At 35.5% G+C, this 106003-nt stretch overlaps 15 protein-coding genes across 26 annotated transcripts; 7 read left to right on the plus strand and 8 right to left on the minus strand.

Annotated features, from left to right (window-relative positions):
* The first annotated feature begins 522 nt into the window (after positions 1–522).
* On the plus strand, positions 523–1713 carry LOC126671924 (salutaridinol 7-O-acetyltransferase-like). Its single transcript, XM_050365750.2, has one exon. The coding sequence runs from the start codon at positions 550–552 to the stop codon at positions 1477–1479; it is 930 nt and encodes a 309-aa protein (XP_050221707.1). The 5' UTR covers positions 523–549; the 3' UTR covers positions 1480–1713.
* Positions 1714–2189: 476 nt separating this feature from the next.
* Positions 2190–4703, minus strand: LOC126674129 (stemmadenine O-acetyltransferase-like). Its single transcript, XM_050368511.2, has 2 exons — positions 4003–4703; positions 2190–3183 (listed from the first exon to the last, which is right to left on the minus strand). Exons 1-2 carry the CDS (start codon positions 4583–4585, stop codon positions 2486–2488), a joined length of 1281 nt encoding a protein of 426 aa, XP_050224468.1. The 5' UTR covers positions 4586–4703; the 3' UTR covers positions 2190–2485.
* Positions 4704–22446: 17743 nt separating this feature from the next.
* LOC126671986 (glyceraldehyde-3-phosphate dehydrogenase, cytosolic-like) lies at positions 22447–25407 on the plus strand. Its single transcript, XM_050365836.2, has 12 exons — positions 22447–22545; positions 22653–22676; positions 22788–22888; positions 22977–23092; positions 23188–23287; positions 23602–23748; positions 23853–23913; positions 24000–24097; positions 24302–24444; positions 24598–24681; positions 24919–25008; positions 25096–25407. The coding sequence occupies exons 1-12, from the start codon at positions 22542–22544 to the stop codon at positions 25139–25141; spliced, it is 1014 nt and encodes a 337-aa protein (XP_050221793.1). The 5' UTR covers positions 22447–22541; the 3' UTR covers positions 25142–25407.
* Positions 25408–26879: 1472 nt separating this feature from the next.
* LOC126675460 (uncharacterized) lies at positions 26880–30868 on the plus strand. Of its 4 annotated transcripts, none has more exons than XM_050370102.2 (8): positions 26880–27677; positions 28024–28191; positions 28398–28496; positions 28619–28720; positions 28836–28940; positions 29748–29885; positions 29976–30290; positions 30384–30868. In XM_050370102.2, the coding sequence occupies exons 1-8, from the start codon at positions 27162–27164 to the stop codon at positions 30660–30662; spliced, it is 1722 nt and encodes a 573-aa protein (XP_050226059.1). In that variant the 5' UTR covers positions 26880–27161; the 3' UTR covers positions 30663–30868. The 4 variants fall into 4 exon arrangements, with proteins under 4 accessions (XP_050226059.1, XP_050226058.1, XP_050226060.1 ...); XM_050370101.2 differs by having other exon boundaries at positions 26881–27677; positions 29973–30290; XM_050370103.2 differs by lacking the exon at positions 28619–28720 and having other exon boundaries at positions 26881–27677; positions 29973–30290.
* A 384-nt stretch (positions 30869–31252) lies between these two features.
* LOC126671858 (lysine histidine transporter 1-like) lies at positions 31253–34823 on the plus strand. Its single transcript, XM_050365677.2, has 7 exons — positions 31253–31503; positions 32503–32886; positions 33022–33424; positions 33523–33628; positions 34165–34256; positions 34348–34416; positions 34514–34823. Exons 1-7 carry the CDS (start codon positions 31322–31324, stop codon positions 34610–34612), a joined length of 1335 nt encoding a protein of 444 aa, XP_050221634.1. The 5' UTR covers positions 31253–31321; the 3' UTR covers positions 34613–34823.
* Positions 34824–35054: 231 nt separating this feature from the next.
* Positions 35055–39790, plus strand: LOC126671857 (protein PLASTID TRANSCRIPTIONALLY ACTIVE 10). The gene is made up of 12 exons (XM_050365676.2): positions 35055–35821; positions 35911–35970; positions 36073–36102; positions 36261–36334; positions 36521–36602; positions 36716–36789; positions 37094–37160; positions 37802–37894; positions 38026–38202; positions 38281–38331; positions 38973–39124; positions 39296–39790. Exons 1-12 carry the CDS (start codon positions 35099–35101, stop codon positions 39741–39743), a joined length of 2031 nt encoding a protein of 676 aa, XP_050221633.1. The 5' UTR covers positions 35055–35098; the 3' UTR covers positions 39744–39790.
* On the minus strand, positions 39757–43334 carry LOC126671859 (short-chain dehydrogenase TIC 32, chloroplastic-like). The gene is made up of 10 exons (XM_050365678.2): positions 43011–43334; positions 42672–42900; positions 42524–42590; positions 42108–42136; positions 41802–42010; positions 41348–41466; positions 41059–41154; positions 40898–40973; positions 40314–40467; positions 39757–40195 (listed from the first exon to the last, which is right to left on the minus strand). The coding sequence occupies exons 2-10, from the start codon at positions 42876–42878 to the stop codon at positions 40022–40024; spliced, it is 1131 nt and encodes a 376-aa protein (XP_050221635.1). The 5' UTR covers positions 42879–42900; positions 43011–43334; the 3' UTR covers positions 39757–40021.
* Positions 43335–43822: 488 nt separating this feature from the next.
* Positions 43823–48882, minus strand: LOC126673183 (transcription factor GTE10-like). Its single transcript, XM_050367193.2, has 10 exons — positions 46893–48882; positions 46721–46769; positions 46465–46623; positions 45764–45834; positions 45567–45636; positions 45383–45460; positions 45180–45298; positions 44997–45063; positions 44765–44895; positions 43823–44680 (listed from the first exon to the last, which is right to left on the minus strand). The coding sequence occupies exons 1-10, from the start codon at positions 48219–48221 to the stop codon at positions 44393–44395; spliced, it is 2361 nt and encodes a 786-aa protein (XP_050223150.1). The 5' UTR covers positions 48222–48882; the 3' UTR covers positions 43823–44392.
* A 3738-nt stretch (positions 48883–52620) lies between these two features.
* LOC126671693 (uncharacterized) lies at positions 52621–53816 on the minus strand. Its single transcript, XM_050365487.2, has one exon. It carries the CDS (start codon positions 53752–53754, stop codon positions 52879–52881), a length of 876 nt encoding a protein of 291 aa, XP_050221444.1. The 5' UTR covers positions 53755–53816; the 3' UTR covers positions 52621–52878.
* Positions 53817–65346: 11530 nt separating this feature from the next.
* On the minus strand, positions 65347–66537 carry LOC126672926 (uncharacterized). The gene is made up of 2 exons (XM_050366875.2): positions 66014–66537; positions 65347–65940 (listed from the first exon to the last, which is right to left on the minus strand). Exons 1-2 carry the CDS (start codon positions 66518–66520, stop codon positions 65446–65448), a joined length of 1002 nt encoding a protein of 333 aa, XP_050222832.1. The 5' UTR covers positions 66521–66537; the 3' UTR covers positions 65347–65445.
* Positions 66538–71182: 4645 nt separating this feature from the next.
* LOC126672927 (uncharacterized) lies at positions 71183–72298 on the plus strand. Its single transcript, XM_050366876.2, has 2 exons — positions 71183–71626; positions 71700–72298. The coding sequence occupies exons 1-2, from the start codon at positions 71183–71185 to the stop codon at positions 72192–72194; spliced, it is 939 nt and encodes a 312-aa protein (XP_050222833.2). The 3' UTR covers positions 72195–72298.
* A 15911-nt stretch (positions 72299–88209) lies between these two features.
* Positions 88210–91161, minus strand: LOC126672987 (malate synthase, glyoxysomal). The gene is made up of 4 exons (XM_050366940.2): positions 90598–91161; positions 89780–90105; positions 89376–89706; positions 88210–89015 (listed from the first exon to the last, which is right to left on the minus strand). The coding sequence occupies exons 1-4, from the start codon at positions 90985–90987 to the stop codon at positions 88359–88361; spliced, it is 1704 nt and encodes a 567-aa protein (XP_050222897.1). The 5' UTR covers positions 90988–91161; the 3' UTR covers positions 88210–88358.
* Positions 91162–92356: 1195 nt separating this feature from the next.
* LOC126672985 (cyclin-dependent kinase G-2) lies at positions 92357–96733 on the plus strand. Of its 9 annotated transcripts, none has more exons than XM_050366935.2 (9): positions 92357–94311; positions 94411–94546; positions 94647–94735; positions 94843–94954; positions 95060–95166; positions 95360–95662; positions 95838–95915; positions 96218–96271; positions 96361–96733. In XM_050366935.2, the coding sequence occupies exons 1-6, from the start codon at positions 92864–92866 to the stop codon at positions 95427–95429; spliced, it is 1962 nt and encodes a 653-aa protein (XP_050222892.1). In that variant the 5' UTR covers positions 92357–92863; the 3' UTR covers positions 95430–95662; positions 95838–95915; positions 96218–96271; positions 96361–96733. The 9 variants fall into 9 exon arrangements, with proteins under 9 accessions (XP_050222892.1, XP_050222893.1, XP_050222896.1 ...); XM_050366936.2 differs by having other exon boundaries at positions 96388–96733; XM_050366939.2 differs by lacking the exon at positions 95838–95915 and having other exon boundaries at positions 96361–96440; positions 96538–96733.
* A 501-nt stretch (positions 96734–97234) lies between these two features.
* Positions 97235–99404, minus strand: LOC126672990 (uncharacterized). Its single transcript, XM_050366943.2, has 4 exons — positions 98623–99404; positions 97974–98405; positions 97605–97887; positions 97235–97516 (listed from the first exon to the last, which is right to left on the minus strand). The coding sequence occupies exons 1-4, from the start codon at positions 99055–99057 to the stop codon at positions 97374–97376; spliced, it is 1293 nt and encodes a 430-aa protein (XP_050222900.1). The 5' UTR covers positions 99058–99404; the 3' UTR covers positions 97235–97373.
* A 430-nt stretch (positions 99405–99834) lies between these two features.
* On the minus strand, positions 99835–103378 carry LOC126672988 (4-coumarate--CoA ligase-like 9). Its single transcript, XM_050366941.2, has 6 exons — positions 102205–103378; positions 101679–101868; positions 100862–101007; positions 100687–100754; positions 100305–100407; positions 99835–100195 (listed from the first exon to the last, which is right to left on the minus strand). Exons 1-6 carry the CDS (start codon positions 103228–103230, stop codon positions 100070–100072), a joined length of 1659 nt encoding a protein of 552 aa, XP_050222898.1. The 5' UTR covers positions 103231–103378; the 3' UTR covers positions 99835–100069.
* Positions 103379–106003: the final 2625 nt, after the last annotated feature.

Raw genomic sequence — 106003 nt, forward strand, 5'->3', positions numbered from 1 at the left:
ATTTTGTAATTGAAAATTCTTATTGATGGAAGGATCAATTGATCTTGTCGAACCCAATATAAATGAGCTGTTGTGTTGTTGTTGGTAATTGGGATTGCTGGACATTGTTTTGAGCCATCAACATAACCAACAATGTCATAACCAATAAGAAGAGTTTGAAACTGAAGTTTCCATGATGGGTAATTGGAGCTGGTCAATTTGATTGGAGTTTGAGCTGCTGTATTGATGGTGATTAGGTTTGAGAAAGTGTTTAAGGAGCCATTGTTGTTTTCATTTGTCATGGTGAAAGAAAGAAAAGAAGATCAGGAGCTGGACTGCTCTGATACCATATAAGAAGTGTGGGAAGAAGAGATGATTTCTCATTGATGGAGAACTTGTTTAAATACAAGTAAATACAACAACCAAATCTGATTACAAAATCTCTAACTGAATCAGATATTTACAACAGATAATAAACTAAGTTTCAAATACAAAATAAGATACAATCTTGAACATGTCAAACATTATCTGTTAACACTTATGAAGCTATTACCGTGCGATCCGTATGAAATGTCGCCGGATATTAGCTCTCAGGAAATCGTGAAAGCTCAGGTGAATTACTTTAAGTGCGGCGGGGTAGCAATCAGCGTCTGCATGTGGCATGTGGTTGCCGATGGACCAACTGCCGCGTCGTTTATATCTACTTGGGCTAAAATAGCTAATAATGACGGCAGCGGCGGCGGCGGTGGTGGTGAGTTAAACGACGTCGGAAATGTTGTTTATGATTGCACCACCTTTTTCCCTCCGAAGGACATCAAAAGCTTGTTAATGTCCAATATCAAGACTGAAGAATTATTAAGCAATATTACGATGAAACGGTGCGTATTAGACGGAGCCAAAATCTCTGCGTTGAGAGAAGCAGTAGGTAACGGGCCGTATTTAGATCGTCCGACTCGGGTCGAGGCTGTCGGTGCTCTAATTTGGAAGGCGGTTATGGACGCAACCGGAGAAGAATACGTAGCGTCAATTCCTGTAAATTTGAGAAACAAAATGGAGCCTCCGTTGCTAAAGAATTGTATGGGCAACATCAATCAGGTGACGTTCACGACGGACTGTTCGTTGCAAGATGACTATAATTGTTTAGCCGGAAAACTTCACGAGTCGATAAAGAAGATGGACGATGAGTATGTGAGGAAGAGCCATGAAAGTGGCGAATATTTTGAATATGTGAAAAATATAGCTGCCGGGATGACGGAGGATCCTAAACTGTTGAAAATGTTGGGGATAAGTAGTTGGTGTAGGTTTCCGTTTTATGAGTCGGATTTTGGGTGGGGAAAACCCGTTTGGGTGACTCCGGCGATGATTAGCAGAGGTGTGTTTCTGCTGGATACAAAGGATGGTCACGGAATAGAAGCCTGGATTGGATTGCCTGAAGAAATTATGGCAAAGTTTGAAAAAGACCCTAGAGTATGTGACTATGTTTCATTCACCCCCAATTAATTGCAATCTAGGAAGAAAATCTTAGCTTTAGTATGCATGAAATAATGTTGCTGGTTGTAGTAGGATGTAAACAGGTCGAGCTGAGCCTGAATTCAAACTAGTTCAAGCTTGAGTTCGAATGATTTTTTTTTTTTTAAGTTTGAGCTCGAATTCAGTTGCATTAAATAATTTTTTAAATTTTGATTAATTCGGTTTTTTTTAATTTTCAGTATATACATTTTGTAGTTTTACAAAAAATTAGGGCATTTTTGTAATTTTTAGCAACTGGGAATTTGCCTCCTAAATTTATATATAATAAATTATAAATTAATGCCAAATTTAATAATTTTATTTTATTTTTATTTTTTAATAATAAAATTTAATAAAATTTGATTATTCGGTTAATCGGAATAATTGGCAATCCAATAATTGTTTTGTTCAGTTTGTATGTATCATTTTATTTATAGAATATCAAAAAAAATCAATTTCGGTTATTTCAGTTTCAGTTCAGTTTGGTGATCGAATCTACGGATGCATACCCCAATTGAAATAGCACCATCCTTAATTTAATGTTCCTTGAAATAGTATAATTACTTCTGTTACTTTTGTTTTCAATATTTTCGTTAACTTTCCACAAAACATTCATTTATAAAGCCGAAAATTGGAACTTATTTAAATATATTATTTTTTCGAAATTTAAACAATCATATAATATTCTAACTACAAATAAATTAAAAACCAATAAATAGATCACACTTTAACTAGTAAATAAATAATATAATATTTTTTGGTTGTTCGGTTCAATGATTTTAATCTTTTTATTTCTTCTTTTTTCGGTTCATAGAAATTGAATATTTTTTTATTCTTGAGGTAAGATCTAACCGAACTGACCTATGATCCGCTGTGGACTTGATTGAACCGGTCGGTCCAATTTATTCCTAAAACACTGCTTAGAATTAAAACAGGGCCATGAACTTAGAATAAAATTCTCAGAAAACAGTTCAATCTCCCCGGCTGGAGCTTATGATCAAGAAACAAAAGAAAGAACCTCTGAATCATTCTCAAAAACAGCCATATCTTCCTCCAACAAGTTAATCCATATTTCAATTCCATCACCATTTCTATCACTAGTCAACACAGTCACATTCTTGAAAGGCCGACCAAGACTCGTCGCGAAAATCGGATTTCCCCATCCGAAATCAATTTCATACATAGGAAATGCACACCAGCTTGTGAAGGCAATCAGTTCTACATTCTTTACCCTTTCTTTCATCCAATTCATGTACCATTCGCCATTCCGCAATTTCTTCACATAATCTCCATTAATATCTCTAATTGTTTTGCTTGTCTGGCTCACTAGTGTGCTATGACAAGTTTCTTGATTGTTATTCTGATTCTGAATTTCAAGATTTGCCGATGATGGTGATGATGCGACCGCGTACTGCCAGATGTTTCCGAAGGATTTACTAGTCAAGGGAGGCACCATTCTTGCTCGAAGATTTACAGCGTGAACTGCTGCGTACTCTAATTTTTTTTTTGGCTCTTGCTTTGATTCGAAAATTGCCATCAATCGCCTCCATATAAAGGCGGTGATCACCTCGTAACGAGTTGTCTCCGGCTTGGCTGCAGCTTCTCTTAGAGCAGCTATGCTTGATTTGCTGAACTTGAATCTTTTTGTAGCTATCTTGTCTCTGTTTATGTTCCCTTTCGTTGGCCTGTTATAACCTGATGAAAAAATTAAGTCGGTGGTATCTAAACTTGTCTGAATTTTATATTTCAGTAGCCTAACTTTGTTTTCTTTTAAATTAGTATTTTATATTTGGTTTTATTTTGTTATTTTGATTCAGTTTCCTGACTTCAGTTATTTTTTTTATCCAAAACTGAATTGAAAACCTGAATTCTTTATATAATATCAAGGCTAATCCTCTAAAAATCCCTCACATTTCAACCTCCTTTCGTTTGCACCCTCACCTTTCAAAATCCCCAATTTTACCCTAATTACCACCTTTCACTTTCAATTGTACCCTCGAAATATTAAATTAACCTTTTTTCACTCAAAAAATCTCAAATCAATATTTTTTATTTTTAATCATTTTCTAAATAGTACTAAATGTCAAAATTTCAACAATAAAAGCATCTTCTCTAAAAAATATTTCAAAAATTACTAAATTTCACATTCACTTTTATTTAATTTTACCGTTTTAATTCCATAAAATTAATTAAATTAGATACCATTTATAATATTTGTTGAAATATAAAGTATTAATTTGAACTTTTTACAGTAAAAATAGATCAATTTAATATTTAAGGGTGTAATTAAAAGTGAAAGGTGGAAATTAGGGTAAAATTGAGGATTTTAAAAGGTAAAGGTGCAAATGAAAAGAAATTGAAAGGTGAGGGGTTTTTCAGGGGATTAGCCTAATATCAACGCAAGTCAAGCTAAATTTATTGATTTTAGTTCGGTACATTAAAAAAATAAAATTCCATGCATTAATATATTAAATTCATAAAAGTTCAGAAACCCTTATTATAATTTCTCCATACCTGATACATTTGTTGGAGGAAAATGAAGGGCAGAATCAAGATCCAAACCGTTGATAACAGTAGCCCCTCGAGTAAAAGCAGACCAAGCATGAAGAAAAGCAGTCACTGAAGTACCATCAACAATCTTGTGCGAAAAAGACAAACCAATAGCAATTCCACCGCAATCAAACACATTAAATTGCACAGCAAGCATAGCTTCATTCTTGATATCAAAATGCATATCATACGGAAACAACATTTTAATCTCCTTAGCATCTTTACTTTCTATAGCTTCACACAATTTAAATGGAACCCGAACTTCGCTATACTCCGCACCCTCGTCGTTGCATTCGATTACGAAATCATTTACGACTCGACCAGCTAAAGGATAGAATCGGGTTAGCGTTTTTGCGAGAGATTTTTTAAGTAATTGTGATGTTTCAAGCGGAGTATTGATGATATGTTCATAGAAAAGAATGACTCTTACGTATGCAGGAGGAGCAATCTGATCAAGAAATGAAAGTTTGTAGTTTCTAAGATGACGAGGAGTTGGAGTTGATGGTTTGATCAAATCTTTTGAGGTAAATTCTATGTTCTTAACCATCTTAATGTAAATCTAATTGTTGCTATAAAAGTTTAGTTGATTCAGTTTCTATAAGTAGTTGAGTTCTTTCCAAAAATAAGCGGATCAGCCACATCCATTTCAGTTGAAAATTGTGTCAGTGGCAGACTTCTTATCCGTATTAGTGCAATTTGCCACATGGGTATGGAGCTTTTAATGGGTCGGCTACCAGTCAGTCCTATTCACCCCTCAACTTGTCACCAAACAATAATGCAATGAATGAAACTGAAATTTTGATGAGTTAATGATGATTAATTGCCAATGTGGGTCTAGCTTAGATGGCTAAGGCGTCTCTAAGTGTATTAAGAGGTTATGGGTTCTAACCATGTCTTGATAACTAACAAACTAACAATTGCGACTCTGAAAAGTCGAGTACCATGTTTGACAAAAAAAATGATGATTAATCAGGCCATAGCCGCCCCTTATGAATATTGCAGTTTTTCTGAAAAAAGAAAATTAATACTGCAGTCTTCGACTCTTCTACAGCATACGCCTTAGCCTCTTTTTAATTCTTTGATTAGGTACAGTGTGCCTGCAACTTCTCCTCTTTATCCATCTCTTTTATTTGCACATCTTCTATTTGCATAAGAAGTGGGGTCAAACCAGTGACGGATGTATGTACGGGCCCCCCTCAAAAGATTGGTAGAGATTTTCATTTTTTCTTATCTAAAAGATCTTATTATTAACAGGTACCAAAAGAAGTAAGGACTAACATATTCAAATATATATTTCTAATAAAAAAAATTATACATGCTAATAATCTTCCTTTTCTTATTTGGTTTATGGTACTTTTATAAATTCTCATATAGAGAAGTTGATTTTTTTTGGTCAAAAATACAGTTTCATTTAGATGAAAATTCGATTACAAGAGTCTCAATGAAAATTTAGATATCCAATGAACCAAAAATGAAAGTTTAGGGATCCTAGAAAATCAAATAGAAATTGAGAGATTTGATGAATCCAAAATACAAAACTTTAGGGACTTGAAAAAGTCAAATAGAGTTTGAGGGACCTGATAAACCAAAACCGTATACTTTAAGGACCCTAAAATAGAGTTAACCATCTTTTATTATAAAGTCTAATGAGTAAAGGATCAATTTACCCTCTGAACTTGGCACAAAGTCTCAAATAAGTCCAATCTCGTAGAACCGGATCAAATCACTCCAGAATTATGCAAAACCGGATCGGTTTCACCATTTTGACCAAAACAAAAGAGTGTAATAACCTAATTTTAAAAAAACTAACTCTAGTTAATCTTAATTAAAACACTAACTAATCATATTTAATTGAAAATCTAATCAATATAAAATTAAGGGCTTTTTATCTTTTTTCCGAATTAAACTGAATTACTCTCCTAATTAACCTAATTAACAACTAACCCTAATTAATAAATCATAATCCATATTCTTCTACCATAATCAACCTCCGGCTACCCCATCACCGCCAACTGAAAATTCCGGCTATCCCACCACCGCCAACCGACCCAGACCCAGTGGGTCTATATATTCTATCGTGAGAAACAGACCCGCTAGGATCTGTTTTTCATCCACTGAGATCTGTTTTCCATTTGTGAGGTCCTTTTGATGGGGTACCCATTGGCTGTGCGAAGAACAGATCTGCTGGGTCTATTCTTCATCGATTCTGGCAGTGGGATGGGGCTGTCAGAATTTTTTCTTAGTTGTCGGAATTGTTTTCTGGCAGGTATTTCATTGGGTTTAGGTTTAAATGATATAAAATGATTAAAAATAAAAATGGTTCTTGTTTTTTTATTTAAAAATTAATATGATTGTTAAACTATTGAAATTATAAAGAAATCATACATTTTTTTAAATAATTGAATGTCAATTTTGTGATTAAAATAAATATTAAAGGCTATTTTAAGCCTTTAACCATCTAAAACTACCTAAAATCATCTAAAATCGGAGAATGTGTTCACTCTTTAGAGTGATAATGGGAAGCGGGTACTTAATACGTTTTTTGCATAGTTTTAGGATCATTTGATCCACTTTTACGAGATTGGACTTATTTAATATTTTATGCCAAGTTCAGATGGGGGGTGGGGGGGGTGGGGGGTGGGTTTGATCCTTTACTTAAAGTTTAATAGTGTCAAAAAGCCAAATATTTTCAACTTTTTAAAAAATATACTTAAAATTTTCAAACTTTGTAAATCTGTCCATATTTGACAATTTTGTTATAAATCTATTTCTTTTACTAAAATTAGTTTAATTATGCCTATAATAGCAATTGAATATGTGAAGTTTTTTTAAAATTGAAAAATAAAAATTGTTAATTGAAATGTCACATGATTCGGATAAACTAATTTTTTAAAAAAATTAAATAATTTCTAACGAATTAGTCAAATTGATATAGATTTACAACTTTAGAAAGGTTTAGATATATTTTTAAAAATTGAAAGAGATAACTTTTTAATACCATTGCAGCTTACTATAGTAGTATTATATATAGTTAAATTATACATGCAAATCCAAAATTTACTGTGCAAATTAAATCATCTCGTGTATTGATGCAGCAAAAATTATTTCACTTGGCACTCAATAAAATTAGTTTGCTCCAATATTTTAATAAGTTTGCAAAACAATTATTATTGTATTAAAAATTTATACTAAAAAGTAAAAACATATCTAAATAATGTTGCAAACATGCATATAACTTTTTTTGCTTGAAATAATAGCTTGTGATCATTCTATATTATGTTAACTAAAGAATCATTCAAACTGCATTTTGATATTCACATGAATTTCATGCTGACTTGCAGTGCAATTAATAGAGATAATCGGTAGAAAAACTCATGGGAGATTGTGATGATTTTTTTTTCCTCATTTGAGGAAGTTAACAGTTTTCCTAACGTTTGATTAAAAGTTGTTATTAATGATAATACTCACTAATTTTTTAACTTAAATAAAAAAGTTATGCTAAATAATATTCTCATGAATTTTAAATTTAAATAAAACATGTATTTTTTTAAATTATAATTAATAGGCAATTCTTATTAATTTTTAAACTGAATAAAATATTTAGTTACACTATAAGGAATATTAGAATTAGCAGCAAATATTTTTGCTGCTAATAGTGCTAAAATTATTTCTATTAGCATATAGCAACAATAAAAATTGTGGCATGTTAGTGATAATAAAACGTTGTATTAAGTAATTGATAATAAAGTTTTCTATAAAATGCTGCTGTAGTTTAACTTATGACAGCAATTTTTAAAATCATTGCTGCAAAATGTTTTTTTAACAGCAAAAAAAAGTTAGCCGCAAAATTATTGTTAGCAAATACGGATTTTGTTGTGGCGTCGCTAATCTATTAAATCCGTCGGGAAAGCATTTTCCGACGGATTTATGCTTTTTAGCGACGGAAAAATCTGTCGCTAAAAAGCAGCATTTTAGGAATCGATTTCGTGCAAATGCATGGACTTCCAACTAGTTATCATTATTTGACAAGTCACACTACGAGTCACCAGTGAAACACGTATGCAAATTTCTTCCCTTAACTTAACTCCAATTATTAGTATTTTGCTAATGATTCAGTCGCTAGTTAAACAAGCCTACAAATCCTAAGGCGACGTTGAGTTGGTAAAGCGTTTTTCTGGTTTAAGTGAGGTCGCGGGTTCGAACCATACTCATATATACAGTCGTTTAAAATTTAGGGTCAGAGTTTTCCCTCCCGCGAGGACGCTTGAGGCGGGATTAGTATGAATATGGAAGGCTTAAAGGTGTCGTTTCATAGTTGGAATCCGTTTAAAACATCTCATAGAATTATCGAAAAGAAAAAACATTTTGTCGGTTCGGTTAAAACCGAACTAAATTTTCCAAAACCAATAAAATCAAATATTGACCAGCTGAAAAGCAAAACCGGCTGACGTTATACTTCGACCAAAAAAAGACCAACATAATTAAATAATTCAAAGTCAAAACCGAAAACCAAAAAGTTTAGTTAGGATATAGGTTGTTTTGGTTAAAATCTATAAAATACAAAGAAAAGAAGACAAATTTTTGGTTATTCATTTGTTCAGCTAATTTCATTTCTTTTTAAAATGGCTCATTCGTACTTGTTGAAAAATCATTCATATTGTTATATTGATATAATGAAGATTAGCCTTTGACCAAAAGAAAAGCTAAAATCAAAACCAAAAACATAACTAATCATCGAACTGGCTGAAAGCCATTGGTTCGATAAGATGGTCGGTTGAACATTTTGCTCACCCAGGCATCAACTTTTGTCAAGTTGGCAGAGTGTACCATTATGTACCCTGTAACAAAAAAAAAAGCTCAGATATGCAAAATAAAATTAAAAGTGAAAAATTACATATGAGCCTTTTGATTTATGGTTACAATATTTGCTCTTAGTACACTTAATTCCTGCCCTTATGGCTTAGGCAGAGAAACACTACAAAAAATATGCATAGCAAATCATAACTAAAGAGACAATGAGAATTCAAAATATAAGAGACATGGAAAGTATTTTAGTGATTAGAGAGAGGTGGCTAATTAATTAGTAACTAAAGCAGATTACGATATGGAATTCGAGGATCAATCCGTATAGCTAGCTATAGTCGAATGGCGAATCAATAAGAAGGAGTACAGGCAATGCAAGCAAGCAAGAGAATAGCAGAGGAGGCACCATCCTCTTCGAGATTCGAGCTGCTTCTCTTGAACTTGCACACTTTGGTTTTGTTGCAATGAATCTGCTTCTGTATTTGATTTTGATGGTAACTGTAGTTCTCCTTATGCTCTTCCTGCTGCCTCTTCTTCATGGCTACTATAGTTTTTTAAATACACCTTTTTGTTTATAAGAGAGAGCTAGTATTGGATTTGTGTACTGAAACATCAATACATTCTCCTCTTTTTATAGGCCTTAGTTTCTTTTTTAAATATATTTTAAATTATTTATTGATATCACAAACATGATAGAGATGTGGTCTTTATCTTTATGTTGAATGAATTGTAATTGATTTACATGAGTAAAGCTAAAAACATTTAACTTAGTAAAGGTGAATTTAAGTATACATAACAAGAAAAAAAAGTGTTAGGGGTGTGTTAAATAATAGTTTTAACTTACTTTGGATTCTGCACATTTATGTATTTCCAATAATATTTTGATGTTTTGGAGGTATAAATCGCATATCCAGTTATGTATTTTTTCCATTTTGGTTACTTAAAAACTATTACACGTGTTGGTGATTGAATTCTAATCTTTTCGATAAGAGAGACTCAAATATCATACCAAATTACTAATTCATCCAAAAATTAAAACTGTTAGGTGACACTCTAAAAATAATTATCATTATTTCTAACAAGTATAAAATGTGAGGTCGTTTCATAGCTATGAGTTAATTATTTACATTTTATGGGTTAATTATCTTTTTAGTCGCCTCATTAAGCTTTTTTTTTTCAATCACAATATTATTATCTCCTTTTTCACCCTTTTTTTCAGTCAAATAAGCTGCAAACATTGTTCAAAGTTGTATTTAAACCATTACTAGCTGGAAGCTCTAATAAAAATAATGATCAGATGAGTAAAATAATTATCTACTCTTAGCTGGTATAAGCCTAAGTATATAAACTAATTATTTTAGTACATATCGATCTAATAAGGCTAGCTTTTTAAGAATCTTATTAACATGTATCAAACCAAAGAGATGCGCAGCTAACTAACTAATCATACATAAAGACAATGATCTCATGATTAGACATTTAGACTAAAATGCTTTATGTATTATCCAATTGTATTTTTTAAAAAGGATAAAGTTTGTGGGTAGTCCCTGAAATTTGTCGTTTTATTTGAGAGAGAAAAAGAAGGGGAAACTCTTCATGTGCAAAGCCATGTGATCATGTGTAATATGTTCTCGTCTTCTTCTGCCATCACTCTTCTCCATAGGACCCGACATTTCTTCCTTCGTTTTATAATTAAAATCATCTCAGTAATTCACAAATATCTCGTAAGGACTAAACTAAATTTTTTTTTAATGAAGTCGTTTAAACACTACTCTAAAACAATCTTTTACCAACGGATAATATTGATGTATATAATATTCCGTCGGTAAATTGTTTTATTAGCGATGGATTTGGTAAAAGAATACGGAGGACGTAATGTTTTAATCTAAGTTACCGAGGAATAGAAAGGGACATAACTTCTATTGCTAAAATGTGTCGGTAATGTTGGCTGCACAAATTGAGGAAAATGGCACCGTTTATTTCAAATGGATTATTAATAATAAATAATGTACAATCGACCCTCTAATAATTAATATATATGGTGATTAAATATTTAATAATTATTAAAATTATTAATTTATTATATTAAATAAGACGTAATATTATAATTGGTTTCCTAAAATTTTATTAATTATCAGAATTATTAATTTATTGAGTATTAATTATTAGAGGGTGTACTGTATTGGAAAATTCCTCGAAATATAACAGCTCATTAGTGTCGTCGTATTTCAACAAATATGACAATCAGTAACACGTCGGCGAATAAAATGGAAAATTGAGATAACAATTAGTCGTACAATCTGCGACTGTATAGAAACTGTCGATACTCACCTGATGGAATGACATTTGTGGTCCGCATGGAAATTATAGGCAGGTGATGACGGCAATAATCGTCGGTATTTACTGACGGCAATCGATGAAATAAACCGTCTGTAATTATCGACAGATTACCAACGTGTATCTGTCATATATTGTCGGTAATTTATGACATTGAGGTTCCAGGTAATTTGTTATATATATAATATTAAGTAAAACACGAGACTTGAAACTGTTTTCATCTAATTATAAGGTGCATGCATATATGCAAGTTCTTCCCCTTTTGTTCTTCAAGATCCTGAATGCATGGAACTTAAAACCAAGCATTTTAAAACTCCAAAATGAATTAAAAAGCAGCTTAGACTCCATTATACAGTTAATATAGTTTGGTTTAACATATTAGTGAAGTTTGTTGTGATCGAAAGAAACAAAAGAAATCAGTGGTGCGATGAGCCCATAATTCTGAACAAGAGGGACCATTGCTTGAGAAGATGGGATGTTGGCAGTTCTGTTAGCAAGCCATTGCAGTTTGTTTGACGCCCCCATCGAGAACTCATTTGACCCAATTAATTAATTAAATTCTGTAGTTATTTTACAGATTCCATGTACATACAGATATCACATATTTCCTTTGTTTCATGTCAAATCTAATCCTAACTCTATTATTCTTACTCAATGGATCATCATCTTTACTCTTTGCACATGCATGTTACCCGGTACTGGGTTAAAGAAACAGCTCGGTTTGACCAAATTAATCAGTTTAACTGACATATTTTCATAAAATTGTATTTAAAATTTTAATTAATTCAGTCAATAAAAGATTTACTTCAATTACAGCTAAGAATTTTAAGAAGTTAGCTAGTCGAATTAATCAAATTTTTATCATTATTTCTTACCTTTTTGGCTTTACTAAACTAGTAAAATTAATCAACCAATTCGATCAGTTCGGTTTTACATTTTATAAATTTTGATTCAATCAATTAAATTTATTTTCCGTTATTGTCGATAATTTTTTCAATTTACCAATGAATTATAGTTCAAATGGTATATATATACTCCCTCCGGTCCATAATATTTGTCGCATTTGACCTTTTCACATAGATTAAGAAAATAATAAATATGTCTTGATTTGTATATAGTTTTACTAAATTGTCCATATTAATTACTACTTGTTTTATGTTTGACTAGTTCTTTTAACCTTACAAAGTATTTATTGCTAGGGATAATTCTGGAAAAATAGCAATTAATGCTTTCTTGAAACTCTAATGTGACAAGTATTATGGACCAAAGGAAATTCTCAAATGCGACAAATATTATGGACCGAAGGGAGTATTTGATAGTATTTTTTTAAATCGTGGTTTTAACTCCTGACATTGATTAAAAAAAAAACTCCTTACATGAACACCAAAAATATTTTCTCATTGGTCATAGAAAAATATTAGAGCAAAGGGTCAACGCGCCCCCTGAATTTGTGATACGGGTCATCTAATTCAATTTATATTTTTTTAGCAATTAACCCAAAACTCTTCATTTTTGGGTCAAATAACCTCATAATTTATATTTTTATTTCAAAAAATAGATTTATGATAATTATATGATAACAATTAGGGAGTATCTAATTACTTTTTTGCATCCCTCACTTCGATTGTTTTTTACGTATTTTAAAAATACAATTATGGGGTTATTTGACCCAAAAATGAAAAGTTTTGGGGTTAGTTGCTCAAAAAAGTGTAAACCGGGTTAGATGACCCGTATTATAAGTTTAGGGAGCGTGTTGACCCTTTGTCCGAAAATATTATAATATCAATTTTATTAAAGAAATAAAATAATTTATTTTTAATTAAATTAATCGGTATTTACCATTTGATCACCTCTGCTCATATTCTACAAGAATTAAGTCTGTTAAATAGCAACTTGATGCTTATCTTGGGCTGTCCATTAATGGGCCTAATGGGGTTGTTACCTACATCAAAACGGCATGGAATAGAAAAAGATGAAATTACATTCTATGATTTAAATCGGGATAAGGATCCTCCCAAATTAATCGAACATGATCTATCATATTCAATCAATCTGCAAAATTAGCTTGACATATTTTATGCTTTATTTAACATACACTATTTATTTTATAATGAATAGTGTAGATTGATTAAACATGATAGGTCATGTTCAATCAATTTGAAAGGATTCTAATTTGTGAAAAATTTAAGCTAGTTTTTGGAAGGAAAAAAACTCCAAATTTTAACTTCAATTCATTTGCATCATAATCTTACAAAATCATCAATTTTACTCAAATCATCACCTTTCGGTTTCAATTGCACCCTCAAACATTAAAATTCTCACCTTTTGCTTTCAATTACATCCTCAAACATCAAATTAACATTTTTTCAACACTACTAGTTTTAACAAATAATCTAAATAGTTTCTAATGTTATAATTCAAACAAAAAATCTATCTTCCTATAATTTCAAAAATTAATAATAAATATTATTATGTTATTCATGAATCTAATAGATATTGTATTGAGATGAAAAAATTAAATTGATTGAAAAAAGATGCCTATTGTAATGAAATGTTAAAATTAGACTATTATTACGGAAAATAAAAAGGTTTGAACAAAACGACAGTAAAAATTTGGATGTAATTGACCATTAGCCAAAAATAAATATTATAGTCTATTAATTTACAAATTATGGCAATTGTATCAAGAAGAAAATATAAAAGATGTAGGGTTTAATTCATAAAAATAAAATACAATTCAGTATCCTAAGTTATTTTTATAATTAGTTAGTTTTATTAAGAGAAGATGTTCTTATGTTAAAAATATTATGATAGTAAAATATTTTAACAATTATATACATATTTTTATAAAAAAAAATTAGGAGACTATGGGGTGTTTGATTCAGCTTTTCGGTGGAAATTTTAGCTTTTATTTTTCAAAAAGCTCCTTAAAGCGTTCGGTGAGATTTTTTTAAGAGCTTATTAGAGGTTTTTTTGAACCTTTAACAACTGCTGTTGGAAAAACTCTATTTTGAAACTTTTTGCCACCAGCTGATAGTTGCTTCAATATTTTTAATTATTTAGACAAAATTACCTCTATTAGAATATATCGTTTCTTTAATATATAAAATTATTTAAATTATTTTTAAATACTCTAATCATTTATAAATTATATAAAATTATTTTATTTATATTAGAACAACTATAAGTTAATATTTTTTTAAATAAATCATAAAGTTATCAAAAAATATATCTAAATAAATTTAAATTAAATGTTACTTTTTATTAAAAATATAATCATTAATATTTTTATCAAATATACTATACTATATTTACAATTTAATAAATAAAAATTAAAATTATGCCATTTACGGTCATTTTATATATAAACAGCAACAGCTAATCAAAAATGAGAACATGTATGGTCTATCAGCTATCAATTACCAGCCAATAGCTATCAGCAACAGTTAGCAGTTACCAAGTAGAAGAAACTGGTGAACCAAACGGGGCCCTAAATGTTGAGGAGCAAAGCAGTAATGTCATTCATTGTCTCTAACTAATTTTAATATTCTTAAAGCAAAAACTATTTAATAATGTTAAGGCCTAGGTGGTAGGCCTTAGGTCGGGCCTTGTTATTAGTGATTCTTTGTAATTTTTAATTGTAAACCAGCTCCTTGTTATTTAGGATTGTAAACCAACTCTTATAAATGGTAAAGAAGCGCTATAATTTTATTTCAAATTTTACGATCGGCAACGATGATCTCCTCTTTGATTAACTCCTCTGGGCTAATAATCACCCATGGCATCTCAACTTTGGGATTATGGGCGCTAAACCCCCTGAAATCTAAAAACGGGCGCTAAACCCCCTGATTTTTGAGACGGCGCTCACAAAACCCCTAAGACCAAAAATCGTCGTTTTTTCGTTTTTTGTCGACGTGGCACCCAATTTCTCGTCCGGACACCAACTGGCGGCGCCTGTTCCCCCTGCATGCATGTCTGACATCTGCTGCTTGTGTAAGAATGTGTCAGTTGACTTTTTTCAAAAAAAAAATTAAATGAAAAGTAAGCGCGGTAAGTTTTTATTTTCTCTCTCCTACTTTTCCTTTTCCCCCTCGCTCCCCCTCACTTCCCCTCACTTCCGTTTCATTTTATTTTCGTTTCAAATATTTTCTCCACTCTTCGTCTTCTTCGTTCATTTTCTTCGCTGACACTGACCTATGGTTTGCTCCTTTCCCATTTTTCGTTCATTCTTTCTCATTTTCCTTGCATTGTTCCCCATTCTTCCTCCATTGTTCAACATTGTTTGTCATTTACACCTATGTAAAAAATATAAGAAAAATCGCTGAAAAACCTAACTAAAAGAGAACATTACATCTGCAACAAAGAACAAGAAAGTGATTAAGGGAGTAGTTGAAGATTGTTTTTTGATAAAGGTAAGAAATTTAAAGTTACTCGCTATTTGATTTTTTGTGGGTTGGTTAGAAATTTTAACTCCACTAACATGTTGGCAGGTTTTTAGTTTGTGTGGCTGCAAAAAATGAAGAGAAAAGGATTCAGAAGAGGAAAACGAAAAGAAAAAAGAGTGATTCCAGAAGAGGGACTCCTGGAACTCCTCGGTATAGTTCCAGCAGCGATGATGTTGTTTAAGGTATGCTTGTAGTCTATTTTATAGGACATTTGTGCTAAGAAATTGGAGGGGGTTGATGACTGTTAAAGTTGATAAATTTGTAGGACCACTTAATTAAAAAAAATGTCAAATTGTTTTTTTAAGAGATAAATTGGTTGATTGGTTTGGGACCATTTCTTTTTGGCTGTATATGCTTTTTGAATAATATAATATGCTTTGTATGTTTGGTGATTGTGATAGTTGAGTTTTTAATATATCTTTATGTGTTGGAACTGTTGTTTTAGACAATTAAGTATTATTGTTTGTGTATTTAATGATGGTTGGTTGGTTTGTTGGTTGAATTGAGTGTTGCTTTTTTTTTTTTTTTCTGTTTTTCAGTTTCCCCTGCAGATTTAAATTGTTTTACCATCAACTTACACATTGGTGGGGAACTTGGGGAGTGGGGATATCATAACGGGGAAGTGAAGAGTAGGGTATTTAACCTTGATGTCATTACAATTAGGGGTGTGCAAAACCGAACTGAAACCGAAAAACCGAACCGAACCGACAAATTCGGTTCGGTTCGGTTTAAAATTTCAAAGAAATTTCGGTTGGTCGGTTCGGTTCGGTTTTGAGTTAAAAAAATTTCAGACAGATTTCTATGTAAACCGAACCGAAATAGCTGAATCGAACCGAAATAACCGATCGAACCGACTAGTTCGGTTCGGTTTTTAAAAAAGGCCAAAATTCGGTTCGGTTCGGTTTGAACCGAATGCACACCCCTAATTACAATGGGTAAGTTTGATAAATGGGTGGCAAAACTGTTACACAAGAAGCTTGTTGTCTACCATTGGAAAGAGATAGCCGTAGAATATAACGTGGAGATAAAACCAATTAGCCATGAGGATGATTTTATGGAAATGGCTAGGGCTGGGGCAAAGGCGGGGAGTGTTGAGGTGTACGTTAGGGAGTACTCCGTTGGGGATGTTAGGAAATTAAAACCTAAGAGAAGTCCTAGTCCTCCCCCTCCATTAGCAGTTGTCTTAGAGGAAATTGAAGAAGCGAAGGACAGTTTCAGTTATCCTAGTCTGGGCCTGGTGTTGAGTCAGGAAAATTGGGAGAAGCATGGGGATCGTGGCTTCAGAAAAAAGGCGCCAGGTGCGATCAGAATGGTGCAAAGTTAGGGGCCAGGGGTGAAAACTCAAGGGAGCCAGGGGCCATGGTTGAGAACAAGGTCACCAAGTCAAGGACCACTAATGATTCAAGGTCAATGACAAGTCCCACACATATAATTGATTCTCTGTAAACTAGTCCAGGTATCAGTAGTTATGCTAACCCTTTGGCTATGATCTTTTAGAAAAGCTTTCAGTTTCAACCTCTCTTCTAGAATTAGCTTAAAACAGTCTCTAGTTACAGTCCACCTAGAGGGTATTTTAAATCTAGGGCATGCAGCATTTATTAATCTTATAAATCCCATACCATCAACAAATCTAAATGATAATTCATCCACAACAATCATATAAGTCAATGCTTCCCTAACAGATTCTTGACTAAAAGTCCAGGCTCCCACCACATTCACATTGTTATCAGCAACATTAGTATGAACAGTAGGTTGCAAAGTTAACAAAGTTTGTCTAACTTGCTTACTATGTGGGTTTTTTAAACAGGCAAGCATATGTGCTCTAGGTGTGGATGTTCCATTTAATCAGTTATGCCTCAATGGAAGTCTACAACTGCGATTCATCACCGGAAATAAAAACAAAATTGGACGTGGGTGACTATTGTGTCGACGATTGTTGGTATAATCGTGGTTGGCCTGTATTCTGGGGTTGTGATGTCAAACATGTGGCTAACATTGTGGAAAAACTGTTAAAGCCGTTATTAGCATTTAAAAATTACAGACTGCTATAAATGGTAAGAGTGAGTGCGGACATGCTAGGTTATTATTTGTTGTAATTCATTTAAATTAGTGTGTATGGTTAAAATGTATCTTTTTGGGCCTAAAAGAGGTGAGGTGTGATGGGGCATCGCACCCCCTCTCCATCGTACATGTTTGGGAAATTTTACGCTAATAGACCCTTTAACTCGACCTAATTCACTCTTTCACATTTTTACAAACCCTAAAACATTTTCTAGCGATGCCTCCTCGTTCACTACTAGAAAACAGCGTTTTAGCGACGGATTTTAGTGACAGATCTAAAATTCGTCGATATTTTGGTGATTAGCGACGGATTTTCCGACGGATCTAAAATCCGTCGCTAAACACCCAATTAAATTGGCGGGATTGATCCCGCCAACATTAGCGACGAATTTTCCGTCGCTAAAGTTGGCGGGAGTCGTCCCGTCAATTGTTTTGATAAACTTTAGCGACGGATTTTAAAATCCGTCGCTAATTATTGGCGGGAATGCTCCCGCCTTTTATTTTCCACAATTAGCGACGGATTTTAAAATCCGTCGCTAAATTTTATCATTTGACGACGGAATTTAGTGACGGATTTCAAATCCGTCGCTAATTTGCACTGTCAAAAAAAAATTAAAAGGTATTAAAATATTATTTAAGGTAGTATTTAATTAAAAATAATTTTAAAATTTTTGAATTAAATTTATATTATTTCAATATAACGTTTTTATTTATAAAATAATAATTAAATCTTATTTATGAAATAATAATTACAGATTATTTATTTATTTAAATATTTTAAAAAATTATTAATTATAAAAAAAATTATCTTAGAATGCGGGATTAAATTATGGAAACAAATATTTGTTGTTTTTAGTTATATTTAAGTATAATATACATAAATATATAACATGAATATGAGCTGGTTAAGGTGGAGTTACGCGCGGGAGAACTACAAGGTTAAAGAGTCTTGAGAGGGGAGCAATGGAAGGATGAGTGACCTACTGGGAAGTTAGCGAAAATTGACGGGTGGATGCGGGTGGGTGATTAAACTCGGGTGGGTGAGTGACGGAGGCCGCAAATGAGTGATTAATTAAATAAAAACTTTATTTTACGATTTAATTGTAATTTTTTTTTAATTTTTTTTAAAACTAGTGACGGATTAAAATCCGTCGCTAAATCCGTCGCTAAAACCGAGACCAAAATTCGTCGCTAATTTTTTTTTCCGTCGTTGTCAAACGTTGCGACAAAAATGTAGCGACAGACTCTTTCCGTCGCAAATCTGTCGCTAAATGTGTTTAGCGACGGATTTTGGTCATTTAGCGACGGAAAATCCGTCGCTACATCACTGTTTTCTAGTAGTGGTTTTTCCTTCGTATTTGACTATTCAATAAGTAAATCCTTCATGTGTTCTTCGTTCCAATCTGTTTACTTTTTTTGGTACGTTCTTGATTTGTTTGGTTCTCTTTATATTCGTTCTTTCGTCGCTAAAACTCTCTTAGCTTGTGGTCAATTGTTTGTCATGGGACTCATGTGGTAACATCTCTTTCTTTTTGTTGTTCGGTATCATTTCTTAGATTGTAACGTTAATCGTATATCGGTTGGTGTAGTGTGTGGCTACTGATTTGGTGATATGTGGCTGGGTTTAATTGTTTTGGTACGACTTGTTAGGTTTGAGATTATATGTTCATACCTTGTTCAATCGTTGAATCACATGATGATTTGATTTTCTTGATCTCGATTTGGTGTGTTGATTTTGTATGAACTGTTTTGGCTACGATTGGGGCTGCTTAATATTGATTCATTATATGGTTATTGATTGTCGTTTAGCATTATAGAAACATGTTATGATGATTTGATTTGCATTAAATGATGAGTTATTATTGCCATATCTTGATTTGATCGATAAGTATTTTTATTGGTTGTTTATTCGAATCTGAAAATTTAATGGATTATGCGTTATGATCTGAATTGGATTCATTTAAGTGTTATAGCATGCTTGTGTTGATGTTGGCTTATTTTTCCGATTTTGGCCAAGTGTTGATCTTGTAGTCATATTATGTTTTTGGTTGCTTAAACATGTTATATGCGTTGTTTAGCATTGTTGGATTGATTGTTAGCATGCTAGTATATTGCACGATTTGTGTTAGCCATTTTGAGCATGTTTGTCCTTTGGGGACTTTAATAGAACACCTTGTGTGTGTGGTGTTATACGTTGGTTAGTTAAGTGATATTGAGTTCCGTTATTTGAAAATAATCATTTGATTTATCAAAGAGCTTTCTGGATATTAAACTTTGATTTATGCTTTGGTAAAATGTTGGGTCGGGTTAGACTTGGGTCGTCCGACATGTGAGGTTAAACTTGATAGTTATGATAACTTGGCTGACTCACCACTTTGGTTTAAAACTTGGTTTTATGTTTGTAACTAAGTTATACTGAAATGGCTTTTCCGGATTATGTTTTCAAAGTGGAACTCAATTAGACTTAACTTGTTGTATGACTTTGGTTATAGTTTGAGTAAGTATGATTACTCTACGTTGGTTTACACTTTGGCATTTTGGTTGAATATGTGATGACATGATGATGGTTTGTACTTTGGATTGTTTAATATCTGTGATATTCCTATGTGGTGTCTAGTATTCTCTAAAATTAGGGGATGATATTAAATATGCTTTATATTTTGTCTAGACTCGTCAACTTCTCGTGATTCAGAGTCAAATTAGATTTAGTTACTTGTCAGACTTTTGTGAGAATTCGCAAACAGTGAGTTTATATTATTGTTTGTCGATTTATTAAGTAAAGTATATATATTTTTGTGTGAAAGGTAAGATGAGAGAGAAGAAATAGAAATTAATTATAACTATGAGGTTTGTTTGAGAGGGGAATATATATAATACCGTATAAAAGAAAAAATTTGCTTTGAGGTACCGTATTATAGAGATACAAAAGTATGAGTAGTATAAAAGTATAAAATTTAGAAAAATTGGTTAAATTTGTAAAAATACCTTTTAAGTATTGGTTGGACATCTTCTATTAACATCAATTGATTTTAAAATGAAATCTAACATAATACATCTAAAGCATATTTTTTTTTGTTTAAAAGCTCTTCAATTTCAAATTAGCTCTAAAAGTTTACACGCATTTGACAGACGTATCAAAAGACTTATAAATACAAAAAAATAGAGCCATAAAAAAATTAATTGAAGTTAAGAGATTTTTTTAAATAAAATACATATATTTTAGGTGTTTTAGAATTGGTTAATCTACATTTTATTTACAAAAATTAAATATATTTTATATTTTATATTATGTTCACTTTATTTAATTTTTCATATATAATTTTGGCGTGTCTTATAAATTTAAGTTAAAATTATTTTACTTTTTAAATAAAATTTTAGAAATTGAATCGTTTGATTTTCACATAAAAAAAAACTAAAATGGGAATTATATATATATAGAATTTTGGAATACTTCTTTTCTATAATATATTTTGTCTGTTTGGACTGGCAGTTCACATATTAAAATCCATGTGTGAAAAAAAATATCCGTCTCAACATATGATGAAAATGAGTGTTAGGTGTGTAGGCACTCAATTTCTGTGACATTTTTGTTGGCCTCTCTAAAAGGTGAGATATAGCATTTGATGACCTTATGCAAAGCTGTAGAGTCATGCAGTAGTTAGGGACACAGGATCAAAAAAATTGATTTAGTGTATAGTGACTAAAAATCGTGCCGCTAGTTAGTGTCTCATGGCCATCATAATTTGTATCCACAAGATCATGAGCTACTAGTAATTCACAAATAGAAAAAAAATAAAATTTCATGTGGTGTCATATAAGATTCAGCATAAGTATCATGTGATCGAGACATGTTACTCTATTTTTCTAAACGTTAATAATATATTTAATATGATTAAAAAAATACATTTGATGGACATGTTCCTCGAATAATCACGTTAATAAATTTAAATTTTATTATAAAATATATCATCATTATAAATTGTAGTTCACATATTTTGTGTTTACTAATTTAAATTTAGATATTATGCCAAAAGAAAAGAAAATTTAGATCAATGATAATTTCTTTATTACTATTAGATTATTATGGAAGAAATATTTCAAGATTCGATAGATTAGATTACTATTATTCATTAATTTTAACCATAATATAGCATGATAATTTAATTTTGCTGAAGAAATTTTGTTTATTTATACTTGACTGACTATTTTAAAGAACTTTTGTGACATTCTGCAAAAATAAAATGTAATAACTTAACTGGAGGAAAAATCTACTGTTACAAGCCCAGCATTGGAAGAATGGGCCTCAGTGGGCTTAAACCGAACTTTCCAGAGATAATAACAGAAGACGGATACGGGCGGGCCACTTGTCAGCCGGCCTGACTCTCGTGACCATAAAGAATGACGTGGCATCCAAATTAAAACTCATAACAATATGACGTGGCCACCAATCACTCCCTCTTTTAACTTTTTTCTCATGGACGTGAACAAATATGAATGCCACTTGACTTTTCTCCATCTACAACTGTCGCTCGGACCAACGCTATCATCAATCTTCATTTTTCTCTCTCTTCAGATCAACGGTCTAGATTATCTCACTCATTCTCTCTCTACCTAATCATCTAATCTTACGGTTATTAATAATGCCAAGCATGACGTGCCACAGACCCGCATTGCAGCGTACATGTAACGCACTGAGCCCTAATATTACCGGATGCTCCGGTAGCCAGTTGCCTTGTTTTGTATATTAAACCTCATTTTCTTTACATTTCAACCACTAATCACACTCTGTTACAACACTATCACAACTATTCTCTCCGCAACTAAACTACATCATATTCATCTCCGAAACCGACTACCATGGGTAATGATTCTGTGTTTTCGTGTTTACATCTATGTTTATACGCTTTAGTTTTTGTTCTGATCTGGTCTGATCTGATCTGATCTGTTGTTTTTTGTGGTGTTTTTCAGGGAAGATTAAGATCGGAATTAACGGTAAATCTAATAGTCACTCTGTTTATATGTTGCTTGATTTTGATTTTGATTTTGATTTGATTTTTTAGGAGCGAGATCTGATTAGTATATGATTAAATTTTGGAAAATTAGGATTCGGAAGAATTGGAAGGTTGGTTGCTAGAGTTGCTCTGCAGAGGGAGGATGTTGAACTTGTTGCTGTTAATGATCCATTTATTTCCGTCGAATACATGGTGATTATGCGCTTTACGCTTTTTCGTAGCTTAAATAGACGATTAGGTTTATGGATCTGGTTTAATTGGTTGATGTTTGTCTGTGTAGACATATATGTTCAAGTATGATACAGTTCATGGTCAATGGAAGCATCATGAGTTGAAGATTAAGGATGAGAAGACTCTTCTCTTCGGAGAGAAGCCTGTCACTGTCTTTGGTGTAAGGTATGGTGTATTCTCCATTTTTAGGTTTTCCTTGATTGCTATTTAGATTGTGGTATTATGGACTAATGTTTGTTTTTGTTGGATATATTGATTAGGAACCCAGAAGAAATCCCATGGGCTGAATCTGGAGCTGACTACATTATTGAGTCAACTGGTGTGTTCACTGACAAGGATAAAGCTGCTGCTCACATGAAGGTGCTTATTATTCGTGCATTACTCTCTACCATTGATAATATTGATGATTGCTTAGGTTTGTAGCATCCACTAGAACAATTATTATGCTTTTAAAGTGCTGAAAAGCGTTTTAAGATGTTATAATTGTTCTAGTCTGTGCTGGTATAGGAATTTGAACTTTGCATCTTGTTTTTGCTTAGATCTGTTGTAGTAATGTGGCCTATTTTGTTTAATTGATCCAATGATATCTTATTTTGTTTAATTGATCCAATGATATCTTATTTTGTTTAATTGATCCAATGATATCTTATTTTGTTTAATTGATCCAATGATAGGGTGGTGCTAAGAAAGTCATCATCTCAGCTCCAAGCAAGGATGCCCCAATGTTCGTTGTTGGTGTTAACGAGAAGGAATACACATCAGATATTCACATTGTATCAAATGCTAGTTGCACAACAAACTGCCTCGCTCCCCTTGCCAAGGTTCTAGACTCTAGTCTTACTAGTAATGTTTATGAAGCTATTATGTTACGTAAGATGGCATATTAATTAGTGTTTATAATGTCTTACCTATTGTGAAATGACAGGTCATTAATGATCGATTTGGCATTGTTGAGGGTCTTATGACAACTGTTCACTCCATTACCGGTATTTTTTATTTGTTTTTGTTTCGCATTCATCGTTATAAGAGCTTCGTCCTGTTGCTCATCGTGCACTTTCCTCCCTGAATTTAGCTACCCAGAAGACTGTTGATGGTCCATCAATGAAGGACTGGAGAGGTGGAAGAGCTGCTTCATTCAACATCATTCCTAGCAGCACTGGAGCTGCAAAGGTGAGGAGTTAATGAAGTTTTCCGAATAATTCAAATATAACCTATGCTAATTGCTTGTGGAATCTTAGTAATATTTACGATGTGTTTTAGTGGTTCATCAGACGACATCATGTTTTAGTTGATCTTGTGGTTGCTTTCCATGATGCCAATTTGTTGTTCTGCATTATTGTTGTACCTCAGAGACTTTCCCCTTTCTTTCTTTAGGCTGTCGGGAAGGTGCTGCCTGCTTTGAATGGGAAACTTACCGGAATGGCTTTCCGTGTTCCCACAGTTGATGTCTCTGTGGTGGACCTCACAGTTAGAATCGAGAAGAAAGCAACATATGAGCAAATTAAAGCTGCCATCAAGTGAGTACTAATTGTAATGTGCACGACTTAAAAAGTCTTGGAACATTTCACAGTTGCTTTAGTGAAAATGCCTGGTTCAATGGGGTAGTTACCTTATTTTTACTTGGCTACATTGTATCAGAACCTCATATTTTTATTTACTTGTGTGCATAGGGAGGAGTCCGAGGGAAGCATGAAGGGAATATTGGGATACATTGATGAGGATTTGGTTTCTTCTGACTTTATTGGTGATAACAGGTAAGGAAATTTGTTTAGCATGCCCGTTTGCGGTACTCTGAATGGAGTATTCCCCAAACATGCTCATAATTGTGGGCATGGAATAAGCCGCAAATATCTATAAGCTGACGAGCTGTAGGCCTGTTTTCCAAGAGAGCTCAAGTAGATGGGAACTGTCTGCTTATGGGATATTTAGAATTAGAGTCATTGGTGTTCCTCAGAAATTCTAATAATTTGGTGTTTATGTGATATTTGTAGGTCAAGTATTTTCGACGCCAAGGCTGGAATTGCATTGAATGACAATTTTGTCAAGCTTGTCTCTTGGTATGACAACGAAGTTGGCTACAGGTAACTTTGTAATTTTTTCAGAGTTAGATCTAATGTGGCTCTAGTATTTCTAGTTGTGGCACTAATTCATCCTTGATATGTTTGCAGCACACGGGTGATTGATCTCATCTGCCATATGGCATCTGTCCAGTAAGGCAGGAGCAGCTAAGCCGTTGTTATAGGCTCCTTCAGATGTATTTGAGTTGTGGACGCCGTGTATTTTGTTAGAATGAGGCGAAAATCAAAATAAAAATTTGTTTAAAGACCGGAAGCTGGATTCCAGCATGCTTGTCCTTAGGCTCTTAAATCATAATGTTGGTGCTGAGGATGTTTGAATTCCTCTTTTCATGGATTTTGTATTTTGTTTTTAGTATTTATGTGGTGTTTTAAACAAATTAGTTAAATTCCTCTTCTGTGGCATCTCTGATGTGGTGGTATAATATTCATCTGCCTTTTCTACCTTTGTTAGCCATATGCTACGCTTCTCTTTGGAGGATAATAAAATAGTTGGATGTATTATTCCAAGCAAATTTAGGAATTTTATTTTTCCAAATAGAAGATCTGCTTATCAAAACCACAAATTGTTCTCTTAACAAAGCAAATTTTTAAATTTTGATGGAAGGTTTCAATTGTACATGATGCTAACTATGGTCTTATGTGTTTCTTTAATAATAAAATTTACCATTGCGCACGAGAAAAAAACAGCTGCGCCATATCATTTGTGTAACAAATTAATGGTGCGTCAGCCATGTGAAAAAACTCCGTAGCACAATTGACAGCTGCTTTTACAAATTCAAGAGTTCTACTTGTGGGGGTGAAAGAAGAAGTATCATCATAGAGTAAGGAGAATGCACCTTCGATTTTGTCTTAAATCTATGCTTAATAATACTGATAGGGGGACCCAACAAATCAAGCAAGATCATATCATGATATCTTACCATATATGATTACTATTTACACCTAAACATACCATAATTAAAACAAACAGATGCTAATTGCTATATAATCACAACTTAAGACTTTTAGACAATTAGTGAGGACGTCCCCGCTTATGGTCATTAGGTATGAGTTATGACTTGGTGTTTTAAAACCGGGTCTATGGGTAAACCAGTGAAGTTCAACCATCAATTTAATATAATTGAATAAATAAATAATATATACACATAAACAGGAGAATGAATTTCTCTTAGTATTGAAAAAGGGAACAATATTCACGACGGTGTCGAATGAACTGAGCTATTTGCGAGTTATTCAAAATCAATTCGAAAAATACGAATCAATTTTGAATTCAAACAATTACTTGAGTTTAATTTTGAGTCGCCTTCAAATGCCAATTAAAGAGGTTTACGAGCTTGCGAATTTTAATAGATTTTTTTACTATATGACTACTTATACTCCAAATTAGGTGTATTGTATCATATTAATTGGTTGGTTTTTATGATTTATGGTGAAAAAAAAAATAAGCGTATAAATATGACAACTTTTTATAATAATAATAGTAATTATTTATTGAACTCGAGTTGAATTGGATATTGTTTGAGTTCAACTTCAAACTTGAAAATCGGAGTCTATTAGAGCTCGAGTTTGTAAACACACTAAAACTCTAACATACTCGAGTTCGAGCTTGATATGACTCAGGCTCGACTCAACTTGTTACATCACTAATGATCACAGTTAATTAAGGAGTGATTTGAAAAGACATATCTATTTTTTAATTTTTTAAAAATCAAACCAAATTGAATCCTGGTTTTCAGTTGAACCAGCTGGTCGGTCCGATTTGGCGTTTAATATGAGCAGCGTGTAGGTGAATTTGCCGGTCAGTGGCAGATCTCGTAATTTAAACCAAAAGCTAATGTTTAATCTCAAATTTTAAAAGTTTAACCAATTAAAATCCATATACACAGGAAACACAAGTACTGTGAGCCTTTTCCAATTTTCAAATTTAATCATCGTTCGATCTCTCCGCCAATCTTCCCCTTCAAACTGTTCTCTCCCTCTTCTTTAAAATCCAAATTTCATAATCTGTACCCTTTATTATCATTAATTCACAAAATAAAATCATATTTCATCAAATTCACACTTATTTCCACTTTAATGACCCATTCTATAAAATCAACCCCTCACTTTTGCTTCATTTTACATTAGCTTCTTGTTCTTCTTCAGTAACCAGCTAAATGGCCACGTCGGCCTTCAAGTCCACCACTAAGAGACCGTCAATCGGAAAGTCCACTATCGCCGAGGACTCTTCCTCCTCGTCCTATTCTTCATCTAACCGGAGTAATAACACTTCCGCTCACCGCCGCTCTCGCAGTCTCAGCCGTTTCTCCCGTCCTATATTAACTGACGATTTCTCCGATGAACCGCCGGCTCCTAGAGGGAGATTCGTTAACACTAAGAGAGGATCGGCGTTTCCTGCTGATGTAACATTGGATGATCTTGCTGTTAAGTTCTTCAACTCCGGTGACCGTGGTCGGTCTGTTACAAAGAATTATGATGACGACGGAAGAGTTGGAGATAGCAATAATAAAGGTAATGCGTCTCAGAGAAGAGGTCGGTCTGTGTCTAGGAGAGTAGGCGGTGAAGGTGCGGGAAATAGCTATGGAGGTGGAGGAAGAAGGCTGAGCTCGGATAATAGTTCGAGACGACAGCGTTCTGTTTCTGTTGTCAGATACCAAATTAGTGACTCTGAGGTGATTTTTTTTGAATATTTTCATGTTTGTGCTATTATTATTAGTTTGTACTGAGTGATAGTGTGGGAATATACTGAGTTTTTTTTATAAATTTGAAATGAAATTAGGTTAGAAATTTTAAAATTGCTGTTAATATATGGCAAAATTGGCATTGGAACGCTTTTTTTAGGGCTAATGTGGGACAAGTTCAGTTCATTAAGGCATTCTGTTGATTCAGCGAGACAATTTTGGAATTTTATGCATTTTGCAATACTCAATGCTGATTAATTCCCTGAATAGAAATTGTTTGTTTCGTGTAAATTCAGAAGGTTTTCTAAAATACACGTTGGTTTCTTGTACTTGACAGAGTGATTTAGACCATCATCGGAATTCAAGCAGCTGTGTTACTTCAAGGAACTTCGGTGGTGGAGTAATGCAGGTCCCATTATCAAGTAAAACGGCTGCTTCAAATCATCCGAAAGGACTTAGAAGGTCCCTTAGCCAAAAAGACTTGAAATATCATGATGGCTATTCTGTAAGCATAATTCTCTCTTCCAGCTAATCTTATATACAGCTCTATGTCATTGTTTACTTGATGATAGTAACATTCAGAATTTCAGACCTGTTTTAACTTCCAATGGCTGTTTTTATCATTTTTATTATGATGCAGTGCTCTCATTTTTTACTCTTCTTAGTTGTTTGTTGAAACTGAACAACTATAATTGTTTCTGATTCTTGTAGAGCCATTCATCAGTCCTAACTGATGATGAGGGGAGGGATGCTCATTCTAATGTAAATGGGATTGAAAGAACAATTCGAGCAGTTTATTCTCAGAAAAAGGTTGGATTTTGTTTTTTGGTAATGAAAAAAGTTGTTCCGGTTATCTTTGAGTGTAGGTATATGCCTCAACAATTTTCCCTTTCTACCTTTGTCACTCATTGTCTGTCTTTTTAACTTTATAGGGTGAGCATCCCTCTTCTGAAAATATAAACAGTGGGATGTACGAAGCAATGAGAAAAGAACTTAGGAATGCTGTAGAAGAGATCAAAATGGAACTTGAACAAGTCTGTAATTAAGTGTCTCGTGAACTGAATTTCTGTATCTTACATACACGTGGAGAATGTGAAGAGCTCTTTTTTTAGCTTATCAAACTTATTAGGCTTATTGGAACTTATGCAGGCTTCAAGGAAATCAACCGGTGATGACTGTTTTCAGGAAAAAAGTACTGACGCTCTTCAGACAGTTTCTACCATCAGAAGAAATTATGCAAATAAGTTGGAAGTGGTATGCAAACTCAAATTTCATTTTAATACGTTAAAGATACTATGTTGCAATTTGAGGTTCCCTAGCTTTTCAGATCCTTGTTGCATACTGAGGAAAAGTCCAACTTATGTTTGTTGTTATTGGGAAAAGGGTCATTTATACCCCTATGGTTTATTTCCAGGATCAATTAAGCCCTCAACGTCTGGAAAGGTTCAAATATGCCCCTAACGTCTTAAAATGTTAACAACCAGGCCCCTACTTTTGACGCATAAATGAAACGTTAGGGGCCTGTTTGTCCAAATCGGGGGCCTGATTGTTCATTTTCTAAGACGTTAAGGGCATATTTGAACCTTTTTGTACGTTGAGGGCTTATTTGATCCTAATGCCAAACCTTAAGGGCATAAATGACCCTTTTCCCGTTGTTATTTGTTAGATGTTAGTCAATAGTCAGTTAGTCGTCTGTTATCTTTCAGTCAGGAGAGCCCTTCTTGCTGCATGTTTCCTCTTCATAATAGTTGTTTGCTTTTCTTGTGGAAATATGATTTGCCTTCTAGTACCAATATTATTAAGAAACATGATCTAGCATTGCAATTTTTTTGAATCTTGATCACTAAAGTTTATTTGGAAGACTCACTTCAGTTATACTTTTGTGTGATAACATATAATCAGAGGACTGAAAATTAAAATGTTTATGTTTTTATATGGCCTTCCGATCAAGAACATGAAGTAGCTAAGATTCAATATCATTTTTTTTTATTCTATTGCAGGTTTGGCAAATATTGTTTAAATACTTCTTAAATATGTGTTTTTTTCCCTTTTAATTGGCAGTCTGAGAAGCGTAAACAAGATCTATTAGCAGAAATATTGCTGGAAGAGCAGCGTGGAAGAGAGCTCTCTAAGATGGTGAAGGAATTGCTTCCTGAGCCAAAAAACAATATTGTGGAAAAACCATTCAGAACTAGAAAGGTACTCGTTTTCTTCTGTATGCTGTTTTTATTGATGGTACTCAAAGCATATTATCTTGTTAAATTAATTCTGCAATTTATTCTTCAGAAGAGCAATGACAGAAACAGGATGTCTAAGCGATTGACTGAGGAGGCAGAAAAATATTTCGAGGATTTCATTTCAAATGTGGAAGATACAGATATCTCGTCTTTGGACGGGGAAATGACAGACACAAGTTCAAGTTTAGGAGGAATAACAAAGACGCAAATTTTCCGAAGTCCTGCAATGTCAAAACCTGCTACTGTTGAAATGGATGGAGTAGTACTCCCCTGGTTACAATGGGAAACTTCCAATGATACTCCATTTGTAAGTAAGAAGACAGAGTTGATGGGAACTCCGAAAATTCATTTGCGGGAATCAACTCAGGTAATCTTGTCCCATTGCATTTTATCTTATTATCTTTGCTCAGCAATCTTAGTTGCTTACAATATCATCCTTGGTTGGTCTCTTACAAAATAGGAAGCATCGCCTGTGCGAGATTTAAGTAACCATTCCGTCAGTAGCCATGGGAGTTGGAGTCCAGGACTTTCCGATGGTCATTCTGCAACTGTCAATGGAAATAGATTTGTTGGGGAATATGGAAATTCCGGCAGCCAAACTTCATCAGGCGGAACAAAGTTTGATATTGACGACTATCTTGAGCGCCAAAGCGAGGAAGATTTCATATTTGAAAGATGGAACCAACAGCAGAGAATTCATTCAGGCAGCATTGTGATTTGTAGCCAAATGTTTTTTTAGTTAAAACCCGGTTTCCGAACATTAATTTCTTATCCAGTCTTAAGCTTACGTTAATTTTTGTGTATAGATGCTAGTAACAAAATCTTGTCGAGGTAGCCGTTGGCATTAATCCTGAAGGCTGAAGCTAGGTTGAGATATTTTTCGCTCACTCTTATGAGTTGTGAATACTTTTTTACATTATGTTAAAGATATCAACTCTTATGAAACGATGTCGCATGTCACCTCGAGAAATACTGTTAGTTGTTAATATTCTTTTACATATGTTAAAAATATTATTAATTTATTAAATTTGATTAAAATTGTTAAAATTAATTTTTTTGATTATAATTGCAAAAAGTTAAAAAATCTAAAATCATCCTAGTAAATTTTTTCTGTTTAGACGTAGAAGTATATATATGCGGGATACTCCACTTATTTAGCTGTTGATCGTCACATTATCTGCAGATTTAATTGATTTAAGATTCTTAATTTTGATATTTTGATCGTTTTAGATAATGTTTAAACTAGAATTAACTATCCCTACGTTTTTGATGATTTTCAGTTGGAGAAAGCAACAAACTCTCGTAAATATCTCAGTTTCATGCAATTTAAGATACAGTATCGGTTGTTATTAATACTACTACATATTCTGTGAATATACGTATGCTATTCCAGCAAAAATGTCAGAGAATCAACAAGAGAAAAGTGCTAAGTCTCTTGCGCAAGAGAAAGCTCTGAATGACTGGCTTCCCATCACCAAGTCAAGAAACGCTAAATGGTGGTATTCTGCTTTTCACAATGTCACTGCCATGGTTGGTGCTGGTGTTTTGGGTCTGCCCTATGCCATGTCTCAACTCGGATGGTAAATAACTCACCATAATCTTTTTCTTTTCCCGTTTCTTCTTTTAAATTATAAACGGAACTGAAAACAATCGTATATATGAAAATAAAGTTCACTATGTAGTATTATGCGGTATTTATTGATTTGATTTGTAGTTTTTCATTCAATTATGTCGTTTGTCAAATTCACAATTTCATATGATAAATTTAGTTCATTTGAGAATTTCTCTAACGTTTTTACTCAAGTCAAACTCGTTATCACTCTGTATATTTTAATATATTAGTTTCACATTAGGTGTTAGTGTTTCATAACATAACGCGTCAATTTAATATTAATTTAATATACTATAATTATATTAATTTATTTTAATTTATAACTTATCTTAGAATAGTTAGAGTTTTTATTAGAAATAAAAATCAATTCATTAGTTTTAAAATTTGGAGTTCCATCTTAACATATGATATATTAGTCTTTGAAATTAATTAGTTCACTATCATCAATTTTTAATGACTAAAATAGGTTTTTATCTTATATTTGTTATATGTGACTCATTTTATGAATTTGATATGTAGTTTTAACTTTAAGCATGTGACCATGAAAAAAAATTATCTTGCATCTTATCTTTTAATTAAATTTTAGCTTGATTTTCATTTTAAATGACACGTAAATATAAATTATTAAAATATTTATTGATAACTCATACATAATGATGTCTAAATGTATGTGTGGAGAGTCCACTTTTTTTTGTTAAATTGATTTGCCTGCTATTTCTCAAGCAAAAAGTTTCACGGATTTGCCAAAGATACAGAACTTTGCATTCAACGGGTTGAACCGATTTTTGCGGGTTATTTCGGTTAAAAGAGGTTAAACTTCCAATTTAGGAAAGAATAAAATCGGACTGACCTTTGGTTCGTGTTAAACTGGTTGAACCTGTCGGTCTGATTTGGTTCCTAGATCACTACCTTCAGTAATATTAGATATATATACTGATGTATATGTTGTTGGATTGTGATGATGTAGGGGTCCTGGTGCAGCCGTAATGGTGCTGTCATGGTTCATTACTCTATACACACTATGGCAAATGGTGGAGATGCATGAGAATGAGGAAGGAGAGAGGTTCGATAGGTATCATGAGTTAGGGCAACATGCCTTTGGTAAAAAACTCGGGCTTTGGGTAGTTGTACCACAGCAACTCATAGTTGAAGTTGGGGTTAACATAGTTTATATGATTACCGGCGGCAAATCTATGAAGAAAGTTCATGATTTACTTTCCACTAACGGCAAAGATATCAAAACTACTTATTTTATTTTGATATTTGCCCTGGTTCACGTTTTTCTTTCTCATCTCCCAAGTTTTAACTCCATCTCTGGAGTCTCTTGTGCCGCTGCTGTCATGTCCCTCAGGTAAACGATATCTTTTACGAGAACATGTTATAAATAAGTCTGACTCGATAAGTTTCCGTGCAACTTAAGTGTTTTATATCTAGTTAATTAGTGTTGGAATCGGATCTCATATACATAAATGTTCTGTTTTTGTAGTTACTCAACAATCGCTTGGGCAGCTTCAGCTCACAAGGGAGTGGAAGGGATAAATAAGGCTGCACATTACGCTCCGAGGTCTTCGACCTCCATCGGACAAATGTTCGATTTCTTCAGTGCATTAGGGGATGTTGCTTTTGCCTACGCAGGTCACAATGTGGTATTGGAGATTCAAGCTTCAATCCCATCCTCGCCGGGAAAACCATCGAAAGTACCCATGTGGAGAGGCGCTTTCGTTGCATATCTCGTCGTCGCCTTATGTTACTTTCCGGTGGCTTTCTTAGGCTACTGGGTTTTCGGGAACGAGGTTGAAGATAATATCTTGATTTCACTAGAGAAGCCACGGTGGTTGATTGCCGCTGCTAATATATTCGTGGTCATTCATGTCATCGGAAGCTATCAGGTAGCTATGATCAGTCGGTCATCTCTGATCTCTGCATGAATAAGTTTGTTTTTGGATTATTTCTAGTGAATTTTTTGATTGTAAATATAATATTGTAGATATTTGCAATTCCGGTGTTTGATATGCTGGAGTCATTTATGGTCGGAAGGATGAAATTCAAGCCAACTACGCGACTTCGCGTTGTCACTCGAACTTCTTACGTTGGTAAGTCTTGCATGATTTGTAAAGTTAAATATTTTTGCGTTACCAATCTATATTGCTTTGTACAAAATGATTTGCAACTTATAAAAAGTTAGAAAATAGTTATTAAACAATATTCTTTTTATAGATTGATTATCGAATTATAAAAAATTATCCAACTACAGCTTTTTTATATAAAAGAATTATCGAATTATAAGGATATAAGCTTTTGCATGGTTATTCATATATATCTCCGAGTTCTAAATAATTCGATAACCATTTTATTAAAAAGCTGTACTTTCATAATCTTTTTATAATAATTATAATTCCGTAACCTTTTTATAAACAAGTTTGATAATGATTTTGTAATTTTTTCTAATTCAGTTACTTTTTTATTAAAAAAAAAGCTATACATAATGCAAAAATATTAACCCATAATTTGTAATGTAGCTTGGAATTATGTCATTTAGTGAGTAATTATCATTAAAATGACATAAGTGAGAATTAAAATAGTTTAATTAAACTTGCACATTGATAATCCATTGTTTTATTTGATGCAGCATTGACAATGTTCTTGGCGATGTCATTTCCATTCTTTGGAGGACTTCTGAGCTTTTTTGGAGGATTTGCTTTTGCACCCACAACATATTATGTAAGAAATAATATATAGTTTATGACCATATTTAAATTTATATCAAATTCAGCTTGCTTATTACATTATCTTTAATTTCTTTTTTTTACAGCTACCTTGTATCATTTGGCTTGCCATAAAAAAACCAAAGAGGTTTAGCTTATCTTGGTGCATCAATTGGGTAAATATTAATTAATTTCAGTCTTTGACATTTTATTAATAATTAATCTCATTAATTTTTGTGAATCTAATTTTGTTAATTTATTTATTCTGTGCAGATGTGCATAATAATTGGAGCTCTGTTGATGGTGTTGGCCCCTATTGGTGCACTCAGGAATTTAATACTTCAATCCAAGAACTTCAAGTTTTACTCTTAGATCATCATCATATGTTCTTTTCTTTTTAATTTTTTTTGCTGAACTTAATTAGTAATTTTCTCTGTATTATGTTAGGGTTAATTACTATCCTTCCTCTTAGAATTAGTTTGAGATTGTCATTTCTTTTTAGAATTTTTAAAAACTATTTTCACTTTTAGTTAAGATCAGAGTTTGATTTTGATTTTTTTATAAATCAAATTCCTTTTAAAGATTTTGATTTTAACATTTGCAAGATCCAATTCATTTATATGTGGCTTAGTGTAGTCACTAAATTGATGTTGCATACATAATTTGAATGGATAAAGATCTATTTTACCCCCTAAATTTGCGTAACTGAGTTTAATAGGCCGAATCTTACACGTTTTGACAAATTAGATCAAAACGATGTCGTAGTATTCATCAGCTAAGCAAAATTTTGGCGCTTTCAAATACAGTTTATGTTAAACTGTAAGGAGCAATTTTATCCACAAATTCCCACCAAATGCAATGCAAGTCCTACTGCCCAACTCCTTCTCTTTCCCTAAACCCTTAAACCCTAACAATTACAGTCCACGTCACTCTCTTCTCTCCACGAACCCTTCCTCGTCGGTGCTCCCATCAAAATGCTTCAGCTCCGACGAGTTTCCAATCGACGAAACATTCGCCAAAAACTTCGGCATCACCACCACAAGAAGCGACGCTCAAGAAGAGGAATGGCGACGGAAGAATTGGATCGAACGAGGCTGGGCTCCGTGGGAAGAAATTCTCACTCCCGAAGCCGATTTCGCTCGCAAATCTCTCAACGAACCTGAAGAAGCGCCGCTCCAATCGCCTGAAGCTATCGAAGCTTTCAAAATGCTAAATCCTAGTTACCGTCTCCAAAAAATTCACGAAATGGGGTTAACTGAAGACGAGTGGTACAAAAAGCAATTTGATATTAAAGGGGAAATACCCGACCCGCTTGAGACTACTTGGGCGGGTCCTTTGGTTTTGAGACATGTGCCGCCCAGGGATTGGCCGCCGAGAGATTGGGAGGTGGATAGGGAGGAGCTGGAGTTTATTAGAGAATCTCATAAGATGATGAGTGAGAGAGTGGTGATTGAGGAGATGGATAGTAGAGAAAAAACTGACACGGAAAAAATGAGCTATGATAGGTATAAGATGTTTTTGAAACAGTATAATGAATGGGTTATTGCTAATAAGGATAGATTAGAGAAGGAATCTTTTGAGGTAATTAGTGTTGTTTAAACAAAAAAAAAAGTTGAAGAATTTGATTGCATAATTTCTTAATTGAGTTGTTAAATTTTTTGTTTATGCAGCATGACCAGGATTATTTCCCTGGTAGAAGGAAAAGAGGGGAAGAATATAAAGAGGGGATGGTAGGATTTATTTGTTGTAATGTTTGCTTATTTTCGTTTAAATATTTAATAGTTATTGATTGTTAATCAATGAAGGGTGATTTTTTTGTTCTCTTTTTGCAGTATGAGCTTCCATTTTATTATCCTGGACAGGTGCGATTACTCTTTTCGAGTTCAATATTTTCTTTAAGCTGCTTCTAATAGTGTCTTTATTGCTTTACCAGCATTTTTTGCGTTGATAAAGTGTGACTTCACTTGTATTCTATTGTATTTAAATGATTATAACTGGGATTTTGCCGATGTTGATGCAGATTTGTGAAGGACAAGTCACCACTATACATCTATACCAAGGAGCCTTTGTTGATATTGGAGGTGTCCATGATGGGTAATGTCGTCAATTATGCTTGTTTTTCGTAGCGGGTGAAACTTTAGTTGCTTTGAAAGGATATTATGTTTTCATTTCCTACCAGTACCATTTTTAATATATCTTTTCCATTTTTGTGCGCTACAAATACACACATAAGAAATTGGTAAAGCTTCTAGCGATATTTATATTTGTTATGGGTTTCAGGTGGGTTCCCATCAAACGTAATGATTGGTTTTGGATCCGGCATCACATAAAAGTGGGCATGCATGTGATTGTTGAAATTTTGGTGAGCGCTTTTCTTTCACACACACAAAATGCGTATTTTCTTAATGTTTCAACTGTGAAGGCTTTACTCTCAGAATGTCCCTATTCATGTTTATTACTTTGATTTGTTTGCAGGCAAAGCGAGATCCTTACCGCTTTCGGTTTCCCATTGAAATGCGATTTATATGGCCGAACATAGATCACCTTATGTATGTAGCTCTTTTTTTATCTGGAGACAATTTGACCATATTCATTTTGATTACTTGCACTCTCTCATACTTAATGCTTGAGGGTCATCCATTGTAAGTTGGGTGTTGTTGCTGCCTATTAGCAATGAGGTTTACTACTTCTTGGAAGACTTGGAAGGCCGATAGAAATGATATAAGTTGACAAAGTAGTAACAAAAGGACAGGAAATATGGTTAATTTATGCTATTGTAAGCAGTATTTGAAGTGGATCGGTCTTTTTCTGCATACTCTTTGGTTTTTGACTGTTTTTTTTTTGCTCTTTCAGCTTCAACAAATTTGACTTTCCCCCAATATTTCACCGTGATGAGGATACCAACCCAGATGAAGTACGGGTATGTATGCTTCCTCCAAGAACATGCAGTTTTATTCTTTAGTTTTCTTTAGAATTTGATGAACTCAACTCTAATCAAATAAGCCTAATCCCAAGTTAATTATGGTCGGATATGTGGATTTTTTTTCTTTCCAATTTGTACGAATTTGGATCAAATTTTCAGAAAGATGTTAGACTTTTAAATCATCTTGAATTACTCCTCCAAGTTAACCTAGGTCTACCTATTCTATCCTCTTTTATTTTTATCATTATAGATTCTACTTAGCTGGCAAACTAGCATAGCAACTCGATTGATGAGTTGATTGCTTTGGAGGTGAATGAGTAACAGCCCTCTTGAATGATTTGCACAGTTGTGAATGATACCGATAATAGATCACCTATTTATCGTACATTATCGACTGCATTTGTTAAGTGATTTCACCATGGCATCTGTAAATTCTCCTTTAAGTTTATCAGGTTAAACTCAGATTTATGTGGAGGTTGTGCTTGCACTCTCCGCTAAGAAGCATTATCTCTTTGTTTCCAAGGATTTAGGTTTGAAGCATTTGGTTTCCATTTCTCCTAGCCATGAATATATAAAATTTGCAATTTCTTGAAATTGTGTTTTTTGGCATAGTTTTATAAAGTGTGCTTATTATTCAGCGTGATTGTGGAAGGCCTCCTGATCCTAGAAAAGATCCAGAAACAAAACCAGAAGAAGAACCACTATTGTCAAATCATCCTTATGTTGAAAAGGTGCTCTTCTAGCAAATACTTATCCTGGTTTTAGTCAATAGTGAATTACTTGATATCTGATGCAATTATGATCCTACCTCTGCAGCACATGCTTACAGGTTGATATTTATAGAATTGTTCATTTCTTGCAGCTCTGGCTAATACATAATGCTGAGCAAATGATTGTGGATGATTGGGAGCTTAATCCAGACAAATACAAGGGGAAAAAGATATCTGAACTAACTGATGATGAAGATTTTGATGAACAAAATAGTGTGGAATACGCAGAAGCTTATTTCAAGAAAGCCTTATTGCCAAAAACCATCATGGTCTGAACTTTTCTTGTGACGCTGCCTAAAATTATAACCCATTGCAGTCATCTGATGTTCTCTAATATCCTTTGGCAGAAGCAAAGTGTCAAAGAACTCGACTTGGAAGCAGCTTTAGCTGAGCGTCAGGTATGCTTTTATTTCTTTGTAATCTTTTTGTCTGAATGTTAAATTGCAAAGCTGAGCGAGAGGTATGCTTTTATGTCTCCATTATCATTTTATCTGAATGTTCAATTGCAATTGGATAGCAGAACTATCCCACATCTGAACGTGCCTAGTGTTTGATATTGTAATTTAAGTTAATCATCTTCTCAAAAAAAAAAGCAAATCTTTATGCAGCCTAATTACAATCAGGAATGACATGCTTGCTGTACCTCCACTTCTGTCATTGGGAGTAAAATTAGGAATTTTCTTGTTTATTTTTGTATATAAGCTCAGTGCCGAATATTCTTTCTTTCTATATTGATTTGCGCTTTACGTATACATAAGGTTGTTCCTCTATTTTCGCATTTGCAACAAGTTGTTGATGTTCTCTTAGTAGGCCAACATATAATGATTTTGGATGTGTGTAGTTAATAGTACATGCAGATTTTGTGGTGATATTGGATCCTCGGTATTGAATTGAATTTAGCAATGTTTTCGTATGCCATAAACTGATATTGAGCTGAAGTTCTGTTGTAAAAGAGCTAATATAATACCTCTTGTAAATATGTTGGGTGCTTTGATTTCTTGCATAATAATACTTCCTCTTGATCTTTTTATGAATACAGTTTCATAATAAACTAAGAGCAGAAGCAATAGAAAGAGGAGAGAAGTATAAAATTGACAATCTGAGGCGAACTATTGAAATGGATGAGTATGACTTGATTCATTGGCGTCGATCATTTGAGGAAAGGGAAGCTTTGATCAGAGACATCAGCTGGTATACCTATTTATTTTCGTTCTTCCTAAGATTGAACATAGAATTTGTAAATAATGATTTTATAGTTTCTCTGTTTCCTCTTGATTTTATCAGATTTATTCCAGATCCCTTACCGGTCCGTTTACCTAGTTTGTTACTTGATGCAAGTTGCATGTTTTTTTTTTGTTTCAGTCGGAAAGCTCTTGGGTTGCCATTGGAAGAGCCAGGAAGGTATAAGCCAACGAGCTATTTTGGGAAGGATCAATATGATCCTGAGAATCCATTATATCGCTATGACTACTGGGGAGAGCCTAAAAGCTCCGAGAAGAGCAAGCAAGAGAGGATGAGAGATGCTCACAATAAATCTATTGTGGGAAAGGGCACTGTTTGGTATGAAATGTCTTACGAAGAAGCCATCAAACAGAGGATGAAAAGAGAAGCTCGTGCTGAGGAATTGAAGCAAAAAGGAGAAGATCAAGATTTGGACAAGGATCCCAAAGATGAGGAAGATGACAGCGATGATGACGATATATGGGATTACAGCTTTTTAAGTGATATGAGCAACATCTCGGAAGATCAACCTCTTGTAAATGGTACTAAATCTTCTGGACTATCAGATGAGGGTTTGTTTGAGAAGTAGAGTGAGACTGTCATTCACATAAATAAATAACTTATATTCCAAGTCAATACTTCAGTATCAGTGTTTGAGCTTCTACTTTTACCTTGTTGGTAATTACAAAATTTGAAAATATATTAATTTTACAGTCGAGAAGGTAAAGCTGAAGCAATATGAAACAAAATATAATATTTCAATGAACAATGACAAACCACTAAAACTGCTGCATAAATTTGGCCCCCGTGGTACAAATTGTTACATGCATTTGGCAATGACCTCATTAGATATGCAGATAAGTTGCCTTACTCTGGATCATGAAAAATATCGATCTTTTTTCCTTTGGAAACGAGTTTTAACTCTTGAAACATATCAAATGAAGTGGTCCAAAGTTTTCCCGCAAGGCTGATATCACGTGAAAGTGCGGATGAGTTCAGAGTCCTGCCTTTTCCACCAAAAAAATATAGTCCAGATCTTTCCTGGCAGAATGAAAAACAAATTAGACAATGCAATAACTTAACCTGATAAAATTGCAATCTATTTAACAGGAGAGGAAATGAGGAAAAGAGAAGCAATAACTTGAAGAGAAAAACTTACTGGAGGCGCAAGGGCAGCATCGAGAATTGAGTTAACCCCATCCTCAGGTGATTGCAAAAGACCCAGGAATTTCAACACTGTAAATGCTAAACCGGATAGAGAAGAGGGGAGCTCTCGCATGATATTGGTTTCCACCACTCCAGGATCTGCAGCACTGTATATGCAGGAAAGAAAAATCAAAAAGCTAAAACTGATCATCTGAGGCCAAAACTTTTGTTAAAAAGAACATCTTCTGCTGGATGTTAAAGACAAATCAATGTTGCAAGAAAATAATATTCCAGATCTTGCAGTTAATAGGGTTGCTCTTAGGAAAAAATAAGTTTAAGTTTGAAAATAATAGCTCGCAAAAGGTATTAGAGTTATCGACAAGTGTATTCCAAAAAAAAAAGCGTATAATGAAGTGGTAATCAATAACGAAGCCAGGATTTTTTTATTTATTTAGGGGTGGACAAAGGTAATACCCACATGATGGATTTTTTAAGGGAGGGGGGCACGATACGGAAAAATTTCAATATAAGTCGGTGGTATTATTTGATAACAGATAGTATAGATTCATTATAGTTAACCAAGAAATAAGCACATACTTGACCGAAATGCGACAAGATTCATCCATCAAGTAAAGTTGCCGATGGAGCTGGTAAGAGAGCAGCAGTACGCATACTAACAATATTCAACATCAAATGCATGATTATGAGAAATGATATTAAAGATAACGGTGTAGTTAAATATTCACAAGTAGGCTTACATTTGGAATACTCATAGATACTAGCAAAAGGATACTGTCCAGATGTCCAAAAGCCCTTTCCAGAAACAGAGTCTATGTTAACCTGCATATCAAACACTAAAGAAAAAGGAACTGAGGAAATAAAGTTTTTTAACCGAGGGAAGATTGGATAGCAAAACAAACAAATGAGACCTATGTAAAGCAAGGTAGCCACTCATTTTTGCTCATCAAGTGGATGAGATGACCAAAATGCAAATGCACCTTATACCAAAAAAAATGCGCAACACGAAGAAAATGGAAAAGTTCGTACCGCTACGATGGGTAAAAGATGAAACATTCACTATTCGTGAACCAACAGGACTGTTTTGGAGAAGTGGTAACAGGAGTTGGGTAAGAGAGAATGGACCCATATAATTTGTGCTCATCATCCTAGGAAACAGGATTAACGTCAGCAATATATAATTATTTAATCAATAGGATTCAAGCACCAAAATACAATCATCACACTTCTACCATTTAAAATAGCGGAATATGTTTATAAAATACAAGGTAACATCATAATTTTCAAACTGAAAGATAAAATGCTACAAGTAAGTGGACCTAGTAGTAGGGATTGAAAACACAATAAAAACAGGGTAGTGTTCTGATGCACAGGTGAGTGAACCAACTTCTTAGCAGCACAAAGAAACGCCCTCCTTACAACTATTTGCAGATAGAGATGACATTTAAAACAAAAGGGTTTGAAATATAACAGATATACTTACCAATCATAGCCTTCGCTTGTGAGACGATGTGATGTTGCCAGTATCCCAGCATTGTTTACCAATAGCTGGATGGAAGAATGCATATCTGAATCCAAGAGCCACTTCTCTAGTGAGTCTTTGAACTTCAAGATTGACTGGAAAGATGATAGGTCAACCTCCAAGGCTTTCACTTGGGCATCCCTATTCTGTTTTTTTATCCTCTCCGCAGTCTACCAATAATTATATAAGGAAATACAAATAAAAGTCAATTCGAAACTGCCATATAAGAAAGAAACTAAGAAAGCAATCAAATGATAAGAGATTTACCTCACATAACAATCTGGATGATCGTCCAGCTATAGACAGAATACAAGTTCAGCTACTATTTGTAAAAATCATAAAACTTTTCCTTTCCCACTTCAAAGGTGAAGCAAAAATATAAAACAAAGTGATTTCCTTTTTTTTTCTCCCATGATTAATAAACTACCATATACGATACTCCAAAACAACAGTAAATCGCAACAATTACAACAATTACACGACTGATAAAATCAATAAAGAATTGTTATTTACCTCTATACATATGAAGATTAAGCATAAGGAAAAGAACGGTATTCCGCAGGATTTATGATTCCATATTGGTCAATTTATCAATTTAACACACATCGACAATTAGTACTCGAGCACATTGTTGCCTAAAATGCAACAACACTAAATAAATTAAAAAGAGATGAATATAGTACCGAGAACAACGAAAAAACCTTCCCTGGAAAGAGCATAAGCTGCAGCAGCACCAAGACCAGATGTAGCCTGGAAGCAACAAGTACAGCAAATTTGATCATTTTTACAAAACTGTGCACATTCAAAGGGATGAAATCAAGTATAGCTTACACCAGTAACAATGCAAACGGGTGCAGCATGCCCATTTCTTGGAGGAGAGCAACGGGGATAGGAATTACAACTATGCCCAAATATCATCCTTTGGTAAAACAACCGTAAATATGAGATTATGAGAGATACTGTCCAATACACCGACATTCTCAAAAACTCTGTTGACCACATGAAACGCAGAGCGTCTCCCACTTCCTTCATCTCCATTGTACAAGAGTGGGTGAGCTTCCTATACAAAGAATTTTCTCAGCGGCAATTAATCAAACACTTGATAAATATTATTAGCAAGTACAGAGAGTGTAGCAAAGCCGATAACTGAAAAGCTGAGATAAAACTGACCTTGTACAAATGGAGAGTTTGGAGTAAATTTCAGAACTCAATTTTGGGTCACAAATTGGGTGTGATGATCAAGTTATGTTTTCTAAATTTTAAATTCTTTTATTAAATTTTTAAAAGCTCTTAAGAGTCTGAAACGTTTCAATTTAAATACATAAAATACTCGGCAACAAAAATTTATGATCTTTTGTTTCCGGCATGATTTTTTTGCCAATGTTTTCTCCTTAGCTTGGAAGTCATATGAGATGCAACATAGTCAGAATTAGCCAGTTAAGCCAATAATTTTATCATTACTCATCTCTTTACTTACCATTTACCTACAATGTCCACGCTATGTGATTCACTGTAGTTCATAGTTGCTAAATAGAAATTTAATTGATTTTTTTTATTAAAAGAAATATATATCACCGGCGTCTGAATTTTTTTCAAACCTCTATTTCAGTGAAAACTTTTATTATCTTTAGAAAAAAAGGGTCATTTGTGCCCTTAAATATTTGCTGCAGAATCAAGCAAACTCTCAACGTTCAAAAAGGTTCAAATATATCCTCAATGTCTTAAAAATTGAACAATCAAGCGCTTTAGGGGCCTGATTGTTCATTTTTCAAAACTTTAAAGGCATATTTGAACCTTTACAAACATTAAAAGTTTAATTGATCCTAAAGTCAAACCTTAGAAGCAATAATCCTTTTCCCTTATATTTATTATTTATTATCGTTTCAACACTTTTAAAAGGTATGTTTTTAGCCATAGGCATGTTAAAAAAATGGCAAACTATATCATCTGGTATATATATGATCTCGAAGGCGATTTCAGAATGATTCGGAAAACAGCATACAGAATTGGGTATATTGATCTCACAGCACTATAAACTGAACTACAGATACTAAAAGCAAAAAACAAGGGGAAGAAATAAATGCAATGTTAAAGTCTCTATTATAGCTCTTAACTATATTACAATTCCTTCCTAAATCTGAGATTACCTACCGGGTGGCTTCTCCAAAACCCACCCGCACAGCCTCGCATCTCTGCCTCTTGCAGGATGCAGATCAAAAGTGCATCTAACCCTCTCCCCTTTTACAAACAACAAAATAATAAACCAATTCCAACCCCACCTGCCTATCATATCCCACTTTCAAAACCACTCAACATAATCACAACCCAATGAGCCAATCCACTACTCAGCTGCCAATCGTCTTCTCTTGAGATTCCGAGTCCTGTCCCTTTCATATGGTTTGCTACTAAATGTCAAATACGACACTTGGATGACCATAGTATTCCCGTAGAACATGAAACATTAGGCAGAACACAATTCCGAAACGCTTTCAGGACAGCCATTTACTATTTTTCCTGAAACTCTGACAAAAAAACAATTAAATCAAACCTCGTCAGTCCACTTCCCCTTCCTCCACATCTTTCACCAATTCTGAAACCCCTTCCTCCACGTCTTTCACCAATTCTGAAACGCTTTCAGGTGCTTCAACTTCTTCCTCCTCTTCATCGTCCTTTTTCATGTATAATCCTAGTTGTTCCAGTGCTTTACTTCCCTGAAGCATGAAATCCGCACTCGTCTCCTCTATGAAACTCGGCAACTCTTCATCGTGGGCTGTTGTTCTTAGCATTTCTAGATCTTCCATAAACTGACTATTCTCATTAATATCAACAGTCTTTTCCATCTGCAAACAACCGCCAAAATATTACTCATGTTCCCACGGGGTACAGAACTGGCCTCTTAAGAGCAATAAAATTTTGTCTTTTACCTGTTGCAATGCAAGACGTGCAGCTTCTCTTTCCAGTTCCCTCTGCCTTTTTGCTTCAGCTGCTGCCTCTGCTGCAGCCTTCTTTTGAGCTTCTTCAGCAGCCTTGGCCTCAGCTTGCAAACGAGCTTTCTCTGATGCAAAACAAAGAAATGGTTCATCAACTTTCACAACTCTAACATCTTAACACATCATATTAACTCAAACTTCCATATGGTCAATGCACAATCCATACCTTCTTTTTGCTGCCGCTCAAGTTCCTCCCTCTCCAACCGCAGCTTTTCGGGATCCCGCTTTTCTCCCTGAAGTCAATATGTCACATTAATAGTGAAATGTCCGCCAAGCAGCATGCACAAAAGGATGAAAGCATTTGATACTAGGGTAATTTATTGGTGCTAATACCAGTACAGAAACCAACCTTTTCGAGTGCCTTTTCTCGAGCTTTGAGTATTGTGTCAGCAAAGCGATTCCTCAATATGGCTGCACGATAAAGCTTATCGGGGGATACTTGTCTATTATCAGGTGGAGCATTCTCCCCTATATTACCATAGCATAATGCATGAGAAGAAGCCTTAAAAGTAACTGTAGACGGTCTTCTGAATGACTATGCACTATGCTTACCATCTTGGAGGTCTGTCTCTACAGTAAGTGGCTCACCCTGGGAATCAGACTCAATTTTGACCAATTCATTTGCACATTCTGAACATAAGATTGCAAGTATAACTTCAGAATAACACTGGCCTAAGAAAACATGCGAAAGAAACTCTAAAAAATGGATTAGAGCGTGAAAGGACGACACACTCACGATTTCCAATGTCTGGATCAACAAGATCACTTTTCTTTTGGTCTAGAGTTTCTGCAGAACCCAGAGTTTCCTACAACAAGTGGAAGCCACAAGGAGAGAAAAAAATAAGAAACAAGCAACCCACATGTAAAACAAAAGAGAAGACAAATTGATCCATAGAGCACCCAGACACAAGGCTATGCGTTATCGAGATATACCTTGTTTAAATCACAGGGAACTGGCGCTCTAGGTGCATCTGATTCACTGCCAGAACTACCAGAATCTGAATCTGAGAAAAATGTTCACAAAGATAGCCAAAGATAATTTAGATTGCAGCCTGCTGTGGCTTAATCACACCGCTCACATATACAAAAATCTATAATAACGAACATCTGGTGTTTTATAATAACTAGTCAACAAAGTACACCTAATACCAAGAAGACCCATTAATAAGAACTACTCTGATTTCCTCATGCTCACCAGCCCATAGAGGGTTTCTATCATCATATCCCACACGATGATGAGACAACGAAACATGTGAAACCAAATGCTAAATGATTACATGAGTGCTATATTGTTAACACAATAAGACACATAGACGTCAAAGCTCTAAGTGGCTTGCCTTATAAAGAGATAAAAGTCAAGTTAAATGACACCACACTGAAAATAGTTTCATAAACTCAAATAAAACCATACAAATGAGAGCATAAAATCCATTACGAACTTCAGATCACAGGCATACAAATTGCAGAAGGAATCAAACAGAGCATTAAAGTTGGCAAGAATACTATCGCAATGAAGTCACCAACATTTTAATGATATGTAAAATTTCTACTTCTCGCAAATGACGCCTTAAGATTTCATAATATTTATAACAAGCCAGTTTGAATAAAATTGAAGTAGTAAAAGGAACACTAACCATCAGAAGAAGAGCCTGATTCACTACTAGAACTACTAGAACTACTGCATTTACTATTTTTGTTGGCTGCATCTTTCTCAATCTTCACAGAAGGGTAACTTGAAACGGGGGGATCATTTCCTCCAACAATATCAATATCTTCATCAATAGGTTCATTGCCTAAGAATGTCATAAATACGTGTCAAATAGCAAGATAATCATAATGAGAGTATACCAATATATATAGCTGTAAGAAAATATACTGCAGAAGAATTACCTCTGCATGGCTGCAATGATGAATTGCTAAATCCGTACTCATTAGGAAGCTGAATCAATAAAACAAAGAGTATATGTGAAGGATGAGCCAAACAAAACATACTACCTAATAACTCTAAGGGAAAGGATAAAAAAAAATTAAAACATGGAAATGCAAAGAAAAGAATATGTACCTCCATTTCACATGGTTCTGCTTTGGACTGACTTTTCTGTTTCTCGAGTAAATAATCATCTAAAAGCTTCCGCAATTTAAGCAATGTATCATCACTGAGGGTGTCGATATCAATCTCTATTTCATCCTCAGCATTCTCGTCAGGATTTTCACTGTGCTCTTTTAAGAAGTCAATAATTCTTTCAGGCAACTCCCCAAGCAACGCCTCTAGTTCTGTGCTCAAAATTTGCTTCTCCTTAGTAGTCATTACCTGCTTAGCAGGTTCCAATTTAACCTTACTGTCCGTTTGTTCAATTTTCTTCTTTTTGGCAGGAACTGAATCAACATATGTCTCCAGTTCCTCCGGAACGCTAGCTCTTGGAGCCACTGGCCGTACGTCATTGATAACAGAAAGCTTCTTCTCTATAGCTTTCCATCTCACTTCAAAAAATTTACTAAGTGTATCAGCCATGACATGTACGTCATTTCCTGGTGGGTTATACTTCAATGAATTGGCAAAAGTTAGTCGGACATCTGCAGCAAACCCTAGTGGGCTTGAATATGCACCTGAAGCAAGCTTGTCCTTTACTGTTCCCAAATCCATTGGATATTTAATGACGGTGAAATAATCAGGTAATTTCAACTTTACCACATCGACTGGCGTGTTGAAAACCCAACCAAAAGTATGTGACATTAAACGGTTTAGTAATGTCCCGCATTGTTTCATCAACATAGCATCCGTATTCACAGCTGGTTCAGCCAGCTTTGCTAATTCAGAACGCCCGTGAGTACTCTTCTTATTTCGGGCTCCATTACGACCAGGAGGAGGAACCCGTTTCTTGCTTTGCGGATGTGATACTTCAAATGACCTATGTAAGCCCTCCAGAGGAGGCCTTTTTAGGCCGTCACTACAACTACGAATATCACTAGAAGGCGATAGTACAACAGCATTTGATCCAAAAGAAACCACTTTTCTCTGAAGAATCCTGACCTGCTCTAGTTCATTTTTCAACCTCCATTCTAAATTCTTCCTCTCTGACCTTGACATCTTTGACAGTGACAGGACTTGCATAGGCACACTAAAACTATCATGACCATCAAAATTGGAACTCATACATTTTCTCTTGGGAGCGTAAGAATCCTCTGATGCCGTCATCTCAGTATCAACTCGTCCAGAACTACCAAAACCCTCCGACTCACCAACTGTCTCGACAGCATGTCGATAATCCGGAACAAAACCAGAAGAAATCCCTTTAGAGTACTTCCGTGATTTCCCCATCGGTTGGGGAGCAATCCAACAATTCTTTGATTGCTTCTGTCCAATAAACTCTATAGGAAGAGTGGGTGCCATAACTTTAACCCCCAATCACTGCACATGTCAACTTCAACACTTAATTTGCCTCCTCAATTTCACTTTTAAAAAGCGAATTTTCAGTGCTAAGTTCAGCTCGATTTCGATATAGGACTTATTTAATAGATTACCATATTTCTTGCAATACCATTGGGGAATTTATCATTTACGCCAAAATTTAAAATAGTCTCATCATACTTATTAGTCTTCTTCAATATAATGTAAATGTGAATGCCGTGCTTCTATAAAGCCTCCCAAACCCTAACCCTAATCCAAGCTCAAAAACCCAAAGAAAACTATCCCGATTTTTTCCTCTAATTGCCCAAAAACGTACAATCAGAGCAAGAATCTTGAATACGATTCAAAAGAACAAAAAAATTGTAAATAGTCAGTAGTAAACAAACTAAAGCTCCTTCGAGCCGAAAAAAACAAACCCTAGATCAAATCCAAGCAAACAAAGCTCCAACACAATGTGAAATTACAATCCTTCACAATTGAAATCCAATTCAAAACCTGGATCTCGCGCGCGCTCAACAGCGCCCTCCCTTAGAGAGATTTAGCCCCTCTTCGAAAATTTATTCTTCTTCGCCGATAAATTGAGAGAGAAAATGCGCACACAGCACAAACAAAAGAAAATCTTCGAAAGCTTGTGAATTTTTTGGGCTAACTTTGCTTCTCTACTTAAAGGCCCAATCAGCCTCTTTGCCTCCTCTTTCAACTGATCGTAGCCGTTTGTTACCTACTTGATTAGATCTGACGGATGTGAATTAATTATTTTACCATCCACCGTCAAATTTGGGATCTAACGGCTGATGGTTGTTGCATTACGAAGTCTTAGAATCCCTAATCTATATCTATACTATATATAAAAGCACGGATGGGGGGGGGACAGGCAAATTTACTGAATAATCCTTTTCAGTTTACTACTAAATAAAGGTTTTATAGTCATTAACTAATTAGGTATTTAATTAATCACTATTGTAATTAAAGTCCTAATTAGAATAGGTAGCTAAATTATCTCCAATTCAAATTTTAGTATGTAAAAAAAGCTAAATTGTCTCCAAATTAATAGGAATACCTATCTTTTAGTTTGATTGAACTACAAAATTAAAATACTGTATTTGGTCAATATATTATTATTTAAATTTCTATCTTATTATTTTTAAAGATATTATTAATAAAATTAAATTAATTATTTAATTATGGTTATTATAAAACAAAAAGAAGAAAATTTAATAACCGAATATATTATATTTATTTACTTTTATAAAAATTCTTAACTAATTTAATATTAATTATAAATAAAAAATTGATATAATTATAATAAATTTATTAATATGTTCATTGAGGAGTTACGTTACGAGCCACGTGCATAGCACGTAATGCGAAACTAGTGAAATTAAATATCAGAGTAGCGCGTTTAGCAGACGCGTAAGATTGGATTAGAGTTGTTTCACTCGCGTTTTATAAAATAGCATGTGGAGAATTTTACAGGTAAATCTCGTTCGGATTAGGCGCGTGTAGTGAGGTTTCCATGAATTTGCAGTGGTTGAAGAAGAAGAAGATTCCTACCACGTGGATGTTTTTGACTTTTTACTGCCACGTGACGCGATAAATAAGGTTTGCTGAGTGCATTCCCACGTGCTTCTAGACTCGCATTCTTTTCCACCTCAGCAATCTTTTGAGTTGTTAATCTAAATCATTTTAAACATATTAAATTAAATCAATTTTTTATTATGATTAATTTAGATCAAATTTATTTTTAAATTATGAGCAAAGAGAATATATTGAATTACAATGTCATTAGGGTAATGCCTCTTTAAGGACATTTTATATTCAATTAATACTTAATTCGAATTGAGCAATTTCAATTTTAGAACTAAAATTATATTAAACAAATTTTAAAATATATAATTCAAATTTAAATTATCTGAATTATTTTGTTTTATTTTACAGGCCTAAATAATTCATCAAATAATATAAAGCAATAAAAGTTAAAATATATAAATAATTATTATTACAATAATAATAGAAATAATACTCGTAATAAGTACTGTAAGTTAGGGATCGACATGACCAGTTAACCAATCCATAAAGTTATTTTCAAAACGCTTCATAGTATTAATATTCTTCAAATGAAAATATGTAATCATTTAATTATTTTGAACGCTTTAAATATCTTATTTTAATATATTTTTAATCATTAACCATAAAAAACACATTGCAAAAAAATACCGAAAAACTGTTAAGTTGGATGCTGCAACTAACGATCAAGATTAACAAATTAGCCTAAAAGTAATTTTTATATAAATTTATTTGTTCATTTTTTTTAGAGAGAAATTTATTTGTTCATTTATTATCATGTAAAAATGTTAAGAAAAATAAATTAATTTCTAAATAATTGTTTGTATGTTTTCGTAAGAAACATATATGTTTCTAAAACCACTGTATTATGTTTAAATAATAAAATACATAAACATACTAATATATTTTTAGTTAAGTGAGTATAAAACACTTAGAAAATTACCGGATAGCTACAGTTGATGATGTAATTAATGGGCCTAAAACAAATCAATAAGACACACAAGCCTTGATGAGTATAAAACTCAGCCCATTACAGAATTAATTTACCGACTTGAGAGTCTCTCAGACCATTGTTTTTGTGTTCATGGAAACATAACTAGGAAGGATTCTTCGCATTCGTAACAACTAAAAAGACAATGTCGCAAGAAATCAAGTAAACGCTGTGAGTTTCTATCAAGTATCAAGTCAAACAAGATTAATACAAACACAATCAATCAAAAGGATTGAGAGATTAATTTGTTTGATAAATTTAACATCCTTTTTACAATTAAAAATCTGATATTTACATGCAGCAAAATCCTGTAAGCAGCGACAGAGACAGGGTAGGGTACCTCAAAAAAAAATTACTTTTAAAGATATCAAAAAAATTAATTAATTATATAAAATAAATAAAATATTTAGGTAATTCCATTTAAATAAAATATTTAGGTAGTTCAGTTAGTCAAAAAATTACAGCTCTTAACCATAATATTTTATGGACCAAACCAAATAAATTATCAAAATTTTTAATCAAATTTAACCTATATAATTTGATTTAACTGTCCATTTGCTTAGCTATAGAGGCAAGCTATATTAATTTAGTTGATGGATTTATTTATAGTCTAGGTAGAACGCACACTTCATTCAATTAAGGTGTCCCGTTTCAGAAACATTTTAAAAATTGACATTTAAGACACGAAATTTCACTTTTTACATAGAAAACTATAAAATAACATTGTTTCGCCGTGTCCGGTTATCCCTTTTTCTCATATTTGTGACCGTGTTATCTATTTCATTGTGTAGTGGACAAATATAAGAATCATTAGATGTAACAAAACCAAATCAACCTGAAATATTATATTATCTCTTCAATCGATCAAATTATTAATTTTAACTGAAAACTGATTAAATTAAATTAACTAATATGAAAAACTAAACTAGCTAAATTAGTCGGTTATTTTTGTTTATCTGTTTAATCCAATAAAAATATAAAATAAAAATAACTAAAATAAAAATATATATAAATATTTGATCATTTTTTTAATAATTATTTTTAGTGTATTTTTTTTAATATTATATTTATATTCTTTATAATTAAATGTCCCCACTCTGAAGTCGAGGTCTGGCTTCATCACCGCCTGTAAGTCGTATTCTAACGAGATTTCAATTCTTATTTAAATAAATATTAAATTAATTAATTCTATTGTCAAAATAGATAACCAGAGGTTTGATTAAATGGCTTTTGGGTCTTGCACCAAACTTAATCCCATGCACCTCTTTTTAGGATGGTAAAAATGAAGTGCAAAGGTCGAACTGAGACAAATTAAAAAATCTAATAGAATATGGAAAATATTAATTTATCGAACATAATTGATGGTTTCATAAATATTTTATTTTGGGTTTGATTAAAATTTAATACGGAAAAAATCCAAAGAAATTAATAGACACAAAAGAATAATATGAATACAAACATGTATATATATCATTAGTTATCATTTAAAAAATTATAAATCACATCTTCATATATTCTAGTGTGTCTTTTTTGTGATGTTTTATGATTACATTACTGAACTTTTTAATTTTTTCAAAATCACATTATTAATTTTATACGATCACATGTTCTAATTCATGATGAATCCAGTTGTTTTGATATATTATTTTTCTAGATTATACAGACTTAATAATCATACGTGATCAGATTATACCTCTATAAAATGGGCAGAACTAATACATTTGAAGAGAGATTGCTCATTATTAGCCGGCAACTTTACAACCATACGCATAAAGCATGCAGCTAAGCTAGCTACATACTGTGCAAAAGGGGGAAAAAAGCACAAAAACAATACGACCCAGATCTCTTTTTTATATATTCATAAAGCTTTAACTAAACATGTTAGAAATATAAACACCACTTTCATCTTCTAGCAAAAGAAAATATGCATACAGTCTTCTTCTTGAAGGGTCGGACAAAAATATTTACAATTCTTTTAATGTTACACTAAAATGCATAGATAATCAACTAAACTGAACAGATACTGCATATGATATGTATAAATGGTTGTTTACTGTTTAGGTTTAACGACAGTTTTATAGTTTACCAGCCCAAAGAGAGTGCAGCTTTGACGTCTAATCTCCATGCACAGCCCCCACTCTCTAATCTCCACACGTCACACGGTACTGTTATTGATCTTCTCTCGTTTTGCACTCTCACCCTACACGTAAACGCCCTGTTATTTCCTACCGTTGCCGTCACCGTAACTCTATCTTTCATCACCAACCATACTACTACTTCTCTTGATGGTAATCGTCCTTCTAATTCTTCTCCCTGGCCCGCCATTTTCTTGTACGCCTCGTTCGTCCACGTCACTCTACCGAAACCGTCGGATACAAACCCTGGACAGGTGTCCCTCTCTAGATTTATCTTCTTTTCTTCGTCTGTGTACCCTAATCCGTCTGCGTCCACCCACGTGTCTGTTATGCATTCAACTGTCACGCATGAGCCGATCACCGCTCTTGTCATCTGATTATTCACCACCGTGTGATGATGATGATCTGCTGGCATCCACATCAGATCAGGACGGTTGGTATTTCCGTCATTATTGTTATTACTGCCGCCAAAACTAAGCCACGTAGGCATATTCTTTGACTGTTTTGGTGAGAGTAAGTCAGGTGTCTCCGGCAGCAGAGCCAGCGTCACCACCGTCGAGTCTGCTTTATCGTCGGTGATAATCTTTCTTTTCCTATTATTATTCATATTATTACACCTCTTACCGTTTGTATTGCTCGATCTCTTCCTGCCTCTGCTTGACCTTGATGAGCTAACCTCGTTTAACTCCGGTGAAGGTGAGCTGCTCGTTGCCGGTTTCGGTGCGATCGGCCGGTATCTCAACATGATTTGATCCACCGTTGACATATCATAACCGCCGCCTCCGCCGTATCTAGCGATGCAGCAACCTCCTCTGCCGTCCATTTGTTTTACAATCTCTCTGTAAAAATTTGACTCTCTTTAACGCACTATAAATGCCAAGATGCCAAGCGGAGAAATGAGCAGTATTTATACGAAGTATACACATGACGCGTGTGGAAAGCTGACACGTGTGTAGCAGTAGGTTCAACAGCGCAGAAAGGGGATTGGCTGAGATGAATAACGTGGCGCCTAGGAGTTCCATGGTGGGGACCCATTTGAATTGCGAAGATTTGTGATTGGGCCCTACTGAGTAACCAATAATATTTGTAGGAGTGTCATATTCTGTAGGCCAAAGAGGGGCACGTATTCATTCTGAAGCTCGTGCATTGTCAGTCATTAGGGTTTTATTTTTGTGTGATAGTTCGAGAAGATGGACACCTGGGCCAATTGGTTTCGAGAACTAAATGTAGTTTCGGAGGTGATAAAGGAGACACGTGGACGGTAGATGTTGCCACGGATATGTATATAAGGTTTGAAACGTGTGATGAGTTTGGGACAGGAAGAAACGACGACGATTTGTTGTGTGTTCTTTACAGTCCTTTGTAGTTCTAATTTACAGCTGAACAGAGAGTCCACAGCCAAAAACAGAAACAAATCACTTGTGTGAAAGGAGAATTTCTTAACTCAATCTAGCTCCACATATAGGCCAGTGTTACTCTGATAATATCGATTACACTTTAGTTGAATAATATTGTTTTTATACATTTTAGGCCTAATTCTAAAAAAATACCAAACTTTTGCAATTTTTATAAGTTATGACTAAATCTTTCAAAATTTGCAAATATAACCAGTTTTAACAAATTATATTTCTTTTATAGCCAAATTTGAATCAAAACGATTTATTTGTCAACATCACAATCTTGCATGTAAGATTTAAGGATTGGGATTCTCTCAAGTTCAAATAAACTTGAGAAGGTCATGTTTACGATTTACACCGTTTATTATAAAATGAACTGTGTAAATTAAAAAAGTATACTTTTAATCGAATTAATCTACATTGTTCATTTTGTAATAAACGGTGTAAATTGTGAACATTACCCCCTCAAGTTGAAAATGAACTTGAGAGAATCACAGTAAAATTTCAAATATTTGCGTGTTGTGTCATAATAAAAGGTTTAATGACAATAAAAAACCAAATCGATTCAAAATGGCAATAAAATGAACATAATTTGTCAAAAAAATGAGTTATATTTGCAAATTTTAAAAAAATTGGTCATAACTAATAAAAATCGTAAAAGTTTGATTATCTTTTTTTTTTGATAGTTTGATTATCTTTTTAAGGATTTGACCTACATTTTATTATATATATAATATATCTAATTTTTTTTGAAAAAAATATTGTATGTGAGTTGATATTTATCAAATTCTATATTTACTTCTAGCCAAAATTAAGACCAAATCATAAGTCTGGCTCTAATATTTGGAGCCATTAACCGATGGTTCTGTATTAGAATTATTGATAATTGAACAATGACCACTCCTAAAACTAATGAGGGTTGGTCCAAGTGGTAAGTGCCTTGGTATCGCTTAAGTAAGATCTCAGGTTCGACTCTTGTGAATGCAGAAAATCCTACTGAAAGACTCACCCAGCATGCCAGGTGCGCGACGCGGGTCGGATCCGAATTAGTCAGAGCGAAGCCCTGGAAACCGGATAGACTTACCCAAAAAAAAAAGACCACTCCTAACTATAGCGCATGTGTATACATTTTTCGTACTAAAAACATAACTCTTCTAAGTTCTAAAATATGAGAGATTAAATTTATTTAATTACATTTTTAAAATAAATAAATTAATATGATTCCTATATTTTTCATTTACACTTTTTTATACAAAGTGTAGATTATATAAACTTGTCTCCTCCTAAAAAAACTTAACTTCTTATATTTATTATATTAGAATTTGATAGACATTTAATTTTTTTCATGCTATTAAAAATATTTTTTTATAATATCTAAATTCACTTTATACTTTTAATATTTTTTAATTGAATTTATTTTTAATCCTTTTTATCTTAATATTTTGACACAATATTCACAATTTAGATATATTGAAAATTATTATTAATTAATATAGATACAAACAAAAAACATAAATTTAAATTTTGAAAAGGTATGTGTAAATAAACATTTATTTATGAGACACGAGGAATGGTAATTAAATAGACCAAAAACATAAAATGATAGTTTTGATTCGGCTGTAGATAATAGTTGTTAATTGTTAGTTTTTAGATGATAGTTGATAACTGTTAGTTGATACACAATACATGTTTGATAAAAAAAATTATTAGCTATTGCTATTGATATGTTAAATGACTTTAGATGGTATAGTTATCATCTTTTATTTTTAAATAAATTATAATTAGTTTTAAAAATTATTTAAATATGGATACTATAATATAAATAAGATAATTTTATAAGCTATAAATTATTAACAACAGTTTAAATAATTTTATATATTATAAAATATTTAGTAGTGATAATTTTGTCTAAAAAGTAAATAAAATTAACACAGTTATCAAATATTGGTAAAAAAAACTTCAAAAATTTTAATAATTGATGTTGAATGTTCAACAAGTTATCAGTAATTTTTTTAAAAATTCATTAAACACTTAAATAGAGTTTTAAAAAAATAAAAGATAAAATTTCACGCAAAAATTAAAGCAAACGCCTCTGAGTCGTTTTTTATTTTACTTGTCAATTTTAATGAGTGGATACATTATTACTAATATTGTTTCTAGATTGAAAATTGCATGATGTAATTAATTATACACAATGTTACTTATACATGAACCATATTAAAAAATTAATAAATAAAATAAAAAAATCGTTGCTTTCATTATGGACATTTATTTTTTCTACTTCAAGTCTACTTGTCCCATTGAGCATATGTCCAAAAACTTGAAAAGTACAAAACCTTCCTCCTTGGCCCTTGCTTCAGGTTCAGGCTATATAACTCAACCTTTGAAAACATGTTTATCTTCATAATACTCTTTGAAACTTCTTTAGTTTAATAATTTTGATTGGATCAACATATTTCTGTGTGGGCCAATAGGAGTACACGTACGCTTACAGAACCTCATTTTCGTTGCAACCAAAAAGCGATCATAGCCATTGAATGTGATCTATCATCGGTCACCAGTCATGCATGTGAAAAACAGGTTTCAGTTATATGGTAGTGGTGCTAGAAACCCAAAAATTTACACTTACCAAAAATTTATGGGTTAATTTTTAAAAAAATCACGAACTTTATACGAAGTTTCATTTTAATCATGACCTTTAACCGTTGTTATTTAAAGGCACGAACTTTCATCTTATTTCAAATCTATCATTAAAATAAAATTCGGTGTATTTTATCTGACTAAAAATTTCTAATCCTAGATACTCTAACCGAAAGATAATAAGATTTGATGTTGATTAATAATTTTGGTCTTTTATTAATAGTTTAGTGATAAATTTAGTCAATAAAAATACACTGAAATGATGAATTTGAAACAATATGAAAGTTTGTGCCTTTAAATGACAACTTTTAAAAGTCATGATTAAAATGAAACTTTGTGTAAAGTTCGTGATTTTTTTAGGAATTAACCCAAAATTTATTCAAACATTTTACAAAAATTTAAAGTCTATCGAATCTTTTTAAATCTATTTAATAGTGTCTATATGGAATATCAAATTAATATAAATTATAAAATTATAATTTATGAAAATCATTTTCCATCTCGATTACAATTTTTCTTCTTCTCATACTTAGAGAAATTACACAATTAATCATGCACGATTAAAATAATTTTAAAAAATTAGATAAGTTTTCATCAAAATGATCAATATAGTTTTTATAAAATTTGAAAAAATCTTCTAAAAGTCTGATTTTTTTTACTTTTTGGTACTATTGAATTTTAATTAATATAAAAAACTAAAGGTTTTTAAGCTAATGGTAGCTAGAAAAAAGTAAATCATTTTATTTTGAATTTTTCAAATCAATATCCTAATATATGTATTTTGACTTATTTTTAGACAGTTTAAGGTCAAATATTTTATTTTTACCAATTTGCAAATTTATTTATTTAGAATTATTAGTTTGGACCAACGAATTATAGTTCAAACTGTAAAAAAATTGTATAGTATTTTATTAAAGTCGTGAGTTTATTCGGTCTATAAGCGCTCCTCTCTCTGCTAATAAAAAAATGAAATTATTTTTTTGGACACTATTAATGTTTAAAAATATGACATTTTCTATCCCCATGAGATGAATAAAGTTTTAGGCTATAAGGTAATTTTGTTCTCATTCATTCTTGGTTTAATTAATCAGATCAGATGTCATCCAATCACCACTTTATTCAGGACTCGAATTTTAATTCTTTAATTGAGTTAGAATAAATTTATTTTAGCTTAGTTAATCTAAGTGTTTTGCTGTTTTTTTACACATAAAAATGGAATGATAAAAATAAAGATTTACATGAATATCAATAGTACATTCTTTATTTTCATGTCGTGAGTTTTACTACAATAGACAAAAAAAATGCATTTATTGACTATATTGTCCCCTTCGACAACATACTGTACTGTGAAGAATAAAAATGTACATCTGATTGGTAATTTCTTAGTGCAGCTTGTGCATTTTAGCAGGAATGAGAGTGAGTACATTAGATTTGTGTGATATGGTGTGCAAAAACTGGCCAAATCCGAAAAATAAATCTACCAGAACCAAATTTAAATTTAAGTTTTTGATTCCGTTTGATGTTGATCTTAAAATAGTTCAACTATGTTTGAATGCAAGCCGAACCAAAAATTTCTGAAATTAACATGAAAACTCGTCGAACCAAATAATTCGGTTTGAAGAATGACACTTTTACAAATTTTGGTTCGATTTTAGACGAACATGAAAATTCGTCAAACCAGACATTTTGGTTTGAATCGAATGTATCTATATGTGTATTCTTTAGAACTTATCTACCAATATATTTAGGCAGCCACTTAGAAAAGTAAAGGATGGGTTAGCTTCATAACCAACGGGAAAAGAGGGGAGGAGAATATATTAATTTACTGAGCCTTTCTTTTTATTCTATCACATAAGTAATCACTTTAATCATGAAATAGGCCACCCCACAGCTTCTAGAGGCGGATTTTATTTTATTTATAGAACAACTATACAATAATTAGGGATATTAAATGACAATTATTTTAAAAATCATTATTGGAAAAGAAGAAGATTGTTTATTATTTTTGTTTTCAACTGATCTCCCTCTCGCACTCTCTCGCTGACTATATATTATATAGTTTATGAAATGAAGTATATGTACGGATAGCAATTCTTTTTATTTTTTAAAAGGAATATTTATTTTACAAAGTCATGAAATTACAATTATATAGAATTATTATTCAATGAACCAAAATAAAAAAAAATATTTAAAATGAAAATGAGAATTTATGAAAATAATTAACTTTTATTAAATTGAATAAAATAAATATTTTGTCCATATTAATAAATTCATCTAATTTTGAATTTTAATCTTAAATAAATAGTTAAGCCAAAGTGGAAATTTAGATTGATTTTTAAAAAATAAAATAATTTAGACAAAATAAAATTTCATAAAAATACTCTATTTAATAAAAATAGATAAAAAAATTATTTAATAAGATTCAATAAATATGATGTTTAATAGTTATCCTAAACTAAGATATCCTTTGCAATATGACACATATCTTTGAATTGGGTCTTGAAACTTAACAATCAAGTGACGTTAAATTTCAACTCTATAGAAGGTAGTCATGAGTTAAATATATCTGTTTCTAATAATGGAAGTTAAAAAAGTGGTAATGAGAGATTTATGCAAAAGTTCCATGCTATCTTTAAGACAATGACATAGATTATGTTGCTTAACCCCTTTCATTAAATTATGGGAGACAAACCACACTTTTTTTGATTTTTTTACTCTTTTGCTTCCCATATTTAGTAACACCTCATGATTTAAGCATATGCAACCAATCAAATTCATGCACGTCGTGTATTAATTTTTTAACCCCCCTTTTTAATGCAATTAATTATTTAGTGCCTTTGGCTTAAGCTGTAAACTTGTAATGGGTTTCTGACACGTGTTTGGCGCCAACTATGTACATAGATTTAAGGCATCTCAAAACTGCTAAAGGTTTTGTAATTGATGTGTAGATTAGGTTGTGTCAACTTTTCTCCGTCCCAGATCTAACTAAAAAGCAAACATTTCTTTATCCAAGAAACCACTAGAACCGCTTCTTTTCCATGTTCAGCTTCTATTTTTCTATCAAAATAATTATCGAAATGCATCTTATATTCACGGTTAGATTTAGAGGCGTTTAATTTAAAAAAATTAAAGAGATACTACTAAATTTGAACCAGCTAATTTTTTTGAATATGGATCACACAGTTTAATGTGTATTATATGAGTGTTTAATGTCATTTTTTTTAACAAATATACGAGCATATCAAAAACAAACAATAGAAATAGTAGAAAAATATCAAAATATACTGACGGAGTCCAACAGCCGGAGATTGGTCGGAATTTTTTTTTCTTATCCCTTTAACTACGTGGCGTGTTTAAATATCATAACCAATCAATAAATATAACATTAATTAGTGATCTTTTAATAAGAATTAAATGCTATTTATTGATTGGTTATGGTATTTAAGCACGCCATGTGTCATGTATTTAATGGAGGGTTCATAATCCTACGTGGCGAACTAAGTTCACACAAGTATTTCTCTATTTAGACACATTCGAATAGTATAATCTCTTCTCTCTTACAGTGAAATTTATATAAATCTATTACTGATGGATACCGAATCCTACTGTAAGTATAATGGAGCCGAGTTGCAGGAGATCTACTCTCAGGTGACACCGGACTCCCCCTGAAGACCGAAAAGGTATGAAGGAGATGCCGAATCTCTAAGATTCGGTAACACGCTAATAAAGACCGAATCCCACATGATCCGCCAAGAGCGCGTCAGGCCCGGGATTCGGGTAAACGACTAAATATGGAAATCTTGTCCTATTTGGACACAAACACTACATATGGAAGGATAAACTCTACTTTAGGAAGATAAGACTATTTAGGAAGACGTTCATAAATAGGACTCTTATCAGATTAAGGTAGATCCCGACAAATCAGGAGAATCTCTACAATACGGCCGAATCCCTACAAAGTAGGATTCACCTGCCTAATACAACTCTACTAGGTATATTCGACTACTATAAAAGGAGCACGAGGTATGCCTAGAATCACAATTACATTCATATACTCAAAACGCTGCTCAAAGCTCTAGACTGACTTTAGCATCGGAGAGTTAATCGGACAACCACCGTCCGGTTAGCTTCTACCCTGTTTTGCAGGTTCACTCACCGGTTCAGAAGGCAGACTCCATCAATTGGCGCCGTCTGTGGGAAAAGCTTAACTAAACTTCAAAAGAAGGAGCTTTTCTGAACTCAAAAACAAATCTCATTGAAGAAGATGACTTCTGAAAGAGTAAACCTGAAGGATCAAACGTCACAGAGAAAACGAAAAGCAACAGAACTCTCAACTCCTCCTCCAGTAACTTTTGACGGGGAGGACTTCGGGAGAATAGCTGAAGAGCACAACGAAGCTCTGGTAGTGGCCATGATCATCGAACACTGGAACGTTGAGAGAATCCTGATCGATGAAGGAAGCGCAATAAACCTAATAACAAGAAAGGCCTACGAAAGCCTAGGAGGAGACCTAGCGGAACTAAAAAGAAATGCCACGCCTGTGGTAGGATTTGGGGGCTTGCCAATTAAGCCCAACGGAACAATTACCCTCGACGTCAAGCTAGGAAGGACAAGGAAAAGCGAGGAATTACCTACACGGTTTAGCGTCGTAGAAATCGACCTGCCATACAACGCAATACTGGGGAGACCATTCCTCCACGACTCAGCTGCCGTGACAAGCATAAAGGCACTAACCATGAAGATACCGACGAAACAAGGAATTATCACGATACAAGGAAACCGAGCCGAGGCGAAAAAGTGCTACGAGCAAGCAATAAAAGAATCAGGCGAAGCAATGGCAATAGAAGAAATCCTTAATCACGACATCGAAGAAAAAGAAACAGCACCAGAAGGCGAAACAAAGAAACTCCAACTCGACGAGGAGAAAAGAGTAAATCTCGGCGCAAACATGAACCCGAAGACCGAAAGCGAAATCACGGCCATGCTGAAAAACAACGTCAAAACCTTCGCTGCTAACGCATCAGAAATAGTCGGAATAGACCCCCAAGTCATTACTCATGATCTAAATGTAGCAGAAGCGGCGAACCCAGTGAAGCAAAAGAAAAGGAAGTTCTCGGAAGAAAAATAGAAAATAATCGCTGAAGAAGTAGAAAAACTGGAGAAAGCAGGATTCATACGAGAAGTCCACTACCCCGAATGGGTAGCTAACGTAGTGATCGTAAAGAAAGCCAACGGAAAAAATAGAATGTGTGTGGATTACACCGATCTAAACAAAGCGTGTCCTAAAGATAGCTACCCTCTCCCGGATATCGATCAACTCGTGGACTCTACTGCTGGACACGCGATGTATAGCCTAGCCGACGCAGCTCAAGGCTACCACCAAATTCAGATGAAGGAGCAAGACCAAGAAAAGACTTCATTCATCACAGAGGGAGGAACTTACTGCTACACGGCAATGCCTTTCGGCCTGAAAAATGCTGGAGCAACATACCAAAGACTTATGAATTTCATGTTCAAAGACGAGATAGGAAAACGAGTCCAGGTGTATGTAGACGACCTAATCATCAAGAGCGAGAAGGAAGAAACCCATGCAAAAGATCTTGAAGAAACATTCAACATACTAAATAAGTTCGGAATGAAGCTGAACCCTGACAAATGCACGTTCGGCGTACAAGGCGGGAAATTCCTGGGATTTATGATATCTCAAAGAGGAATAGAGGCGAACCCCGAAAAGATCAAGGCAATTATGGATATGAAGGCACCAAGAAGCATAAACGAAGTCCAAAAACTCAACGGGCGAATCACAGCACTCGGTAGATTCATGTCTTGCTCAGCAAAAAGATGCTTGCCTTTCTTCAAAGCCCTCAAAGGAACACAAAAATTTGAATGGAATGAAGACTGCGAGAACGCTTTTGAAGAAATAAAGAAGTTCCTCGTCACCCCTCCATTGCTAAGCAGACCGCTGAAAGGGGAGACACTATACCTATACATCAGCACCACGCACGAGACCATCGGGACAGTGCTGGTAAGGGAGGAAGATAACGAGATGAAGCCAATCTACTACATTAGTCGAGTCCTGAAGGGTGCGGAGACACGATACCCCGAGATCGAAAAAATGGCACTTGTCGTACTGACCACAGCTAAAAAGCTGAGATACTACTTCCAAAGTCACAACGTTGTGGTAAGAACAAATCAACCATTGCGAAAGGCGATCCAACGACCAGAAACCTCCGGAAGATTAGTCCACTGGTCCATCCAACTCAGCGAACACGACATAAGATACGAACCTCGCCCGACTCTGAAAGCACAAGCTTTGGCGGACTTCGTAGCAGAAATAACTCCAACCGAGACTGGCCAACCCAAACCAGCCTTGGTATGGGAACTCCACGTAGATGGAGCGTCGAATGAAAAAGGAGCTGGAGCAGGAGCCATCCTCAAAGGACCCGAAAAAATCAGGATCGAATATGGAGTAAACATCCAATTCGCCGCCAGCAACAATGTAGCTGAGTATGAAGCCCTAATCGCAGGCCTCGGCCTCGCATTAGAAATAAGAACGGAAATCCTAAAGATCTATAGCGACTCCCAGCTGGTGGTAAATCAGGTCAAGGGAGAATATCAAGCCAAAGAAACAGGGATGATCGAATACCTGAGTCAAGTCAAAACACAGCTCCAACAGCTGGAAGCACAAGGAGGACAATGGGAAATCATTCAAATCCCGAGAGAGGAAAACACCGAAGCCGACGCCATCGCCAAATCAGCGTCAGAACTTGGAGATCTATTCACTAAAATGCAGCTAAAAGAAATTCTCGAATCACCAAGCACCAGAAAAACAGAAGTCATGGCAATCGAGGAGGCCGACTCCTGGATGACTCCACTGATCAAATATCTAGACCGCGGCGAGTTACCAACAGACAGAGTCGAAGCCATTCGCACCATCAGAAAATCTGCCAACTACTCTTTTCACAATGGAGTTCTTTACCGAACCTCATTAACTCATCCATGGTCTAGGTGTGTCTCGCCTCAGACAGGAGAATCCATCTTAAAGGAAATCCACGAAGGAATATGCGGCGCGCACGAAGGAGCAGTCACCATGGCAAGAAAAACAATACTCCAGGGATACTACTGGCCGACCATCAAAGAAGACGCAAAAGCATTAGTCAAGAAATGTGATAAATGCCAAAGACACGACAACATCAGTCGTGTACCGGCAGTGCCTCAAGGACCAATGGAAAGCCCATGGCCGTTCGCCACTTGGGGGATTGACATAGTTGGACCGTTCGAAACGGGAAAACATCAAGTGAAATTCCTAATCGTCGCAATAGAGCACTTCACAAAATGGGTAGAGGTAGCACCTGTCGCAACCATCACCGCAGCCAAAGTAGAGGAATTCTTCAAGAACGAAGTAATATGCCGATTCGGCATACCCCACACTGTAATAGCAGACAACGGCAAACAATTCAATTGCAAGCGGTTCAAGGCATTTTGCAAAGGACTAATGATCAATTTGAAATTTACTTCGGTGGCGCACCCTCAGACAAACGGAATGACAGAAGTCACCAACCGAACCATAGCACAAGGAATAAAAAAGAGACTTTCTCAGTATAAGGAGAACTGGGCAGAATAATTATACAGCGTTCTATGGGCATACAGAACAACTCCTAGAAAAGGAACTGGCGAAACACCTTTCAGGCTCGCCTACGGCACTGAAGCAGTAATTCCAGTAGAAATTGGTATACCCAGTATCAGAGTAAACTATCTAGAAGAAGAAACCAATGAGGCTAGAACAAGACTATGTCTAGACCTACTAGAGGAGAGAAGGGATGAAGCGGCAGCCCGAGCCGCTACATACAAGAAGCAAGCCGCAAAATACCATAACAAAAGAATGAAATTTAGAGAATTTCAAAGAGGCGATCTGGTCTTACGAAACGCGGAAGTTGGCAGAGGAAACGCAGGAGTAAAGAAAATGCAAGCTAATTGGGAAGGCCCCTTCATCATAGAAGAAGCTACTGGCAAAGGCGCATATAGACTAAAGACAATAACTGGGTCCATGGTACCCAGATATTGGAATGTAGAACACCTGAGAAAGTATTATCAATAAATTCATGGCTTGTACTTATTTCCATTTTTGAAATAAAAGGCGATTTGGCGAAACAAATCTTATAGGCTCGCTCGAGACCTAATACATACAATTTAACAAGAGTCGTTTGAATCTTAGTTAAAAAAAAATAATTTAGACTCGTCCGAGTCAAATAAATAAAAGGATCCATTCGGACCTACAAATAAATTACACCAGCAGAAGTTTAGATTAACTTCTCAAAATAACAAACGAGTTTAGATTAACTCTACAACTAAAGAAAAGCAATGGTCAAAAGATCATTATATTAACAGAAGCAAAATTACAAAGGATCCGCCTACGATCCAATACAAAAATAAGGCAAAAGCAAAAAAAAAAATACAAAAAAAGAAGAAAACAAAAATTAAGCCTTCTTCAGAGCATCTTGCTTCTGCTTATCAAGCTTCGCCTTCACCTCCTTCGCCAAAGAAGCAGGATCCAACTGATTGACTCCAGAAAGATCGACGCCTGGATTCTGCTCCCGCAGCTTTGCCCCGATCGCCAACCGGTACTGAGTCATGACTTGGGAATAAAAGCTCCCAGAGTCACCCAATCGCCGGCGGAGACGCTCCTCTTCTTTCTTCAGATCATCCCTCTCCTTAGTGAGAGCACCTGAAGAAGACTGTAGAGACTCGACTTCCTCGGACAAAGTTCGAACCCGAGCCTCTAAAGCGGAAATCTCCCGAGTCTTGGCAGATACGGAAGACCTCAGCTGCTGGATCAGACCAGTCGCCTCGCCAGCCTCCTCCTCCATCTTCTGTCTCTCGGAGAGCCAGGATTCGGAATCCTTCTGAAGCTTCTTCAGTTGATCCACTGCATCCCTTCGGCGGCGCTCCAAAACAGCGATGGACTGGACCACCTGAGAAAGAAAGCAACAAATAAGAAAAAAAGAGAAGCAAATCATAATATAAAACAAAAGAAAAAAAGCATACCGAAAAACCGCCGAGACAGGCGAACTCAGCCAAATTATCGCCATGTTCGCGATCAATGGACTCAATGTCCTCTTTTATCATAACATTCTCCATGCAAGCATGAAGAATGGCGACGTTTGAAAGTCGAGGCGGATCCTGCGCGTCCGCCCAAGCCGCAAACCGAGGTGCCTCCTCGAAAGACACCCCAGAAGATTTCTTCTTCTTGGGACGCTTGGCAGAAGCTCCAGCCTGGTCCTCAGCAGGACGCTTCTGACCGCCGGTAGGCAACCCCTTCAGAGAAGGAGCTGATTCCTTCGAAGGAAGCAAAGGCGACTCAGAAGTCGCAGCAGGAACTTGATCGCCGGAAGCAAGACCAAGATCCACCGGATTAGGCGTTGGATCCGGTACGGCGACCGAAGACGGATTAGGAACGCCACTGGTGACCTCGCCCATATCTACAGTCATATCGACATGAAAATTGTCAAGCAAATGTTCAAGAGAAGTCGACATCCTACAAAACAAAAACATAACAACAAAAGATTAGAAAAATACCTTCCAAAGGAAGACCCGCCAAAAGTATTTCACGGCGACTCAAATACTGTTCTAAAAGAACGCTGTACTTGGGCTTGTCAAAACGACAATCCGACAGCAAAGACAGGGCGAAGTCCTTCTCCCCATCATCCAGATCAGGTACATTAGTAAGCGAAACCTTACTAGAAGTAAAACTCCGCGAAAAAGAGGAGAAAGAAGAGTGCTGAACCAAGAAAAACTTAGGGGTCCAACCCTTCAAAGAAGAAGGAAGACTAAAAAGAGATCGATTCGGTCGACCACCAGCAAAAATAAATTCCTCACCCTTTCGGCGGGAGAAAACATAAAAATAATTAAAAAGAGCAAGCGAAGGCTCCTGCATCCGAACCCTACACGATTCCATAAAAGAACAAAGAAGGCGAATCGCGTTCGGATGCAGTTGACCCAAAGGAACACCTAAATTATGACAGACCTCTACGATTAAAGACTCTAAGGGAAACCTAAGACCCGCTAAAAGTTGCTCATGAAAAATTACTATCTTGGAAGGCGAATCGGTGCTATGATTCGCCCGACACGATTTTGCTGGTCTCAGAATAACATACGACTCAGGAAAGTCAAATTCCTCGGCATACCCAAGTATCTGTTCTCTTGACAAGGAGCTCCGGGTATACTCTAGCTCGTCACGAGCACCCTTCGCCCCCTCAGTTACTTCTGACATTTTAAAATTTTTAAAATGGGGGGGAAACACGGAATGATGATGAAATTAAAACTCTAAAAGATCAAAAGAAAGGAAAAGACGAAGAACAAGACGAAGAACAAGAAGAACAGAAGGAATAAAATCAAAATTGAAGAACTACCAGGAAATTAAATTAGAGAAAAGGTAAAATACCTCGCAAGCAAATACGCAGGATCAAAAGAAAGGTAAGGAGCAACTTGAAAACGAGGAATCTTGACAGCAGAAGAAGGAAACCCACAAAAAGCTTGAAGAAATCGAAGGTTAGCAGTTGCAGAGAAAGCAAAGGTTGAAAAAAGAAAGAAAATGAAAGAAAATGAGCAATTATATAGCCTGAATCAAAGAAACTGAAAAGACGAGATCCCATAATTACAAATACTAATAGCGCACGAAGACACTTGTCATTCATCCAGTTATAACCCTCTACTGATGGACGACACGTGGCAACACAGAATCTTACTAAAGAAGAAACGTCACCCACAAACATATGAAACGACTCGCCAGGAATACAAAACGACTCGCCCGTATAAGAGAACTCAGCTCCAAAAGAGCCAAAATCCACTAAGGCATAAATGCCAAACTACTTCAGCTCACTTGCGGGGGGGCTAATGATGGATACCGAATCCTACTGTAAGTATAATGGAGCCGAGTTGCAGGAGATCTACTCTCAGGTGACACCGGACTCCCCCTGAAGACCGAAAAGGTATGAAGGAGATGCCGAATCTCTAAGATTCGGTAACACGCTAATAAAGACCGAATCCCACATGATCCGCCAAGAGCGCGTCAGGCCCGGGATTCGGGTAAACGACTAAATATGGAAATCTTGTCCTATTTGGACACAAACACTACATATGGAAGGATAAACTCTACTTTAGGAAGATAAGACTATTTAGGAAGACGTTCATAAATAGGACTCTTATCAGATTAAGGTAGATCCCGACAAATCAGGAGAATCTCTACAATACGGCCGAATCCCTACAAAGTAGGATTCACCTGCCTAATACAACTCTACTAGGTATATTCGACTACTATAAAAGGAGCACGAGGTATGCCTAGAATCACAATTACATTCATATACTCAAAACGCTGCTCAAAGCTCTAGACTGACTTTAGCATCGGAGAGTTAATCGGACAACCACCGTCCGGTTAGCTTCTACCCTGTTTTGCAGGTTCACTCACCGGTTCAGAAGGCAGACTCCATCAATTACTTAATAATTAATTATTTTTTGGATTATTATTAAATATTAAACTAAATAAATAAAAATAAAAGAAAAAGTTTATATATGAAAAATATAAAATACTTTTTAAGTGAAATCTTATAAAAAAAAAATTAAAATTTTGAAATGGGATAAAGAAATTACTTAATTACTTATAACTTATGTATGGTTTAGTAGTAAGTAAGAAAACATCAGGTATTTCTCAATAATTACTATCTCGAGTCATGGAAATAAGTTAACACCAGCTACTTTCTAGAGTCAATTAGATAGTAAAAATATAATTAAACTAATTAATCAATAACCAGCTCACTCTTGCATAGTTGCTAACCAAATTAATCAATTTATCTAACTTATTAATTCATCCTAAGGACAATTAACTAAAGTTTACCCCGTTTTTATGTTATTAACTATTTAGATTATGAAAGCTCTCTCAAGTTCCTAAACACGAACTAGAGTTTAATTGGCTAAAGTATACTTAGCAATAAGCATAAATAATGAATATACAAAACTAAGAACAATCATACTTCAATTAAATAAGCATATTTCAATGTCTCCTAACTAAAGGTTTAACTATTCATAATTAAATTAAGAAAAAATTTGATAAAGGAAAACATAAGAAAGAGTTCAAACACAATGAGAATAAACACCCAATGTTGTTGACTTCAATTCAATTGCACCTTTTCAATTCCAATTGATGGTTACAAGTGATAAGTGATGGAGTCTGCCTTCTGAACCGGTGAGTGAACCTGCAAAACAGGGTAGAAGCTAACCGGACGGTGGTTGTCCGATTAACTCTCCGATGCTAAAGTCAGTCTAGAGCTTTGAGCAGCGTTTTGAGTATATGAATGTAATTGTGATTCTAGGCATACCTCGTGCTCCTTTTATAGTAGTCGAATATACCTAGTAGAGTTGTATTAGGCAGGTGAATCCTACTTTGTAGGGATTCGGCCGTATTGTAGAGATTCTCCTGATTTGTCGGGATCTACCTTAATCTGATAAGAGTCCTATTTATGAACGTCTTCCTAAATAGTCTTATCTTCCTAAAGTAGAGTTTATCCTTCCATATGTAGTGTTTGTGTCCAAATAGGACAAGATTTCCATATTTAGTCGTTTACCCCGAATCCCGGGCCTGACGCGCTCTTGGCGGATCATGTGGGATTCGGTCTTTATTAGCGTGTTACCGAATCTTAGAGATTCGGCATCTCCTTCATACCTTTTCGGTCTTCAGGGGGAGTCCGGTGTCACCTGAGAGTAGATCTCCTGCAACTCGGCTCCATTATACTTACAGTAGGATTCGGTATCCATCATTAGCCCCCCCGCAAGTGAGCTGAAGTAGTTTGGCATTTATGCCTTAGTGGATTTTGGCTCTTTTGGAGCTGAGTTCTCTTATACGGGCGAGTCGTTTTGTATTCCTGGCGAGTCGTTTCATATGTTTGTGGGTGACGTTTCTTCTTTAGTAAGATTCTGTGTTGCCACGTGTCGTCCATCAGTAGAGGGTTATAACTGGATGAATGACAAGTGTCTTCGTGCGCTATTAGTATTTGTAATTATGGGATCTCGTCTTTTCAGTTTCTTTGATTCAGGCTATATAATTGCTCATTTTCTTTCATTTTCTTTCTTTTTTCAACCTTTGCTTTCTCTGCAACTGCTAACCTTCGATTTCTTCAAGCTTTTTGTGGGTTTCCTTCTTCTGCTGTCAAGATTCCTCGTTTTCAAGTTGCTCCTTACCTTTCTTTTGATCCTGCGTATTTGCTTGCGAGGTATTTTACCTTTTCTCTAATTTAATTTCCTGGTAGTTCTTCAATTTTGATTTTATTCCTTCTGTTCTTCTTGTTCTTCGTCTTGTTCTTCGTCTTTTCCTTTCTTTTGATCTTTTAGAGTTTTAATTTCATCATCATTCCGTGTTTCCCCCCCATTTTAAAAATTTTAAAATGTCAGAAGTAACTGAGGGGGCGAAGGGTGCTCGTGACGAGCTAGAGTATACCCGGAGCTCCTTGTCAAGAGAACAGATACTTGGGTATGCCGAGGAATTTGACTTTCCTGAGTCGTATGTTATTCTGAGACCAGCAAAATCGTGTCGGGCGAATCATAGCACCAATTCGCCTTCCAAGATAGTAATTTTTCATGAGCAACTTTTAGCGGGTCTTAGGTTTCCCTTAGAGTCTTTAATCGTAGAGGTCTGTCATAATTTAGGTGTTCCTTTGGGTCAACTGCATCCGAACGCGATTCGCCTTCTTTGTTCTTTTATGGAATCGTGTAGGGTTCGGATGCAGGAGCCTTCGCTTGCTCTTTTTAATTATTTTTATGTTTTCTCCCGCCGAAAGGGTGAGGAATTTATTTTTGCTGGTGGTCGACCGAATCGATCTCTTTTTAGTCTTCCTTCTTCTTTGAAGGGTTGGACCCCTAAGTTTTTCTTGGTTCAGCACTCTTCTTTCTCCTCTTTTTCGCGGAGTTCTACTTCTAGTAAGGTTTCGCTTACTAATGTACCTGATCTGGATGATGGGGAGAAGGACTTCGCCCTGTCTTTGCTGTCGGATTGTCGTTTTGACAAGCCCAAGTACAGCGTTCTTTTAGAACAGTATTTGAGTCGCCGTGAAATACTTTTGGCGGGTCTTCCTTTGGAAGGTATTTTTCTAATCTTTTGTTGTTATGTTTTTGTTTTGTAGGATGTCGACTTCTCTTGAACATTTGCTTGACAATTTTCATGTCGATATGACTGTAGATATGGGCGAGGTCACCAGTGGCGTTCCTAATCCGTCTTCGGTCGTCGTACCGGATCCAACGCCTAATCCGGTGGATCTTGGTCTTGCTTCCGGCGATCAAGTTCCTGCTGCGACTTCTGAGTCGCCTTTGCTTCCTTCGAAGGAATCAGCTCCTTCTCTGAAGGGGTTGCCTACCGGCGGTCAGAAGCATCCTGCTGAGGACCAGGCTGGAGCTTCTGCCAAGCGTCCCAAGAAGAAGAAATCTTCTGGGGTGTCTTTCGAGGAGGCACCTCGGTTTGCGGCTTGGGCGGACGCGCAGGATCCGCCTCGACTTTCAAACGTCGCCATTCTTCATGCTTGCATGGAGAATGTTATGATAAAAGAGGACATTGAGTCCATTGATCGCGAACATGGCGATAATTTGGCTGAGTTCGCCTGTCTCGGCGGTTTTTCGGTATGCTTTTTTTCTTTTGTTTTATATTATGATTTGCTTCTCTTTTTTTCTTATTTGTTGCTTTCTTTCTCAGGTGGTCCAGTCCATCGCTGTTTTGGAGCGCCGCCGAAGGGATGCAGTGGATCAACTGAAGAAGCTTCAGAAGGATTCCGAATCCTGGCTCTCCGAGAGACAGAAGATGGAGGAGGAGGCTGGCGAGGCGACTGGTCTGATCCAGCAGCTGAGGTCTTCCGTATCTGCCAAGACTCGGGAGATTTCCGCTTTAGAGGCTCGGGTTCGAACTTTGTCCGAGGAAGTCGAGTCTCTACAGTCTTCTTCAGGTGCTCTCACTAAGGAGAGGGATGATCTGAAGAAAGAAGAGGAGCGTCTCCGCCGGCGATTGGGTGACTCTGGGAGCTTTTATTCCCAAGTCATGACTCAGTACCGGTTGGCGATCGGGGCAAAGCTGCGGGAGCAGAATCCAGGCGTCGATCTTTCTGGAGTCAATCAGTTGGATCCTGCTTCTTTGGCGAAGGAGGTGAAGGCGAAGCTTGATAAGCAGAAGCAAGATGCTCTGAAGAAGGCTTAATTTTTGTTTTCTTCTTTTTTTGTATTTTTTTTTTTTGCTTTTGCCTTATTTTTGTATTGGATCGTAGGCGGATCCTTTGTAATTTTGCTTCTGTTAATATAATGATCTTTTGACCATTGCTTTTCTTTAGTTGTAGAGTTAATCTAAACTCGTTTGTTATTTTGAGAAGTTAATCTAAACTTCTGCTGGTGTAATTTATTTGTAGGTCCGAATGGATCCTTTTATTTATTTGACTCGGACGAGTCTAAATTATTTTTTTTTAACTAAGATTCAAACGACTCTTGTTAAATTGTATGTATTAGGTCTCGAGCGAGCCTATAAGATTTGTTTCGCCAAATCGCCTTTTATTTCAAAAATGGAAATAATTACAAGCCATGAATTTATTGATAATACTTTCTCAGGTGTTCTACATTCCAATATCTGGGTACCATGGACCCAGTTATTGTCTTTAGTCTATATGCGCCTTTGCCAGTAGCTTCTTCTATGATGAAGGGGCCTTCCCAATTAGCTTGCATTTTCTTTACTCCTGCGTTTCCTCTGCCAACTTCCGCGTTTCGTAAGACCAGATCGCCTCTTTGAAATTATCTAAATTTCATTCTTTTGTTATGGTATTTTGCGGCTTGCTTCTTGTATGTAGCGGCTCGGGCTGCCGCTTCATCCCTTCTCTCCTCTAGTAGGTCTAGACATAGTCTTGTTCTAGCCTCATTGGTTTCTTCTTCTAGATAGTTTACTCTGATACTGGGTATACCAATTTCTACTGGAATTACTGCTTCAGTGCCGTAGGCGAGCCTGAAAGGTGTTTCGCCAGTTCCTTTTCTAGGAGTTGTTCTGTATGCCCATAGAACGCTGTATAATTCTTCTGCCCAGTTCTCCTTATACTGAGAAAGTCTCTTTTTTATTCCTTGTGCTATGGTTCGGTTGGTGACTTCTGTCATTCCGTTTGTCTGAGGGTGCGCCACCGAAGTAAATTTCAAATTGATCATTAGTCCTTTGCAAAATGCCTTGAACCGCTTGCAATTGAATTGTTTGCCGTTGTCTGCTATTACAGTGTGGGGTATGCCGAATCGGCATATTACTTCGTTCTTGAAGAATTCCTCTACTTTGGCTGCGGTGATGGTTGCGACAGGTGCTACCTCTACCCATTTTGTGAAGTGCTCTATTGCGACGATTAGGAATTTCACTTGATGTTTTCCCGTTTCGAACGGTCCAACTATGTCAATCCCCCAAGTGGCGAACGGCCATGGGCTTTCCATTGGTCCTTGAGGCACTGCCGGTACACGACTGATGTTGTCGTGTCTTTGGCATTTATCACATTTCTTGACTAATGCTTTTGCGTCTTCTTTGATGGTCGGCCAGTAGTATCCCTGGAGTATTGTTTTTCTTGCCATGGTGACTGCTCCTTCGTGCGCGCCGCATATTCCTTCGTGGATTTCCTTTAAGATGGATTCTCCTGTCTGAGGCGAGACACACCTAGACCATGGATGAGTTAATGAGGTTCGGTAAAGAACTCCATTGTGAAAAGAGTAGTTGGCAGATTTTCTGATGGTGCGAATGGCTTCGACTCTGTCTGTTGGTAACTCGCCGCGGTCTAGATATTTGATCAGTGGAGTCATCCAGGAGTCGGCCTCCTCGATTGCCATGACTTCTGTTTTTCTGGTGCTTGGTGATTCGAGAATTTCTTTTAGCTGCATTTTAGTGAATAGATCTCCAAGTTCTGACGCTGATTTGGCGATGGCGTCGGCTTCGGTGTTTTCCTCTCTCGGGATTTGAATGATTTTCCATTGTCCTCCTTGTGCTTCCAGCTGTTGGAGCTGTGTTTTGACTTGACTCAGGTATTCGATCATCCCTGTTTCTTTGGCTTGATATTCTCCCTTGACCTGATTTACCACCAGCTGGGAGTCGCTATAGATCTTTAGGATTTCCGTTCTTATTTCTAATGCGAGGCCGAGGCCTGCGATTAGGGCTTCATACTCAGCTACATTGTTGCTGGCGGCGAATTGGATGTTTACTCCATATTCGATCCTGATTTTTTCGGGTCCTTTGAGGATGGCTCCTGCTCCAGCTCCTTTTTCATTCGACGCTCCATCTACGTGGAGTTCCCATACCAAGGCTGGTTTGGGTTGGCCAGTCTCGGTTGGAGTTATTTCTGCTACGAAGTCCGCCAAAGCTTGTGCTTTCAGAGTCGGGCGAGGTTCGTATCTTATGTCGTGTTCGCTGAGTTGGATGGACCAGTGGACTAATCTTCCGGAGGTTTCTGGTCGTTGGATCGCCTTTCGCAATGGTTGATTTGTTCTTACCACAACGTTGTGACTTTGGAAGTAGTATCTCAGCTTTTTAGCTGTGGTCAGTACGGCAAGTGCCATTTTTTCGATCTCGGGGTATCGTGTCTCCGCACCCTTCAGGACTCGACTAATGTAGTAGATTGGCTTCATCTCGTTATCTTCCTCCCTTACCAGCACTGTCCCAATGGTCTCGTGCGTGGTGCTGATGTATAGGTATAGTGTCTCCCCTTTCAGCGGTCTGCTTAGCAATGGAGGGGTGACGAGGAACTTCTTTATTTCTTCAAAAGCGTTCTCGCAGTCTTCATTCCATTCAAATTTTTGTGTTCCTTTGAGGGCTTTGAAGAAAGGCAAGCATCTTTTTGCTGAGCAAGACATGAATCTACCGAGTGCTGTGATTCGCCCGTTGAGTTTTTGGACTTCGTTTATGCTTCTTGGTGCCTTCATATCCATAATTGCCTTGATCTTTTCGGGGTTCGCCTCTATTCCTCTTTGAGATATCATAAATCCCAGGAATTTCCCGCCTTGTACGCCGAACGTGCATTTGTCAGGGTTCAGCTTCATTCCGAACTTATTTAGTATGTTGAATGTTTCTTCAAGATCTTTTGCATGGGTTTCTTCCTTCTCGCTCTTGATGATTAGGTCGTCTACATACACCTGGACTCGTTTTCCTATCTCGTCTTTGAACATGAAATTCATAAGTCTTTGGTATGTTGCTCCAGCATTTTTCAGGCCGAAAGGCATTGCCGTGTAGCAGTAAGTTCCTCCCTCTGTGATGAATGAAGTCTTTTCTTGGTCTTGCTCCTTCATCTGAATTTGGTGGTAGCCTTGAGCTGCGTCGGCTAGGCTATACATCGCGTGTCCAGCAGTAGAGTCCACGAGTTGATCGATATCCGGGAGAGGGTAGCTATCTTTAGGACACGCTTTGTTTAGATCGGTGTAATCCACACACATTCTATTTTTTCCGTTGGCTTTCTTTACGATCACTACGTTAGCTACCCATTCGGGGTAGTGGACTTCTCGTATGAATCCTGCTTTCTCCAGTTTTTCTACTTCTTCAGCGATTATTTTCTGTTTTTCTTCCGAGAACTTCCTTTTCTTTTGCTTCACTGGGTTCGCCGCTTCTGCTACATTTAGATCATGAGTAATGACTTGGGGGTCTATTCCGACTATTTCTGATGCGTTAGCAGCGAAGGTTTTGACGTTGTTTTTCAGCATGGCCATGATTTCGCTTTCGGTCTTCGGGTTCATGTTTGCGCCGAGATTTACTCTTTTCTCCTCGTCGAGTTGGAGTTTCTTTGTTTCGCCTTCTGGTGCTGTTTCTTTTTCTTCGATGTCGTGATTAAGGATTTCTTCTATTGCCATTGCTTCGCCTGATTCTTTTATTGCTTGCTCGTAGCACTTTTTCGCCTCGGCTCGGTTTCCTTGTATCGTGATAATTCCTTGTTTCGTCGGTATCTTCATGGTTAATGCCTTTATGCTTGTCACGGCAGCTGAGTCGTGGAGGAATTGTAATACCCCAAAATATTTAATTAGCTAATTGGACCACGTGTCCAGTTTTGATTCGCCAGAGTGGTGATATCAGAAGAATTTTTGAAAAGATAAAGTAAATAAGTTTCAAGTAGGTCGGTTTTGAGAAGTTAACTATGAGAAAATTAAGGTTATATTTCAATTCTAAAGTTAGAATTGGAATTAATAGGAAAAATGTCAAGAAAAGTCTAAAATGAAGTACAGGGACCAAAGTGGTAAGTTAGCCACTTTGTGTCGAAAATAGAAATATGGGATTTTGACGGGAAAGTGTTATTATCGGGCTTTGTATTATTTATAGGATATAAATAATACGTATAAGTCGTAATAAAAGAATTTAACGATTTAGTTATGGACTAAATCGTATAAAAGAGAAGTTTAAAGGATAAATGATAAGAAACAAAAAGAACAAGGATCAAAGTGGGCTTTTAGCCAAACAATATAAGAAAGGAAATATGAAATGAAGATCAGAGAAGGATCGAGAGGAAACAGAAGCTTCATTCGTTCGATATCGTCGTTTCGCCGCCGTTTCTCCGTACGACGTCCGATTCGCGTGATTCAAGCGGCGATTTCTTCAGAACCGAAAGCTCTATCACCTCCGGCCATCAAATTAAGGTAAAAGGTCGGGTTTTGGTATGAAAGTGATGGTTTTGATGGCTGTTTTAATGAGATTATGATTTAAGCATGAATTTGACGTTTTTGGGTTTAATATGGCGTTTTTGAAGAAACCGAGATATGGGTATTGAGCGTGGGTATGTTTAGCACGTCGGGATTGTGGCGAAACCCCGGAAAATCTGATTTCCGGGGCTGTGCACGTGGTACACGACCGTGTACCACGGGTGCACGAACGTGTACTGATGTACACGAACGTGCACCTAGCGAGGTACACGATCGTGTACTGAAGTACACGAACGTGTACTTCTCATGGTACACGAACGTGTACAATGAGTACACGAACGTGTACCCCTGAGGTGCACGAACGTGTACTTGGTTGCACGATCGTGCACCCACCAAAGCGCACACCCGTGCACCCCAACTCGCCCCCACGCGTATATAAACTGTAATTGACTTAAGTGTTTGACGTTTAGAGTAATTGGACGCTAAAGGACAGATTTCGGACTTGGAAAGTTATTAATCTCGAGATTTTCTCGACATTTTAAATGAATAATAATAATGGAAACGTCAAGGGCGTTAGGCGATTTTCAATTATGAGATATAGTATTCGCTAAGTCGTTTATACGACTAGTGATATTGAATACGTAAACAAGTATAAAATGAAACTGAAGTATAAAACCTAAAAGTATTATACGTATAAGAATACGAGAATCACGTCTAACTATTAACGATTTATCAGACGTGTCAGCGAGTAGTGGAAGCAGTAGAGGCGGACTAGCGAGAGCGTACTATCAAATCGATCATATCATTTCTTGGATTTCGGTCACTGTGAGTTGCATTTTACTTTCGTGTATTATCAATTGATACTATTTTGGTATTATTATCTATATGCTGTTGATATGCATCGCATTATATATATATATTTGAATTACTGATATGTTATATGCTTTGAATAAGTTTTTACGTACAAGAACCTAGTATACGATCCAACGAAACTAGCTACCTATTGGGTGTCAATAGGCTGTGTGATCACCAGTAATGTGTCAGTCTAGCGTGTCTGACTAAGAGGTACGATTTGATATGCATGGATGATATGATTATGAAAGTTAGAATATGAATTTGATACGAGAGTGAACTCGGTTAAAATAACCTGAGCCCCACGAGAGTGAACTCGGTTAGAGTAACCTGAGCCCCGTATCTAGTGCCACTTTGGGATTAAGAGATATGTCCTGACTGACGTGGTTGAACGTGAACGCTCCCGGGTCAGACCATTGGAATCAGTATGATTTGAATAATAGTGAGTTACGTTATGTTTCAGGATTTTAGTTTCGAAAGGATCGAGTACTTGTTCATATGTATTTTTGTATTAATGTTGATTTAAAATGCGATGCTATGTTTCTATAATAGTACCGTTAGTAAATGCATACTCACTCAGTATTTTCCCAAATACTGACCCCTCACCTTTGATGTCTTCCAGGTGCTTAGCTTGTGGACCTAGCTAGAGGCCAATTTTGGAGTACAGAAGTCATCCGTATATGTTAGTTTATGACTTCTGTGAGTGCTGCAGTAGCGGTCCTGTGTCAACAGAATAGTAGCCTAGTCAGCAGTTTATTTTGATTGTATATATCAACTGCTGTATTTGTCTATATGCTTTTTGATAGGCTACGTACGTTGTATATAATCCACGGCCCCAGATGCCAGTGAGATGTTTGATATACTAACTGATGTATATAGTACCGCGAGGCCAGTTCGTACAGGGTACGGTAATTAGAGCCCGCGAGGTTTTGAAACAGTTAGTGTATATATTTGGTTATATATTATATATATGTGTAATTGCTTCCGTTGTTTGTTGTTATTTGTTTATATTATATTTGCGAAAAATTAATTATGATTTTAGGCTTGCTACGGGTTCCGGAGCTACCACTCCCGTTCCCTAGCGCCGGTTGCGGCTCAATAGTTTTGGGTCGTGACAATGTTGGTATCAGAGCAGTTTGGTCCAGTTACCACTGCAAGTTTGTTTCAATGTTTGTTTGAGAGCAGTTTGGTCCAGTTACCACTGCTAGAGTTGTCAGATTGTTTGTTTGACTGAGAGTATTTGTCAGTAAGTATACCTAGGAACTACTGCAGCAAGAGTCATACTGTGGTTGTCTGTAATTGTGTTATGTGTGCATTAGTAGTACGTGGCATTACGCGCGCGGATCAGGACTATTAAGTTAGTAAGTGAATAGTATCTGTTTATACAGACGGCTAAGGCAATTAAGTATGTGTTGCTCGTGCTAAGATATAGAAGGTGGTTACATGTTGCAAATTATGATCGATTGAGAGGGTTAAGTATTTGTTATTCGCACTGAGATTGTTAAGTGATTATCTGCTTGCGAATTACGTGCAGTTGGATTAAATGCTAAATGTTTACAGCATTATATAAGCTGATTTTGGAATTGCGTGTGAAATGGGCTCAGATGGTCGCTTACGTTCGAAATTGTTTCTTTTCAGCATGTCTGGGCAAAACGGAGCTCAGTCGCATGCTGATGAAGAACGGGAGGAAGCGCCTCCTATATTTCAAAACGGGTTTCATAATGAAGTGGGCGAACCATCTGGGGTCCATCAGAATGGATTCCACGCAAATCATGGAGCATCGCCAGAAATATATCAAAATGGCTATATGTCTGTGTCAGAGATAGGTAGTTCTTCTGGAAACCGAGTTAGAATGCATTCACCGGAGATAGAGTACAGTGAAGAAGAGGAAGAGGAACCGGAGGAAGATCCGGAAGAGGATCCTGAAGAAGATCCTGAGGAAGACCCTGAAGAGGATCCTGAGGAAGATCCAGAAGAAGAATTAGAAGAAGAAGCAGAAGAGGGAAATCCTCAGGAAGAAGAGTATGAAGAAGAAGAAGAGTTAGATGAGTTAGACGTCGAGGAATACAGAGGTGACTATTTCTGGTCAGGTGTGCGGAGATATCGCAATTTGAGGGAAGATGCGGACATAGCTAACGGTCAGGCGCAAATAGCCCTAAATCAGGTTAGAAGACAGATGCGTTCTTTTTCTAGAGGGATGTTGACTGTAGGAGCGTACTCTACTGATTTTCTGCGGATGGCAGAGGGAGTCCCTGATCTGAACGAAAGCAATAGGACTATTAATCGTAGGTATGTTAGGGGTTTAGGACCTCAGTTTGATGAGCTGTATGAGCACGTGGACGAACATTTCAGCACGCTTACTACAATGGCCCGTAGGATTGAAACAGAGCATGAATGGTCGGGTGATCCGATACGACCTTATTACTTTAGACGTGAGTACCACCCAGATTACGTCAGTACGTCCTCCAGAACTACAACCAACCCTTATTTTGTGCAAAGAGGTGGACGAAACTCTGGTAGAACAGTTAGGGGCCGACATACAGGCGTAGTCATTAGGGAACCTAACGTTCCGCGTCAGGCACCTCCAGGTATTAGCAATTTATATGCTTTAAGTAATTGTGTTTATGTGTTTGCATTATTGTGTTTATATATTTGCTGCATTGCATAATAGAATGTCAGTAATAGGTTATGCCTATAAGATAAAGCCTCGGAAAGCGAGAACCTATAGGAAGCATTGTAGTTAAACACGCGCCTAATAAAAGAACATATAAACATAACTCATGAAAACAATAATATAATATATACTACATAATACATTTGTAGTGAACGTAATTCCTATATTACGTTCAAGAAGCTGTAAAGGGAAAGATAGATTATTATAAAAGGAAATCGATGCGGAACATCGACACCTGTATTTGTATCTGACGTGGTACAGAGTATTGCAGAAGTGGATATGGTGATTACGGTAATAGAGAATTTTGAATTTAATTGAGTTATCGGAGATATGGAGAAAGAAGTGATGTGACAGACGAACAGTCTGTAAATGACAGAAAAATATGACAGCAGTACAAAAATTTGAAATATACTCAACAAGTATAAAGGAAGCCGTTAATAGTCGCAGAGCGTATAATCTAGAGTAAGACTTACGATTTTATGAAGATTTTGAAAATTTTTATGATTTTTCAAGGTACAATTGTGCTCAGGCATCGCATGTGACATTGCATAACCACGATAGAAATGCATAAAGAATGATTTTCAAAATTTTAAATCATGCATCATATCTTTGTAATGGAAAAAGAAACTGCAATTTTGAGCAACTCCTTGGTGATGAGAGATGTCATCACTCTGAGCAGCAATTGTACTAACGATTTTAATGATTTATGAAAAGTGATTTAGAAAGAGCTGCGCAGCCAAAAGAAGTTTTAAAATCGTGTTGTTCAGTAAGTAAACTCGGATGTAAAGCCCTGCGACAAATAATCAAAGATTCTTAACAGATAAGAATAAAAATTGTGAAAGAAACTCCAATAAAAGAATAGAGCCATGTTAATAATTATTTTAATTCGGCTAATAAAGCTAAAAGAGTGATCATCGGGAAGCATACGCAGATAAGCTGCGATGCACTGGCAAAATTTAAGGATACAGTAATTATCTTTATACAAGAGTAGAAGATGGAACGACAGAGAGTCGTGTTAAAAGAAGAAATATAACGAATACATAAGAGTGATAAGTGTTATGATTATTCTTAGGTTGGGATAAACGAAGCAGCAATCCAGAGTAATAATTGGAGGAAAAAGATTAAAAGTATGAAGGACGAGAAGATGGTAACACGAATGACGAACATCAAGTGATATTCAAAGTATATATAGTGTTATCAATATCAGTAAAGGCACAGAAGTAGAAAGAGAAAGGATACGAAATAATGAAGCATACGATTTTGCAAGATACGAAAGTTTAAATTAGATAAATCAAGAGAGATAATGATGTTATATGATTGGTATTAAGTAAGGTAACTAATATCAGTATCAAGAATTATAAGTTGCGTTAACAGAAAAGAGAAAGGCACACGTATAAACGTACGTGTCAGTAACTGTAAGGATGGTGGATAATATGAAGAAAAGTGTAAAAGTAAAAATGCAAATACCTCAAAATTTAGTAAGGTGATTAGAAAAGTGAAAGTTTTAGAAATATGTCGAAAGGATTGTCAGAATAGAGCAGCAGCAATAGAATTGCTATAAATAAAGGAAAGATGTAACGAATATAACAAATAAAAGACAAGACAAGAGTTGATACTAGTACAAAGAGATCAAGATATAAGTGCTAAGGAAGCATAAAGCGTATAGGACGATAGTGAGTTGAAATTCTTCCTTGACTTTAGAAATTGTAAAGTAAATGGAGTATAAATATTAGAACGATCGGAAAACCCTTCAAAAGAAGACGAGAGATAGAATAAGAAAGAAGTTAAATGAAGATTAGCTAACGAGAAGGATTCTCGAAGTAGTTAGACTTAAAAGAAACATGCGAGATTCATATGAAATTATTATAAATAGAGAATTGTAACATAAAGGAGAGACATTTTTGACTGACAAGTCAATTAATGACTCGAGAAGATTTTTAAGGACTAACTACAGAAAATCAAGGGAGATAAGAATACGGATAGTATCGGTCAAAGAGAATGGCTGTACAAGTTACACGATTAAATGTAACGTGAAGTGAAGCGTTGAAGATAACGGCGAATGATGAAGATTTACGACCGTCAGAACAGCCTGAAGTTCACGATAGCTTAATAAGCCAAAGGAAAGAGAAATAGTAGATAGTAAAGAGTGTATCAGGCTTAGCCATGTTAAGAGACAGTAAATGTGTTAAACGTAAAGTAAGATGAAGAAAATTGATTAAGAAAGAACAAAGTGTCAGCAATGATAGAACAGAGTGAGAAATAGCAAGAACCAGCCAAGAAAGGATAGTGATAGTTACAGGCGATGGGAAAGATCATAACTGCAAGTTATGATTACAAGAGAAAATATTCATAGGAATATGAATAAAATAAGTACGTTATTAAAGATGAAGCGACACGTCGTGACTATTCATGTATAAGGGGGCGAGTAGCAACCTCATGGCTACTAAGAATGAAATGACGAAACAAGAAAACATTAGATTATGATTAATGACAACTAAGTGGCAATGATGTAAGGACTATGACATCAAGAATATGCCCAAGAACAATTCTATCTCGGAAAGGATAACAGATGAGACGAAGGTACCAGTAAGAGGATTCTCGACGATGTAACAGCAAGCAACTATTAAGAGTTGAATAGACAATCAATTAACAACAAGTATGAAGTTATAACTGGGCATGGAAACTAAGAGTTAAGTAAAAAGGAAAAGCTGTAATCAAAACGTATTAATGGACGTCAAGGAAACTGTAAGGATAAGTTAAGATTCCAACAAGATTTATGAAAATTCGAGGACGAATTTTTATAAGGGGGGAAGAATGTAATACCCCAAAATATTTAATTAGCTAATTGGACCACGTGTCCAGTTTTGATTCGCCAGAGTGGTGATATCAGAAGAATTTTTGAAAAGATAAAGTAAATAAGTTTCAAGTAGGTCGGTTTTGAGAAGTTAACTATGAGAAAATTAAGGTTATATTTCAATTCTAAAGTTAGAATTGGAATTAATAGGAAAAATGTCAAGAAAAGTCTAAAATGAAGTACAGGGACCAAAGTGGTAAGTTAGCCACTTTGTGTCGAAAATAGAAATATGGGATTTTGACGGGAAAGTGTTATTATCGGGCTTTGTATTATTTATAGGATATAAATAATACGTATAAGTCGTAATAAAAGAATTTAACGATTTAGTTATGGACTAAATCGTATAAAAGAGAAGTTTAAAGGATAAATGATAAGAAACAAAAAGAACAAGGATCAAAGTGGGCTTTTAGCCAAACAATATAAGAAAGGAAATATGAAATGAAGATCAGAGAAGGATCGAGAGGAAACAGAAGCTTCATTCGTTCGATATCGTCGTTTCGCCGCCGTTTCTCCGTACGACGTCCGATTCGCGTGATTCAAGCGGCGATTTCTTCAGAACCGAAAGCTCTATCACCTCCGGCCATCAAATTAAGGTAAAAGGTCGGGTTTTGGTATGAAAGTGATGGTTTTGATGGCTGTTTTAATGAGATTATGATTTAAGCATGAATTTGACGTTTTTGGGTTTAATATGGCGTTTTTGAAGAAACCGAGATATGGGTATTGAGCGTGGGTATGTTTAGCACGTCGGGATTGTGGCGAAACCCCGGAAAATCTGATTTCCGGGGCTGTGCACGTGGTACACGACCGTGTACCACGGGTGCACGAACGTGTACTGATGTACACGAACGTGCACCTAGCGAGGTACACGATCGTGTACTGAAGTACACGAACGTGTACTTCTCATGGTACACGAACGTGTACAATGAGTACACGAACGTGTACCCCTGAGGTGCACGAACGTGTACTTGGTTGCACGATCGTGCACCCACCAAAGCGCACACCCGTGCACCCCAACTCGCCCCCACGCGTATATAAACTGTAATTGACTTAAGTGTTTGACGTTTAGAGTAATTGGACGCTAAAGGACAGATTTCGGACTTGGAAAGTTATTAATCTCGAGATTTTCTCGACATTTTAAATGAATAATAATAATGGAAACGTCAAGGGCGTTAGGCGATTTTCAATTATGAGATATAGTATTCGCTAAGTCGTTTATACGACTAGTGATATTGAATACGTAAACAAGTATAAAATGAAACTGAAGTATAAAACCTAAAAGTATTATACGTATAAGAATACGAGAATCACGTCTAACTATTAACGATTTATCAGACGTGTCAGCGAGTAGTGGAAGCAGTAGAGGCGGACTAGCGAGAGCGTACTATCAAATCGATCATATCATTTCTTGGATTTCGGTCACTGTGAGTTGCATTTTACTTTCGTGTATTATCAATTGATACTATTTTGGTATTATTATCTATATGCTGTTGATATGCATCGCATTATATATATATATTTGAATTACTGATATGTTATATGCTTTGAATAAGTTTTTACGTACAAGAACCTAGTATACGATCCAACGAAACTAGCTACCTATTGGGTGTCAATAGGCTGTGTGATCACCAGTAATGTGTCAGTCTAGCGTGTCTGACTAAGAGGTACGATTTGATATGCATGGATGATATGATTATGAAAGTTAGAATATGAATTTGATACGAGAGTGAACTCGGTTAAAATAACCTGAGCCCCACGAGAGTGAACTCGGTTAGAGTAACCTGAGCCCCGTATCTAGTGCCACTTTGGGATTAAGAGATATGTCCTGACTGACGTGGTTGAACGTGAACGCTCCCGGGTCAGACCATTGGAATCAGTATGATTTGAATAATAGTGAGTTACGTTATGTTTCAGGATTTTAGTTTCGAAAGGATCGAGTACTTGTTCATATGTATTTTTGTATTAATGTTGATTTAAAATGCGATGCTATGTTTCTATAATAGTACCGTTAGTAAATGCATACTCACTCAGTATTTTCCCAAATACTGACCCCTCACCTTTGATGTCTTCCAGGTGCTTAGCTTGTGGACCTAGCTAGAGGCCAATTTTGGAGTACAGAAGTCATCCGTATATGTTAGTTTATGACTTCTGTGAGTGCTGCAGTAGCGGTCCTGTGTCAACAGAATAGTAGCCTAGTCAGCAGTTTATTTTGATTGTATATATCAACTGCTGTATTTGTCTATATGCTTTTTGATAGGCTACGTACGTTGTATATAATCCACGGCCCCAGATGCCAGTGAGATGTTTGATATACTAACTGATGTATATAGTACCGCGAGGCCAGTTCGTACAGGGTACGGTAATTAGAGCCCGCGAGGTTTTGAAACAGTTAGTGTATATATTTGGTTATATATTATATATATGTGTAATTGCTTCCGTTGTTTGTTGTTATTTGTTTATATTATATTTGCGAAAAATTAATTATAATTTTAGGCTTGCTACGGGTTCCGGAGCTACCACTCCCGTTCCCTAGCGCCGGTTGCGGCTCAATAGTTTTGGGTCGTGACAGGAATGGTCTCCCCAGTATTGCGTTGTATGGCAGGTCGATTTCTACGACGCTAAACCGTGTAGGTAATTCCTCGCTTTTCCTTGTCCTTCCTAGCTTGACGTCGAGGGTAATTGTTCCGTTGGGCTTAATTGGCAAGCCCCCAAATCCTACCACAGGCGTGGCATTTCTTTTTAGTTCCGCTAGGTCTCCTCCTAGGCTTTCGTAGGCCTTTCTTGTTATTAGGTTTATTGCGCTTCCTTCATCGATCAGGATTCTCTCAACGTTCCAGTGTTCGATGATCATGGCCACTACCAGAGCTTCGTTGTGCTCTTCAGCTATTCTCCCGAAGTCCTCCCCGTCAAAAGTTACTGGAGGAGGAGTTGAGAGTTCTGTTGCTTTTCGTTTTCTCTGTGACGTTTGATCCTTCAGGTTTACTCTTTCAGAAGTCATCTTCTTCAATGAGATTTGTTTTTGAGTTCAGAAAAGCTCCTTCTTTTGAAGTTTAGTTAAGCTTTTCCCACAGACGGCGCCAATTGATGGAGTCTGCCTTCTGAACCGGTGAGTGAACCTGCAAAACAGGGTAGAAGCTAACCGGACGGTGGTTGTCCGATTAACTCTCCGATGCTAAAGTCAGTCTAGAGCTTTGAGCAGCGTTTTGAGTATATGAATGTAATTGTGATTCTAGGCATACCTCGTGCTCCTTTTATAGTAGTCGAATATACCTAGTAGAGTTGTATTAGGCAGGTGAATCCTACTTTGTAGGGATTCGGCCGTATTGTAGAGATTCTCCTGATTTGTCGGGATCTACCTTAATCTGATAAGAGTCCTATTTATGAACGTCTTCCTAAATAGTCTTATCTTCCTAAAGTAGAGTTTATCCTTCCATATGTAGTGTTTGTGTCCAAATAGGACAAGATTTCCATATTTAGTCGTTTACCCGAATCCCGGGCCTGACGCGCTCTTGGCGGATCATGTGGGATTCGGTCTTTATTAGCGTGTTACCGAATCTTAGAGATTCGGCATCTCCTTCATACCTTTTCGGTCTTCAGGGGGAGTCCGGTGTCACCTGAGAGTAGATCTCCTGCAACTCGGCTCCATTATACTTACAGTAGGATTCGGTATCCATCAATAAGTTATGCTATTATAATTTAATGCAATAAATTGTAGGTTTACAAAGGTATAAATGGAGGTAAATGATGGTTGTATATCCATTAATATGAAAAAGAGGCCTCATATATTTTTTGTCTTTGAATTATGGCTTCCTTTGTGTTTTTCCTTGCTGCCCTTGAGTTTTCAGCGCATTCCGAGAGTATTTTTGCAGTTTTTGGCAAAAGAACATCTCAGCATACGCCTCTTGCAACCGCAAGCCAGTTTCATGCCCAGACCTGGGATCGCAAGCCCGTCACAAGAACTCATTGCGACCGTAAGAGGTCTGCACGAGTACCAGCTTTAAAACTTTATAACTCGCTGTAGACACCTTAGAATGAGTTGGTTCTTTATTCTAAGTAAACTTTAGGATGTCTATTGTATTTCTCATAAAGAACATCAATTTATTAGAAGCCTCTAAAATACCAAAATCGCCACTTAGTGTAATAGGGTCAAGTTTGCAAGTAAAAAATTGTGCTCTCAATGTTTATTTTTTCGATAACCTTCGGAATGCTCCAGTTAAGGCAAAACTCTTCTATTTATGCAATTGATCCTGAAAAGTTTAAACATACCAATGTGATACAAATGCTCCAAAATTAACAATAATTGCACAAATAACAACAGAAAGACACATATAGAATAAGAGTATTTCTACCCCTATCAATAATTATTAGTAGTCATAGTTAGAAATTTAGTATTAGGTAATCATAAAAAATCATGATCGATAATTTTTTATACAAATAGTGACTTTCTTAAAGCAACTTGTGCTTCTTACTAACTCTGATCAAAAAGAACGTATGCATGTTAGTGACTCGCAAATATAGTTGACGATATTTGTTGTCGTGCTTCCATATAGTTAATGGTGGAACAATAATTTTTTTCCAGTCCGAACCTAACTTCGAATTCACATATAATTTATTAGCAGTCCAAACTTAACTAAATTCACTACAAATTTACCAATATTCTTAGTAAAGATTACCTCTAATTTTCAAAAATGTATGATCCCAATCGGGGTTGGAGTCTATGCTAACCTAAAGGCAGTTGCTTCTCTGCATATAGTTGAATTGGAGAATAGTTAAAATCTAAACTAATTTGTTAGAAAATCAAATTACATTAAAATATATATCATTTTAGTTGAATAATTTAATTTGAGATATTTTAAATTATTAAATAAAAACATATATAAATTAATAATTAATTAATAATATATCCAAATATATAAAATTACTAATATATATATTATATATGATGTATCAATTTTATTCAATTATCTTTGACTTTAATTTTAAAACAAAATAAAATTATAACTTTTTTAACAATTAAGCAAAAAAACAAATCAAAAACACCCTGATTCAGTGCTCAGTTTTATTTCGATTTAGCAAGGCCTCTAATTAATAACATCTCTAAATAACCACACACGATCTACCACAAAAAGAAATACTAGTTGGATTTCGTATTGCTGAAAAATTAATAAAACCATGATAATCTTAAGCTCATATACACTAAACAACAGTATTTGGCAACCTTCAAAATTCTTTTATTTTTCTCAACTTTCATGAACAAACAGCAGAGCCACAAATAAATTATTATTCATTAAAAGCATATTATTACACAAACACAATGCATAATACCATAGTAACAGAAAAAAGCAATGAAATTTGATAGCTCTTCAAAGCCTAGATGATGCCTTAGGATAATGGATGACAATATTATTATAAGCATCCAAAGTGAGAAAATCATCCAGAGTTGCTGCTGTGCATTGCCTTGTAAACATCTTGCAAGCTTCCTTGTACATTCCTTTCTTGAATTTTTCTTTCCCAACTTCTTTTTCAATCCTAGCCATTTCATCTTCGACAACTCTACCGAACAGCTCGGTTGTCACTTTCACTCCTAATCCGTCTCCGTCCAACTCGACTCCGTATTTGAGCCACTGCCAGTTCTGAACTCTGCTAATCTCAGCAGTTGCTGCATCTTCCATCAGATTGTAAAGTGGCACTGAGCCTGTTCCTGTCAGCCATGCTGCTAAGTACTGAATTCCGACTCGAGTGTTTAGACGGAGGCCTTCGAGTGTGCGATGTCCTCGCGGCCTTTGGATTAGGTCGTCTTCGGTTAGATTTGCAGCGTCTTGTCGTTTCATGGATTGGATTTGGTGTGGGGCGTTTCCCATGTTGTTTGTGAATACTTCCATGCATGCTGGGATTAGTCCAGGGTGTGCTGCCCATGTTCCGTCGTGTCCGGCTTTCACTTCTCTCAGCTTGTCCTTTTTAACTAGTTCTAGAGCTGCATCGTTCGCTGCTCGATCATCTCTGATCAGAATTTGAGCTGCCTGTTCAAGATTCAGGCAATTTGATTAAATGCTTTTGTATTTCTTGCCAACAATTGGTACATTTCAATATATAATGGGAAAACCAATTATGCAGCGCAGAAACAAAAATGCTAATACAAATGCTGAAATGGAAAACGCTAACACGGAAAACAGATAAAAAAACCACATATGCAGCACGGAAATGGAAATGAAAATGAAAATGCTAAAACAGAAAAGACTAACATGATAAGCAGCAAATACAAGAGTTTCTAAGCCTCGTGAGTATCATTAGAAACAAAAATAAAATGCAAAAATGTAGGACTCAAAAGATTGCTATACAATTGATTAAAAGAAATTGTATGATATAGAAGAGGTTATTACCATGCCTCCCATGGCGTGAACACCGCGCCTATGGCATGTCGAAATGAGGAGATCAGAGTAACTCCTCATGAAGTGCTGAGTCATGCCAACCTGAACTCTGTCAGGCAGCAGACGGTCAGGGTGAGCCTGGAATGTCTTAACATAGCTAAAAATATAGTCCCATCTTCCACAATTCAACCCAACCGAGTGATCCCTCAGCTCATACAGGATTTCATTCATTTGAAACACAGCGGGAAGCGTTTCGATCAGAACAGTAGCCCTAATGCTTCCTCTTTCAATTCCGGCCATCTTCTCTGCCTTCTCAAATACACAGTTCCACATCTTAGCTTCCCTGCACCCAATAACACCATGACTCAGGATAAAATTACAGAAATTGTTTGATGCTTTCTAGTCTAAGAACTTACCTTGAGTGCTCCATTTTGGGAAGATAGAAGAACGGTCCATAGCCAGCGCCTTGGCCCCGGCGGAAAGCTGCATAGTTATGGTAAAAGTAAAGGCCAAAATCCACAAGGCAACCAGTTGCAGGCTGACCATCGATTAAAATGTGAGCCTCCGGTAGATGCCAGCCTCTCGGACGAACAAAAAGCTTTGCTATCTGATCATTAAGCTTATAAACTCTGTTTCTTGCCTTGTCATGGAAGCTTATAGTTCCATTAACAGCATCCCTTAAATTAACTTGTCCTCTTATCAGATTTTCCCAGGTTGGTGCCAGTGCATCTTCAAAGTCAGCCTATCCAAAATTAAATGATACACTCTTACTACATTGCACAAAAACGTTTCAACTAGCGTTTCATTTCTATTTCCGACAATACTTCTAAATCTCCGAAACTCAATATTTATAACTAAAATTTATATAAAATAATAGGGTTAAATGCAAATGAAAATTTTAGCGTGTTTTGCAATTACTTACGGCACAAACTTTAAATTTTGGTAAAATTTTGAGAATGACACATGAATTACTAATTGCTTTTCAATTTGAAACACATATCAATTATATAAACGATCTGTTCTAACATCAGTTTTTAACAGAGAAAAACTGTTCTAGTTCATGTCCAACATTATCCAGATTTAAAATTTGTATTGTAATCGTAAACATTTAATAATTTATTTTGCAACTTACTGCTGGATTTTTTTTAAATAAAAGTATGCTAGTTACTATTATGATTTAGTTATATCCAAAGAATGAGATTTGAAAAAGTAAGATGGATGTATATGTACTGACCATGAAAACTTTAGCACCAGAATTGAGAGCATTGATGACCATTTTCCTCTCAACAGGTCCAGTAATCTCAACTCTCCGATCAGCAACAGCCGGAGGAACAGGTGCACAGCTCCAATCACTTTCTCTAATATAAGCAGTAGCAGGATCAAACCCTGGTAACCCTCCGCCATTGTACCTCCTCTTAGCCTCCATGCGACACTCCATGGCATACCGAATCCTCGGTCTAAACTCACGTTGCAAATCAGCAACGAATTGCAAAGCATCCTTTGTCAGAATCTTGGCAAACTCTTCATCGTATCTGCCTCGAATGTCCACTCCTTCAGGAACATCGTAGCCTGGAGTTGTCTTCTTGGTCGGTGCAGAGTGACCATAAGTACCGTAATCCATCATGTTTAGAATGATTTTGTTTGTGTTGGTAGAGGTGTATGATGAGAAGAAGGGGAGGCTGAGATATATAATGGGCGGGGAAATGACGGGGCAAGTGGATAGAAGCGGAGAGAGTTATCGGTATGGAGGTGTGAAATTTTATCAAAAGGTGACGGCATTGTTGTTAGAGGATTTGGTTTTTGAATGATGTGCCAGCCTTGGGAGGTGAAATTTGTTAGGATTACATGTGTAGGATTGCCATGAAATTGACACATTGCATATCATACGTAGTTTCTGATTTCTGTTTAATAGGTTGGACTTGGAAGCCCAATGGGTACCTAATGCATTGGATTATGGATATGATTTAAATGGATATGGGCTGGATTAAAACCCATTTATATTTAATATGTAAATTTAGTTGAGATTATTATCTGAATTCGGTAATAAATTAATTTATACAAATTCATATTTTTTTATTACAAATTTATCAATAAAAATAAAAATAAAAATCTAAACTAAAGCATAGTAAATAAAATTATTTAGATAGAAACTCAAACCAAACTTAAAAAAATAATTCAAAATTCAAGTGAAACAGTCATCTAAAAGAATTGAGCATATTGAAGTATTGAACTTCCTTTTCTTCTCCAATGAGCTATAACTCAAATGATATAAGCGTTAGGCAGCAAACTGCTAGGTCGTGGGTTCATTTCCTCCCACAAGCACTCCCCTCCCCAATTTTAAAAAAAACACTCGCCCTTTTTATATTTATCATAAATAAAACAGTAATTTATATAAATTTAATCTTTTGCTACAAAGTTTCATAAAATTTATGAAATAAAAATATGAATAAGGATACATTTAAAATGAATAAGAGAAGATGTAAATTTTTTTTAAAATTTCAATAATATTTTTAGCAAGTAAAGTCTAGTTCATGTGGTTAATACTCTTTAGCGTAATTTTAAAATTTTGATTTCGAACCTTAATACGACCTTGTGGTTTAAGGCCGATTTAAAATTTTAGAATATAACCACCAAAGTAATTAGATCTTACCTATGTCAAAAGACATATTTATTTTAGATTCGTTTTCTTCAAAAAGAGATTTCAAGAGAAAAAAATAAAACAACTATTCTAATCTTTTGGGCCATGTTTATATAAGATTTGTTGAAACGACTAGTAGGCTGAGTAAAAGCTGTAAAACCTAGAAGCCCAATTTAGTGCTGGACTAATGTTGTTAGCCCAATTGGGCCGAGAAATAGTTTAGGAAACGAGTGGTTAAAAAAGGAAAATATTTTACACAAGTATCATAGTAGAAAATTACGAGCCGCCGACTGTAAAAATTAAATGAACGTAACCGACTTAGAAAAAAAAATATCGCATATATAAAATATTCAAAGGCCATAAACGCGTCAAACATATCAAACGAAGCTTCTTCAAAAAACAAAAGGTCTTCGTCTCTTTTTTTTCTAAATCTAGCAGCTCAGATCTGATCTGATCGGATCATTTTTCTCTCCGTCTCTATTGTTTTCCGGTAAGGCCATTCAATCTCTTGTGTCCGGAGAGACGGCCAATTTAAAATTCAAGAACAATCACGGAATTGTAGATCTAGGGTTTCCTTATTTTTTTTAATTGTTTGACTTTGATTATTTTGCTATTTTTAATTCTGTTCTCGTTGCTGTTGTGGAATCTCTCTGAGCGGTATTGTTATTGTTACGATTTGTTAAATTTGCTTCATCTGATATATTTGATTTCGTGTAAAAGAAAAAAAGGATTCGAATTGAGTTGTTGATTTTGGGGATTTAGGGTTTGTATATCTATCTCTGTGCTGTTGGTGTTTAATTTTCAATACGTTTTTTGAGATTGAATTCTTTTGATTGAGAAGAAATTTTGGTGCTTTAATAATATGGCGGCAGGACGAGTCGATGTGTCGAGGAGAAGGGGTATTAATGGTTACGACAGTAATCATTTTAATCCATACAAGAATGGAGAACATGGTGTGGGGTATAAGAATGGCTACCATAATTCCTCAAGTTCCCGAAATATTATTTCGGGAAGAAATAGGGTTAGCAGTTGTAGAGAGATAGAAAGGGAATTCCGAGAATTTCGTCCGAGATATGGCCTTGAGGATGGTGAGATACCAAGCAGTGAAGATGGGATTCAGCTTCCTTTGGAGAAGAAAAGGAAGTTCTCCCCTGTTATTTGGGATGTTGAAGATAAAGTAGCTTTGATGCAGAAAGCCGTGACAACAAGTGGAACTATAAAAATTGCTACAAACTCGGTTGCCTCTGAGGAGGCGGCCCCAGCTGAATTGGAACCTGTTTCAGATGAGGGTTGTAGAACAGCAAGTCCATTTGATGCTAATGGATCTGGATCTCTCTCTCCAGCAATGTTGTCCTTCTTCTGTCAAGAGAAGAATGAAACTGATGACCAAAATCAGACCCAAGGTCTGGAGGAGGAAGAGTTTGCTGAGGCACGACACATATCCATGTCTCGATGGGCATCTGACAGTGATTCTCCAACGAATGCAAATCTATCTGATGATGAAGGTGCCCCTGGAGAAACTATATGCAGAAAGGAATCAATTGGTCAGGACTCCAGTGATGATAGATTGCCATCCTCTAAATCTATTGAAAGAGGTTGCAGTTCAGGGTCTTCTGATCCATTAGAAGACTCTGAAAATACAATAATCAATGAAGATCTCATGGATGTTGACAGGATCAAGGATGGGAATGACGATGCAAAACAAATGGATGATAGTTGCTGTCAAGTCGAAGGGTCTGGTGTTGCTGACGGGAGAAGTTTCGATATGCTGGAGGGTTGTCGAAGTGTGTATGAGTATGAGAGACTCAATGAAATTAATGAAGGTACTTATGGTAAAGTGTACAAAGGATTGGATAAGAAGACCGGACAACACGTAGCTCTGAAGAAAGTTAAGTTGGATGTACGAAAAGATAAGAGTCTAGAAGAATATGGCTTCCCTATAACATCCTTGCGTGAAATTAACATTCTATTGTCTTTTCAGCATCCTTCAATTGTGAATGTTAAAGAAGTTGTTGTAGGTGGCCTTGATAGTGTTTATATGGTGATGGAGTACATGGAACATGATCTGAAGGGGTTCATGCAGGCTAGAAAGCATCCCTTTAGTACCAGTGAAGTAAAGTGCTTGATGCTGCAGTTGTTGGAAGGCGTCAAATATCTTCATGATAACTGGGTACTTCATAGAGATTTAAAGACGTCTAATCTTCTTTTAAACAATGAAGGAGACTTGAAAATATGCGACTTTGGGATGTCACGCCAATATGGGAGTCCGTTGAAGCCATATACATCTCTTGTGGTTACTTTGTGGTACAGGTGAGCTTCATAATATGCTAGTTCTATACTTGTTCCGTTCTATGTATTTCAATTGTGCTATCAGGGAATCTTATTTACATCTGTTCTGTTTGTCTTCAGGGCACCTGAACTACTTCTAGGATCAAAGCAGTATTCTACAGCTATTGACATGTGGTCAGTGGGCTGTATAATGGCTGAAATGTTGTCTAAAGAACCTTTGTTCAAAGGGAACAATGAAATCAATCAGCTTTCCAAGGTAATTTAATTTATTTACGGTCATGTGGGTTTTCTGCATTTGTTTGTTCCCGCATCCAGTTTATCTAACACTTCCTATTATTTTGATTTTTTTCTAACAGATTTTTGGAATTCTGGGCACACCAAATGAGGGTATTTGGCCGGGATTTTCTAAATTGCCTGGAGCTAAAGCAAATTTTATTAAGCAGCCGTGAGTATTACTTTTTGCCACTTCATTTATTATTTTGCATTTTCTCATTTGGTCTTCTTCTCTGGACTTGTAGCTGTGTTTTTACAGTGCTTTGCTCTGATTTTCAGGTATAATTTTTTGCGGAAAAAGTTCCCAGCAACATCTTTTACAGGAGCACCTTATCTTTCAGATTTGGGATTGGATTTGTTAACTAGACTTTTAACTTACGACCCGGAGAAGGTATGGTCCGTGCATAGAGTTGCCTTCTTATAGTATTCGTAACTATCATTTACTCCTTTTACTTCCATCATAATGTGTTTAACAGTACTGTTATTGCTATTGCAGAGACTAACAGTTGATGAAGCCTTGAATCATGGTTGGTTCTGTGAAGTACCTTTAGCAACATGTAAAGAACTAATGCCTACTCTTCCCCCTCAGCATGCAAAAAACAGGTAGAGGTTTGACAAGTTGAAGTAGCATGCTTACTTGAGAGAGCTTTTTAGATCTTGCCATGCTTCTCCTCTGGGCATAGGAAGGCTGAGGGGTCATCCTTGGGGATACATCTTGTAGTGCTCTTTTGGTCTTCGGGGCCAAAGGTCTTGGATATTGACCATTTCCGCATTTGACATTCTTTTTTGTGTTCAGGATTGTGTCTCTCAACCGAAAGAGAATTGATTCATGCAATCTCGTTGGAGATAATTCTTTCTTGTATTGATCCTTTAGCCTTGAAGTTCCTAACCGGTTTGAGTTCAATTTGGTGTAATTAAATATACCTTATCAAATTTAATGTTCAAGAAGTTAATATTTTATTTTATTATTTTTCAAATTGCTGTTTTACTTTATTTTCTTGCATAAGTTTTTCTTTGCAAGAGGGGACTGATATGCGACGAGGGATGAATATTGCTGATGCTTGGTGTTCAAAAGTTCAGAAAGCATTGCACCTGCAAGGTACTTGATATTGCATGACATGACCAAGTATCTGCTTTGCTCTCGAGTGCCTTATTTGATGAGTGTTTGGTGTGTCAATTAAGATTGTGATGATATTACATTGATTGTGACTCAGTATGCTGTTACTTGTTAGGCTAAAAGTTGGAAATTCCCTTTTTGTTTTTATTTTGTTTAGACTGAAGGGGGCAAAAAAGAAAAGAAAAATAGTTCTACATAGCTCGGATTGTATGTTATCATCCATTCAACTGTGCCTGTGAGTTTTCTGTTTGAAATTGTGTTAATGTGATTGCAATGTTGGAAACAGATTAAATTTAAAACATAACAAGTTTGCAGCAGATGCATTCCCTTATTGTTTTCAATTGTATTATTGTACCTATACAATCTTTCTATTGTTCAGTGATGATTTCTTATTATCTTCTAACTCCTAGTTTCCCCTTTGCGGGTTGGAGGGGTGTGATTTTTTGTTCTTGTCTGCTTGCAAATTCTTTTGTTTTATATTTACTTAATATTGAGTCCAATTGACCAAGTTACTTGGGCATTGCTGTTATATCACAGAATTTGCAAATGTAGGGCTGGTATTCAGCTGGTGTGTAGAATCGTTTTCTGGTAGTAAGTTTCATCCATTGCCTTATCCTCCCCCATTAATTATTTATCAGTCTTTGGCTTTGTTATTTTTTTTATGTTAGAATATTTTGCAGGTTTCCAGTTTATTGTTTTTGCAACAGTTGTTTAGGTATATACTTCAGTCTGGTTTGGTATACTCATCAAAAACATTGAGGTAATGATAATAGTGCATGTTGTTGCGTACCCATTTGTTTGAAATTAACTATAAATTTGCGGCAAATCTCTCTCAAATTCTTGGATGCATATTCAAGGCACTGCTTTGTAGATGAAGATTTTGATGAAAGAGTCGCAGTGAGGTTTTTGTAGAGAAGGCAGATTTGCTAATGTTCCGCTAATTGATTCGGAATTGTTATTATAATTTATATACTTTTTAGCTGCCATTAGTGCTACTTAATTGATAAAACACTTCTGTATCTTGTGAATAAATGTTTGTGTTGATTCAAGCTAGTTGATGGTTCTGTACCTTGTTTGGATAGTACTATTTTTTTTTTGGCCATCCAAAGCTGCTCTTCTTTCCAACTGCCGTCTATTACCTTATCTTTTAAAGGGATGTATGACGCGAGAAATTCTGAGCTAGACTTTGTCCACAATGTCATCTATGAACAGAGCAAATTACATTGTAATATTTCATTAAGATTTTTATACATCTAACAGTGTAATAATGCGGTTAATGTGGTGGACTATATGTAAGAATCTCTGTTGTTTAATGCGGTGCAGTTGTTTTTTTGTGCTGAAGGCATGATCAATGAATGTAATTCAAGATGATAAATTGGCTGAAATACTGTATACATCGAGGAGATAATAAATTGTCCCTAATAAAAGACATTTTTTATAGTAATCTAATTTGTCAAGCACCTATTTTAAAATCATTTCATTGGCTACGAGCTGAATGAGAAGAAAATTCATCCTCTACTTAGAAATGGCATTGATAAATAAGTAGAAGAAAAATGGAAGTTCTGAATCTAAATGGCATTGAGATAAGAAACCACAAGCGATTATCCATAGCAACTCAATAATGTTTAATCTTTAACTTAGCTGGTTCTTAACATAATGATTGGTGCCCAAAATTGGAAAGGTGTTAAGATTGTTAATTGGGAGTGTAAATTAGGGTCTTGCCGAGCACAAACATGACAAACGAGATCTCAAGGAAAAAGATGGTGTTAATGAGTGGCCGGTCGATCATCCATCCAAACACAGAAAACCCACCAGCATTGCTCTGTAGATATGCCACTGCACCAAAAAAAAACTATTTTCAGAATGTCATATTCAACATAATTTGCAACAATAAACAATTGTAGACAGGGAACAATGGGGATACCAAAAGATTGTCTCATGTTAAAAGATTGACTTGATGAACTGAGTTGGGAATTTGTAGGCAGTGGCACGTAGTCAACTGACTGAAGATCACTTTGAGAGTAACTCGCTCGCAGTGGACCGCCGGTACTTGGAGCTTCTAAATCTGTATTACTATTGCTTGAGGTGCAAGTAACTAAAGCATGCCATTTCGAAGCAACTGATGAAACACCTTGAGCTCTATGCGTAGTCTTTGCAGCTGCATGTAGGCATATTATTAATCCAACAAGCTCCGCCACTGAAGATATCTGTCAATATCACGGTGTTGCAATGTGAGAATCGAATTTAATAACTCGAAAAGTACTACACGAGAGCATGACGATGAAACACTTACTAAAAAATCGCCACCATTTACGAGGTTGATAATTGTTTTGTTGCCTGTGGTTTGAAACAGAGCCACAATCTGGCTAGCAGTCACTACCAAAAGCTCGAAAATGAAGAAGATTCGAAACCTGTGGCTGATCTTCGACAAATGATGCGTTAGACGAATGTGTTCCTCTATATAAACCAGAACATCCATATCTTTCTCTAATAACTTTCCATAATTGTCGAAGTGTACGACTTGTAAATTGCAGAGCAGGTTGAATAAAGCACAGCCGGATAGATAGATAATGGTGGAGTAAGTCCATGAGACAATCAAGCCAGTCAGTATAGCAGCAGATTCCCACAAAGGATCATGATGAACATAGATCAGACGAAAGACCTCACGAGCAATCTTTAGAAATAAACATGGGGACACCCATATTGCCAACAACTTGAAGAATTCCTGAACAAATGGAGACACCAAATTGATTCTTTCTTATGCTGGTTTATTAACAGTTCTATTAAGACCCTAGAAAGCTATAAAGAACACTTTGAAACAATAACACTAATATATCACAAAAAAATTATTCTAATGCTTCCTATTAACCAAATCTAAAGCAATGATAATCATTACCAAAAAAAAAAGTACTAGTGGAGAAATAAAGAAAAACCAGACTTACATAAATCTTGTCAGCATAATCTTGATGAAACTCCTTGGAATGACCATGAAACCTATCCACAAACAGAAAGTTTCTAACACCATACTTTCTCAAGTTATGAGATATGCAAAGAAGAGAAATAGCAGCACTGAGAGACTGAAACACCAGAATCTGAAACTCAAAGGTATTAATCTGGTACTTATCAAACTTTGCAGAAGCCGAGAGTTTGATCAAAAACACAGGAAGAACAATACCCAGAAGCAAAAAAGAGATCCATGACAGTACTAAGCTTACAAATGAGCTTTGACAGTAACCAAACAACGTTAGAAAAGTCTCTAAACGGCTGAGAAACTTGGAGAGATTAAGGGTGCTGTTGGTTTGACCATCTTCTGTGTGTATCAGAGGGATTTCAATGGCTAGTGATGGTGAGTTTTGATTCTCTGTGGGAGTGGACATGGAATGTGGTGGTAGATGCAAAGTGAACTCAACTGAAGTACAGAGTGAAGTGGAGTGTTAGATGCAAAGGTGAGGGAGAAATATATTTTGTTTTGTTTTGGAGTGAGATTTAGATCTGTCTTAGAAAACTGGGATTTTTTTGTTGGGTTTGTTTTTTATTGGTTTATGTGAATCAGAAATGTCAGTCTCGGAAAACGACGACCCTCATTCTTGCTACTTTCCGTAATATTAGGACAACTGGGACCCATTTTATTTTCATTCTAAGTAAACGAATATTCTCTTACCTCATTTTTGATTTGTTCATTTGAGATTGGTAATGGAAAGAGAAATAGGATAGAGTAATGAAAACTTCTTCTTTCTCATTAGAGGTCTTAATTTTAGAATTTTGACTATACTGCATTTAAAAAAAAATTATGAGAGAGTTTTGTCTTTCGAGGAAGTTTATCGTACTCCATTTGAATTAGTTGAAACAATTAATTAAGGATATCAAACCGTGCTTGTACAAAGAAGTTCTACATTAGCAATTGATGAGTTGGTAAGACGTTCTTCAAACCTCTATATGCAACAATTTAAAATTTAGAGTTGAGAGATGCTTAATCTAAACATAGAAAATTTAAAGGTGATGTTTAATTTAGACTTAAGAACACCTTGTGTGCCATATATGAAATAAAAAATTATGCACTACAAAAATGATATTTAAATAGATGCGTAAATTTATATATGAGACTTCTGATTTGTAGAGAAATACATTCGAAATCTTTGTAAACTTATAGAAACTGAGAAATTGATCTTAAATTTTTAATTCAACTAATTTCAACATACAGATTATATTCAGAGGGGAAAATAATGATTATACAGTGAAATACATATTTGGTGTCATTGATGAAGATTTATAGTAGTCACCAATCAAAACGAAGAGCTAGATGGAGAAACCTCTTTAGCTGATAACTAATCATTGGCATTTCCAAGTAATGGTTTGCCCCAAACCGAACCGACTATGGTTCTATATGCATCATAATTTGGAAGAAGGAGCGGAGAGAGCAAGATCTACCAATTCCCTTCTCAGGATCTTTCCTGCAGGAGATTTTGGAATTGCATTGATGAAAGCTACTCTTCTTATCTTCTTATATGGTGCAACCTGCATACACAAATGACCAGATGACATCATCAGAGAACGTACAGATCGAAATCCGTAAAGATAGCGGAATAAAGATTCTAATTATATATAGGTTTATTCCGAAGCATGCCTGTTTTGCAACGAAGTCCATAACTTGAGCTTCAGTTATATTGGATCCTGGTTTTCTTACTATATAGGCCATGGGAATTTGTCCTGCCTCTTCATCAGGATATCTGCTTCCAGTTCCAGACAACGTAAATGGATTAAACATCACTAAATTTTAAGTAAGTTTGGATCCTGTACTTTAGCTTATAATTTTCCAATTGGACCAACATCGGTTCCTTATTCGCAATTAAGCGATTTTCTTTCCAAAGACGACAACAAGAGATACAATTAAAGAGAATAAATTAAATAGTGCTTAACAGATAGAAACGCGGAAAATTACGATACAGAAATTAACTATAAACTGTGATGATTCATCATCCGCAATAGAGTTATAAATTGATACTTACGGAATGACAGCAGCATCAACAATTTCAGGATTGGACTGAAGTAACTGTTCCAATTCAACTGGAGGAACCTGCAAGTTGTTATAGTCAAGATGATATGAATACGGGTGAAATCTCGTTGACTGTGGTTAGTTAGTTGAGAGTAAGCTCATGGGAAGGATCGGGATGATTCAGTCACCTGATATGCCTTGTATTTTATCAGTTCCTTCAGCCTATCAACAATATAAAGGAACCCCTCTGAGTCGAAATAACAAAGATCTCCAGTTTTTAACCAACCTTCTGAATCCAAGGTTTCAGCAGTTGCCTTCTCATCTCCTACATAACCTGCATTAACAAGCATTTATGTAGAATATCAGAATACAACTACCTAAAAAATATGCCAAGACATTTTCATCTAGCAGAAATAGTTGAGCCAAAAAAAAAAGGCAAAAGAACTAAAAGTTATAGCATTTCATTTTTCCGATTTACTAACATTGGCGTAACTAGAAAAAACCGAACTCAAAACATGACAGGTTTTAAGTTTGTTCTGGAATGACGAAGGAGTTGTCAGCTTTCAGTTCCTAATCCTAAATACTGTAAGATGGCTAGATTGTGTACATTTTATATCAAAATCTAGGTTGGCTTAGAAATGTAGCAATTATTGTGGGCATCTCGAGTATAAACCACCGAAGAAAAATATCGGAGCGCCAAATATAAGCATTTGTCTAGGGAAGGGACTACCCCAGCCGGAGTAATACAACTGATTGGAGGCAGAACTCCAATTCAAACACAAGACTGGAGATACGGACCTGAGCGGATGTAATATCACCACAATCTAAAGAAGTACAGATATCTCGCATTCTCATTATATGGATCATTGCACAAGTTAAGCTCAGGCATTGAACTCAATTCCATTGGATAGTATTAGTTCCAATAACCTTCTACCAAACATTTTGGTGAGAAGTACAATTTAAAGCAAACAAAAAAACTGCAAATCAACAGATCAGAGACATTACCGTTCATGATAGTAGGCCCTCGCAACCAAAGCTCCCCTCTCCGACCAGGAGGCAAGGCTTCCCCAGTCACAATATCAACAATCTTGGCTTCCATATTTTCAGCTAACTTACCAACAGAACCATGCTGGTTGAACTCTCCGGGACCTATCATCCTTGTCGCCCCACCTCCGCTCTCAGTCAGCCCATATCCCTGAAAACAAACCACATCATTACTTATCACAATCACAATTAACCAACATCAGCCTGTCAAAAACTACAACCAACGTTCCCCATTTCCGACATGTCCGAAAACCCCCGAAACATTTTCGATGCCCCATTTTCTTTTATCAGCAGGTATCAACTTATTATATCTTAAGATGCATCATAGAGATTACATTTCATATTTTTTAAAAGCTACCACCTTTTCTTTTCTTTTGTATGATTAGAGGGAGCGTTTGTAGTAAGATTTAAACCCACCTAACAGTTTGCTGGCAAGCGTTTATATTAAACTAAAAGAATTAACAAATTCAGCTAAACCAAACTCTACCTGAGAAATCTCCACGTTAGGAAATTTTTCCTTGAACCTATCAGTAACATCCTTGCCTAAAGCAGCTCCGCCGCACCCCAACAGCGACAAAGAGCTCAGATCATACTTTTTAGTCAGCTCCGATTTAACCAAAGCCACGATCAACGGCGGAGAAACCGGCATGAAACTAACCTTATACTTTTCAACAGCTCTCAACATTCCTTCAAAGTCAAATCTTTCCATTAGAACCACAGTCTCCCCAACAGAAAATGCCCGTATGAACATAAACAACCCGAAAATATGAAACATAGGCAACGTAAAATAAGATACCGACTCCGATTCGGGTTCAGGTTCCGGTTCATTCGGGTCAAGGTGACCTCTGGTGTAATAAAACCCGGATATTAACGCGATGATGTTCCGGTGAGTCAGCCTTACAGCTTTGACTTTCCCAGTTGTGCCTGAAGAATAAAGAATAGCTGCCACGTCAGACTGTTTCACATTCGCATAACACGTGTCAGCTTCCGACCGGTTAAGAAAGGATAAAAACTCCGGCGAGTCAATCAGAATTGTCCCCAAGGGTAGAGAGGGAATTTTATGAGCTGTTTGTGAGGTGGCGAAGGCTATCTTAGGCTTGATGAGTTGAGTTTGATGAGTTACATCCGAGTTCGAACCGAGTGGGCTAGCGGGAGAAATAGTGACACCGAGTGACAGAAGGGCGAAGTAAAGAACAGGAAGATGAAGTGAATTCGGAGAGAGAATATAAGCGACGTCATTTGGAGCCAAAGAGAACCGAGTTCTGAGTGATAAGGATAGCGAGTTGGTTCGGTTAAGAAACTGAGTGAAGGTTAACGACTCGTCGGTGTTTGGGTCGATAAGAAAAGTTGATGTATCTGGGTTACAATCCTCCGAAGAAAGGAGAAGGGAGACGGCGTATTTAGCGATGGAAATAGATTCGTCGGCCGGCGGTAATGGAGTTGACGGTCTAAAACTGTGAAAAGTTTTGGTTTCACTGCAAAAACCAGTGGCTGGATCGAAATTCGGTGCCATTTGATAGATTTGGAGGAAGAAGAAGATACAACTGTGCTGGCCGGCACTGAGGAGTGGACAGAAGAGTGTCGTGTTTTATGTTAACTTATGGTCCGCAAAAGCGTCGTTTAGCAGATAACATGCATGTTTGGACTTCATTACCAGCCAACGGTTGAGTTTCAAACAGAATTGGTAAGTAAAAGTTGCCTAATTCCATTCGTAAAAAAAAAATTGCCTAATTCGACTTTATTATTTAAATGATAAATTGAGTTTTTAAATATACATAAATAAAATAATTTAGACTTATATAGTAATTTCTCACTATATATGGTAGTTTATTTAATTAAATATGGTTACAGTTTTCACAAAATTCACTCTTTAAGTTCCATAAGATATCAAAAACTTGAATTATTTCCGACAGAAACAGACAAAATAGTCTACCCATTTCCCATTTAAAATTATTTAATTCCTTTTTTATTTTATGTTTCTCAATGTGCACAAATAAAAAATATCTACATTATTTATTTAGCACCCCATATGTTTAATTAGTTGTCTCAATCAAATGACATGATTTTCTTTTGCTAAAACTTCTCTCAATTTTATTTTTTATCCTTTCATCGCCGATACAATTGAAAAAGATTGTCACCGATTTGGTTGCTACGTGAAGGTATTTGAATTTGAAATTATATTTCTGATTATAAATTGGACTAAGGAGTCCGAATAGTTATAGTCTCATAATTTTCATTTTGTTTGTGGGAATATCAAGAGAGTTAATTTTTTTTACATGAAAACGAAAGGAAGCGAATTGTATCCTAATTCCTTTTCGTAAGAAGAATATTTCTAGAAAGAAAGGTGATTAAAGAAAACAACTTCAAAAAGCAAAAAAACAAAAATAAATAAAAAAACAAAGTAGCTTAAGAACATAGAAGATAAATTCAATTTTGTAAAAATGTTAATTTGGATGGTTAAAATATCTCTAATTCTAAATGCATGAAAAGTAAAAATGGCCGATCCATCTATTCTAATTATTTAGCCTTTGTTAATTGAGAAATAAAAAATCTATTCTACTCTCAGTCTAAAAAGGAAAAAAAAAAGAGGTAAGGTGACAACTGACCAACTAAATTAAATTTGAGCACAATCATATTTGACTTGTCACTGTAACTGCAATAGTAGGCCATTATGTGCCCAGCTCAGCTTGGCTTTAAACAAGAATAATTATACAACACAACGGTTGCGCCACGTCATTTATATAACAAATTAATAAAGCGTTAGCCATTTGTAAATATTTAATGATAAAAAATAAACAATAAATAAAAATTTCCTATCGCAAATGATTCTTAACTTGTTAACACTCAACAAAAATAATTATACAATGCAACGGTTGCGCCACGTCATTCGTATAACAAACCAATGAGGCGTTAATCATGTGCAAATGTTTAATAATACAAAATAAGCAATAAATAAAAAGTTCATATTGCAAATGATTATTGGTTTGTTGTAAAAATGACGTGGCACATCCGCTGTGTGGGATAAACACTCCTTAAATAAATGACTGTTTCACTGAAGGGTCTGAATTTCATGTTTTAGCATTGTTAGGGTCATTTTGTAAACTAAAAATCATTAAGGGTATGTAAGAGGTACAAGGGTTATATGAAGGTTATTTTTGAACCTTTGCTCTAAATAAGACTCTTCTTATTATTTTCTTTTTCTTCTCATTTTTCTCTCATTGAATATGTCCATAAATTTTTCATGAACCAGATTTAGGTAAGAATTTTCCGAAAAAGTAGCCGAGAATTAACAACAAAGTTCAAAATGACCCTTAAATTTGGAACGGAAAATCAAATAAGAATAAGCTCTTGGGTTTGAACAAAAACTCTTTTATAATAGACATTTCAGACAAAACACCGATAAAATAAATGTTTCGACTTGTTTTACCCCTTCAATTTTAAATAAGAGTTATGCTATATAACCCTTCTATTTAATTCACCTTATTTAACCCACATTATATGGCATTAAAAGAGTGGATGTTTTAAAAGTTGGTTTTTGGAATATACATTTTTAGTGGAGAATTGGAGGAATGAAATAATACCACGTAAGGTAGATTAAATAAGGTGGGTTAAATAGGAGGGTTATGAAGCATTTTCCTTTAAATAATTTAATAGTCTATTTCCAACTTAGCTCCAAGTGCTCCAGTAATATTGTATTACCTATAAGGGATTGAGCCAAATTAGTCAAGTTGTGATTATTTTTATCCAAAATTATAAATGTGTCCTTAATTGACATTTTGTGTCAAATTGAATGGGAGCAATATATTTTTAGGGTAGAGATTTTTGCACTCCATAAATTAACAATTGGACTTCACTTTTACCTTTTCAATTTATCGATGACTTTATTGCCCTTCACAATCACCTATGTTTCATTTTTTTTAATATTCTAAATTTTTCACTTTTAAAATATTTGACACTCTTTATTTTTTGAACTCTTTTGTATAATAATTTTATATAAGTAACTTTTAGTTTTTAATAATTCTATTTATTTTTGATTTTTTTATTTATCCATCTATTTTAGCTTGTTATTTTAAAAAATATTGACATTACTAAAAAAATTAAAAGATACTCATTTTTATATTCTATATATAACATTATATAATATATATACTTTGTTTCATAAAATTTATTATTTTTAAGGAAACACATATTTTCATTCATGTAGTGGTATATTTATGAGATAAATTAATATATTATCTATTTATCAAAATCCACATATCTAGTATAGGGTCATAAATTTTCTAGAT

This window comes from Mercurialis annua, linkage group LG3 (assembly GCF_937616625.2).
Source record: "Mercurialis annua linkage group LG3, ddMerAnnu1.2, whole genome shotgun sequence".
NCBI lineage: Eukaryota > Viridiplantae > Streptophyta > Magnoliopsida > Malpighiales > Euphorbiaceae > Mercurialis > Mercurialis annua.

Excerpts from the sequence above, each read along its gene's own strand:
- LOC126671924 (XM_050365750.2), top strand. The coding sequence starts at position 550 with ATGTCGCCGGATATTAGCTCTCAGGAAATCGTGAAAGCTCAGGTGAAT.
- LOC126674129 (XM_050368511.2), bottom strand. The coding sequence starts at position 4,585 with ATGGTTAAGAACATAGAATTTACCTCAAAAGATTTGATCAAACCATCA. Across the intron at positions 3,184-4,002 it reads TCCTCCAACAAATGTATCAG|GTTATAACAGGCCAACGAAA; the intron begins GTATGGAGAAAT and ends TTTTTTCATCAG.
- LOC126671986 (XM_050365836.2), top strand. Across the intron at positions 23,749-23,852 it reads GCCTCGCTCCCCTTGCCAAG|GTCATTAATGATCGATTTGG; the intron begins GTTCTAGACTCT and ends GTGAAATGACAG. Across the intron at positions 24,098-24,301 it reads GCAGCACTGGAGCTGCAAAG|GCTGTCGGGAAGGTGCTGCC; the intron begins GTGAGGAGTTAA and ends TTCTTTCTTTAG.
- LOC126675460 (XM_050370101.2), top strand. The coding sequence starts at position 27,162 with ATGGCCACGTCGGCCTTCAAGTCCACCACTAAGAGACCGTCAATCGGA. Across the intron at positions 28,192-28,397 it reads AATATCATGATGGCTATTCT|AGCCATTCATCAGTCCTAAC; the intron begins GTAAGCATAATT and ends TGATTCTTGTAG. Across the intron at positions 28,721-28,835 it reads TCAAAATGGAACTTGAACAA|GCTTCAAGGAAATCAACCGG; the intron begins GTCTGTAATTAA and ends GAACTTATGCAG.
- LOC126671858 (XM_050365677.2), top strand. The coding sequence starts at position 31,322 with ATGTCAGAGAATCAACAAGAGAAAAGTGCTAAGTCTCTTGCGCAAGAG. Across the intron at positions 31,504-32,502 it reads GCCATGTCTCAACTCGGATG|GGGTCCTGGTGCAGCCGTAA; the intron begins GTAAATAACTCA and ends GTGATGATGTAG. Across the intron at positions 33,629-34,164 it reads CACTCGAACTTCTTACGTTG|CATTGACAATGTTCTTGGCG; the intron begins GTAAGTCTTGCA and ends TATTTGATGCAG.
- LOC126671857 (XM_050365676.2), top strand. The coding sequence starts at position 35,099 with ATGCAAGTCCTACTGCCCAACTCCTTCTCTTTCCCTAAACCCTTAAAC. Across the intron at positions 35,971-36,072 it reads AAGAATATAAAGAGGGGATG|TATGAGCTTCCATTTTATTA; the intron begins GTAGGATTTATT and ends CTCTTTTTGCAG. Across the intron at positions 36,790-37,093 it reads CCGAACATAGATCACCTTAT|CTTCAACAAATTTGACTTTC; the intron begins GTATGTAGCTCT and ends TTGCTCTTTCAG.
- LOC126671859 (XM_050365678.2), bottom strand. The coding sequence starts at position 42,878 with ATGGAGATGAAGGAAGTGGGAGACGCTCTGCGTTTCATGTGGTCAACA. Across the intron at positions 42,591-42,671 it reads CCGTTTGCATTGTTACTGGT|GCTACATCTGGTCTTGGTGC; the intron begins GTAAGCTATACT and ends TGTTGCTTCCAG. Across the intron at positions 42,137-42,523 it reads AGGTTTTTTCGTTGTTCTCG|CTGGACGATCATCCAGATTG; the intron begins GTACTATATTCA and ends TTCTGTCTATAG.
- LOC126673183 (XM_050367193.2), bottom strand. The coding sequence starts at position 48,221 with ATGGCACCCACTCTTCCTATAGAGTTTATTGGACAGAAGCAATCAAAG. Across the intron at positions 45,637-45,763 it reads TTCCCTGTGATTTAAACAAG|GAAACTCTGGGTTCTGCAGA; the intron begins GTATATCTCGAT and ends CACTTGTTGTAG. Across the intron at positions 45,064-45,179 it reads GAGAAAAGGCACTCGAAAAG|GGAGAAAAGCGGGATCCCGA; the intron begins GTTGGTTTCTGT and ends TATTGACTTCAG.
- LOC126671693 (XM_050365487.2), bottom strand. The coding sequence starts at position 53,754 with ATGGACGGCAGAGGAGGTTGCTGCATCGCTAGATACGGCGGAGGCGGC.
- LOC126672926 (XM_050366875.2), bottom strand. The coding sequence starts at position 66,520 with ATGTTTTTGTTTTGTAGGATGTCGACTTCTCTTGAACATTTGCTTGAC. Across the intron at positions 65,941-66,013 it reads CCTGTCTCGGCGGTTTTTCG|GTGGTCCAGTCCATCGCTGT; the intron begins GTATGCTTTTTT and ends TTTCTTTCTCAG.
- LOC126672927 (XM_050366876.2), top strand. The coding sequence starts at position 71,183 with ATGACTGTAGATATGGGCGAGGTCACCAGTGGCGTTCCTAATCCGTCT. Across the intron at positions 71,627-71,699 it reads CCTGTCTCGGCGGTTTTTCG|GTGGTCCAGTCCATCGCTGT; the intron begins GTATGCTTTTTT and ends TTTCTTTCTCAG.
- LOC126672987 (XM_050366940.2), bottom strand. The coding sequence starts at position 90,987 with ATGATGGATTACGGTACTTATGGTCACTCTGCACCGACCAAGAAGACA. Across the intron at positions 89,707-89,779 it reads CCCAAAATGGAGCACTCAAG|GGAAGCTAAGATGTGGAACT; the intron begins GTAAGTTCTTAG and ends TATTGGGTGCAG. Across the intron at positions 89,016-89,375 it reads TTCACGCCATGGGAGGCATG|GCAGCTCAAATTCTGATCAG; the intron begins GTAATAACCTCT and ends AATCTTGAACAG.
- LOC126672985 (XM_050366931.2), top strand. The coding sequence starts at position 92,864 with ATGGCGGCAGGACGAGTCGATGTGTCGAGGAGAAGGGGTATTAATGGT. Across the intron at positions 94,312-94,410 it reads GTGGTTACTTTGTGGTACAG|GGCACCTGAACTACTTCTAG; the intron begins GTGAGCTTCATA and ends GTTTGTCTTCAG. Across the intron at positions 95,167-95,359 it reads CCTCAGCATGCAAAAAACAG|GATTGTGTCTCTCAACCGAA; the intron begins GTAGAGGTTTGA and ends TTTTGTGTTCAG.
- LOC126672990 (XM_050366943.2), bottom strand. The coding sequence starts at position 99,057 with ATGTCCACTCCCACAGAGAATCAAAACTCACCATCACTAGCCATTGAA. Across the intron at positions 97,888-97,973 it reads TAAATGGTGGCGATTTTTTA|ATATCTTCAGTGGCGGAGCT; the intron begins GTAAGTGTTTCA and ends TGATATTGACAG. Across the intron at positions 97,517-97,604 it reads TAACATGAGACAATCTTTTG|TGGCATATCTACAGAGCAAT; the intron begins GTATCCCCATTG and ends TTTTTGGTGCAG.
- LOC126672988 (XM_050366941.2), bottom strand. The coding sequence starts at position 103,230 with ATGGCACCGAATTTCGATCCAGCCACTGGTTTTTGCAGTGAAACCAAA. Across the intron at positions 100,755-100,861 it reads TAAAATACAAGGCATATCAG|GTTCCTCCAGTTGAATTGGA; the intron begins GTGACTGAATCA and ends AACAACTTGCAG. Across the intron at positions 100,408-100,686 it reads GTTGATGCTGCTGTCATTCC|ATATCCTGATGAAGAGGCAG; the intron begins GTAAGTATCAAT and ends AACTGGAAGCAG.